The sequence below is a fragment of the Heterodontus francisci genome, chromosome 28, assembly GCF_036365525.1.
Source record: "Heterodontus francisci isolate sHetFra1 chromosome 28, sHetFra1.hap1, whole genome shotgun sequence".
NCBI lineage: Eukaryota > Metazoa > Chordata > Chondrichthyes > Heterodontiformes > Heterodontidae > Heterodontus > Heterodontus francisci.
The window spans coordinates 22,008,221-22,152,399 of record NC_090398.1 but is presented as its reverse complement, the minus strand read 5'-3'; the positions used below and the strand labels follow the sequence as shown (position 1 = coordinate 22,152,399).

The 144,179-nt window shown below is 44.3% G+C and overlaps 1 protein-coding gene across 7 annotated transcripts; it reads left to right on the top strand.

Annotated features, from left to right (window-relative positions):
- The first annotated feature begins 31,542 nt into the window (after positions 1–31,542).
- Positions 31,543–122,047, top strand: LOC137385131 (NACHT, LRR and PYD domains-containing protein 3-like). 7 transcript variants are annotated; one of them, XM_068059950.1, is made up of 15 exons: positions 31,543–31,575; positions 36,836–37,014; positions 41,297–41,438; positions 51,095–51,196; positions 57,866–58,031; positions 65,457–67,007; positions 72,754–72,920; positions 78,298–78,469; positions 78,575–78,640; positions 88,741–90,478; positions 107,179–107,265; positions 107,489–107,659; positions 109,184–109,354; positions 120,693–120,860; positions 121,030–122,047. In XM_068059950.1, the coding sequence occupies exons 6-15, from the start codon at positions 65,474–65,476 to the stop codon at positions 121,157–121,159; spliced, it is 4,404 nt and encodes a 1,467-aa protein (XP_067916051.1). In that variant the 5' UTR covers positions 31,543–31,575; positions 36,836–37,014; positions 41,297–41,438; positions 51,095–51,196; positions 57,866–58,031; positions 65,457–65,473; the 3' UTR covers positions 121,160–122,047. The 7 variants fall into 7 exon arrangements, with proteins under 7 accessions (XP_067916051.1, XP_067916054.1, XP_067916050.1 ...); XM_068059953.1 differs by lacking the exon at positions 41,297–41,438; XM_068059949.1 differs by lacking the exon at positions 51,095–51,196.
- Positions 122,048–144,179: the final 22,132 nt, after the last annotated feature.

Sequence of the window (144,179 nt, the reverse complement as noted above, 5' to 3'; positions counted from 1 at the left end):
CAAATTCGCGCTGCCTTTCTTTAATTATCCTGCATTTGTCCATGTGGCGATTACTTTTGTCCTGAATTATTGTTTCTAGAAGTTTCCTCACCATCGAATTTCAACTTATTGGCCTATAGTTGCTGGGCTTATCTTTATATGCTTTTCTGAACAAGCCTGTGACACTTGCAATTCTCCAGTCCTCTGGCACCAGCCCTGATTCTAAGGAAGACTGGAAAATTATGGCCTATACATCCACAGTTTCCACTCCCACTTTCCTCAGTATCCTTGGATTTTTCTTGAATGAACTGCAGGTATAGACAGCCTATACAATACCTCATTAAATTTAAATCGTTCTAGTGCATTAATTACCTCCTCTTTCACCATGGCCTGGGCAACATCTTCCTGCTTGGTAAAGACAGACGCAAAGTATTCATTTAATACCTCAGCTATTCCCCTGCCTCCGTGTATAAATCTTCTTTTCATCCCTAATAGGCTCTACCTCTCTTTTTACAACATTTTTACCATATATATGCCTTTTGAGGACTTTTAGATTCCATTTTATATCAGCTGCCAGTCTCTCTTGATTCTCCCTCTTTGCTTTTCTTAGCTGCTTTTTCGCTTCCCCTCTGAACCTGCTATATTCAGCCTGGTTCTCCATTGTATTATCCACCTTGACATCTATCATAAGCACATCTTTTCTTCTTTATCTTCATCTCTATCTCTTTTGTCATTCATAGAGCTCTGAGTTTGTTTACTCCACCTTTCTGCTTCGAGGAATATACCTTGACTGTGCCTGAACTATGTCTTCTTTAAAGGTAGCCCATTGTTCAAGTACCGTTTTTCTTGCCAACCATTGATTACAGTTTATTCAGCCCAGATCCATTCTTACCCCATTGAAGCTGGCTTTCCACCAGTTAATTATTCTTACTCTAGATTGTTCTTTGTTCTTTTCCATAGCCGACCTAAACCTTATGTGACTGACTCCGAAATGGTCTCCTATTGATATTTGATCCACTTGGCCCACCTCATTCCAAAGAATCAAGTCCAGCAGTGCCTCCTTTCTGGTTTTACTGGGAACATACTGCTGTGGAAAATTTTCCTGAACAAATTCTAGGATTTCTTACCCATCTCTACCCTTTATACCACTACTATATTTGGATAACTAAAGTTCCCTATTATAAATACTCCATAATTCTTGCACTTCTCTCAATTTCTTTGCAAATTTCTTCCTCTACAACCTTTCCACTCTATTGTCACCTATCGACTACACCGGGCAATACAACTGCACATTTTTTGTTCCTTAGCTCTTGCCAAATATATTCTGTCCTTGACCCCTCTGGGATATTCCTTCAGCACGGTAATGATCTCCTTAATCAAAATCACACCTCTTCTCACTTTTCTTCCTTTCCTATCTTTCCTGAACACCTTCTATCTAGGAATATTTAACACCCAGTCCTGCCATTCTTTGAGCCAGGTTTCTGTTATTGCTACAACATCATATTTTCACATGTCAATCTGCACCTTTGATGCCGGACAGAATTCACCAGGTAGTTTAACGGTACTGTTATTGCTTCTTAGCTCTAACCAAATGCACTCTGTCCTTGACACCTTGAGGACAGCCTCTCTCCATTTCACTGCTACATTCTCCTTAATACTCCCACGCCATCTTAATGTGTTTCCTTCTATATCTTCATTTTAGTACTCAGTCCTGCCCTTTTTTCAACAAGTCTCCGTTATCACCACAACATCATTTTCCCACATAGAGATCTTCGCCTGCAGCTCACCAATCTATTTACCATGCTCAATGAATTCATATACATGCATAGTAAACCTAATTTGGTCAGTGTTACATTGTCTGTTACTCTGACCCCACTAATACCTTAGTATTCTACTGCTGTTTGTAAGTCCAAATTTCTTGTTTCCCTCCCCCACCAATTTATTTTAAACCCTCCCCAACAGCACTAGCAAACTGCACCGCAAAGACATTGGTCCCAGCTCTGGTCCGGTGCAATCGTCTGGCCTTTACAGACTCCCCGGAACTGGTCCCAATGTACGAGGGATCTAAAGATTTCCCTCCTGCACCAGCTCTCCAGTTATACATTCTTCAGCACTGCCCTCCCATTTCTATACTCACCAGGGCCTGACACCTGGGTAGTTGGAGACTGCTACCTTTGAGGTCTTGCTTTCTGGTTTCTTTCCTTGCTCCCTGAAATCTGTGTGTTGGACATCATCCCTTTCAAACCTGTCTTCACGGCCTTATCACTCTTTAAACAGGCGCGACGAGCCGAATGGCCTACTCCTGCTCCTATTTCATATGTTCTTATGATCCTCAGCTCAGTGTCAACTGCTATCTTGGTGCCAACAGGTGTGGAGATAGACTGGTCTGAGACACCTGATTTGATCCCAATTTAAATGCAATTGAAAGATCATGTCTGTTCAAAGCATCAACTATAAAATACATGCTTGATTTTCATGTAGTCACCAAAAACTAATCTACAATTCCTAAATTTGCAGATGAAATCAATTTTGGGGGAGGGGGAGTCAATACCGAGGAGGTTTGCAACAAATTACAGGAGGACATTAATAAACTTGCAGAATGGGTGAATAATTGACAAATGAAGTTTAACGCAGATAAATGTGAAGTGATACATTTTGGTAGGAAGAATCGGGAAGTCACCTATTACTTAGAAGGTGCAAATCTCGGTTGGGCAGAAGAAAAGGCAACTTGGAGAACAAATACACCAATGGCTAAATGTTGTCCTACAGGTCAGCTACACTATTAAAAAGCAAAGCAACAAAGGTTCATTTCCTGAGGGATAGCTTTGTCAATTTATGCTAAACTTGTATGGAACCTCGATTAGACCACACAGCTCCAAATTGGTCCCCTCATCCAGTACAGATCCATGATGAATTTCTAAGTACCCTGCCATAACCTCCTTGATAATGGATTCTAGTAATTTCCCTGTGACAGATGTTAGACGAAACTGGCCTATAGTTTCCTGCTTTCAGTCTCCCTCTTTTCTTGAATAAAGATGTCCCTGAATCTAAGGAATTTTGTAAGATTATAACCAAAGCCTTGACTATCACTGCAACCATTTATTTTAAGACCATAGGATGAAGGCCATCTGGTCCTGGGGACTTGGTAACCTTTAAGTCTAATAGTTCTCCCTCCACCTTTTCCGTGGTAATGATGATTGTTTTAAGTTTCTCCTTCCTATTCACCTCTTGATTTTCAAGTATCTTAGGCAGGTTTTTAAAAAACTTTTCTCTTGTACTCTACTTTCTACCCCTTATTTTATTTATTTTTTGTCATTCTTTGCTGGTTCTTAAAATCTGTCCAATCCAGCTCATCTGCTCTGAGCTGAAGCTCCTCGAACCATAAACATTTACTGCAGACGTGTTTGCCGTGGATCACATTGGTGTACATGAGCTCCCATATACTGCAGCTGCACCACATCACCATCTCTGCCATCCTGATTGTGCTTTAAATATGATTTTTTTTTAAATTAATGCCTCTCCTCACCAGCATTTGCTGTACTGATCTAAATCTTAGTAATACAATAAACCTTACTGCTCAAAATCGAAACAAAACAGTACTCAATTCCCTTCTGTTTGTGTGGCTTAATTAATTATAAAGTAGCAACTGAAATGTTAAGTTTTTCTAATTTGCAGCAATTAACAAACACACACTAACAACAGTGCAGGAACCTCGCTATTTCCAGACACTCCCTAAGAGCAGTTACTCACCAACCAAACACCTTACAAGTTTTCTGTGATGTCACTGCCTCAAGGTTGCCCTCTATTTCTGGGAAGCAACTTGCATCTTCTGCAGGTACTGGAGGGTAAAAAAAGGACCTCTTTCCCCCTTTTCACTAAATTCCCACGTGAACCAAATTCCCATCTTCACATTCTGACTACATCTCACTCAGGCAAAGTCTTCTTTCCCTTCATCCTTTACTCCTTGTGGTTTGAAAACCTGATTGTTTTTCTACAGCCTCTGATAAGTCACTGGGTCGCTGCTACAGTAATTAACACCGATTGAAACAACTACTGTCAGCTGATTGACAGGTGACTGCCACTACCAGGCAGCTGTCTGTTTAACAAGACAATTGAACTAACTTGAAGTTTGAAAGTTCTATATCAAAGCTTGACTCTAAATCTAAATTGAAATTGAGAAAGTCTTACCAGTACTTACCACGTGATGTAAGTTCCCACCTTCACACTCTGCGGCTCACGCAGGGAAAGCCTCCTCTTCATGCGTTCCTTGCTCCATCAGTGAGCATGTTATTGCTGAGAAATGCCATTTGATAGTACTGTCGACGACACCGTCCAACATTTTGTTGATGATTTCCGTTGATGGGGCTGTAATTGGCCAATAAAAACAAGAAATGCTGGAAATACTCAGCAGGTCTGGCAGCATCTGTGGAGAGAGAAGCAGAGTTAATGTTTCAGGTCAGTGATGCTTCTTCAGAACTGGCAAATATTAGAAATGTAAAAGGTTATAAGCAAGTAAAGTGGGGGCGGCGGCAAGAGATTATAAAGGAGGTGTAGATAGGACAAGGTCACAGAATAGCTGACCAGAAGGTTGTGGAGCAAAAGCAAACAATGTGTTAATGGTGCGTTGAAAGACAAAGCATTAGTACAGATAGGGTGTTAATGGACTGAAAATTGAACAGCCACAAGTACAAACATGAAAAAAAAACAGTGGGTAAGCAAACTGAACAAACTAGGATAAAATAAAATAAAATAAAATAAACACAAAAGAATATATATAAAAAAAGGAAAAAGAAAAAAATAACTAAAAATAAATATAAAATGGGGAGCCCGTCATGGTCTGAAATTATTGAACTCAATGTTCAGTCCAGCAGGCTGTAGTGTGCCGAATCGGTAAATGAGATGCTGTTCCTCGAGCTTGTGTTGATGTTCACTGGAACACTGCAGCAATCCCAGGACAGAAATGTGAGCATGAGAGCAGGGGGGAGTGTTGAAATGACAAGCAACTGGAGGTTCGGTGTCTTGTTTGCAGACTGAGCGGAGGTGTTCCGCAAAGCGGTCACCCAATCTGTGTTTGGTCTCCCTAATGTATAGTAGACCACATGGTGAGCAGCGAATAATTGGCCGATATACTTTGTCCTGTGTTCTGTGAATGGGACACACGTGGGCAATTTTTCACATCGGTGCGTAGATGCCAGTGTTGTAACTAGACTGGAACGGCTTGGCTAAAGTTTAGGGCTAGGTTTGCAGTTAGCTTTAGTCTTAGAGTTGGGGTGAGCATTACAGTTAGTGTTCAGCTACAATATAGTTCAGCGTTATGTTTACAGCTACTTTTAGGCTTATGGATAGTGTTAGGTTTAGCATTACTGTTAGTGTTAGTCATACCGATAGGATTAGGGTTAGGTTTGCAGTTTTGTTACGGATTCGGGGTAGTGTTACAGTTAGAGTCCAGGTTAGTGTCACATTTAGGTTTCGGGCTAGTGTTAGTGTATGGGTTAGTGTTGCATTTAGTGTGAAGGTTAGTGTTAAGAATTGGGTTAGTGTTGCAGTGGAGGTTAGGGTTAGGCTTACAGTTAGGATAAGAGTTCGGGTGATATTTGCATTTTGTAAGAGCCACCCCTCATGCTGCAATCCAAATCCGCAGACATTACATTTTTAAGTGCAAGCCAAGTCTGTAAGACGTTACACATTTAAGTGCGAGACACATTTACAGGTTTCTGGGTTTGGATCCCTATTTGCGATGAACAACACCAGATACAGTTTCAGGGCAAACTCCTGGTCTTTACTAAGCACAAAGCTTAATCAAAGTCAAGTTACAGGCTACATTACAGTACAATGCTCAAAACTCCTGCATCATTCTTTAACACAATTTAAATCAAGGACAAGTTACTGAGAACGTTACAACACAAAATAAAAAAGAGTAGGTTACACGAGCAGTCACACCAGCAATTGATCAGCTTGGTGGCTGGTATAGGTGTTGCTTTCCATATGGCTGCTCAGGTCGGCTGACTCATTGTTGCAGAAGAGTGACAGTTCTTATACCCATTTTCTTCAAGACGTGTACGTACCCCAAGCCACATCAGTTATTATCCGCTGGAGGTATATATTACCCTTATTGGCGATCAATAGACCCCATGTTTACTGAAGTAATATCTGAGGGGTTTTGCAGAATTTGCAACAGTTCGATAATTCGTGACAGCTGGATGCTTGTTTTCACAGAAATCTCGAGACCATATCTTTATTTTGGTTGCAGATATCTCAAATATAGCATTGTGGTCCCATTCAATCTGATATAATTGCCTGGTTTTTGTAAGCAGGTCGAAAAGCAATGTTACCCAATAAATGCTTTAGATCAGCAAATTGTAAAGAAGTTTACCAATTGAAACCATTCTCAGCTTCTCAAGGTATATTATTCATCAAGCTTTAGAATGAACTCATTAATCTCTTCGAAAAACTCTACTGTCTTATCGTTTATGTTTAATGTTTGGGTTAGTGTTACAATCAGGGTGAGGATGAAGTTTACAGTTCGGATTAAGTTTGCAGAAAGGGTTTGTGTTAGGGCTTGTATTACATTTACAGTTAAGTTGAGTGTCAGTGTTAGGATTAGGATTAAGGTTCCAGAAAGAGTAGATCTTGGATTAGGGTTATAGTTAACTTTAGGACTAGGGTTAGGGAGAGGGTAACAGTTTTAGGACTAGAGTTAGGGTTGCAGTTGCAGTAAGGGGTCGGATTAGCGTTTGGGTGAGTGTAGCAGTTGCTAATAGAGGTAGGGTTGTAGTTGCAGTTAGGGGTAGGATTAGGGTCACGGTAACAGTTACTGTTGGAGTTATGGTTACAGTTAACGTTAGGACTATGTTTAGGGTAGCAGCTAGGGTTCGGGCCGGTGTTAGGGCTGGAGTTGCAATGAGGGATAGGGTTGGGATTGAAGTAAGGTTAGTGTTCGGGTTATTTATAGTTACAGTTTAAGGGTTAGAGTTAGTTTTGGGACTGAGAAAGAAAGGCAACAAACGTGCCTGAGAGGGAGACACAGACATCACGAGATAGAGAGATAGATAGATAGATAGATAGATAGATCGATAGATAGATAGAGAGCAACAACAACTTATATTTGCATAGTGCCTTTAGCACAATAAAACATCTCAAGACACTTCACTGGAGCATTGCAAAATTTGTCACCAAGCCACGTAAGAATAAATCAGCTCAAGTGACCAAAAAGCTTGGTGTTAAGATTTTAGTTCTTAGTATTGTCTTATAGCAGGAGAGAGAGAGAGAGAGGCAGTGAGGTTTAGGGAGGGTATTCCAGAGCTGAGGGCCTAGGCAGCTGAAGGCACTGCCACCACTGGTGGAGAATATTAAATCAGTGATGTGCATGAGGCTGAAATCAGAGGATTGTGGAGATCTCTGATGGTTATAGACGCTAACCCCACTGCCTTGTGGGCGTCTCGGGAGAGACCAAGGCTAAGGGAGTAAACCCTAACAGAAAATCCGGAGCGGAACCCCGTAGGCGGTCATGTGTCACCTTTGGCATGTTTCCGGCAGTTCCTGCAGCCATACTGGTGCCAAACGTCGTGTCCTGCACTCCTTTGGACCCCACCAGAAAGGCCGAGAGGGGGGTTTTGACGACTGGGCAACTCTCAACCTCCATAAATTTGCCCAGGCATGCGCCATGGAGAGGTCACTCCATAGTTGCCTCACAGCGACTAAAACAACACGGAAGGCAGCAGTTACGGGTTATAAGTCCAGATAAATTGGCGTAGAAACTGGGCGCCACGGGTTGCCTTTGTCGGTGGGAGAGGTCATTGCACCTCACTGGACAGCTACCGCCCGCCTCAAACCGGGCAGCCCCCGGTCAATAAGGTTCTGTCCCGCCACAGTCTGTCTGCTTCAATGGGTGCTTGGAGCTCAGGGTCATTGCCCGAAAGGTGGACTGATACACCGCACCAAACAACATGAAAAAAGGAAAGAAGGTACCAGCCCTTCGCTTTGCAAGCTGGAACGTCAGAACTATGTGTCCTGGCCTGTCGGAAGACCTTACACAAATCAACGATTCTCGGAAGACCGCCATCATTAACAATGAGCTCAGTAGACTCAATGTAGACATTGCAGCACTTCAGGAGACTCGCCTCCCCGCGAGTGGCTCTCTAGCAGAGCAAGACTACACCTTCTTCTGGCAGGGCAGGGATCCTGAAGAACCAAGACAGCATGGAGTGGGCTTCGCCATCAGAAACTCCATGCTCAGCATGATAGAGCCTCCCTCAAATGGCTCGGAACGCATACTGTCCATCCGACTGCTCACCACCTCTGGTCCAGTACACCTACTCAGCATCTATGCTCCAACACTCTGCTCCGCACCTGAAGCTAAAGACCAGTTCTATGAACAACTCCATAACATCATTAGCAGCATCCCCAACACCGAACACCTATTCCTGCTGGGGGACTTTAATGCCAGGGTTGGGGCCGACCATGACTCATGGCCCTCCTGCCTTGGGCGCTATGGCGTTGGAAGGATGAATGAGAACGGGCAGAGACTGCTTGAGTTGTGTACCTATCATAACCTCTGCATCACCAACTCATTCTTTCACACTAAACCCTGTCACCAGGTTTCATGGAGGCACCCAAGATCACGTCGTTGGCACCAGCTAGACCTCATTGTCACAAGGCGAGCCGCCTTAAACAGTGTTCAAATCACACGCAGCTTCCACAGTGCGGACTGCGACACCGACCACTCCCTGGTGTGCAGCAAGGTTAGACTCAGACCAAAGAAGTTGCATCATTCCAAGCAGAAGGGCCACCCGCGCATCAACACGAGCAGAATTTCTCACCCACAGCTGTTACAAAAATTTCTAAATTCACTTGTAACAGCCCTTCAAAACACTCCCACAGGGGATGCTGAGACCAAGTGGGCCCACATCAGAGACGCCATCTATGAGTCAGCTTTGACCACCTACGGCAAAAGTGCGAAGAGAAATGCAGACTGGTTTCAATCTCATAATGAAGAGCTGGAACCTGTCATAGCCGCTAAGCGCATTGCACTTTTGAACTACAAGAAAGCCCCCAGCGATTTAACATCCGCAGCACTTAAAGCAGCCAGAAGTACTGCGCAAAGAACAGCTAGGCGTTGCGCAAACGACTACTGGCAACACCTATGCAGTCATATTCAGCTGGCCTCAGACACCGGAAACATCAGAGGAATGTATGATGGCATGAAGAGAGCTCTTGGGCCAACCATCAAGAAGATCGCCCCCCTCAAATCTAAATCGGGGGACATAATCACTGACCAACGCAAACAGATGGACCGCTGGGTTGAGCACTACCTAGAACTGTACTCCAGGGAGAATGCTGTCACTGAGACTGCCCTCAATGCAGCCCAGCCTCTACCAGTCATGGATGAGCTGGACATACAGCCAACCAAATCGGAACTCAGTGATGCCATTGATTCCCTAGCCAGCGGAAAAGCCCCTGGGAAGGACAGCATTACCCCTGAAATAATCAAGAGTGCCAAGCCTGCTATACTCTCAGCACTACATGAACTGCTATGCCTGTGCTGGGACGAGGGAGCAGTACCCCAGGACATGCGCGATGCCAACATCATCACCCTCTATAAAAACAAAGGTGACCGCGGTGACTGCAACAACTACCGTGGAATCTCCCTGCTCAGCATAGTGGGGAAAGTCTTTGCTCGAGTCGCTCTGAACAGGCTCCAGAAGCTGGCCGAGCGCGTCTACCCTGAGGCACAGTGTGGCTTTCGTGCAGAGAGATCGACTATTGACATGCTGTTCTCCCTTCGTCAGATACAGGAGAAATGCCGTGAACAACAGATGCCCCTCTACATTGCTTTCATTGATCTCATCAAAGCCTTTGACCTCGTCAGCAGACGTGGTCTCTTCAGACTACTAGAAAAGATCGGATGTCCACCAAAGCTACTAAGTATCATCACCTCATTCCATGACAATATGAAAGGCACAATTCAACATGGTGGCTCCTCATCAGAGCCCTTTCCTATCCTGAGTGGTGTGAAACAGGGCTGTGTTCTCGCACCCACACTTTTTGGGATTTTCTTCTGCCTGCTGCTTTCACATGCGTTCAAATCCTCTGAAGAAGGAATTTTCCTCCACACAAGATCAGGGGGCAGGTTGTTCAACCTTGCCCGTCTAAGAGCGAAGTCCAAAGTACGGAAAATCCTCATCAGAGAACTCCTCTTTGCTGACGATGCTGCTTTAACGTCTCACACTGAAGAATGCCTGCAGAGTCTCATCGACAGGTTTGCGTCTGCCTGCAATGAATTTGGCCTAACCATCAGCCTCAAGAAAACGAACATCATGGGGCAGGATGTCAGAAATGCTCCATCCATCAATATTGGCGACCACGCTCTGGAAGTGGTTCAAGAGTTCACCTACCTAGGCTCAACTATCACCAGTAACCTGTCTCTAGATGCAGAAATCAACAAGCGCATGGGTAAGGCTTCCACTGCTATGTCCAGACTGGCCAAGAGAGTGTGGGAAAATGGCGCACTGACACGGAACACAAAAGTCCGAGTGTATCAGGCCTGTGTCCTCAGTACCTTGCTCTACGGCAGCGAGGCCTGGACAACGTATGCCAGCCAAGAGCGACGTCTCAATTCATTCCATCTTCGCTGCCTTCGGAGAATACTTGGCATCAGGTGGCAGGACTATATCTCCAACACAGAAGTCCTTGAAGCGGCCAACACCCCCAGCTTATACACACTACTGAGTCAGCGGCGCTTGAGATGGCTTGGCCATGTGAGCCGCATGGAAGATGGCAGGATCCCCAAAGACACATTGTACAGCGAGCTCGCCACTGGTATCAGACCCACCGGCCGTCCATGTCTCCATTATAAAGACGTCTGCAAACGCGACATGAAATCGTGTGACATTGATCACAAGTCGTGGGAGTCAGTTGCCAGCATTCGCCAGAGCTGGCGGGCAGCCATAAAGACAGGGCTAAATTGTGGCGAGTCGAAGAGACTTAGTAGTTGGCAGGAAAAAAGACAGAGGCGCAAGGGGAGAGCCAACTGTGCAACAGCCCCAACAAACAAATTTCTCTGCAGCACCTGTGGAAGAGCCTGTCACTCCAGAATTGGCCTTTATAGCCACTCCAGGCGCTGCTTCACAAACCACTGACCACCTCCAGGCGCGTATCCATTGTCTCTCGAGATAAGGAGGCCCAAAAGAAATAGACGCTGCAGGAGGCTTCACATAAAGGAAGATTGTTGGGGCTGGAGGAGTTTACACAGAGGGAGAGGGGGCAGTAGGGCAGGAGAAGATTGTTGGGGCTGGAGGAGTTTACAGAGAGAGAGGGCAGTAGGGCAGGAGGAGATTACAGAAACAGGGAGCAGCGAGGCCATGGAGGGATTTCAAAACAAGAAGGAAAAATTTTAAATCGAGGCATTCGATGACAGGGAGACAATGTCGGTTAGGTGAGGGGTGAATGGAACTTGGTGCAAGGTCAGACATGGCCACAGGGGTTTGGATTTCCTCAAGAGTGTGGAGGGTAGAGTGTGGAAGACCGGCCAGGAGTGCGGTGGAATTGGCGGTCTAGAGGTAACAAAAACATGGATGAGGGTTTCAGCAGAAGATCAGCTGAGGTAGGGAGGGAGTTGGCCGATGTTACAGAGATGGAAATAGGTGATTTTTGTGATGGTGTGGATATGTGGTCAGAAGCACATCTCGGTGGAAAATATGACATCAAGGTTGAGAACTCTGACAGTTGCCAGGGAGAGAGATGGAGTGGGTGGCTATCACATTTGTGGCAGGGATCGTTGGAGGAAATTTCTGTTCATCTGGTACCGGATGTCAGACAAGCAGTCTGATAATTTAGAGATGGTGAAGGTGTTGAGAGAGTTGCACTGAGGTAGAGCTGGGCGTGGTCAGTGTACATTTGGAAACTAATGCTGTGTTGTCATATGATGTCACCTAGTGGCAGCATAGAGATGACAAATAGGAGGTGGTGACAGATAAATCCTTGGGGACACAAGAAGTAATGTAGTGGGAGTGGGGACAGAAGAAATTTTCAGCAATCTTCTGACAATAGAGAAATGAGGAGGGATAGATTATATTTGTCACAGTCGGATGACAGTGGAGAGATGTTAGAGGATGATGGAGTGTTCAACAGTGACAAAGGCTGCAGACAGTTCGAGAAGGACGAGAAAGGATTGGTTACATTTGCTACAGTGACAAAGGATGACATTTGTGAATTAGTTAATAACATTTTCGGTACTGTAGCAGGGCTGGAATCCTGATTGAATGATTCAAACATGAACCTCTGGGAAAATGGGCAGGGATCTGGCAGAAAACAACACTTTTAAGGCATTTGGAGAGGAAAGAGAGGTTGGAGTGCTTTTTTATTCGTTATGTTGGATGTGGATGTCGCTGGCTTGGCCAGTATTTATTACCCATCCCTAATTGCCCTTGAACTGAGTGGTTTGCTCAGATATTACAGAGGTGAAGTTAGTGTCAACAACATTTCTGTGGGTCTGGCATCACATGTAGGCCATCAGATTTCCATCCTGAAAGAATATTCCAGAAAAAGATGGGTTTTTACAAAATTCAATAATGGTTTCGTGGCCACCCTTAAACTAGCTTTTAAATTCCAGATTTTTATTAATTGAATTTAAATTGCACCATTTGCTGTGGTGGGATTCGAACCCATGTCTACAGAGCATTAGCCTGGGCTCTGGATGATTAGTCTACTGACATTACCACTATGGCATTGCCTCTCAAGCAGAGCAGTCACCAAGCTGAGGCACCAGGGCTGTTGGCCCTTCAGCTGAACCCTGCCATGTTCCCTCACCCAAGGTGCCGTTTACAATGCCAAGCACCTCGGCTGGGTTTGCCCAGATGCAAGCATATCACCATGTCCCCCACCCCTGCCCACTCCCACCGATGTATTTCGGGTCATCCAGCTGTCAGTCACCTCTTGCCTGCTGCCCCACTGCTCTTTGGTGTGTGTGATCCCCCACCCCACCAGTGTACTTCTGGTCATCCAGCTGTCAGTCACCTCTTGCCTGCTGCCCCACTGCTCTTTGGTGTGTGTGATTCCCCCACCCCACCAGTGTACTTCTGGTCATCCCGCTTTTGGTCACCTCTTGCCCATTGGGGATAAACTTTACATTAATGGAGTGCAAACACTGGGATCCGCCTCTAGGTTGTTCTCAGTTGTTTTATTTATTCATTAATTGAATAATTGACGTGATGGGATACTTCACCGCGCTCTTGAACTGCTCTCTGAACTTACACTGAGTCGCCCCATAAATAAATGTCTTTGTGCAACAATTTAAAGTCCGCAGCATTAATCCAGCTCGTCGAAATATATGTTCGGAATCACTGTAATCTCTGGGAACTCTTCCTGTAATATTCTAATATAAGAATTGTACAACATATACCAACCACAGAAGTATGAAGCTGCCAGATATGCTGAACAGTAAAATCACAGACTTCCTTCTGCTCTCCATCTCTGGGTCACTGCAATTCTCTCCCTTCCTCTCCCCCCTCAGTCCTTTACGGACTCGACTGGCCACGAAAATATGTCGGACTGTCAGAGCATTGAGGAACAGAATTAATGCGAATGGGAGTAATGGGATTAAAATCTTATCAAACCTGTCAAATCCCACCCATCCGGGCTCAGTAAAATATGCTGTAATTAGATAACAGCCCAATGGAACATTGTCAATTATGTCTCCATGTTCAAATACAAAGTAATAGGGGACATTTTCTAAACAGAGCAGAATGCAGGTTGTTACTAAAACCACACCTGCCGTTTTCTCAGTGCAATATTTTGTTTTCAGCTTCTGACAACAAATGGCTACAAATCGATCAAAGGAGAAAGTGACGGTGAACCAGACAGAACACTCTGTGGCTGTCCGACTCAGGACAATAATAACACTACACACAGGAGTGATGTGCAGGAAACATCGCAGGGAATGATAATAACCGATCCTGAACAGTATCACCTCAGTTATAATGAACAGTAGATCCGCTGTTGCCATGGCCACCAGGTAGCGAGTGGTACAGGTGGAGAGGCCGCATTTTCCCTGGGACAGGATCACAATCGCCAACAAATTAACTGTGAGAGAGAGAGAAGGGAAAAGAGACTGGAAATTACTGATCAAACATTCTCCGTGTCTGAATCAGAGATAAAAGGCAGGATTTTAGCGATAAAAACAGGTGAGTTAGGGCGGGTCAGAGATTAAATTTTTTAAAATATCAACACTGAACCCAACGGACCTCCACTCGCCCACTTCCGTGTTTAATGGAGTCGGGACAGGAGTCGAGCAGACAGTCACTCCCAGGAGGCGGCTTGGCAATTGAAAGAGTTTAATGAGGGGGCAAGTCTCTCATTTCATCTGTCTTACAGGTCTAACTCTGGCCGGCCTGGTTTCCACATGAGAGCCCACACCACATACAAAGACACCTGGGTTTGGCAATTGGAACAGTTCCCTGATCCAGGATCGGACTGCGCCTCGGGAATAGGTGCCCCCAATCTCAGATCACACCCCACTTTCCCTGGAATCGGACCACACCACCACCAGGATCAGAGCCCCCCCTCCCCCCCACCTCTTATTGGACTCTGCTCCCTGGATCAACCCTCCCCCCCCTGCCCACACCCACCCCTCTGGCTCGGACCCATCTCCTGGGATCAGACCAGCCTCCTGGGTTCGGGCGCACTGGGAATCAGGTTCCCACCCATTGTGTCTTGGATCAGAGACTCCCCCACGCCCGCTCCCCCGAACTGAACTTGAACAATCTCGAGGATGGGAGACCTCACCCTGGGGTTGTGATCAAACACGACTCCTCCACTAACCCGGTCCGCATTCCACGAAAGGAGACTCCTTCACGGGATTGGGGATCAGACTTTCCCTCTTACCCTCCCCACACTCAGCACACACTACAGGATAGTAGACCCCTCCTGGAGTTTGGGATCGACAGCCCAGCGATCCGAGAAGTCACCACTCTTTCCCCGTCTGGAGTTGGGGAATGAACATTTCCCCAATAACAGGCAGCTTTCCCCCAAATACCTCAGGGCCCGCACTTTGACCGTCCTGGTCCTGTAGCCTAATCCAGTGTCCTGCCTGTCCGACTGGACGCCAAACCTGTCAGTCAGGTGGATTTTAGGGAGGAGAACATGTCAAAGATTAGATTAGAAGTGAGATGAGGATTTTCTTTCCACCCAGAGGGTGGTGGGGGTCTGGAAATCACTACCAGAAAGGGTAGTAGAGGCAGAAACCTCAAGGGATTAGGCTGGTTGACAATGGGCCAAGTGACCTCTTTCTGTGCCGTAAACTTTCTATGATTCCATTCTATTTAAGATAAAACAGGACTCAGCACTGGAGTGAAAACAAAATACTTTTACTGCTGTAAAACTGATAAAAATAGACGAATGTTGAAGACATTCAGGAGGTCAGGCAGCATCTGTGGGGAGCAAAACAGAGTTAACATTTCAGGCTGGTAGCCTATCATCAGAACTGGAAGATATCAAACATTAACAGGTTTAAAACAATGATCGAGGCAGTGAAAAGTGGGGTATCGGGTCAGGAAAGAACAAAGGGGAAGATATGTGATTGGGTGGAGGGCAGGAATGATTGGATGACAAAAGGAATAACGGTGAAAGGCGAATGGGACAATTAAAGAAATAGAGGATGGGCCCAGAGGAGGCATAAATGGTGACATCAGGGGAACACGGACTCACTGCATTCCACAAACAAAGTGATTCCTGACAACGCTGACCACCACTGACATCATCAGGCTGCGCCGCGGTGTGCACATGCACAGACGGTCTCCTGCTCTCTGCGCATGCGCTGCGTTCCGGCTTGCCAGGACTGGTTAGCGTATGCACCGATGGTGTCATCGCGTGACGTCTGCATCTTCGGGCAACGCGCCTGGTCGGCCTCTGCGCATGTGCTTTATGCAACACCAACGGGTATTCACGCATGCGTCAAGCTTCGGTGCGAGTTTCTGAAAGTGGAAGGAGGAGAGGTTTTGTCGGGCATTTTCTCGCAATTATTTAGTCGTTTTGAAGATTTCAGTCTGCTTCATTTTAATCAGAAAGAGGAGATTGCTCCAAGGTAAGTTGTTCTGAAAACACATACCAAAATTCGGGAGGAGCTGGGGAATGTAGATTGGGAGCAGCTGTTTGAAGGTAAATCCACATTTGATATGTGGGAGTCTTTTAAAGAGAGGTTGATTAGCGTGCAGGAGAGACATGTTCCTGTGAAAATGAGGGATAGAAATGGCAAGATTAGGGAACCATGGATGACAGGTGAAATTGTGAAACTAGCTAAGAGGAAAAAGGAAGCATACATAAGGTCTGGGCGGCTGAAGAAAGACGAAGCTTTGGAAGAATATCGGGAATGTCGGACCAATCTGAAACGAGGAATTAAGAGGGCTAAAAGGGGCCATGAAATATCTTTAGCAAACAGGGTTAAGGAAAATCCCAAAGCCTTTTATTCATATATAAGGAGCAAGAGGGTAACTAGAGAAAGGATTGGCCCACTCAAGGACAAAGGAGGAAAATTATGCGTGGAGTCAGAGAAAATGGGTGAGATTCTAAACGAGTACTTTGCATCGGTATTCACCGAGGAGAGGGACATGACGGATGTTGAGGTTAGGGACAGATGTTTGATTACTCTAGGTCAAGTCGGCATAAGGAGGGAGGAAGTGTTGGGTATTCTAAAAGGCATTAAGGTGGACAAGTCCCCAGGTCCGGATGGGATCTATCCCAGGTTACTGAGGGAAGCGAGAGAGGAAATAGCTGGGGCCTTAACAGATATCTTTGCAGCATCCTTAAACACGGGTGAGGTCCCGGAGGACTGGAGAATTGCTAATGTTGTCCCCTTGTTTAAGAAGGGTAGCAGGGATAATCCAGGTAATTATAGACCGGTGAGCCTGACGTCAGTGGTACGGAAGCTGCTGGAGAAGATACTGAGGGATAGGATCTATTCCCATTTGGAAGAAAATGGGCTTATCAGTGATAGGCAACATGGTTTTGTGCAGGGAAGGTCATGTCTTACCAACTTAATAGAATTCTTTGAGGACAGGTTTAGATGGAGGATCTGGATCGGCCTAGGCTTGGAGGGCCGAAGGGCCTGTTCCTGTGCTGTAATTTTCTTTGTTCTTTGTTCTAAGTGACAAAGTTGATTGATGAGGGAAGGGCTGTAGATGTCATATACATGGACTTCAGTAAGGCGTTTGATAAGGTTCCACATGGTAGGCTGATGGAAAAAGTGAAGTCGCATGGGGTCCAGGGTGTACTAGCTCGATGGATAAAGAACTGGCTGGGCAACAGGAGACAGAGAGTAGGAGTGGAAGGGAGTTTCTCAAAATGGAGACGTGTGACCAGTGGTGTTCCACAGGGATCCGTGCTGGGACCACTGTTGTTTGTAATATACATAAATGATTTGGAGGAAAGTATAGGTGGTCTGATTAGCAAGTTTGCAGATGACACTAAGATTGGTGGAGTAGCAGATAGTGAAGGGGACTGTCAGAGAATACAGCAGAATATAGATAGATTGGAGATTTGGGCAGAGAAATGGCAGATGGAGTTCAATCCGGGCAAATGCGAGGTGATGCATTTTGGAAGAACCAATTCAAGAGTGAACTATACAATAAATGGAAAAGTCCTGGGGAAAATTGATGTACAGAGAGATTTGGGTGTTCAGGTCCATTGTTCCCTGAAGGTGGCAATGCAGGTCAATAGAGTGGTCAAGAAGGCATACGGCATGCTTTCCTTCATCGGACGGGGTATTGAGTACAAGAGTTGGCAGGTCATGTCACAGTTGTATAAGACTTTGGTTTGGCCACATTTGGAATACTGCGTGCAGTTCTGGTCGCCACATTACCAAAAGGATGCAGGTGCTTTGGAGAGGGTGCAGAGGAGGTTCACCAGGATGTTGCCTGGTATGGAGGGCGCTAGCTATGAAGTGAGGTTGAGTAGATTAGGATTATTTTCATTAGAAAGACGGAGATTGAGGGGGGACCTGATCGAGGTGTACAAAATCATGAGAGGTATAGACAGGGTGGATAGCAAGAAGCTTTCTCCCAGAGTGGGGGATTCAATTACTAAGGGTCACGAGTTCAAAGTGAGAGGGGAAAAGTTTAGGGGGGATATGCGTGGAAAGTTCTTGACGCAGAGGGTGGTGGGTGCCTGGAACGCGTTGCCAGCGGAGGTGGTAGACGCGGGCACGATAGCGTCTTTTAAGATGTATCTAGACAGATACATGAATGGGGAGGAAGAAAAGAAATACAGACCCTTAGAAAATAGGCGACAGGTTTAGATAGAGGATCTGGATCGGCGCAGCCTTGGAGGGCCGAAGGGCCTGTTCCTGTGCTGTAATTTTCTTTGTTCTTTGTCTGGGCCACTGCATGTGCTCCAGTCCCTGTTGTAAGTTGCTCTGTTCCTGCACCCATCCGAGCAGTGCACATGGACACACAGCCACCTGCTCCTGCACCCATCAGAGCAGTGCACAAGGACACACAGCCACCTGCTCCTGCACCCATCAGAGCAGTGCACATGGACACACAGCCACCTGCTCCTGCACCCATCAGAGCAGTGCACAAGGACACACAGCCACCTGCTCCTGCACCCATCAGAGCAGTGCACATGGACACACAGCCACCTGCTCCTGCACCCATCAGAGCAGTGCACAAGCACACACAGCCACCTGCTCCTGCACCCATCAGAGCAGTGCACAAGGACACACAGCCACCTGCTCCTGCACCCATCAGAGCAGTGCACATGGACACACAGCCACCTGCTCCTGCACCCATCAGAGCAGTGCACATGGATACACAACCACCTGCTCCTGCACCCATCAGAGCAGTGCACAAGGACACACAGCCACCTGTTTCTGCACCCATCAGAGCAGTGCACATGGACACACAGCCACTTGCTCCTGCACCCATCAGAGCAGTGCACATGGACACACAGCCACCTGCTCCTGCACCCATCAGAGCAGTGCACAAGGACACACAGCCACCTGTTTCTGCACCCATCCACCCTTGAAACAACCATGGGGAGCCTTGTGAGCCTCCGCAATTGCCAGCTGCTGCCTGTCAAGCAGAGAGGGCATCAAAAGGGGTCAAGCACTTGGGGAACATTCAGCAAGCAGAGACTGAGCACTAAAAGAAACAAGCATGCTGTGTCTCGTGGTCACACAAATGTGAATGCTCTTGCTGTGTACACAACTGGTGAGGTGAGAGTGCAGCCACACCGTTCTCCATCCTCAATGTTGCTTTAAGGCAAAGGTAGATAAGAGCGAAAGAAATGGGTGGGGGTGTAGTGGGAGGGAGTTAAATTCAGAAGTTCCTGAAGAGGGAGATGCAAAAGGCAGAGACCAGACAGCTGCAATGCCTGTTGAGAAGTAAGAGAGAAAGCTGCTGGATGGGGGATCTGCAGCTGGAGAGAACGGCTGGATGGAGAGGGCCGGAAGTGAGCAGCCGTAGAGAGCCGCGGGGAGCGAGCGGCCGAAGACCTTGGTGTTGCCAGGTGCGGGGACCGGCCGGTGCAAGTTTATGGCGCATGTGCAGAAAACGCAGTCCACCTCCCTTTCCGCTCCCTCCCCTCCCCCTGCTGTCTCCGGCTCCGCTCCCTGCGCCCCAGCCCCCTCACTCGACCTCTCACTCCACCATTGTGTGCTGACATGTGTTTAGGTTAGGTTGTCTCCGTGTGATTATTTGAGCAGCGCCATCTTTAGTCTTGGCAGCTGCCGAAAGTCGCAGTCGATGACGTTTTAGCGGCACATGCTGCATTTGCGCATGTGTTACAGCAGCGCCACCTGGCGGCGCGTTGTCTGCAAATGCAGCTTTTTTTGAACAGTCGGAATTCTCGGTTCTTCCGCTGCCGCGCAGGCGCAGTCAGAACCCTACGACATTGAAGGTTTAGCCTTGCCACTGCGCAAGCGCACAGGAAAGCCTTTCTTCCGGGTTTTCTCCGCGGCTGGTCTGTGAGTGACGGTGAGGAAGAGTTAGAACATTGTATAGTATTAATACCGAGTAAAATAGCATCAATATAGAGAGATAGAGTATTAATATAGTAATAATACAGTGATATAGTATTAATATAGTGATATAGTATTAATATAGTGTTAATAGAGGGTTTGGTCTGATTGTGTTAATCTACAGTTTGTAGAGAAGATGGAGAATTTCCGGCTCCACCGATGAAAACCCGGAAATAAAATAAAATAAATTAATAAACTGACAGGTTTTAACCAAAATCTGGGTTTTACTAATCACTTATTTCCCATTGTTACATTTGTTTCTCAATTTAACACAATATTGGATGTAATTCTTTCTTTTGGGCCTCCTTATCTCGAGAGACAATGGATACGCGCCTGGAGGTGGTCAGTGGTTTGTGAAGCAGCGCCTGGAGTGGCTATAAAGGCCAATTCTGGAGTAACAGGCTCTTCCACAGGTGCTGCAGAGAAATTTGTTTGTTGGGGCTGTTGCACAGTTGGCTCTCCCCTTGCGCCTCTGTCTTTTTTCCTGCCAACTACTAAGTCTCTTCGACTCGCCACAATTTAGCCCTGTCTTTATGGCTGCCCGCCAGCTCTGGCGAATGCTGGCAACTGACTCCCACGACTTGTGATCAATGTCACACGATTTCATGTCGCGTTTGCAGACGTCTTTATAACGGAGACATGGACGGCCGGTGGGTCTGATACCAGTGGCGAGCTCGCTGTACAATGTGTCTTTGGGGATCCTGCCATCTTCCATGCGGCTCACATGGCCAAGCCATCTCAAGCGCCGCTGACTCAGTAGTGTGTATAAGCTGGGGATGTTGGCCGCTTCAAGGACTTCTGTGTTGGAGATATAGTCCTGCCACCTGATGCCAAGTATTCTCCGAAGGCAGCGAAGATGGAATGAATTGAGACGTCGCTCTTGGCTGGCATACGTTGTCCAGGCCTCGCTGCCGTAGAGCAAGGTACTGAGGACACAGGCCTGATACACTCGGACTTTTGTGTTCCGTGTCAGTGCGCCATTTTCCCACACTCTCTTGGCCAGTCTGAACATAGCAGTGGAAGCCTTACCCATGCGCTTGTTGATTTCTGCATCTAGAGACAGGTTACTGGTGATAGTTGAGCCTAGGTAGGTGAACTCTTGAACCACTTCCAGAGCGTGGTCGCCAATATTGATGGATGGAGCATTTCTGACATCCTGCCCCATGATGTTCGTAATGATTGATCATTAACTGGTGATAAAATTATAATCATGTTATTTTTACAGGATATATTTTTAAACTTGATTTAAATGTAATTACTTTGTGTTCTGTCAGAATAAAGAGTTCTCAATGGTCACCTGATCCAGCTCCCAGCCTCGACCAAGGGTTTTTATTAAACTGAGAACAGTGTTTGTTCTGTTACATTGTTGATTCATTGCTGCACTCGTTCAACACAAATCACCTGGTTATTGTTGGGACCTGATTTCAGCAGGAAATGAAACGACCATGTTTCAGCCCTTTAAACACTCACTGGAGTTTTATTCAAGGAATGTTTCGACTCCTGGACTCCTCAAATGTATGTTGTGATACTCACAATCCTGGCACTTCTGAAATATTAGATGCTTTGGAATTGAATTCAGTATGTTCGCAATAACTTAAATAGTAACTGCTACCAATTCGAAGGTTAGATGCACCCAGTGAGATCAGACAGTGTGTAACACGGGGAGGATGGACCCAGTGAGACCAGACAGTGTGTAACACGGGGAGGATTGTTCCAGTGAGACCAGACAGTGTGTAACATGGGGAGGATGGACCCAGTGAGACCAGACAGTGTGTAACCTGGGGAGGATGGACCCAGTGAGACCAGACAGTGTGTAACCTGGGGAGCATGGACCCAGTGAGACCAGACAGTGTGTAACACGGGGAGGATTGTTCCAGTGAGACCAGACAGTGTGTAACCTGGGGAGGATGGACCCAGTGAGACCAGACAGTGTGTAACACGGGGAGGATGGACCCACTGAGACCAGACAGTGTGTAACACGGGGAGGATTGTTCCAGTGAGACCAGACAGTGTGTAACATGGGGAGGATGGACCCAGTGAGACCAGACAGTGTGTAACCTGGGGAGCATGGACCCAGTGAGACCAGACAGTGTGTAACCTGGGCAGGATGGACCCAGTGAGACCAGACAGTGTGTAACACGGGGAGGATGGACCCAGTGTGATCAGACAGTGTGTAACCCAGGGAGGATGGACCCAGTGAGACCAGACAGTGTGTAACATGGGGAGGATGGACCCAGTGAGACCAGACAGTGTGTAACATGGGGAGGATGGACCCAGTGAGACCAGACAGTGTGTAACATGGGGAGGATGGACCCAGTGAGACCAGACAGTGTGTAACCCAGGGAGGATGGACCCAGTGAGATCAGACATTGTGTAACCTGGGGAGGATGGACCCAGTGAGACCAGACAGTGTGTAACCTGGGGAGGATGGACCCAGTGAGACCAGACAGTGTGTAACCCAGGGAGGATGGACCCAGTGTGATCAGACAGTGTGTAACCCAGGGAGGATGGACCCAGTGTGATCAGACAGTGAGTAACCCGGGGAGGATGGACCCAGTGAGATCAGACAGTGTGTAACACGGGGAGGATTGTTCCAGTGAGACCAGACAGTGTTTAACCTGGGGAGGATGGACCCAGTGTGATCAGACAGTGAGTAACCTGGGGAGGATGGACCCAGTGTGATCAGACAGTGTGTAACCAGGAGAGGATAGACCCAGTGAGATCAGACAGTGAATAACCCGGGGAGGATGGACCCAGTGAGATCAGACAGTGTGTAACCCGGGGAGGTTGGACCCAGTGTGATCAGACACTGTGTAACCCGGGGAGGATGGACCCAGTGAGATCAGATAGTGTGTAAGCTAGGGAGGATGGACCCAGTGTGATCAGACAGTGTGTAACCTAGGGAGGATGGACCCAGAGCGATCAGACAGTGTGTAACCCGGGGAGGATGGACCCAGTGTGATCAGACAGTGTGTAACCCGGGGAGGATGGACCCAGTGTGATCAGACAGTGTGTAACCCGGGGAGGATGGACCCAGTGTGATCAGACAGTGTGTAACCCGGGGAGGATGGACCCAGTGTGATCAGACAGTGTGTAACCCGGGGAGGATGGACCCAGTGTGATCAGTCAATGTGTAACCCGGGGAGGATGGACCCAGTGTGATCAGACAGTGTGTAACCCGGGGAGGATGGACCCAGTGTGATCAGACAGTGTGTAACCCGGGGAGGATGGACCCAGTGTGATCAGACATTTGCCTCAAACACAGAGGGAAACTGCCACATTTCCATGTTAAATTGTGAAGGTTTGTGGGAATTCCAGGTGGGTGATCTGGGGATCTGAGGTTGGGACTAAATTCACCAGACACACGTGGCCCTGATCCTGAAGACGTGGAGGATCCCGGCAGCTATTGGTCCTTCTGTTACCTCAGCAATCCAAGAGACAGTTTCTGATACAGTGTCAGTTTGTCCACGGTGCTGAGAAAATAGGCTCATTTCTGCCGCAAACACGGGTTGTTTTCCTGTAGCCCAGGCGGATGGACCGGGGATCTGTGGAAAGGAACAAAATCAAACAGAAATATTTGTCCCTTAAATTTCACTTTGATGGTTAAAAGACAAGTGTACATTACATTACCTCACACCGCCTACATCCTTCTCATTTTCTGCCCTGCTGTAGTTAGATCTCCTGGTGAATGACGGAGTGATGAGAAAGGTCCACAGCTGGAAGTAAACAGGGATTGTAGACTGAGGAACAACAGCAGGTGAACCAGCGCAGGATTGTGAGAGCACCAACCAGAGAGAACCCTTCCCATTCAAAGAGCTGTCATAGATCGACTGGGGAGAAAGGTAAGAGAAAGTCCCATTTACTCTGAGAGACACTGGTCCTGTGGACAGTACACAAAGGTGACAGGGTGAGGCAGGAAATGGTGAGAATGAGACTGGGAGTGTCTGACCACCGAGAACAATTAACCAGAATGAGGCCGTGCAGTGGAATGTGAAGTGAGATCAGTTTCTGTCTCAAAACACACAAAACCCAGAAGCACCTTCATAACAACACAGAGGTCCAAGTCAACTTTGTGTTCAATTTTGAGTAAAGGGATTTGATCTGAGGGGTGACTCCAGTCTGCGTCAGAGCCCAGCAGATGGACAGTTGTCTGTTTATTAGGTGGGGCTGAAATCACACCAAGTGTTAAAATGTCTCAGATTTGGGGACAAATCAAATGGGAGATTTGAAGTGAAAAGTAATTCCTGTCAATTCACTGAACACGATGCAGAGATAAACCTCAAAGATCCCAAACCAATAAAAACACAGAATATAGTCTGAAATGGGGATGAGTCATCATATTAGAAATAAAGCAGAAAATGCTGGAAATACTCAGTGGATCAGTCAGTTTCTGTGGAGAGAGGAAAGTGAGGTTAATGTTTCAGATCCTGATCCTGTTCTCAGGAATCGTCATCAACCTGAACCGTTAACTTCACTGTCCTCTCCCCACAGACTGTCTGATCCACTGAGGATTTCCAGTATCTCTGAGGTGCAGAGAGATCTGGGTGTCCTGGTGCGTGAATCGCAAAATGTTAGAATGCAGGTTCAGCAAGTAATTAGGAAATCTAATAGAATGTTATTGTTTATTGTGAGGGGAATTGTATATGAAATTAGGGAGGTTTTGCTTCAGTTATACTGGCTATTGGTGAGACCACATCTGGAGTATTATAAAAGCAAAATACTGCGGATGCTGGAAATCTGAAATAAAAACCAGAAATGCTGGAACCACTCAGCAGGTCTGGCAGCATCTGTGGAAAGAGAAGCAGAGTTAACGTTTTGGGTCAGTGACCCTTCTTCGGAACGAGCAAATATTAGAAATGTCAAAGGTAAAAAGCAAGTGAGCCGGGGGTGGGGCAAGAGATAACAAAGGAGAAGGCGTAGATTGGACAAGGCCACATAGCTGACCAAGAGGTCATGGAGCAAAGGCAAACAATATGTTAATGGTTTGTTGAAAGACAAAGCATTAGTATAGATAGGGTGTTAACGGACTGAAGATTAAGCAGCAGCAAGTACAAATATGAAAAAAAACAGTGGGTAAGCAAACTGAACAAACTACAATGAAATGAAATAAACAAAAGAAAAAAAATTGTAAAAAGCGTAAAAAAAGAAAAAGAAAAAATAACTAAAAATAAAAGTAAAATGAAAGGTCCATCATGCTCTGAAATTATTGAACTCAATGTTCAGTCCGGCAGGCTGTAGTGTGCCTAATCAGAAAATGAGATGCTGTTCCTCGAGCTTGCGTTGATGTTCACTGGAACACTGCAGCAATCCCAGGACAGAGATGTGAGTATGAGAGCAGTGGGGAGTGTTGAAATGGCAAGCAACCGGAAGCTCAGGGTCCTGCTTGCGGACTGAGCGGAGGTGTTCTGCAAAGCGATCACCCAGTCTGCGTTTGGACTCCCCAATGTACAGGAGACCACATTGTGAGCAGCGAATACAGTATACTACATTGAAAGAAGTACAAGCAAATCGCTGCTTCACCTGAAAGGAGTGTTTGGGGCCTGGGATAGTGAGGAGAGAGGAGGTAAATGGGAAGGTATTACACCTCCTGCGATTGCAGGGGAAGGTGCCATGGGACGGGGACGAGGTGGTGGGGGTAATGGCGGAGTGGACCAGGGTGTCGCGGAAGGAACGATCCCTTCAGAATGCTGACAGGGGAAGGGAGGGAAAGATGCGTTTGGTAGTGGCATCACGCTGGAGGTGTCGGAAATGGCAGAGGATGATCCTTTGGATATGGAGGCTGATGGGGTGGAAAGTGAGGACAAGGGGAACCCTGTCACGGTTCTGGGAGGGAGGGGAAGGGGTAAAGGTGGAGGTGTGGAAAATGGGCCGGACACGGTTGAGGGCCCTGTCAACCACAGTGGGGGGAATCCTCGGTTGAGGAAAAAGGAGGTCATATCAGAAGCTCCGTCATGGAAGGTAGCATCATCAGAGCAGATGGAGAAACTGGGAGAATGGAATGGAGTCCTTACAGTAGGCAAGGTGTGAAGAAGTGTAGTCGAGGTAGCTGTGAGAGTTTGTGGGCTTATAATGGATATTAGTAGGCAACCTATCCTCAGAGATGGAGACAGAAAAGTCGAGGAAGGGAAGTGTCAGAGATGGACCATGTGAGAGAAGGGTGGAAATTGGAAGCAAAGTTGATAAAGTTTTCCAGTTCAGGGCGGGAGCAGGAAACGGCACCGATACAGACATCAATGTACCGGAAAAAGAGTTGGGGGAGGGGGCTTGAATAGGACTGGAACAAAGAATAAAAACAAGAAATGCTGGAACCACTCAGCAGGTCGGTTCCGAAGAAGGGTCACTGACCCGAAACATTAACTCTGCTTCTCTTTCCACAGACGCTGCCAAACCTGCTGAGTGGTTCCAGCATTTCTTGTTTTTATTACAGATTTCCAGCATCTGCAGTATTTTGCTTTTATTTTACTGGAACAAAGAATGTTCGACATATCCCACAAAAAGACAATCATAACTAGGACCCATGCGGGTACCCATAGCAGCACCTTTTACTTGAAGGAAATGAGCAGAGTTGAAGGAGAAGTTGTTCAATGTGAGAACAAGTTCAGCCAGACAGAGGAGGGTGGTGGTGGATGGGGACTGGTTGTGCCTCTGTTCCAGGAAGAAGCGGAGAGCCCTCAAACCATCCTGGTGGGGGATGGAGGTGTCGAGAGATTGGACGTCCATAGTGAAGAGGAGGCGTTTGGGACCAGGAAACTGGAAATTGTCAAAATGACGTAGGGCGTCAGAAGAGTCACGGATGTAGGTGGGAAGAGACTGGACCAGCGGGGAAAAGATAGAGTTAAGATAGGAAGAAATAAGTTCAGTGAGGCAGGAGCAGGCTGGAGTATTATGTACATTATTGGTCTCCTTATTTAAGGAAGGATGTAAATGCATTGGAAGCAGTTCAGAGAAGGTTTACTGGATTAATAGCTGGAATGAGTGAGTTGTCTTTTGATGAAAGGTTGGACAGGCTAGGCTTGTATCTGCTGAAGTTCAGAAGAGTAAGAGGCAACTTGATTGAAACATATAAGATTCTGAAGGGTCAGGACAGGGTGGATGTGGAAAGGATGTTTCCTCTTGTGGGAGAATCTAGGACTAAGATTCACTGTTTAAAAATAAGGGGTCGCCCATTTAAGACAGAGATGAGGAGAATTATTTCTCTGAGGGTCATGAGTTTTTGGAACTCTCTTCCTCAAAAGGCAGTGGAAGCAAGACTTTGAATATTTTTAAGGCAGAGGTCGATATTCTTGATAAGCAAGGGGGTGAAAGGTTATCGGGGTAGGTGGAATGTGGAGTTAGAATCAGATCAGCCCCTTGATCTTGTTGAATGGTGGAGCAGGCTCGAGGGCTCTTGGGTAATTTGTATGTCCATGTAGTTATCAATGACATAGGACTAGGAAAGAGCTTCTACATAGAGAGTATGAGGAGGTAGGCACTAACTTAAAAAGCAGAACCTCAAAGGTAATAATTTCTAGATTATTAATCGAGCCACGTAAGATAAATAAGATTGGAAAGTTAAAATAAAAACAAGAAATGCTGGAAATACTCAGCAGGTCTGGAGCATATGTGGAGAGCAAAGCAAAGTTAATGTTTCAGGTCAGTGATCCTTCATCAGAACTGGCAAATATTAGAAATGTAATAGGTTTTAAGCAAGTAAATCGGGGGTGGGGGAAGAGCTAACCAAAAAGAAAGTGTTGATAGAACAAGGTCACCGAGAATAACTGACCAGAAGGTCATGGAGCAAAGGCAAACAGTATGTTAATGGTGTGGTGAAAGACAAAGCATTAGTACAGAGAGGGTGTTCATTGACAGAAAAATGAACAGCCCTGGCCCAAAGCACAAACATGAAAAAAAACAGTGGGTTGGCACAGTAGAAACATAAAGTAAACAATCCTAAACAAAGAAAAAGAAGAAAAATAACTAAAAATAAATAGGGGGGCCATCATGCTCTGAAATTATTGAATTCAATGTTTAGTCCGGCAGGCTGTAGTGTGCCTAATCGGTAAATGAGATGCTGCTCCTCGAGCTTGCGTTGATGTTCACTGGAACACTGCAGCAATCCCAGGACAGAGATGTGAGCATGAGAGCAGTGGGGTGTGCTGAAATGGCAAGCAACCAGAAGCTCAGGGTCCTGCTTTCGGACTGAGCGGAGATGTTCCGCAAAGCGGTCACCCAGTCTGTGTTTGGTCTCTCCAATGTAGAGGAGACCACATTGTGAGCAGCAAATATAGTATACTAAATTGAAAGAAGTACAAGTAAATCACTGCTTCACCTGAAAGGAGTGTTTGGGGCCTTGGATTGTGAGGAAAGAGGAGGTAAAAGGGCAGGTATTACACCTCCTGCGATTGCAGGGGAAGGTGCTGTGGGAAGGGGACAAAGTGGTTGGGGTAATGAAGGAGCGGACCATGGTGTCACGGAGGGAAAAATCCCTTCGGAATGCTGTCAGGGAAGGGAAGGGAAGATGCGTTTGGTAGTGGCATCACGCTGGACGTGATGGAAATGGCGGAGGATGATCCTTTGGATGTGGAGGCTGGTGGGGTGGAAAGTGAGGACAAGAGGAACCCTGTCGCAGGGAGGGAGGGGAATGGGTGAGGATAGAGGTGCGGGAAATGGACCGGACATGTTTGAGGGCCCTGACAACCACAGTGGGGGGTAATCCTCGGTTGAGCAAAAAGGAAAACATATCAGAAACGCTGTCGAGGAAGGTTGCATCATCAGAGCAGATGCGTCGAAGACAGAGAGACTGGGCGACTGGAATAGAGTCCTTACAGGAGGCAGGGTGTGAGGAAGTGTAGTCGAGGTAGGTGTGGGAGTCGGTGGGCTTATAATGAATATTAGTAGATAACCTATACCCAGAGATGGAACAGAGAAGTCGAGGAAGGGAAGGGAAGTGTCAGAGATGGACCATGTAAAAGTGAGAGTTAGGTGGAAATTGGAAGCAAAGCTCATTTTAAAGTTTTCCAGTTTGGGGCGGGAGCAGGAAATGCCACCTATACAGTCATCAATGTACCGGAAAAAGTCGGGGGAGGGGCCTGAGTAGGACTGGAACAAGGAATGTTTGATATATCCCACAAAAAACAGGCATAACTAGGACCCATGTGGGTACCCATAGCGACACCTTTTACTTGAAGGAAGTGAGTGGAGTTGAAGGAGAAGTTGTTCAATGTGAGAACAAGTTTAGCCAGGCAGAGGATGGTAGTGGTGGATGGGGACTAGTTGGGCCTCTTCAGGAAGAAGCGGAGAGCCCTCAAACCATCCTGCTGGGGGATGGAGGTGTAGAGAGATTGGATGTCCATAGTAAAGAGGAGGTGGTTAGGGCCAGGAAACTGGAAATTGTCAAAATGCCGTATGTGTCAGAAGAGTCACGGATGTGGATGGGAAGAGACTGGACCAGAGGAGAAAAGATAGAGTCAAGATAGGAAGAAATAAGTTCAGTGGGGCAGGAGCAGGCTGACACAATGGGTCTGCTGGGACAGTCCTGTTTGTGGATTTTGGGAAGGAGGTAGAAGCAGGCTGTCCGGGGTTGTGGGATGAGGAGGTTGGAAGCTGCAGAGGGAAGATCTTCGGAGGTGATGAGGTCAGTGACGGTCCTGTGGACAATAGCTTGATGTTCGATGGTGGGATCATGGTCCGGGGGAAGTAGGAAGAAGTGTCTGAGAGTAGGCGCTAAGCCTCTACAAGGTAGAGATTGGTACGCCAGACAACAGCACCACCCTTATCTGCAGATTTTATGACAATGTTGGGATTAGACCTGAGAGAACGGAGTGCAGCAAGTTCAAAGGGAGACAGGTTAGAGTGAGTGAAGGGAGGGTGAAGGGTGGGCAGAGAAATTGAGATGGCCGATATCTCGCCGACAGTTTTCAATGAAAAGATCAAGAGCAGGTAAGAGGCCAGAGGGAGGGTTCCAGGTGGTGGGTGAATGATGGAGGTGGGTGAATAGGTCTACTGGTCAGTGGGAGGACTCCTGGTCAAAGAAGTGAGCCCGGAGGCGAACGAAGAAAATTACAGCACAGGAACAGGCCCTTCGGCCCTCCAAGCCTGCGCCGATCCAGATCCTCTATCTAAACCTGTCGCCTATTTTCTAAGGGTCTGTATCTCTTTGCTTCCTGCCCATTCATGTATCTGTCTAGATACATCTTAAAAGACGCTATCGTGCCCGCGTCTACCACCTCCACTGGCAACGCGTTCCAGGCACCCACCACCCTCTGCGTAAAGAACTTTCCACGCATATCCCCCCTAAACTTTTCCCCTCTCACTTTGAACTCGTGACCCCTAGTAATTGAATCCCCCACTCTGGGAAAAAGCTTCTTGCTATCCACCCTGTCTATACCTCTCATGATTTTGTACACCTCAATCGGGTCCCCCGTCAACCTCCGTCTTTCTGATGAAAATAATCCTAATCTACTCAACCTCTCTTCATAGCTAGCGCCCTCCATACCAGGCAACATCATGGTGAAGGCGACAGAAGAAGAGCTCAACGACATGCCGAGAGCGAAATTCATTGAGGTGGCGACGTAAGGGGATAAAACCCAGTCCTTTGCTGAGTACAGAACGTTCCGCATCAGAGAGGGGAAGGTCAGAGGGTATAGTGAATGCACGGCAAGGGATCAGATCAGAAAGGTTGGGGTCAGAGGGAAGTGAAGGGGAAGAAGGATCTGGGGGGGGCATTCGTCCCCATCAGCTACCGGAGCTTGCCTTCCTTAATATTTAAAAGGAAGAGGTTTTTTGTTAATGCTTCGGCTAAGACGAAGGATGAGATGAAAATGCAAAGTAGAACAGCTTTGAGTTAAGGTGAGGCGGTGCTTCTGGAGAGAGAGGTTCAGTGTGTACATGTGGCGGCACATAGCACTGAGTGTGGATCTCAGGATGTGGCGAGAACAGCAGTCTGAGGAACGTTGTATTTCTCGGAGCTACCTGTAATCCTGGGTGGATTCAAAACATTCGATCCTGGGTGGATGAAACTTCAGTTGGAATCCACATGGAATAAGTCAGAGCCGGAGACAGTCACTGAGGAAGGAGATGTGGCTGTGAAAATGAGTTTTGGTCGACACTTTATCAAACACCAGGAGGGAAATGGAAAGCAATGAAGGTGAACAAGGTAAAAGAGACAAACAAAAATCCCGTCAGAGAGAAGAGCAGAACTGGAGAAGTGGCAGTGAATTAAACACTAAAATAAAAGCAAAATACTGCAGATGTTGTAAATCTGAAATAAAAACAAGAAATGCTGGAAATCTTCAGCAGGTCTGGCAGCATCTGTGGAGAGAGAAGCAGAGTTAATGTTTCAGGTCAGTGATCCTGTATTTTATTTTGTTTGTTTTAGTCCAGCAGCTGTTGGTGTTGACTCTCCATGTTCCCATTGACATTTCCTCCACAACATCCAACTTTATTTTTAACTTTCTTTTGGAATTCCAGGTTCTTTCACAGCCTCCACTGTCGCGCAGGCGCAGTCAGAGCCCGACGACGACAGCGACGCAAGTGTAGCCTTGCAACTGCGCAAGCGCACAGGAAAGCCTTTCTTCCGGGTTTTCTCCGCGGCTGGTCTGTGAGTGACGGTGAGGAAGAGTTAGAACATTGTATAGTATTAATACCGAGTAAAATAGCATCAATATAGAGAGATAGAGTATTAATATAGTAATAATACAGTGATATAGTATTAATACAGTGTTAATAGAGGGTTTGTTCCGAATGTTTTGGCATTGAATTCAGTATGTTCGCAGCAAGTTAAACAGTTACTGCAAACAATTCGAGGGTTAGATGGACCCAGTGTGATCAGACAGTGTGTAACCCGGGGAGGATTGACCCAGTGTGATCAGGCAGTGTGTAACCCGGGGAGGATGGACCCAGTGTGATCAGACAGTGTGTAATCCGGGGAGGATGGACCCAGTGAGATCAGACAGTGTGTAACCTGGGGAGGATGGACCCAGTGAGATCAGACAGTGTGTAACCCGGGGAGGATTGACCCAGTGTGATCAGGCAGTGTGTAACCCGGGGAGGATGGACCCAGTGAGATCAGACAGTGTGTAACCCGGGGAGGATGGACCCAGTGTGATCAGACAGTGTGTAATCCGGGGAGGATGGACCCAGTGAGATCAGACAGTGTGTAACCCGGGGAGGATGGACCCAGTGAGATCAGACAGTGTGTAACCCGGGGAGGATGGACCCAGTGAGATCAGACAGTGTGTAACCCGGGGAGGATGGACCCAGTGTGATCAGACAGTGTGTAACCCGGGGAGGATGGACCCAGTGAGATTATGCAGTGAATAACCCGGGGAGGATGGACCCCGTGAGATCAGACAGTGTGTAACCCGGGGAGGATGGACACAGTGTGATCAGACAGTGTGTAACCCGGGGAGGATGGACCCAGTGTGATCAAACAGTGTTTTAACTTTGGGGAAACTTCTAGAAACAGTAATTCGGGACAAAGTTAATCGATGGACAAATTTGGGTTAATTACAGGAAAAAAACAGGCTGAATTCGTTCAGATAAAATCATGTTTAACTGACTTGCTGGAGTTGTTGAAGTGGAAACTGAGATGGTTCATGAGGGATCATAGGAAATAGGAGCAGGAGTAGGCCATTCGGCCCGTCGAGTCTATTCTGCCATTGAAATGGATCATGGCTGATCATCTACCTCTCTGCCATTTTCCCCATTATCCCCATTTACCTTGCTGTTAGTATTCAGAAATCTATCGATTTGTGTATTGAACATGTTCAATGACTGAGCTTCCACAGCCTGCTGGGGTAGAGAAGTCCATAGATTCACCACCCTCTGAGTAAAGAAATTCCTCCTCATCTCAGTCTTAAATAGCCAGCCCCTTATTCTGAAACTGTATCCCCTTGTTCTAGACTCACCAGCCAGGGGAAACATCCTATCCACATCTACCCTGCCACGTCCCGTAAGAATTTTGTCATTTTCAATGCGATCACCTCTCATTCTTCGAAGCTCGAGAGAATACAGGCCCAGTTTCTGCAATCTTTCCTCGTCAGACAATCCCACTGTCCCAGAGATTAGTCTGGTGAATCCCCATTGCACTCCCTCTATGGCAAGTATATCCTTACATGAGGAGACCAAAATTGTACACAATACTCCAGGTGCATTCTCACCAAGGGTTTATACAAGTGAATCAATACATCTTTACTCCTGTACTCAAATCCACTTGCAATGAAGGCCAATGTACCATTTGTCTCAGTCGCTTGCAGCACCTGCATACTAGCTTTTAGTGACTTGTGAACAAGGGCACCCAGGTCTCTTTGGACATCAACATTTCCCAACCTTTCACCATTTAAGAAATGCTCTGCAATTGATCCCCATATCCAAATCATTTATGTAGATTATATAGAGGGTAATTCTGTTGATGTAGTCTACATCGACTTCCAAAAGGCCATTGATACAGTGCCACACAACAGACTTGTGAGCAAAGTTATATCTTGTGGAATAAATCGATACAGAATTGGCTGAGTGACAGTTGTAGTTAATGGATATAAAAACAAGAAATGCTGGAAATACTCCGCAGGTCTGGCAGCATCTGTGGAGAGAGAAGCAGAGTTAACGTTTCAGTTAACATTCTGAAGAAAGGCTACTGACCTGAAACGTTAACTCTGCTTCTCTCTCCGCAGATGCTGCCAGACCTGTGGTGTATTTCCACAACTTTCTGCTTTTATTTCAGAATTCCAGCATCTGCAGTATTTTGCTTTTATTTTAGTGTTTAATGGATGTTTTTGTCGTGGAGTTCCACAGGAGTCAGTGTCGGGACCCTTGATCTTCCTGATGTATATTAATGATTTACACCTTGGTGTACAGGGCACAATTTCAAAATTTGCGAATGATGGAAAACTTGGAAGCATTGTGAACTGTGAGGAGGATAGTGTAGAGCTTCAACAGGACATAAGCTGGTGGAATGGGGCACAAGTAACAGATGAAGTTCAATGTGGAGAAAAGTGAAGTGGTTCGTTTTAGCAGGAAGAAAATGGCGAGAGAATATAAAATAAAAAGTACAACTCTAAAGGCGGTGCAGGAACAGAGGTACCCAGGTGTCCATGTGCTTATGTTATTGAAGGTGGCAGGATAGGTTGAGAATGAGTAATAAAGCAAACAGAATGCTTGGCTTTATGAATAGGGGAATAGAGTACAAGAGCAAGGAGGTTATGTTGAACTTGTATAATATACTAGTTTGGCCTCAACTGGTTTATTGCTTCAGGTTCTGGGCGCTGCATTACAGGAAAGATGTGAATACGTTGGAGAGAGTGCAGAAAAGATTCATGAGAATGGTTCCGGGGATGAGGAACTTCATTTACATGGGAGCAGGAGTAGGCCATTCAGCCCAACGAGCCTGCCCCGCCATTCAATACGATCATGGCTGATCACCCATTTTAATGCCTTTTTCCCACACTATCCTGATATTCCTTTCTGTCATTGGTATTTAGAAATCTGTCAATCTCAGCTTTAAACATACTCAATGAACGAGCATCTACATCCCTCTGGGTTAGAGAATTCCAAAGGTTCACAACTCTCTGAGTAAAGAAATTTCTCCTCATCTCTGTCCTAAGTGGCTTCCCCCTTATTTTAAAATTGTGTCCCCTGGTTCTAGACTCCCCAACCAGGGGAAACATTTTAGCTGCATCTACCATGTCTATCCCTTTAAGTATTTTGTAGGTTTCAATGAGATCACCTCTCATTCTTCAAATCTCGAGAGAATACAGGCCCAGTTTCCCCACTTTCTCTTCATAGGACTGTTCTGCCATCCCAGGGAACAAGTCTGGTGAACCTTCATTGCCCTCCCTGTATGGCAATAATATCCTTCCTAAGGTAAGGAGACCAAAACTGCACACAGTACTCCAGGTGTGGTCTAACCAAGGTTCGATACAATTGAAGCAAGATTGCACTACTCCTGTACTCAAATCCTCTTGCGATAAAGACTAATATACCATTAGCCTTCTTACTTGCTTGCTGAACCTGCATGTTAGCTTTCAGTGACTGATTGACCAGGGCACCCAGGTCCCTTTGTACATCTACATTTTCTAATCTCATACTATTTAAGAAATACTCTGTACATCTTTTCCTCCTACCAAAGTGGATAACCTCACATTTTTCCACATTATATTCCATCTGCCACGTTCTTGCCCATTCACGAAGTCTGTCCACATTCCCTTGAAGCTGCTTTGCATTTTCGGCACAGTGGCACAGTGGTTAGCACCGCAGCCTCACAGCTCGAGCGACCCAGGTTCAATTCCGGGTTCTGTCTGTGTGGAGTTTGCAAGTTCTCCCTGTGTCTGCGTGGGTTTCCTCCGGGTGCTCCGGTTTCCTCCCACATGCCAAAGACTTGCAGGTTGATAGGTAAATTGGCCATTAGCAATTGCCCCTAGTATAGGTAGGTGGTAGGGAAATATAGGGACAGTTGGGGATGTGGTAGAAATATGGGATTAGTGTAGGATTAGTATAAATAGGTGGTTGATGGTCGGCACAGACTCGGTGGGCCGAAGGGCCTGTTTCAGTGCTGTATCTCTAATAATAATAATTTTTATCATAACACACATTCCCACCTAGTTTTGTGTCATCCATAAACTTGAAAATATTACATTTGATCCCGACATCCAAATCTTTGATATATTTTGTGAACAACTGGGGCCCAAGTACTGATCCTCGTGCTACCCCACTAGTCACAGCCCGCCAACGCGAGAATGGCGCGTTTATTCCCACTCTCTATTTTCTGCCTGTTAACCAATCCTTAATCTATGCCAGTATATTACCTCCTATCCCATGTGCTTTAATTTTGCTAACCAACCTCCTGAGGGGGAATTCATCAAAAGCCTTCTGAAAATTCTGCAAATATTACGTCCACCGACTCCCCTTTATCAATTCTGTTAGTAACAGCCTCATAAAACTTCAGCAGATCCGTCAAACATGGTTTCCCTTTCATAAATCCATATTGACTATGCCCAATCAGATCATTGCCTATGTACTGTCATACCTTTTAATGAATTTTCCCAATCCACCTTATCGAATTTGTCCCTCATGCCTTCTTAATTTCCATTGTCAATTTAAACCCTGGCTTCAGATTCAAATACCTCACTTTCAAACATAATGTAAAATTCTAGCATATTATGGTCGCTCATCCCTAAAGGTTCTTTTACTACAAGATTATTAATTAGCCCTTTCTCATTGCATAATATTAGATCTAAAATAGCCTGTTCTCTCATCAGTTCCTCAACATACTGCTCTAGAAAACCATCCCAAACGTGCTCCAGGACCTCGTCCTCCACAGCATTAGTGCTCATTAGGTTTACCCAGTCTATGTGCAGATTGAAGTCACCCATGATTACTGTATTACCCATACCATATGCTTCTCTAATCTCCTGATTAATACCTTACCCCACACTACCGCTACTGTTTGGCCTGTCAACAACTCCTACCAATATTTGCTGTACCTTGCTGTTTCTTAGCTCCACCCAAACAGATTCCACATTTGTTCTTCCGATCTGAGATCCTCACTTACTAATGTACTAATCCCATCCCTTATTATCAGCGCAACACCACCTCCTTTTCCTTTTTGCCTGTTCTTCCTAAAAGTTGAATATCTTTGAATATTCAGTTCCAATCTTGGTCACCCTGTAATCACATTTCCGTTATGGTGATTATTGCCTCTATTTGGGCCTTTAAATCATCTATCTTGTTATGATTGCTGCATGCATTCAAGTAGAGTGCCCTTAAGCTTGTCTTCTTGACATTATTCTGCATTCTAAGCAAAGTTGACGCTTGCCTTTGTTTTGCCTGCCTTCTGATGTCACTTGCTATTTTTCTACCTCCTGTTACCAGCTTTACTTCCTTCCTACGAAGAGGGATTGGAGAAGTTGGGACTGTTTTCTTTGGAGAACAGAAGGCTGAAAGGAGATTTGATAGAGGTATTCCGAATCGTGAGAGGTCTGGGCAGAGTTGATGGGGAGAAACTGTTCCCACTCCTGAAAGAATCAAGAACGAGAGGGCACAGACCTAAGGTAATTGGCAAAAATAAACAATGGTGACACAAGGGAAAACTTTTTCATGCAGCAAGTGGTTATGATCTGGAATGCACTGCCAGAGAGTGCGATGGAGGCAGGTTCAATTGAAACATTCAAAAGGGAATTATATAGTTATCTGAAAAGGAAGAATGTGCAGGGTTATGGCGAGAAGGCAGGGGAATGACACAAAATGAATTGTTTACTCGGAGAGCCAGTGCAAATGTGATGGGCTGAATCCTTCAGTGCTGGACTAATTCTGTGGTTATTGGGCAAAGGCAGTTTGTATAGAGTGAAGTCACAGATCAGCCATGATCATATTGCATGGCAGAAAGGGCTCTCGAGCTGGAATGGCCGACTGTAGGTGAGATCAGGGAGGGAGATTGTGATATACTTGAACAAATTAGCATTGAAAGGGAGGAGATTTTAATGGGCTTAAAAGTGGATAAATCGCCAGGCCCAGATGAGATGTATCCCAGGCTGTTATGTGAGGCAAGGGAGGAGATAGCAGAGGCTCTGACACAAATTTTAAAATCCAATCTGGCCACAGGAGAAGTGCCAGAGGACTGGAGGACAGTGAATGTGGTACCATTATTCAAGAAGGGTAGTAGGGATAAGCCAGGTAGTTACAGGTCAGTGAGTCTAACTTCAGTGGTAGGGACACTATTGGAAAAAATTCTGAGGGACAGGATTAATCTCCACTTGAAGAGGCAGGGATTAATCAAGGATAGTCAGCATGGCTTTGCCAGGGGAAGATCATGTCTAACAAATTTGATTGAATTTTTCGAGGAGGTGACTACATGTGTCAATGAGGGTAAAGCAGTTGATGTAGTCTACATGGACTTCAGTAAGGCTTTTGATAAAGTCCCACATGGGAGATTGGTCAAGAAGGGATCCAGAGCAAGTTGGCAAATTGGATCCAAAATTGGCTTAGTGGCAGGAGGCAGAGGGTTGTGGTTGAGGGTTGTTTTTGCGAATGGAAGCCTGTGACCAGTGGTGTACCACAGGGATCGGTGCTGGGACCCTTGCTGTTTGTAGTGTACGTTAATGATTTAGACATGAATATAGGAGGTGTGATCAGTAAGTTTGCAGATTACACGAAAATTGGCGGTGTCGTAAATAGTGAGGAGGAAAGCATTAGATTACAGGACGCGATAGATGGGTTGGTAAGATGGGCGGAGCAGTGGCAAATGGAATTTAATCCTGAGACGTGTGAGGTGATGCATTTTGGGAGGAATAACAAGTCAAGGTAACATACAATGAATGGTAGGACTCTAGGAGGTATAGAGGGTCAGAGGGACCTTGGTGTACTTGTCCATAGATCACTGAAGGCAGCAGCACAGGTAGATAAGGTAGTTAGGAAGGCATATGGGATACTTGCCTTTATTAGCGGAGGCATGGAACATAAGAGCAGGGAGGTTATGATGGAGCTGTATAAAACGCTAGTTAGGCCACAGCTGGAGTACTGTTTACAGTTCTGGGCACCACACAATAGGAAGGATGTGATTGCACTGGAGAGGGTAAAGAGGAGATTCACCAGGATGTTGCCTTGGCTGGAGCATTTCATCTATGAAGGGAGACTGAAAAGGCTAGGGTTGTTTTCCTTAGAGCAGAGAAGGCTGACGGGGGACATGATTGAGGTGTAGAAAATTATGAGGAGCATTGATGGGGTAGATAGGAAGAAACTTTCTCCCTTGGCCGAGGGATCAATAACCAGGGGGGCAGGAGGTTTAGAGGGGATTTGAGGAAAAATGTTTCCACCCAGAGGGTGGTTGGAATCTGGAACACACTGCCTGAAGGGTGGGTAGAGGCAGGAACCCTCTCAACATTGAAGAAGTATTCAGATGAGCACTTGAAATGCCATAGCATACAAGGCTACGGGCCAAGTGCTGGAAAATGGGATTAGAATAGGTAGGCTTGATGGCTGGCATGGACAAGGTGGGCCAAAGGGCCTGTTTCTGTCTCTGACTCTAATGCTGTTCCTCTGAGCTCCAGATACCCTGGGTATAGTTTCTTGACTAATATTTGCTGAGTTTGGAGCAGAGATTGTAGTGAATGAGGAACAATTTTATTCCACAGGAACGTTCCGAGGAGCGGACAGTATAGACAGTGACATATGGCTGGAAGAGATTAAAGAGATAGGGAGGATATCAGGCAAGAAGGATTTGTAATCGGCAGGGAAAAATCTTCAAACCAATTTACTGGCAGATTGGGAGCCAGCGGGTCTTGGCACAAAGGCAGTGAACAGGTATGAGGGACTTTATCCAGGTCAGTCATTGCAATGTGGCACTGAGAATCATTTCCAAAATTGGCTTAGTGACAGGAAACAAAGGGTAATGGTCGACGGATGTTTTTGTGAGTGGAAAGCGGTTTCCAGTAGCATTCCGCAGGGCTCAGTGTTGGTCACTTGCTGTTTGTGGTACATATTAGTGATTTGCACTTTAATGTGGGAGGCATGATTGGGAAAATTGCAGGTGACAGGAAAATTGGCCATGTAGTTGATAGTGAAGAGGATAGCTGTCGACTCCAGAATGATATCAATGGTTTGGTTGAGTGGGCAGAAAAGTGGCAAATGGAATTCAATCCGGAGAAGTGTGAGGTAAAGCATTTGGGGAGGACACATAAAGCAAGGAAGGATATTGAAAGGGATAGAAGAAGTGAGAGACCTTGGAGTGCATGTCCACAGGTCCCTGAAGGTGGCAGGACAGGTAGACTGGTGAAGAGGGCACATGGAATGATTTCCTATATTGGCTGAGGTATAGAATACAAACGCAGGGATGTAATGCTGGAACTGTATAAAACGCTGGTTAGGCCACAGCTGGAATATTGCGTACAGTTTTGGTCACATTACAGGAAGGACATAATTGCTCTGAAGAGAGTACAGAGGAGATTTACAAGAATGTTGCCAGGGCTTGTAAGTTGCAGCTATGAGGAAAGATCGGATAGGGTAGGGTCGTTTTCCTGAGAACAGAGTGACTTAATTGTGCTGGACAAAATTATGAGGGGCCTAGATAGAGTAGACAGGAAGGACCTGTTTCCCCTGGTGGAGAGGTCAATTACCAGGGGGCGCAGATTTAAGGTGATTGGTAGAAGGATTAGAGGGGACATGAGGAAAAACTTTTTCACCCAGAGGGTGGTGGGTATCTGGAATTCACTGCCCGGATCAGTGGTGGAGGCAGAAACCCTCAACTCATTTAAAAGGTACCTGGACCTGCACATGAAGTGCTGCTGTAACCCACAAGGCTGTGGAGCAGGTGCTGGAAGGTGGGATTAGATTGGAGGCTAGTTTTTTTTCAGCCAGTGCAGTCATGATGGGCTGAATAGCTTCTTTCTGTGCCTTACCCTTTCTCTGGTTCTGTGGTTTTATGGGAGAATTAGGATTGTAGGAGGTGAGGGAGGAATGAAAACTTCGGAAGTTAGGACCATAATAGGTAGACAAACCTGGAAAGAGTAACACGGAGACAGAGGAAAGGGAATTAGACATGGGGGAGTCAGGAGAAATATAATTTTAAGTAAGAAATTAATTTTCAAATTCCTTGAGATTCTAAATTGAATCATCCGTCAGATTTTTAAAAATGAAATTAAATTTTAAATTTACAGTCACACAAATAATAAGGAATTAGTCAATGTTACAGTTGTTTCACTTATTTATGACACACATTTGCTGATTCAGTTGCAGTAAGTGAGACTTGGAGTATAATATTCATGGGGGTGAACATCCTGATCAAGGCTGATCAATAAACTGAAGACTGTCTGATGAATTTTATAATCATTGCTCTATTGCTAATAAATTACAATGATTGGTTGACTGTGCATTTTATTCTGGTGTTTGATTCCAAGGATCGCGACCTTTGTCCCTTGCGATCTGTGCCCTTTTATAGTCCAATAATAATCAGGCTTTGTGCTGAACAATGAAATTGGAAACATCCTTTTTCTGTGGCGTTTTCTGAACCACAGATCACAGAATCGTTACAGTGCCGAACGAGGCCATTCGGCCCATCGTGCCTGCAGCAGCTCTCTCAATGAACAATTCACCTGATACCGTCCCCATGCCTTCTACCTGTAACCCTGCACATTCTTCCTATTCAAATAACAGTCTCGTTCTGGTTTGAATGCCTTGATTGAATCATCTTCCACCACACTCTCAGATAGAAGAGTTGAGGGAGAATTTAGTCATTGTTACCATACATAGAATCCATGACATTGGATAAAAGCTCAGTTATTCAGTTCGAATTTGACTGAGACCGTGTGGGATTCAGATTCTCCTTGCTCCAAACAACAGGGCGTGTTGTGTTGTGATGAAAAGTCTGAAGGTCGTGTTTATGACTGGAATGTGGGATTAATCTTTAACTAGGGTGTGTGCAGAACACACAACTCTAACCCACCAGGCATTCTGCAACCAGAATCCAGAGACACAGCACAAGGTAAGGACCCTGAATTTACTGAACACAATTATAGACTTTTTATGTACCCGAATGGACTCCTCGTCTTTTCTCTGCGTAGTTGTTCAATGTTATTGATAAGTTGTAATATCCATAATGGATCGAGTTACAAAGAATTGTTTTATTCGGAAATTAACTTACTGGAAACAGTACCATTTAACAAAATAAAACTGCCAAATATAGTCTCGCTCGCTAAAATTCTACTGTTGTAAATAATGTTCAAATATATTTCTAGTGTATGAACAGTGTAAGTCTATAATTGTGCAAAGATGGGAGGCAGGTCAGAAGATTGGACAGAATATTAAAAAAAAGCAAAGAATGACTAAAAGATTGATAAGGAAGGTAAAATTAACATACGAGAGAAAACTAGCTGGAAATATAAAGACAAATTGTAAGAGCTTCTATAGATATTAAAGATTTAACAAAGTGAGTGTTGGTCCGATCGAAAGTGAGTCTGGGGAACTAATAATGGATAGTAAGGAAATGGCAGATGAACTGAACAGGTATTTTGCATTGGTCTTCACTATTGATGATACAAGCAACATTCCAGAATTAGTTATAAGTTAGGAAATGGAAGGGAGGGAGGAACTTAAGAAAATTACAATCACCAGGGAAGTGATACTGAACAAATTGTTGGAGCTGCAGGCTGACAAGTTCCTGGGTCCTGATGGACTTCATCCTTGGGTGATAAAAGAAGTGGCTAGTGAGATAGTTGATGTGTTAGTTTTAATTTTCCCAAATTCCTTAGGTTCGGGGAAGATTCTGTTAGATTGGAAAATAGTGAATGTAACTCCTTTATTCAAAAAGGGAGGGAGACAGAAAGCAGGAAACTACAGGCCAGTTAGCATAACATCTGTCTTCGAGAAAATGTTAGAAGCTATTATCAAAGATGTTATAGCAGGGCACTGAGAAAAATTCAAGGTAATCAGGCAGAGTCAACATGGTTTTGTGAGAGGGAAATCATGTTTAACCAATTTATTGGAGTTCTTTGAGGGAGTAATGAGTGCTGTGGATGAAGGGGAACCGGTGGATGTACTGTACTTCGATTTCCAGAAGACATTTGATAAGGTGCCACTTCACAGGTTATTGCAGAAAATAAAAACTCATGGTGTTAGGGGCCAACAAATTGGCATGGATAGAAGATTGGTTAGCTAACAGGAAACAGAGAGTAGGCATAAATGGGTAATTTTCTGGTCGGTAAGAAGTAACGGGTAGTGTGCCACAGGAATCAGTGCTGGGGCCTCTACTTTTTACAATTTATATAAATGACTCAGATGAAGGGACCAAAGATATTGTTGCTAAATTTGCTGATGAAACAAAGATAGGTAGGAAAGTAAGTTGTGACGAGGTCATAAGGAGGCTACAGACGGATATAGATAGTTTAAATGAGTGGGCAAAGACCTGGCAAATGGAGTACAATGTGGAAAAATGTGAAATTGTCCATTTTGGCAGGAAGAATTAAAAAAACAAGCACATTATCTAAATGGTGAGAGAATGCAGAGGGATCTGGGTGTCCTCGTGCATGAATCACTAAAGGTTAGTATGCAGGTACAGCAGGAAATTAGGAAAGCTAATAGAATGTTATTGTTTATAATGAGGGGAATTGAATACAAAAGTAGGGAGGTTGTGCGTCAGTTATACAGGGCATTGGTGAGACCACATCTGGAATACTGTGTACAGTACTGGTCTCCTTATTTAAGGAAGGATGTAAATGCGTTGGAGGCAGTACAGAGAAGGTTTACTAGACTAATATCTGGAATGGGCGGACTGTCTTATGAGGAAAGATTGGACAGCCTATGCTTGTACCCGCTGGAAATTAGAAGAGGAAGAGTCGACTTGATTGAATCATATAAGATCCTGAGGGGTCTTGACAGGGTGGATGTGGAAAGGATGTTTAGGATGTTTCCTCTTGTGGGAGAATCTAGAACTAGTGGGTCACTGTTTAAAAATACGGGGTTGCCCATTTAAGACAGAGATGAGAATTTTTTTCTCTGAGGGTCGTGAATCTTTGGAACTCTCTTCCTCAAAAGGCGGTGGAAGCAGAGTCTTTGAATATTTTTAAGGCAGAGGTAGGTAGATTCTTGATAAGCAAAGGGGTGGAAGATTATCGGGGGTAGGTGGAAATGTGGAGTTGCAGTTTAGCCATGAACATATTGGATGGCGGAGCAGGCTCGAGGGGTCGAGTGGCCTACTCCTGCTCCTAATACACGTTCGTAAACGGTAATGACCGCAAAGCTAGAGTCCGGGACTCTTCAACATAATCCCTAACTATCACTGAAATTTAAAGTTTCCAGCCCTGAGTTTGGGGGAGGGGGTATGGGGTGGTGGGAGTGGAGAGGTTGATGGTTATGGGGTTGCGGTTGGGGGTATTCTTTTATCTGTATTGAGTTCAGGATTCTTCGGTCCCAAAGTGAGTGAAATGCTGCCTTGTTAAAGGGGAGTTGCGATCAGCACTTCTCCAGAATTTAACTCTTGTATTTGTGAATAAGTCTGAAGATTTCAGGTACAATATGAACTGAGCACCCATAAATAGGTTATTGTTGGGTCAATGCTGACATTTGATGGCACTATTGATGAGTCCATCTATCACTTTGCTGATCATTGTGAGGTGGCTGATAGGGTGATAAGTTTAGACTTTGTGGATAAGATACAGCTGGTCAATGTTTTATATTGTCCAATATGTCAGTGTCAGATGCTTTGGAATTGCTTGGCTCAGACAGCTTGTTATGGTGCTCAGCTCTTCAGCTACTACTGGTGGAATGTAGTCACAACCCAGAGTATTCACTGTGTTCCACTATTTCAGCATCATCTTAATATCAAGTACAGTGAACTGAATTGGAGGGACAGTGAGTCAGTGAGTGTAGCAATCTCTTACAATTCTCTTTTAAACTCATGTGTTGTTGCCCCTTTATTTCAGGATAAGCATGTTCATGGATCCACAGAATCAGGGCTAGTTCCTTGGCTTGCAGGAATTGAAGAACTGGGCAGAAAGACGACAGATTATGTGGGAAAGATTATAAACAGCAGCAGGTTTCATGGCGAGCGTTTAAATTGAATTGATGACACAGAAATTATTCAGGCAAGGGAACCGGATTTCCCTTCTGAACAACAAACAGAAAGAACTGGGAGAAATGCAGTCACTGTTACCACGGTTAAAAGATCAGTAATTTCAGTGCTATTTAACATTATTAGGACAGTGTTGTACAGGGCGGGGAATGTAGGGACGATGGATCAAAACAATCGAGTCATATGATAAGTAAAAGAGATATGTAAGCTAAAAGAAAGAAATATTGAAGAGGAACATTAGCCAATTTCTAGTCCAGTATTGTAGGTACCATTTTCCCAAACAGGTAACTGCATTCAGTGATGATATAAGATAGACTGTAAGTTACAGAGGATCATGCATGGACTCGGTGTGACGCTGGAGTTCTTTGAATAGCTTTGATGTATCCTTTACAATGGATGGGAAGTCAAGCATGCAGCAAGATGGAGAGGGAAGCAGGGACAGTGATCAGACTTGGGAAAGGGGGAAAGGGAATCAGATAAAGAGCTGGAGAGCAAACGTATACGGGGCAGAATCAGTAACAGTGTAAGAGGAAAGGAAGACAAAGTGGGGAATTAAGATTGTAGGTGGGGGTGTGTAGGTAAAATCAGGGGTGAGAAACAGAATAGGTGGGGAATCAGACAGCAAACACTGGAGAGAGCAACAAGGAGAAGGAGGAAATGGAATCAAACACAGAGGACCTGGGAACCATATTATAAAGTTTTATTATTTATCAAATGTAAATTTGAGTATTGCTGAAAATAGAGACATATTGTTGAAGCTTTTCGTCTGGCACTCATTGCATTCGTCAGGATTATCTGCAAGAATACCTATGTAAGGGGAAGAGAGTGCTGGTTGGTTGGCAACTGAACTCTGTTTGCTAGAGCCATTGCCATGGAGGCTGCACCAGTTTACAGTGACAAACAGTAAACTGCCAGGCGTTGTTTGAAAGTTAAACCAAACAGCTTGACACTGGTCAAGGCATTACCCTGAGGAATGAACGTCACTTATTTTGTTCAACTGGAACAGGCGCAATGCGTGTACATGTTCTTTCTGTCTGCAAATAACAGGGCCCTGTGGGTTAATATATGTAGTGTAGAGTACACACAAATGCACCACACTGTGAGCCCTACTGACCATCTTGAATTGGTTGTCTGCGTAATTCTTAGCACACTGAGGATTATTTAGCAAACGTTGCCCAATCACGGAATCACATCTAATGTTGGACCATGTGTTTTGAGTTTTGCAAGCACGGGCTGGTTGGGTATGGCTTATACCTTTATGGACAGCAGAAGGCACATGTTGGATACGATTCGCCAGTCTTTGGGATGTACAGCCGATATATCTAGCATCACACTGGCATTGAAATTCATCTGTCAAGTTACTCATTTGTATCATAGGCAGGACGTCTTTTCAGTTTGACGGCAGCATCCTGTTAGTGGCAAGCACCACATGCGTTGGTACGACATAGTAGCAGTGTGAAACAGCTAGCTTCACCTGCCTATCACACAAATGAGTAATGTGATATATGAATTTCAATGCTAATGTGATGCTAGGTATATAGGCCATACATCACAAAGAGTGGTGGATCGTATCAAACAACATGTCCCTTCCACTGTTCGCAACAGTCAAGGTACGGGCTAGCCTGTGCTTTCAAAATTTAAAACACAGTATCCAACATTGGATGTGATTCTGCGATTCGACGGCATTTGCTAAATAATCCTCAGTGTGCTAAGAATTACACTGACAACCAGTTTGAGATTGTCAGTAAGGCTCGCGGTGTGGCGCTTTGCATGTACTGGAAGCTATATACATTAATACACAGGGCCCTGTTCTTTGCAGACAGAAAGAACATGTGCACACATTGCGCCTGTTTCAGCTGAACAAAGTAAGTGACAGCCATTCGCTGGTTCATTTCTTGGGGCAATCCCTTGACTAATCAGAGTTAAGCTGCCTGGTTTACATTTCAAACAAAGTTTGGCAGTTAACTGTCAGTCACCATAAACTGGTGCATTCTCGGTGGCAACAACTTTAACAATCGGAGTTCATTTGCCAACAAATAAGAACTCTCTTCTCATACAGTATAAAGTTGTTGCTTCCCTTTACAATGGTATTCTTTCAGATTGTCTTGATGAGAGAAAGACGTAAAGCTTCGATAACATGGTTCTATTTTCAGTAATACTAAATGTAAATTATGATTCTGAAATTCATTAGCATTTCAGTTTCACAGTCTCATAATGAATTGAATCTGCTGCCAAATCTTTCTTTAAATGAAATGAAATAGGTAAATTTGCGATACCACCAATAAAAGTTAGCCAGCCAATGATACAAAGGATTTGCTTGTTTACCACATACATTTGCAGATTAATTTCCAGTAAGTGAAACCTGGAACCTGATAATGGTGGGTGTGAACATCCTGATCAGGGCCGAGACTGTTACTTATTAACTGGAGATTGTCTCTCTGATTTTATGATCATTGCTCTCTTGCTAATAACTGACCAGCTTTATAAACTAACTGTAATGATGGAGAAGGGGATTGAAGTACTCCATGGCAATCCAGATCAGGGGAACATTGTAAAAAGCCTGATACTGAGATTAATAGAGCTGGGATTCGAAAGACTTGCATTTATGGTGAATTAGAATCAGCTCCAAGAAACAGCTCAAGATCTAAAGGGGAGATAATTCCGAATAAATAACGTGTTCAATCAGATGGTTCACTTTACCCTTCTCTATGATGTGTGATCCCAATAAACTAACCACAATCTTTGCCCCTTCCTCTCTCTGCCCATTTATAGTTTGGTAATAGACAATTTATGGTGAGCAGTGATACTGATTTCAGGATAAAGATTTGATTCCAGCTACAGAACCTGGCTTCAGTGTGGGGTCTTCGGAACAGTTTGGGGGCAGTTCAGTCATTGTGTATGCAAGTAATTTTAATGACTGGTTAAAGGATCAGGACAATCTAATCTGAATGAGACGGTGTGCGATTCAGATTCAGCCCTGTGCCAGAGAATAGGGCGGGGGAGGATTGAACTGATCAAGCTGAAGGTTGTGTTTATGACTGCATTGTACAACTGATCTTTACCCAGGGTGTGTTCATTACCTGCAGAACCCACAACACTGACTTAACCGGCAACTCTGGGGCTAGAATCAGGATCGTGACCAGACCAGCAATATGCTGAGAACAGTCATTGTGCTTTACTGAAGAGAAATGGACACATCACATTTTATGTAGATTTCCCCTCATATTTTCCATCTGGGATTCAGATGAGCCGACGAGCTGCAGCTACTTCTGTAATTATTTAAATACTTCTCCCATTATATTTAAATAACCACCCCCTTCCCTTCCTAGTCCCCATGTTAGTTGATATTGTTAATGGCTTCCTCTCTTCAGGAACTCTCCTCCTCCGCTTCTGTTGTCATTAGCCTCTCCTCAATAGAAACACCCTTGAACCCTCTGTCGTTGCAAACTACCATCCTATCTCCAAACTCTCGTTCCTGGAATTATGGGCATACATTGTGGATAAGCCCCCCATCTCTGGAATGAATCTAGTGAACCTCCTCTGAACTGCCTCCAATGCAACTACATCCTTTGTCAAGTAAGGTGACCAAAACTGTACGCAATACTCCAGGTGCTGTCTCACTAATGCCTTGTACCGTTGTAGCAACACTTCCCTACTTTTATACTCTATTCCTTTAGCAATAAATGCCAAAATTCCATTTGCCTTCCTTATCACCTGCTGTACCTGCAAACTAGTTTTCTGCGATTCATGCATGAGGACACCTAGATCTCTCTGCACCTAAGCACGTTGAAGTTTCTCTCCATTTAGATAATAATTTGCCTTTCCGACCAAAATGGGTAACCTCACACTTATCCACGTTAAAATCCATCTGCCAAATTTTGGCCCATTTATCTAATCTATCCATATCCATTTGTAGATTTCTTATTTCTTTATTGCAACTTCCTGTCTCACCTATTTTAGTGTCATCTGCAAATTTGGCTATAGTACCTTCTATCCCTGCATCCAAGTTATTAATATAGATTGTAAATAGTTGGGGCCCGAGGACTGAACCCTGTGGCACCCCACTAGTTACATCTTGCCAACCAGAAAAAGACCCATTTATCCCGACTCTTTGTTTTCTGTTGGCTAGCCAATCCTCCATCCAAGCTAATAAATTGCCCCGAACCCCATCTGATCTTACCTCCTGTATTAACCTTTTGTGCGGCACCTTATCAAATGCCTTCTGGAAGTCCAGATAAACGACATCTACAGAATCCCCATTATCCACTTTGCTTGTTACAGCTTTGAAGAACTCTAGCAAATTAGTAAAACTTGATATACCTTTCTTAAAACCATGCTGACTATGATGGATTGCGTTTTGAATTTCTAGATGTCCTGTTATTACTTCCTTAATAATGAATTCTAACAATTTCCCAACGAAAGATGTTACACTAACTGGTCTATAGTTTCCTACTTTCTGCCTCCCTCCCTTTTTGAATAAAGGCGTTACATTAGCTTTTTTCCAATCCACTGGAACCTTTCCCGCATCCCAGAGAATTTTGGAATATTATAACCAATAGGTCCACTATCTCCGCTGCCTCTTCCTTTAAGACCCTAGGATGTAGGCCATCAGGCCTTGGGGACTTGTCTGCCTTCTATCTCAATAGTTTGCTCAGTACCTTTTCCCTCGTGGTGGTGATTGTTCTAAGTTCCTCCCTTTCTATAACCTCTGCATTACCTGATACTATTGGGATGGTACTAGTGTCTTCCACCGTAAAAACTGAAGCAAAATATTGATTTAGTATCTCTGCCATTTCTGTGTTCCCTTCTATTAGCTCCCCAGTCTCATCCTCCAAAGGACCAACATTCACTTTAGCTACTCTCTTCCCTTTTATATTCTTTTAGAAGCTTTTGCTATCCGTTTTTATATTTTGCGCTATTTTTCCTTCATAATTTACCTTTGCTCTTTTTATTACTTTTTTAGTAACCCTTTGTTGATCTTTAAAAATTTCCCAGTCTTCCAACCTGTCACTGGCCTTTGCAATATGGTATGCCTCAGTTTTTGTCTTTATGTTATCCTTAACTTCCTTTCTTAGCCATGGATGTTTCTCCCCCTCTGAGAATCTTACTTCCTCTCTGGAATATATTTTAGTTGGGATAAATTGAATATCTCCTTAAACATCTGCCGCTGCTCGTCAACTGTCCTACCTTGTAGTCTTCCTGTCCAGTCCACTAGGGCCAAATCTGTCCTCATACCTTTATACTTACCTTTGTTTAACTCCAGAACGCTCGTGTGGGACTCCAGCTTCTCGCCCTCAAACTGAATTTGAAATTCTAGCATGCTATGATCACTTTTCCGTGGAGGATCCATAACAATGAGATCATTAATTAATCCCACCTCATTACACAACACCAAATCTAGAATAGCTTGCTCTCTGGTTGGTTCCACAACATATTTCTCCAAAAAACCTTGTGCAGATAAGCAACAAAAACTGTAACTGGACATGAAAGGTTGTTTAAAAAGTACATTAAGATTGGAACCACGTACTGGAGGTGGTGAGCCTGAGATTGTTACCATAGAAGTTAGTGATTGTTTGGTCACTAGTTAAACAGAAACCCATGGAGTTGTGCCCAGACAGGTTGTCCCACACTGTACCAGTATCTGTATTGCTTAAAATAAACATAGCATTAGCTGAAGGCTCAGAAAATATCATTATACATTACCTAGACTCCTGCTTTACAGGTTGAAATGCTTGCTGCAAGTTTATCCAGTGAGCAGCTGAGATGCAGAGACAACAAAGGTCCTAAGTGATTAGTTATTATAAAATATATATTCCTATATTAAAGAGGTTGTGCTCTCCCTTCGATGGAATCACTCACTGCAGACTAGTGCAGAGTGTTTGGCTGTCACTGGATCATGAGTCCAGGCCTCTGTATTATTAGTTCAGTAATCTTTGAAATGTCTCTCCTTGATATAATATTTTAATCCGGTAGATCAGATTTTGCAAAAAAAATTAACTGATTTACAACAGCTTCATATTTAGCGGCATCTAATGAAATAAGAAATTAAAATATATTCAAAATTATCTTTCAACAGTTAAGTACCAATGCCCAGATTTGTATATGAGAAATGCCTCTTAATTTCATTAATTATCCATAAACACTGAGGCCACATTAAACTAAAAACAACGATTTATCAGGTCTGACAATTCATTAAATATATTCCAAATTCAAAGCCTAATTAGTTGTCTTTCCCCTTTAAATCTCTTAATTTACCTGACAAGCCTCCTTTATTTTCTTTATTCAGTACAATATGTTTTGAGGCAGGCACGAGAAGTCTTTCCAACCCCTAACGAGATGCAGTCAATTCATTTGAAAACTGTGCAATTAAAGAAAAGGGCCAAGTTCCTATTAATGCAGATTGAAGCTGGTAAGCTGCTTTTGTCACCAAGTATTCGAAGCACGAAGGAAAACCAAGAGATAAACCAAAACACAAAAAGGTTAAATTTGTGTCAATGAAAAATAGAACTCATTAAAAACATCTTATTACATAACACTGCAGCAACTGATTACATTGTAAATATTTCATTAAGATTAAAACGGCAAAGACTTTCAACACCCCTAGAATCAGGAAAGGGCAAGAAAGGGCGAACCGGATAATTATGAGCCTGGGGCTGAGTTCTACTACAATGTAGGTAAGAACCGTTTATTGATTAGTACACAGTAAGTTGAAATACCAAGCAGAGTAGGAAGCACACTTCAAAAGATCTGCAGTTTCCAGTGTTTCACAAGCACAATTGTAACACAAGGCTGTTAGAGTGTGTCTGACCTGGCCCGACCCCACCCCATCCGAACCCAACACATGTCGAGAAATAAAAACAAGAAATGCTGGAAATTCTCAGCAGGTCTGGCAGCATCTGTGGAGAGAGAAGCAGAGTTAACGTTTCAGGGCAGTGACCCTTCTTCAGAACTGGCAAATATTAGAAATGTGAAAGGTTTTAAGCAAGTAAAGTGGGGGTGGGGCAAGAGATAACAAAGGAGAAGGTGTAGATAGGACAAGGTCACAGAATAGCTGACCAGAAGGCCGTGGAGCAAAGGCAAACAATATGTTACTGGTGTGTTGAAAGACAAAGCATTAGCACAGATAGGGTGTCAATGGACTGAAAACTGAACAGCCGCAAGAATAAACATGAAAAAAAAACAGTGGGTAAGCAAACTGAACAAACTAAGATAAAATAAAATAAACACACGAAAAAAGAAAAAAGAACTAAAAATAAAAGTAAAATGGGGGGCCTGTCATGCTCTGAAATTATTGATCTCAGTGCGCAGACCGGCAGGCTGTAGTGTGCCCTAATCGGTAAATGAGATGCTGTTCCTCAAGCATGCGTTGATGTTCACTGGAACACTGCAGTAATCCCAGAACAGAAATCTGAGCATGAGAGCAGTGGGGAGTGTTGAAATGTTGTCGAGTCCCGTCAGGTTGGGTCGTGTAGCCATGCTGTCCGGACAAATAACATTCGTGCCACACAAGTGCAAGGCAAAGAGCATCTCCAGGAAGAGAGAAACTAACCATCTCCCCTTGGCATTTAATGGCATTATCATTGCTGCATCCCCCACCGAGCTAGACATACAAAATTAGAGCAGGAGTAGGTCACTTGGCCCCTCAAACCCGCTCTGCCATTCAACAAGATCATGGCAGATCGGACTGTAACCTCAACTCCATATTCCCATCTACCACCGATAACCTTTCATTCCCTTGTTTATCAAGAATCTATGTACCTCTGTCTTAAAAATATTCGGAGACATTGCTTCCACCGCCTTTTGAGGAAGAGAGTTCCAAAGATTCACGACCCTCTCCTCATCTCTGTCTGAAATGGGTGAGCTCTTATTTCTAAACAGTGACCCTTAGTTCTAGATTCTTCCACAAGAGGAAACATCCTTCCTCCATCTACCCTATTGAGACCCCTCAATACTACTTTTGTATTCAATTCCCCTCGCAATAAATGATAACATTCTATTAGCTTTCCTAATTACATACTGTACCTGCATACTAACCTTTTGCGATTCATGCACGAGGACACCCAGGTCCCACTGCATCTCAGAGCTCTTCAATCTTTCACCATCTAGTTAATATCCTTTTTTATTCTTCCTGCCAAAATGGGTAATTTCAGTTTTTTCTCCATTTGTCAGATCTTTAGCCAGTCACGTAACCTATCTCTATCCCTTTGTTAGCATCCTTATGTCCTCTTCACAACTTATTTTCCTACCTTCCTTTCTGTTATCGGCAAATTTGGTAACCATACCTTCGGTCCTTTCATCCAAGTTGTTTATATAATTACAAAACGTTGTGGCTCCAGTGCTGATCCTGTGGCACACCACTCATTACATCTTGCCAACTAGAAAATGACCAATTTCTGCCTACTTTCTGTTTCCTGTTAGCAAGCCAATCTTCTATCCATGCCATTATGTTATCACATGCCTTCTGGAAATCTACGTACAGTATATCCATCGATTTTCCCTTTATCCACAACACCTTACTTCTTCAAAGCACTCCAGTAAATTGGTGAAACATGATTTCCCTTTCTCAAAACCATGTTGACTCTGCCTGGTTACCTTGAATGTTTCTAAGTGCCCTGCTAAAACATTTTTAATAATAGCTTCAAACTTTTTTCCTGTGGAAGATGTTAAGCTCCGCAGACTGCAGCTCCAACAACACCCAAGAAGCTCGACACCATACAGGACAAAGCAGCCTGATTCATCAGCACCACATCCACCACTTTAAGCATTCACTCCCTCCACCACTGGCACGCAGTGGTAGCGGTGTGTACCATCTACAAGATGCATTGCAACAACTTGCCAAGGCTGCTTTGACGGTACCTTCTGGACCCATTACCTCTACCACCGACAAGGCCAAAGGAAGCAGATGCATGAGAACACCACCATCTACAAGTGTCCCTCCAAGTCACACATCATTATGACTTGAAACTCTATCGCTGTTCCTTCACTGTCGCTGGGTCAACGTCCTGGAACTCCCTGCCTCACAGCACTGTGGGTGTACCTACACCACATGGCCTGCAGTGGTTTATCAAGAGGCTCATCACCACCTTCTCAAAGGCAATTAGGGATGTGAAATAATTGCTGGCCATAACCGCGATGACCGCATCCCATGAAAGAATTAAAAAAGAGCTACGTAATGCAGTGCTGGTCAAAAGTGTGAGCGGGGCTTTAGGCTCCCTGTTTGCAGATTGATGGGAGGAGCTGTCAATCTCCTGATCATAGGCAGTGGGAGGAGCGGACTAACTGAGGATCATTAATTGATGCAGAGCTCTGGCTCAGTGGTGACAGTGAGCATGCTCCACCTCAGTCACCAATTGTACACAGCTTCAGTTAAATATCTGTTTAGGTAAATTAAATGTCCCGGAATTTATCTCCAAATAATTCATCATGGATCAGTAAAGAAAGTTTCTGCAGATGAAATCGGTCAGTAACTTATTGATTTATACTGACTTATTTATATAAACACCCAAAGATTGAAGGGATTCTATCTGCATCAATAATTTATTACGCGATTGAATCTTCGAACTCCAATTCCCCAATTACATCTATTGTATCTCGAGAGTGATCCCGAAAAATCCTCAAACTCCAATTCCCCAATCACATCTATTGTATCTCGAGAGTGATCCCGATAAATCCTCAAACTCCAATTCCCCAATCACATCTATTGTATCTCGAGAGTGATCCCGAAAAATCCTCAAACTCCAATTCCCCAATCACATCTAACGTATCTCGAGAGTGATCCTGATAAATCCTCAAACTCCAATTCCCCAATCACATCTATTGTATCTCGAGAGTGATCCCGATAAATCCTCAAACTCCAGTTCCCCAATCACATCTATTGTATCTCGAGAGTGATCCCGAAAAATCCTCAAACTCCAATTCCCCAATCACATCTATTGTATCTCGAGAGTGATCCCGATAAATCCTCAAACTCCAATTCCCCAATCACATCTATTGTATCTCGAGAGTGATCCCGAAAAATCCTCAAACTCCAATTCCCCAATCACATCTAACGTATCTCGAGAGTGATCCTGATAAATCCTCAAACTCCAATTCCCCAATCACATCTATTGTATCTCGAGAGTGAACCCGATAAATCCTCAAACTCCAATTCCCCAATCACATCTATTGTATCTCGAGAGTGATCCCGATAAATCCTCAAACTCCAATTCCCCAATCACATCCATTGTATCTCGAGAATGATCCCGATAAATCCTCAAACTCCAATTCCCCAATCACATCTATTGTACCTCGAGAGTGATCCCGATAAATCCTCAAACTCCAATTCCCCAATCACATCTATTGTATCTCGAGAGTGATCCCGATAAATCCTCAAACTCCAATTCCCCAATCACATCCATTGTATCTCGAGAATGATCCCGATAAATCCTCAAACTCCAATTCCCCAATCACATCTATTGTACCTCGAGAGTGATCCCGATAAATCCTCAAACTCCAATTCCCCAATCACATCTATTGTATCTCGAGAATGATTCTGATAAATCCTCAATCTCCAATTCCCCAATCACATCTATTGTACCTCGAGAGTGATCCCGATAAATCCTCAAACTCCAATTCCCCAATCACATCTATTGTATCTCGAGAGTGATCCCAATAAATCCTCAAACTCCAATTCCCCAATCACATCTATTGTATCTAGAGAGTGATCCCGATAAATCCTCAAACTCCAATTCCCCAATCACATCTATTGTATCTCGAGAGTGATCCCGATAAATCCTCAAACTCCAATTCCCCAATCACATCTATTGTATCTCGAGAGTGATCCCGATAAATCCTCAAACTCCAATTCCCCAATCACATCTATTGTATCTCGAGAGTGATCCCGATAAATCCTCAAACTCCAATTCCCCAATCACATCTATTGTATCTCGAGAGTGATCCCGATAAATCCTCAAACTCCAATTCCCCAATCACATCTATTGTATCTCGAGAATGATTCTGATAAATCCTCAATCTCCAATTCCCCAGTCACATCTATTGTATCTCGAGAGTGATCCCGATAAATCCTCAAACTCCAATTCCCCAATCACATCTATTGTATCTCGAGAATGATTCTGATAAATCCTCAATCTCCAATTCCCCAATCACATCTATTGTATCTCGAGAGTGATCCTGATAAATCCTCAAACTCCAATTCCCCAATCACATCTATTGTATCTCGAGAATGATTCTGATAAATCCTCAAACTCCAATTGCCCAATCACATCTATTGTATCTCGAGAGTGATCCTGATAAATCCTCAATCTCCAATTCCCCAATCACATCTATTGTATCTCGAGAGTGATCCCGATAAATCCTCAAACTCCAATTCCCCAATCACATCTATTGTATCTCGAGAGTGATTCTGATAAATCCTCAATCTCCAATTCCCCAATCACATCCATTGTATCTCGAGAGTGATCCCGATAAATCCTCAAACTCCAATTCCCCAATCACATCTATTTATCTCGAGAGTGATCCCAATAAATCCTCAAACTCCAATTCCCCAATCACATCTATTGTATCTCGAGAGTGATCCCGATAAATCCTCAAACTCCAATTCCCCAATCACATCTATTGTATCTCAAGAGTGATCCCGATAAATCCTCAAACTCCAATTCCCCAATCACATCTATTGTATCTCGAGAGTGATCCTGATAAATCCTCAAACTCCAATTCCTCAATCACATCTATTGTATCTCGAGAGTGATTCTGATAAATCCTCAAACTCCAATTCCCCAATCACATCTATTTTATCTCGAGAGTGATCCCGATAAATCCACAAACTCCAATTCCCCAATCACATCCATTGTATCTCGAGAGTGATCCCGATAAATCCTCAAACTCCAATTCCCCAATCACATCTATTGTATCTCGATAATGATCCTGATAAATCCTCAAACTCCAATTCCCCAATCACATCTATTGTATCTCGAGAGTGATCCCGATAAATCCTCAAACTCCAATTCCCCAATCACATCTATTTATCTCGAGAGTGATCCCGATAAATCCTCAAACTCCAATTCCCCAATCACATCTATTGTATCTCGATAATGATCCCGATAAATCCTCAAACTCCAATTCCCCAATCACATCTATTGTATCTCGAGAGTGATCCTGATAAATCCTCAAACTCCAATTCCCCAATCACATCTATTGTATCTCGAGAGTGATCCCGATAAATCCTCAAACTCCAATTCCCCAATCACATCTATTGTATCTCGAGAATGATTCTGATAAATCCTCAAACTCCAATTCCCCAATCACATCTATTGTATCTCGAGAGTGATCCTGATAAATCCTCAAACTCCAATTCCCCAATCACATCTATTGTATCTCGAGAGTGATCCCGATAAATCCTCAAACTCCAATTCCCCAATCACATCTATTGTATCTCGAGAGTGATCCCGATAAATCCTCAAACTCCAATTCCCCAATCACATCTATTGTATCTCGATAATGATCCTGATAAATCCTCAAACTCCAATTCCCCAATCACATCTATTGTATCTCGATAATGATCCTGATAAATCCTCAAACTCCAATTCCCCAATCACATCTATTGTATCTCGATAATGATCCTGATAAATCCTCAAACTCCAATTCCTCAATCACATCTATTGTATCTCGGAAGTGACCCCAATAAAATAAATTCTCAACCTCCAATCCCCAAGTCCTGTTCTAATTCTAGAGATAGTGATTTGATTTCACTTCAGACTAAAAGTAGGCTGTATTTAATTATGCAATCTACTGTAAATTATTCAGTTACTGATTCTAATTTTCACTCATAGATACTTTATTACATACATGTAAATGTATATTGTCCGGGTGTGCCTGTAAATTACCATTCATATTAAAAGAAAAGCAAGTTCATTGCTGATGGTATCTAACTTTATAATTCATTGCATGCACTGTCTTTAAATGGGAACTGAAGACAGAGACATGGGGAATGAACTGTATCTAACCAGGGACTGAAGATCAAGACATGGGGAATGAACTGTTACGAACTGGGGACTGAACCGAGAGTCATGGAGAATGAACTGCCTCTAACCAGGGACTGACTATCGGGAGATGTGGAATGCACGATCTCCTCGAACCAGTGACTGAAGAATTAGTTTCTCACATGTTGTGGCTGCAGCTTTAAAGAGACATAGAATGTTGGAGCACAGATACTTGAGGCTGTTTATTCAATTCAATATTGTATTTAAGTTTGTTACTTTTGTTATTATACATTAGGGAACAAATGAACATTGCATTAATCTTGAAGGAAGCGATGTTATTCTAATTTTCTGCCCTGCTATAATTAGATCTCCTGGTGAATGGTGGAGTGATGAGAAAGGTCCACAGCTGGAAGTAAACAGGGATTGTAGACTGAGGAACAACAGCAGGTGAACCAGCACAGGATTCTGAGAGCACCAACCAGAGAGAACCCTTCCCATTCAAAGAGCTTCCATAGATCGACTGGGGAGAAAGGTAAGAGAAAGTCCAATTTACTCTGAGAAACACTGGTCCTGTAGACAGTACACAAAGGTTACAAGGTGAGGCAGGAAATGGTGAGAATGAGATTGGCAGAGTCTGACCACCGAGACAATTCTCCAGCATGAGGCCGTGCAATGGATTGTGAAGTGAGATCAGTTTCTGTTTCAAAACACAGGATTGAGTGAATTTTGGTTGTATTTTAGATTTCAGATCTTTCCCATCTAGTGGTATCTAGAACTAGGGGGCACAGTTTAAAAATAAGTGGTTTCCCATTTAAGATGGAGTTGAGGAGCAATTTCTTCTCTGAGGGTTGTTTATCTTTAGAATTCTCTACCCCAGAGAGCAGCGGAGGCTGGGTCATAGAATATATTCATGGCTGAGTTAGACTGATTTTTGATCTACAAGTGAGTCGAGTGTTATGGAGGACCAGCAGGAAAGTGAAGTTAATGTCACAATCAGATCAGCTCTGATCTTACTGATTGGCGGAACCGGCTCCAGGGGCCCAATGACCTACTCCTACTCCTGTTTATTATGTTCAGGGATTGTTTAATTCAGCAGTTAAATGGTTAATGTGCTCATGTACAGAAACAGCCTTTCCCTCAGCTCACAGACAAGACACTAGTCCCTGGCTCAACCCGCAAACCTCAGGAATTCAATTGGGATTTAAGCAACCAGTCTCTCAGAGGGAAATGTAACAATTTATTTCTCACTATTTGTCTGTTTCATTGCATTTCCCTGGAAGAAGAAGAGATAAAATAAATTGAACGTTGTTCACAGCTGAATTGGCCACAAGTTGTCTGACTGATTGGATTCGGTTTCACTAGAAAGACCTTTCCCTGTTCTGAAGCAAATGAGGAATAGTTGAGTTGAAATCCATCCTGAGGACAGGAAGCATCTTTCACACCGAGGCTGGAGCTCGGAATCTCACAGAGTAAGGATCAGATCAAATTCACAGTTTGTAATTTGTTAAAATCAAACAAGGAACTTCTACCTGATTGGTTAATTCAGTATAACTAGGATAGAGCTTTCAACATCCACATGTAAATAAAGAGATATAAACTCCCTGCTTCATCAAGGTGAGGTTCATGTAGCAGCAAAGCCTCATTTGTGTGTTTACTCTTTCATTTCTCTCTCGTTTCTTCCTCTCTGAAGCCTGTTGCATTGCCCGGCTGCCGGGGATGCAGCTATTCTGCAGCTGTGGGCTCACAGCATGCCTGAGGCAGTACATTTTAAACCAGGGATGTCAGGGTTAAACCCTACTGGGCTCCAGCTGTCACAGACACATTTGAAGGGCAGTTGTGAACCAGAAAGCAGGAAAAAGAACTCTGGGGATTTACCCCATTCTGGTCCAGAGGCGCCTCATTCCTACTGTTGGTATTCACAGTTCAGACAGACAGTGTTGGGAACCTTGTCCTTCCAACTTGGTACATTTTCTTTTATCTTTTTGACTCACTGAACTGTTCATTACCCGGTACGTTTTAATTTAACTGATCAAAGGCGGGATCAGAAGTTCAGACCCACCACAAAGTTCAGCTCAGTAAACTATTAACATATTTGCACTGGCAAATTATCCCTCTCTGCCAAGCACCTGGAAAATCAGCCTATAGTTACTTGAGGCCGGAATGAACACAATCCAGTCACAGAATAGGAGTAACTTCCGAGAGAGAACTTGTTCCCAATTCATTATTACAATGAATTATTGTTTAACACAGCAATGTTTGTCAGTTTCAGACAGTTAGGAATGGATGTGAATGAGCTGAGAATGGATCAGGGACTTGTGTTTTTACTGAAATAAGTTCATGTTAATGAGATCATTTGTCAAACTGACTGAATAAAAACAGACGCCAGAGAGAAACAAACTTCAGGAATGTTTTAGATGCCAAGTGGTTCAGGGCTGAAAAACCGTCTTTCACACAGATAGGAGGATCCTGATGATTAAACTTCAAACAATGAACTGCCCAAATTACTAATGGGTAGGGGGTCCCATCACTGATCTTTTTATACAAAAACAGAAAATGCTGGAAATACTCAGCAGGTCAGGCAGCATCTGTGGAGACAAAAGTGGCGCAGTGTTAGCACTGCAGCCTCACAGCTCCAGCGACCTGGGTTTGGTTCTGGGTACTGCCTGTGTGGAGTTTGCAAGTTCTCCCTGTGACTGTGTAGGTTTCTGCCGGGTGCCCTCGTTTTCTCCCACAGCCAAAGACTTGCAGGTTGATAGGTAAATTGGCCATTGCAAATTGCCCCTAGTATAGGTAGGTGGTAGGAGAATGGTGGGGATGTGGTAGGGAATATGGGATTAATATAGGATTAGTATAAATGGGTGGTTGTTGGTCAGTACAGACTCGGTGGGCCGAAGGGCCTGTTTCAGTGCTGTATCTCTTTAAAAAAAAAAGGGTCACAGAGCTGAAACGTTAACTCTGATTTTCTCTTCAGAAATGCTGCCTGACCTGCTGAGCATTTCCAGCATTTTCTGATTTATTTCAGATTTCCAGCATCTGCACTATTTTGCTTTTGTACTAATCGTTCTGTTTAACTCCTTTCATGGTCTCCTTCCTCCTCCAGCTCAGCAAGACGCCCTCTGAGAACACTCCATTTCTCAAATTCTGGTCTCTTGTATATTTCACCCTCTCTTCACTCCAACTATGGTGGTCACACCTTCTGCTGGTCCTGATCTCTGCTCTACAATTCCCACCTAAACCTCTCCACCTCCCTCTCCTCAATTTGGACACTGCTTAAAAATGACTAACTTGACCAATCTTTTGGCCACCCCTCGTTCTACATCCTTTATTCAGCGCCCATCTTTTGTCTGATTTGGCTTCTGTGAAGCGCTTTGGGATGGTTTCTGATGTTTAAAGTGCTGTGAAAATATAATTTGTTGTTAAGTGTTTATTATCCCAGTGTTGGTGAATGAAACAGTAGGTAACTGAATTTTACAAGGTCTCAAATTTGGTTATAAATTATTGCCGGAAGATAACTTCAGCTATAGTTTGGAGAAATTACTGATGTGACCGAGTCACTTTTAGCTTTCCACAGTGGGTAAAGAAATGTACGCTGACTGATAGTTTTAATTGAACACATGGGTGAGGGCAGACAAACAGTGAGACACACATATAGTTGGAGAATTATGATTGCATATAATTGTCAATGTGTAATTACACATTATTGGTGTTTTCTGAGATTGGAAAACCCGTTAAGATATTCCACATATCAATGATCTCGTTATCTCACTGTTTAAAAAGGGACGATTACAAACTTAGCGAGACTGTTAATGTTAAAAATATGAGATATAAGCGCCCAAACCAATTTCAAGAATTACAAGACAAAATTTCACATTCTAAGACTTTTTGTATACAACTAAACTAAAAGAAATCCCCATTAACTAAATAGTACTTTGAAAGTAGCTGATACCCCAGAATACAAATGATGACATTTTCATTACTTATTAAAATACTTGAAAACCTCACAACACACTTAGGCATTACACATTCCTCTTTGATGGTGAAATATTTGTTATTAAAAGTCTCAAACTCCTCCCACCTGCAAAGGGTTGTATCTCCCAGACCTCTTCAATATCAGTCTCCTCTTAGAGTACTTCTCCGAGCTGGGCACCTGTGAATAAGATGATTCCTGGTGATCCATCACAAAATCAGTAAAATTTAATGGGAACCTCACATCAACAGTAAATTCTCCTTTTGAAATAAAGATATTACAGAAGTATGATTTTCAGCAGAGATAACGATGTAACAGGGGAGGATGGTCCCAGTGTGATCAGACAGTGCGTAACCCAGGGAGGCTGGACCCAGTGTGATCAGGCAGTGCGTATCCTGGGGAGGATGGACCCAGTGTGATCAGACAGTGTGTAACCCGGGGAGGATGGACCCAGTGTGATCAGACAGTGTGTTACCCGGGGAGGATGGACCCAGTGTGATCAGACAGTGTGTAACCTGGGGAGGATGGACCCAGTATGATCAGACAGTGCGTATCCTGGGGAGGATGGACCCAGTGATTTAAAAAAAAAAAATCTTTCACCTAACTCCATACAGCTGCCTTTGCCCGATATCCCTTTAAATGAGATTAGAGAACAAATATGCATTAATTTGAGGTGTAAGTCTATCATTTGGCCCAGCATCAATTGCTGTTTGCAGCAGAGTGTTCCAAATTTCTGCCACCCTTCACATGTCGAAGTGTTACTACACACCTCATTCTCTAATTTGTAGACTCTTTCCCCTCATCCTAAATTCCCCAACCAACAGAAATGGCTTCTTTCTATTTACCATAACCATTCCCATAATATGTTGAAAATTTCACTCAAATCACCTTCTTAATTCCAGGGGATGCAACCCAAACCTCTGGAATCTCTCTTTGAAATTTAACCCTTGAAGTTCCAGTATCACTCTAGTAAATCTGTGCTGCACTCTCTCCAAGGCCAATATATCCTTCCTAAGATGCCCAGAACTAACCACAGTACTCCAGGTTAATGTGTGTCTGGAGAAATGGTGCAGGAGAGAGTTTCAGATTCTGGGGCAATGGGATAAGGTCTGGGGCAGGATAGACCTGGAGAAGATGGAGAGGTTACACCTGAACACAGCTGGGATCAGTGTCCTCACTGTCTAGTTAACTGGTACTTTGGGAGATGGTTTAAGTTAATTGGGCAGTGGGGTGAGCACCAGAATAAAATGTCGTGAGGGGAAACTAGATGCACAGAGGACTGGGAGAAGCAAATGGAACTAATGTAAATAATAGTGCAATAATACAAGGGAATGGACAGCAGCCAAATGTGAAGCAGTCTAAGATGTGTTTGGAGTGCAGATACCTGAATACATGTGGCATGGTAAATAAGGTCGGTGAGATACAGGCGCAAGTCGCCACATGGAAGAATGATACAATGGCAGTAGCAGAGATACTCCAAGAAGGAGCAAATTGGGAACTTAATATTCCTAATTACAAGGTATTAGGGAACGTTAAGAAGGGATGTGTTTGCTGTATCGATCAAAAAACTATTGTAGCTCTGGAGAGGGTTGATGTTGTTGAGTGGAGAAGGACAAGAATGTATTCGATGACAATTAAACAACAATAGAGGAGCTATTGCATTACTGAGTAATATAGACCACCAAATAATGGAAAAGTGATTGAGGAGCAAATTGCAGGCAATTTATAGGAAGATGTAAGAACTGCAGTGTAGTGATGAAGGGAAATTTCAATCATCCTAATATAGACTGGGATAATAACAGTGTAACATGCAAAGAGTGGGAGAAATTCCTAAAATGTATACAAGAGAACTTCTTTTATCAGTGTTTCCAGCCCAACAAGGAAGGAAGTTTTGCTGAATCTAGTTCTATGAAGATAAGAACATAAGAAATAGGAACAGGAGGCCCCTTGAGTCTGTTCCAGCATTCAGTACGATCATGGCTGATCTTCTGCCTCAACTCCACTTTCCCGCCCACTCCCCATATCTCTCGATTCCCTGAGAGATAAAAAATCTATCTATCTCGGATTTAAATATTCTTAATGAGGGAACATCCACAACTCTCTGGGGTAGAGAATTCTCAAGATTCCCTCTGGGGAATAAAGTGGAGAAATGTAGCATGTTTTAGTGGGAGAGCATTTGTGGAACTGTGATCATAATCTCATCCAGCTTCAAATAATAATAGTAATGGGAAAGGACAAGGTACAATCAAACATAAAAATACTTCAGTACAGGAGGACTCACTTTACTGAGTTGAAAAGGGATCTGGCTCAGATGGATTGGAATCAAAAATTGTCCAGCAAAACAATAATGAAAAATGGGAGGACGTCAAACAGGAGATGCTTCATCCAGAGTAGACACATTCCTATTGGAGCACGGGAAGAAGGAAGGAACGGCATTCACACCTGGAGCAGCCTGGGTAATAAACGATATACAGGTCAAAATGAGATGGAAAAATACAGTACATGGGAATTGTAAAGTTCATACTACAGTAGAGAACAAAACTGAATATAACAAATGCAGAGGAGATCTTAAAGGGAATATGAAGGGCCAAGAGAGCATATGAGAATAGATTAGTGGCAAACATAAAAGGGAATCCAGAATTGTTTTATAAATACATAATAATGAAAGGGTAGTCAGAGGAATAGTGGACCTGATTAGGGACCAAAAAATGAGAATTTGTGGAGGCAGAGGGCATGGCTGAGGTACTAAATGAGTAATTTACATGTGTTTTCACTCGGGAAGAGGATGCTGTCAATGCAGCATGAAAGGAGGAGGCAGGAGTGATATTGAGTAGAATAAAAATAGACGAAGAGAATGTCCTTAAAAGGTTGGCAGTCCTTTAAAGTAGAAAAGTCATCAGGTCTGATTGGGATGTATCCTGAATTACTGAGGGAAGGAAGGGTGGAAATTGTGGAGACTGTGACCACAATCTTCTCATCCTCCTCGGATGAGGGCTGGTGCCAGCGGACTGGAGGATTGCAAATGTTACATCCCTGTTCAAAAAAGGGAAGAGGGATACACCTGCCAGCAACAGGCCAACCAGCCGAATGTCAATGATGGGGAATCTTTTGGAAACAATAATCCGAATAAAAATTAATTGGCACTTGTAAACTTATGGGCCAATAAATGAAAGTCAGTCCGGATCTGTTAAAGGCAAATTAAGTTTGCCTAAAGTCATCAACTTCTTCAATGAAGTCATGGAGTGGGTTAATGAGGGTGGAGTGTTGATTTTGTACACATGGACTTTCAAATGCTGCTTGACAAAGTACCATATAATAGACTTGTTAGCAAAATGAAAGGCCATAGGATACAAAATTGTCGAAGGGACGGAAAGCGGGGAGCGGTGGTGAGATGATGTTTTTCAGACTGGAGAAAAAAATATAATGGTGCTCCCAGGGGTTGGTATCAGGACCACTGCACTATTGTGTGTATATTAATGACCTGAACTTGGGTATACAGGACACAAAACCCAGTAAACAGTTTGGGGAATAATGACATGCTTCTGGAGGACATTGACAGACAGGTAAATTGGGCAAACACATGGCAGATGAAATTTAGCAGAAAAGTGTGCATGGTAAATTTTGGCAGGAAGAATAAGGAGAGGCAATATGTATGTAGTGAGGTACAATTTTAAACAAGTGCAGCAACAGAGACATGTTGGTGTACCTGAAGGGCTGGAGGCAGATCACGTTGAGAAGGATGTTTAAAAATCATATTTGTGATCCTTGGCTTTCTTCATAGAGGATTAGATTAAAATAAAACAAGGACTTTATGCTAAACCTTTACAAAACACTGGTTAGTACTCAGCTGGAATATTGTGTGCAATTCTGGCACCACAATATAAGAAGGATATCAAGGCCTTGCAGAGGATGTGGAAGAGACTTACGAGAATAGGAGAAAGGATGAGGGACTTCATACTCTGCTGTAACCTGGAATACAATGTTTTGCAGATAACATATCAACTGAAATGGAGAATTCATCAAGTAATCAACGTCAGATTCAACACCCTGCTACAAGGGAAGGTGATCAGGACACAGGATCCAGTACCAGTGAACAAAGTCAGATTCAACACCCTGCGACAAGGGAAGGTGATCAGGACACAGGAACCAGTACCAGTGAACAAAGTCAGGTTCAACACCCTGCTACAAGGGAAGGTGATCAGGACACAGGAACCAGTACCAGTGAACAAAGTCAGATTCAACACCCTGCGACAAGGGAAGGTGATCAGGACACAGGAACCAGTACCAGTGAACAAAGTCAGATTCAACACCCTGCGACAAGGGAAGGTGATCAGGACACAGGAACCAGTACCAGTGAACAAAGTCAGATTCAACACCCTGCGACAAGGGAAGGTGATCAGGACACAGGAACCAGTACCAGTGAACAAAGTCAGATTCAACACCCTGCTACAAGGGAAGGTGATCAGGACACAGGAACCAGTACCAGGGAACAAAGTCAGATTCAACACCCTGCTACAAGGGAAGGTGATCAGGACACAGGATCCAGTACCAGTGAACAAAGTCAGATTCAACACCCTGCGACAAGGGAAGGTGATCAGGACACAGGAACCAGTACCAGTGAACAAAGTCAGATTCAACACCCTGCTACAAGGGAAGGTGATCAGGACACAGGAACCAGTACCAGGGAACAAAGTCAGATTCAACACCCTGCGACAAGGGAAGGTGATCAGGACACAGGAACCAGTACCAGTGAACAAAGTCAGATTCAACACCCTGCGACAAGGGAAGGTGATCAGGACACAGGAACCAGTACCAGTGAACAAAGTCAGATTCAACACCCTGCGACAAGGGAAGGTGATCAGGACACAGGAACCAGTACCAGTGAACAAAGTCAGATTCAACACCCTGCTACAAGGGAAGGTGATCAGGACACAGGATCCAGTACCAGTGAACAAAGTCAGATTCAACACCCTGCGACAAGGGAAGGTGATCAGGACACAGGAACCAGTACCAGTGAACAAAGTCAGATTCAACACCCTGCTACAAGGGAAGGTGATCAGGACACAGGAACCAGTACCAGGGAACAAAGTCAGATTCAACACCCTGCTACAAGGGAAGGTGATCAGGACACAGGAACCAGTACCAGTGAACAAAGTCAGATTCAACACCCTGCTACAAGGGAAGGTGATCAGGACACAGGAACCAGTACCAGTGAACAAAGTCAGATTCAACACCCTGCTACAAGGGAAGGTGATCAGGACACAGGAACCAGTACCAGTGAACAAAGTCAGATTCAACACCCTGCTACAAGTGAAGGTGATCAGGACACAGGAACCAGTACCAGGGAACAAAGTCAGATTCAACACCCTGCTACAAGGGAAGGTGATCAGGACACAGGAACCAGTACCAGTGAACAAAGTCAGATTCAACACCCTGCTACAAGGGAAGGTGATCAGGACACAGGAACCAGTACCAGGGAAGCGACTCATTCTCCCAGAGATGTAATACTTGAGAATAATACAAGTATTGAACGAAATACAGGTTAGTAGAATTAAACTCATTACAGTTGTTCCAAGAATATCTGATACCTCAATTACTACAGCAAAACTCTCCATTCCTTTACTGACCAACAAAAAATATGTCATTGACATGGAACAGTAGTTCACAGCTGTACTTGGTGCATATTCTGGATTCTCTTTGCTGCACCTGTCTTTTATTATTTCATTTTGTTAAGGAAGAAGTGCTAATGAGGTAGTAATTGCTTTTAACGTGCAAAATAGGCACTGCCCCGATCCTCCCGCGCTCGCACCCCAATCCGCCCCTGCTCGCACCCCGATCCGCCCCCGCTCGCACCCCGATCCGCCCCCGCTCGCACCCCGATCCGCCCGCGCTCGCACCCCGATCCGCCCCCGCTCGCACCCCGATCCTCCCCCGCTCGCACCCCGATCCTCCCCCGCTCGCACCCCGATCCTCCCCCGCTCGCACCCCGATCCTCCCCCGCTCGCACCCCGATCCGCCCCCGCTCGCACCCCGATCCTCCCGCGCTCGCACCCCGATCCTCCCGCGCTCGCACCCCGATCCTCCCGCGCTCGCACCCCGATCCTCCCGCGCTCGCACCCCGATCCTCCCGCGCTCGCACCCCGATCCTCCCCCGCTCGCACCCCGATCCTCCCCCGCTCGCACCCCGATCCGCCCCCGCTCGCACCCCGATCCGCCCCCGCTCGCACCCCGATCCGCCCCCGCTCGCACCCGGATCCTCCCGCGCTCGCACACCGATCCGCCCCCACTCGCACCCCGATCGGCCCCCGCTCGCACCCCGATCCTCCCGCGCTCGCACACCGATCCTCCCGCGCTCGCACCCGGATCCTCCCCCGCTCGCACCCCGATCCGCCCGCGCTCGCACCCCGATCCTCCCGCGCTCGCACCCCGATCCTCCCGCGCTCGCCCCCCGATCCGCCCCCGCTCGCCCCCCGATCCGCCCCCGCTCGCACACCGATCCTCCCGCGCTCGCACCCCGATCCGAGTTCCAGGATTTTGACAGCGACAGTGAAGGAACGGCGATATAGTTCTAAGTCAGGATGGTGTGTGGCTTGGAGGGGAACTTGCCGGTGGTGGTATTCCCATGTGTCCCATGTCCCTGTTCATCTTGGTGGTAGAGGTTGTGGTTTTCGAAGGTGCTGTTGAAGGTGGCTTTGTAAGTTACTGTAGTGCATCTTTTCGATGGTACACACTGCTGCCACTGTACACTGGTGGAGGGAGTGAATGTTTAAACTGGTGGATGGGGTGTTGATCTAGCTGACTGCTTTGTCTTAGATGGTATCGAGCTTCTTGAGTGTTGTCAGAGCTGCACTCATCCTGGCAAGTGGAGAGTATTCCATCAGATTCCTGACTGTAGACAGTGAACAGGCTTTGGGGTGTCAGGAGGTGGGTTACTCACTGCAGAATTCCCAGCCTCCGACCTGCTCTTGTAGCTACAGTATTTATAGAGCTGCTCCTGTTCAGTTTCTGGTCAGTGGTAACTCCCAGGATGTTGATGGTGGTGGGGTGGGTGTGGGGATGGGGTGCTCAGTGATGGTAATACCGTTGAACATCAATGGATGGTGGTTAGATTCTCTCTTGTTGGAGATGGCCATTGCCTGGTGCTTGCCTGGTGTGAATGTTACTTGCCATTTACAGCCTAAGCCTGAATGTTGTCCAGGTCTCGCCTGCAGACACGGACTGCTTCAGTATCTGAGGAGTTGTGAATGGTACTGAAAACAGTGCAATCATCAGCGAACATCCCCACTCCTGACCTTATAATGGAGGAAGGGTCATTGATGAGGAGTTGAAGATGGTTGGGCCTGGGACACTTCCCTGAGGAAGTCCTGCAGCCTCTGGTGCAACCTAACAGTGCGTGAACATTTATGTAATAGTGATAATATGATTGAGTTTAATTCGTGTTTTGAAAGGGAGAAACGCGAAGCAGCTGCTAAGATTCCAGATTTAGGTAAGGCTGACTTCAATATGATGAGACAAAGACTGTCAACAGTAAACTAGGCAAAGCTGTTAATGGGTAAAATGATAGCGAATCAGTGGGAGGTGTTAAAAGAAGAATTTGTGATGCAGAACCAGTTTATATCCCTAAGACTGCAATCGATCAAATGCTGCCTTGATGTCAAGGCCAGTCACACTCTCATCTCACCTCTGGAGTTCAGCTCATCTGTCCATATTTGGATCACGGCTGTGATGAGGTCAGGAGCCGAGCGGCTCTGGTGGAACCCAAACTGAACATCAGAACTGTCAATGATACCTTCAATAACTTTGCTGATGATTGGGAGCAGACTGATGGGGCAATAATTGACTGGATTATATTTGTCCTGCTTTTGTCACAGGACATACTTGGGCAATTTTCCACTTTGTCGGGTAGGTGCCAGTGTTGTAGCTGTACTGGAACAGTTTGTCTAAGCTAGTCTTGGAGGACAGGTCTTCAGTACTACTGTCAGCATATTGTCAGGGCCCATAGCCTTTGCTGTATCCAGTGCCTTTGGACGTTTCTTGCTGTCACTTGGACTGACTCTAATTGCAGATATCCTAACTATAATCTTCCAAAGTTCTCTTGAGTCGGGAACCATTCTTTTAGATTTGAATATTGTGCTGCTATTTAAGAAAGGTGAGAGAGTGAAACCAGGGAATTAGAGACCAGTTAGCCGAACATCTGTTATCAGGAAATTACTAAAGTCTGTCATAAAGAAAGAGTGACTGAACACCTTGGAAAATTTTCAGCTGATCAGATAGAGCCTTCAGAGATCTGTAAAGGGTAAGGTGTCATGCTTTCGAGAATTGTGACAATGAAAAATTACAGACTGCAGCAGAAGAGTTATAAAAATTGACTTTGCCTTTCAAGAAAATGGATAATCCTGCAAATGATGGCCACACATGCATTCGGATAGTGGCACATTGTCTGTTTAGAACAAAGAATATCTTCAAAGCTAAGAGCTGTCAATTGTTCCCATCCTACACCCATCCTGAAACATTCCTGAGTTGAATGGAATAAAAACAATAAAGGCCTGAAATACTCGGCAGGTCTGGCAGCATCTGTGGAGAGAGAAGCAGAGTTAATGTTTCAGGTCAGTGACCATCAGAAATGGCAAAGGCTGGAAATAATGCGGGGTTGGGCAAGAGATAAGCAAAGAGAAGTCCCCCTCTGAACTGTCTGCACTCCGTTCTCTCAGGTCTAACCCCGACAGTGCCATCAAACCTGCAGACAAGGGTGGTGCTGTTATTGACTGGTGTACCAACCTCTACCTTGCAGAGGCTTAGCACCAACTCTCAGACACTTCTTCCTACTTCCCCCTGGACCATGACCCCACCACCGAACATCAAGCTACTGTCTACAGGACTGTCACTGACCTCATCTCCTCTGCAGATCTTCCCTTTACAGGTTCCAACCTCATAGTCCTGCAACCCTGGACAGCCCGCTTCTACCTCCTTCCCAAAATCCACAAACAGGACTGTCCCGGCAGACTCATTGTTTCAGCCTGTTCCTGCCCCACTGAACTTATTTCTTCCTATCTTGACAATAACTTTTCACCCCTGGTCCAGTCTCTTCCCACCTGTGGTGGTGCAGTGATAATGTCACTAGACTAGTAATTCAGAACCCAGTTCTGGGGACATGGGTTTGGATCCCACCACCACAGATGGTGAACTTTGAATTCAATTAATAAATCTGGAATTAAAAGCTGGTCTAATGATGACCAGGAAATCACTGTCGACTGCTGTAAAAATCCATTTGGGTCACTAATGTCCTTCAGGGTAAGAAATCTTTTCCTGGTCTGGCCTACATGTGACTCCAAACCCACAGCAATGTGGTTGACTTTTAAAAATGCCTTCTGAAATGGCCAAGCAATCTGCTCAGTCCAAGGGCAGTTAGGGATGGACAACAAATGCTGGCCTCGCCAGCGACACCCACATCCCACAAACAGATAAAAAAACATCCGTGACTCTTCTGACACCCTACATCATTTTGACAATTTTCAGTTTCCTGGCCCTAACCGCCTCCTCTTCAGTATGGACTTCTAATCTTTCTACACCTCAATTCTCCACCAGGACGGTTTGAGGGCTCTCTGCTTCTTCCTTGAACAGAGGCCCAACCAGTCACCATCCACCATCACCACTCCTCCACCTGGCTGAACTTGTTCTCACATTGAACAACTTTTCCTTCAACTCCACTCACTTCCTTCAAGTAAAAGGTGTTGCTATCGATACCCGCACGGGTCCTAGTTATGCCTGTCTTTTTGTGGGATATGTCGAACATTCCTTGTTCCAGTCCCACTCAGGCCCCCTCCCCCAACTCTTTTTCTGGTAAATTGATGACTGTGTTGGTGCCGTTTCATGCTCCCGCCCTGAACTGGAAATCTTTCTCAACATTGCTTCTAATTTCCACTCTTCTCTCACCTTTACATGGTCCATCTCTGTCACTTCTTCCTTTCCTCAACTTCTCTATCTCCATCTCTGGGGATAGGCTGTCTACTAATATTCATAAGCCCACTGACTCCCACGACTACCTTGACTACAATTCTTCACACCCTGCCTCCTGTAAGGACTCCATTCTATTCTCCCAGTTTCTGTGTCTCCGATGCATCTGCTCTGCTGATGCAACATTCCACGACAGTGCGTCTGATATATCTTCCTTTTTCCTCAACCGAGGATTCCCCCATCACTGTGGTTGACAGGGCCCTCAACCGTGTCCAGCCCATTTTCTGCACTTCTACCCTCGCCCCGAAGAACGGCGACAGGGTTCCCTCGTCCTCACTTTCCACCCACCAGCCTCCACATCCAAAGGATCATCCCCCGCCATTTCCACCACATCCAGCATGATGCCACTACCAAATGCATCTTCCTCTCCCTTCCCCTGTCAGCATTCTGAAGGGATCGTTAGCTCCGCGACACCCTGGTCCACTCTTCCATTACTCCCGACACCTCGTCCCCTTCCCACGGCACCTTCCCATGCAAATCACAGGAGGTGTATTACCTGCCCATTTACCTCCTCTCTCCTCACTATCCATGGCCCCAAACACACCTTTCAGGTGAAGCAGCGATTTACTTGTACTTCTTTCAATGTAGTATACTGTATTCGCTGCTCACAATGTGGTCTCCTCTGCACTGGGGAGACCAAACGCAGACTGGGTGACAGCTTTGCGGAACACCTCCGCTCAGTTCGAAAGCAGGACCCCGAGCTTCCGGTTGCTTGCCATTTCAACACACCCCCCTGCTCTCATGCCCACATCTCTGTCCTGGGATTGCTGCAGTGTTCCAGTGAACATCAACACAAGCTCGAGGAACAGCATCTCATTCCCCGATTAGGCATGCTGCATCCTGCCGGATTGAACATTGCATTTAATAATTTCAGAGCATGAAGGGTTAGTTATTTTTTCTTTTTTACTTTTTATTTGCTTGTTTTATTTTGTTTCATCATTCATTTTTTTTAACCATGTGCCTACCCATTGCTTTTTTCATGTTTGTGCTTTGGGCCAGGCTGTTCTATTGTTCTGTCAATTAACACCCTCTGTGCTTTGTCTTTTACCACACCATTAACGTACCATTTGTCTTTGCCTCATGATCTTCTGGTCAGTTATTCTCTGTGACCTTGTCCTATCAACACCTTCTCTTTGGTTATCTCTTGCCCCACCCCCACTTTATTTGTTTGGTAATGCTCACAGGAGGTTTCAGCTGTTTGATATCAGAGGAAATGTAACAGTCTGGATAGAATACCGACAATGTGTTTAGTTTTCTCCATTTGTGTTCACAGATCCGAACTCCACAATCACTGATTTCCTGACAAAGTGCGACGATTACCAGCTGTTCAAGTTGATGAAATTCTACCGGGACAGACTAGAACAGGCGATTGAAGAAGGAGTGGAGGGACTCAGTCTCATATTAAAAGAGGAGGACCATTTCACTGGACAAGAGCATCAAGTAAGTGGGAGGGATACAGAATGAGGTTAATTTGTTCTAATGTCACAGAACTGTTAGAATATAGTCACATGGGAGCATAGGAAATGCTGGGTAAAAAATGACCAAGGTCTGACTCGCCTTCTAACATTTGGGCAGTCACATACTGCACTGATAATGGAGTTGTTAATTGTTAACTGATCTCTATCAGCTAGTCTACAACAGACCCAGGTATGTGGAAAAGCCCAGAGGTGGAGAGCTTTGGGAACCAGAGGTCTAAAGTCACCTGTTCCTTCCAAGCGTGTTACACTCACCACGTTTGGGTCCAGTGACATAGTGATCATGTTACTGGATTGTTATACCAGAGATCTGGACCAATAATCCAGACACCTGAGATCAAATCTCACTGTGGCAGTTTGTGAGTTTGAATTCATTAAATAATATTGGATATTTGTCAAAACCCAGCTGGTTCAGTAACATCCTTTAGGGAAGGAAAGCTGCCGTCCTTATCCAGTCTGGCTTATCTGTGACTCCAGACACAGTGGTGTGGTTGACTCTTAACTTCCCTCTGAAATGGCCTAGAAAGCCACTCAAACTGCTACAAAAAAGTATAATAGTAAAACCAGGTGGACCGACCAGAATCGTATTCAGTCACACAGCCCGCTGACCCTCCAAATTCCTCAGTAACATCTGCAGACTTGGAAAAAAATTGAAAGAACTTATCCCACAGCTTAGTTAAGCAACAGCCTGATCTAGGTATGATCGAGTCTAACCATCAATCAATATCCCAGACTCCTCCATCACTATTCCTAGGTATGTCTTTTCCCACCAGACAGAACGATGGGAGATGGTGGCCCAGTGATATACAGTAAACAGGGTTGGCCACGAGAGTCCTCAACATTGACTCTGAATCCCGTGAAATCTCATGACCTGAGGTCAGACATGGGCGAGGAAACCACTTTCTGATTATTGTCCTCCCTCAGTTGAGGAATCTGTATTCCTTCATGTCACGTGGAAGAAGCAAGGGCCCAGAATTTACTCTGGAGCGGGTGAGGGTGGGGAATCTTTAATGTCCATCAAGAGTGGCTCAGTAGAACCACTCCTGACCGAGCTGGCCAATCCTGAAGGACATATCTGGCAGACAGGGCATGCAGAGGATGGCGAGAGAACCAACACAAGGGAAAAAATCTACTTGTCCTCACCCATCTACCTGTCGCAGATGTATCTGTCCATGACCGTATTGGTAGGAGTGATCATCACACAGTCCTTGTGGAGACTAAGTCATGTTTGGGAACTGAAGACTCCTCCATCATGTTGTGTGGCACTACCACCGTTGTAAATTTGATGATATAGAATAGATCTATCATCCAAAACTGAGCATTCATGAGGTGCTGGGAGCCACGAGCAGCAGCAGAATTATATTTCACTATGTTCTGTGACCTCATGGCTTGTCGTATCCCTCACTCTACCATTACCATCAAGCCAGGGGACCAACTCTGGATCAATGAGGAGAGTGGGAGAGCATGTCAGGAGCAGCACAAGGTGAACTGAAATTGAGGTGCCAACATAGTGAAGCTACATCACAGGACTACATGCTGAACAGCAGAAGTGGCATGCTGTAAACAGACAAGTGATCCCACAACCAACAAATCATAAAACTTTACAGTCCTGCCACACCCAGTCATATAGTGCTGGACAATTAAACAACTAACTGAAGAGGACGTTCCACAAACATCTGCATTGTCCATAATGGCGAAGCCCAGAGTGCAGAAAACAAAGCTGAAGCATTTGCAGCTATCTTCAGCCAGAAGTTTCAAGTAGATAATCCATCTCTGCCTCCTCCTGAGGTCCACACCTTCACAGATGCCAGTCTTCAGCCGGTTTGATTTACCCGACGTGATAAAAGGAATGGCTGAGCGCACTGGACACAGCAAAGTCTATGGGCCCCAATGATATTACATCTGCAGTGCTGAAGAAGTAACCACATCTCGAGGAAGCTGTTCCAACACTGGCAGCTGCCTGACAAATTGGAAGAATTGTCCAGGTATGTCCTGCTCCACAAAAAACAGGACAAATCCAATCCAGTCAATTACTGTCCCACAGGGTACTCACAATCATCAGTAAAGTGATGGAAGGTGTCGTCAACAATGCTCTCAAGAGGCACTTACCAATAATCTGCTCATCGATGCTCAGTTTGGGTTCCACCACAGACACCCGGCTCCAGACCTCATGACGGCCTTGGTCCAACCCTGGATAAAAGAACCAAATTCCAGAGGAAAGGTGAGAGTGTTGGCCCTTGACATCAAGACAACATTTGACCGAGTGTGGCATTAAGGAGCCCGAGTAAAACTGAAGTCAATGGGAATCGGGGGAAAACTCTCCACTGACTGGAGTCACATCTATCACAAAGGAAGATGATCATGATTCTTGGAGGCCAATCATCTCAGCTCCAGGACATCGCTACAGGAGTTCCTCAGGGCAGTGTCCTCGGCACAAACATGTTCAGTTGCTTCAGCGATGACCTTCCCTCCATCATAAGGTCAGAAATGTGGATGATGATTGCACGGTGTTCAGTTCCATTTGCAACTCCTCAGATAATGAAGCAGTCTGTGCCCACATAGAGAAAGACCTGGACAACATTTGGGCTTGGGCTTATAAATGGCAAGTAACATTCGTGCCATAGAAGCATCAAGGTACAAATCAGGAGTGTGATGGAATATTCTCCACTTGCCTGGATGAGTGCGACTCCAGCAACACTCATGAAACTCGGCACCATCCAGAACGAAACAGCCTGCTTGATTGGCACCCCATCCACCACCTTAAACATTCACTCTCTCCACCATCGTACAGTGACAGCAGTGTGTACCATCTACAAGATGCACTGCAGTAACTCATCAAGGCTCCTTCGACAGCATCTTTCAAACCCATGACCTCTACCACCTAGAAGTATAAGGGAAGGAGGTGCATGGGAACACCACCACGTCCAAATTCCCCTCCAAGTCACACACCATCCTGACTTGGAAATATATTGTCATTCCTTCATTGTCACTGGGTCAGAATCCTGGAACTCTAACAGCAGTGTGGGTGTACCTTCAACACATGGACTGCAGCGGTTCAGGAAGGCAGCTCACCCCCACCTTCTCATGGGTAATAAATGCTGGCCAGGCCAGAGGCATCCACATCCCATGAATGAATAAATAAAAACTGTCATATCTTAAATTACACGGAAAGTGCATCTCAAAATGTTATTTTCTGAAATATATCTGTCTAATTCACATTTGAATGAATCAATACTAATAGCAACCTCCCTTGGGTGTGTGTCCCACAGACTGACTGTTCACTCACTGAAATATTGTTACGAGAGATTCGTTGTGAATTTACCCTCCTTGAAGCTCAGGCTGTGTCCTCTGTTTCTACTGTACTGGACAAAGTGAAACAGCAATCATATCACCTCTCAACATTCTCTTTTCCAATGAGGACATTCCCAGATTACACAATAGTTCCTCAATTCCAATCACTCCCTTCTCTCAGTTATTCTAGTTCCTCTTTTCAGTAGCAACATTAACGTTTATGTACTGAGTCAATCAGAATTATACACAGTCATCTAAGTGCAGTCACATGAATGATTTTCGGAAGTGACAGGATTATCTCATTCTTTCAGCTCAATCTTGCACTGTTAATACACCCCAACATGTAATTTGCTTCCACGCAGTCACTGAGAATTGTTGCAATGTTAGATCTTCGAATTGCAGATTGTTAAAGGATAGAAACCGGGAAATAGGAAAGAAAGCATAAAATGGCAAATACCATGAATCTGAAACAATGTTCTGAAGAGGTGAAAATATTAGTGGATCCATCAGTATCTGTACAAAGAACAGGGTAGTGGTTCGAGTGTAACTGGAGTCTGGTCTGAAAACAAAGGGAAAGAGTTTTAGTTGGACTGGAAAAAAGGAGAGAACAGAGACAATAGACAGGATTTGGAGGGAAGACTTGGAGCAAGACATTTACAATTACCACGGACTTCAACATTTTTAACCATGGATCACTGGTGTCCGTGTGCAGACACATTGTCAACTCATGCTGGCCACTGCCTGAGGCTAAGACAGACTGTCTGTGATTTCAGCATCCACCCTCAATCTGAACTCCATATCCAATATTCTCTCCATCACGATGATCCCCTCCTTCTATCTTTGTAACATTGCCAGTCTCTAACCCTACTTCAGCCCATCTCCTGCTGAGCCCTCGTCCATGCCTCCAGACACGACTATTCCAATGTTCTCCTGCCCAGCCTCCCACCTTACACACTCTGTAATCTTCAGCTACTCAGAGTCTGCTGCCTGTACCCTGTCCCCTCCAGGTCCCATTTCTGATATCACATGTGTGCTCACACACCTAGAATGGCTTCCAACCCTCATGCCTTCAATTTAAAATTCCTATCCTTCTGTTTATATAACTTGATGGCCCCCAGGCTTCCTATCACTGTAACCTCCTTCAGTTCTCGTACCATTGGAATTTTCCATTGCTCTGATACAGTCCTCTCGTGTAACCCTTCCTTCACACCACCACTGGTGGCCAAGCTTTCAGTTATCTTGGGCCCCACGCTCTGAAATTCACTCCTGAAACCGATCCCCATCCCATTCCTTCTTAAAACTTACCTTTTCCTATGTTTTGGTCACCTGTGCCAATTTATCCTGCTCTGTCTCGGGCCCGCTGTCTGATTAAGCCTCTGTGAAGCATCTTGGGTTGTTTCTTGACATTAAAAGTCCTATATTAAATGTAAGTTGGTGATGGAAGTCCTGACTATCCATTGCTGGATATGTTACTGAGGTTTCATACTGGCAGTGGGTGTACAAAGCATTGAATATCTGACATCTCAATTACTGAGGGGAATATGTACGGAGTGATTGGATTTTCAGTATTGTTATTATTGGTCAATTCTCCTGACTGGTAAATCAACAGGGGTTGTTTCTATTGGTTGGTGATAATTTCTCAGACAGTTTTCTCGCTGTTTCCCTCAGTTCAGAATCGTCCTTCCCTGTCACTTGAGTTCTGATTCACTGCTGTTTTATTTCTGAGTAAATCACAAAGTGTGACCGCAGGAAATAAGTGTGAGAAACAAGTGGATCATATTGTCAATCAGTATCTGATGTCATGTTGGATACTGAAGGACAGAGAAAACTAATCCCATTAAAATACTGCAGATTCTCAGTGATTCCTCACTCTCCTAGAACAATACATCTGATTTTGAATTTAGTTTTATCACATTTATTTGCCATTAATGTCTGAATCAAGATGTTTACAGAATATTCAGCCCATGTTCAGAATGGATCAGTACTCGGCCCAGTGACTGCTTTCTGTGCTCAAAACTGAGAATTCAGATATTCATTATTATTCTTTCCAGAAAATCACTGAGCTCGTGGAGAAGGGAAACCGGGCGGACAGTTCCAAACTTCTCCTAAATCTGGTGATGGAGAAAGACTCTCGGGTCCAAAGGCTGATGTGGAAATCCTTTGTGAAAATGTGCCACAGGTTACCAAAGTTGTACAAAATGCTGAAAGAAATACAGGAACTCGGTACGGTAAAATCACACACTGAATTCAACTTCAGATTCAAACACTGCAGAATTTACTATAATATTACACAAATCTGATTTCATGAAAATTAATTGATTTTAACAGATTGTGATTCATTTGATTATATGGACATCGCACGAAGTTTATCTGAAATACCCAGTCACCTGAAAGGTAAGTGATGACATGGAGATTTCAAATTGTTTATTTCACTTCCCAGAATCAGAATGATTGACTGTAGCCGTTTGTTTAAGAGATTGACAGAATCTGGGAATCAGAAAATCAAAGGCTGGAGAAACAAAATTGAACATTGTTTGGATTTGTTGTCAATTCTCAAATATTCTGCGTAGATTCAAGTTACGATTCATATGATTTCTGTCATATCCTGTAAATATGTGAACATTGTATTTCACTTAATCCAGCTGCTGATCATTATTATTTCTGAAATCTTACACACACCTGGCAGGATCCTGATAAACTGTGAATCTTAATACAAACCTCCTGTGTGCTGCACGGATGCTCTGGGTTCACAGTAAAGAGCAGTGCCTTGATCCAGATGTTAAGGGTTCCCTGCACCCCGAGCAATATGTCCCACCAAAATGATGAGCAGGAAGAGACCGGATGGTCCATCAAGCCTACTCCACTCCACGAAGGCTCGACCATTATGGCTAAACACTTCATCCCTCCCTTACGCCTTACCCCCACAGCCAAGAAAAAACATGGAAACACCCAGAGCCAATATGGGAAATTGAGCTCTGTAATATTCCTCTCTGACCCCTCTCAGCCCATCGAAACCAATCCAGGAGATCACATGGACCACATTCTACATGGTGAGATCTCTGCCGCAGTCAGGAACCAGTCCAGCTCCCTCTTGAAGGTATACAGAGAGTCAGCAGCCACCACAGCAGCTGTCAGCACATTCCAGAGGCTCACAATTCTCTGGAAGAGCCATCGAACATCCAGGAAAATACCTAAGGAAGGGGTCATGAAATAACTTACGTAATTTAAATGTGTGTTTGCTGAATCTCCCAATCTGATAAACTGAAAAAAATCTATTAATAGATACTCTATCTAGCCATTCAGTTATTTAATAGACCTCTATCAGGTTGCCTGTTAGTCTGTGCTGCTCTAAAATAAATAGTCCAAGGTCCTTGAGCTTGTCTGAGTAGCTCAGGTTCCTTAAGATAGGAATCATTCCTGTAGATCTCCTCTCGTCTTTTCCAATGACACTATATCATCCATCATGCAGGGGAACCAAAACTGGGCACAGTATCCAGATGTACACGGTATCCAGCGACCTGCACAGTGTCAAAGTGGTGCCTTGTCTTAGATACTGAGTAGTTCTATTAATATAACCCAGTACTTTGGTAGCTTTTGCAATGATTTCTTTATATTGGTCATGAGCCTTCAGTGATCTATGTACAATAACACAAGATCTTTTTTTTTCTCTCATGCTCCCTCATTATTGCTCCCTGCAAATGATACCTGTGTTCTCTGTTGGCATGATTAATATTTGTGGCACTACATTCAACTAAATGAAATGCCATTTGCCATGTGTAGTTAACTCTCTTGGCAAATCTATAATGTTTTTGATCTGATTGCCCTCCACAACCATCTTAACCCTTGCACAGATATTGGTGTCATCTGCAAACCTGTGTCCCATCCTCCCAACACCACTGTCCAGGTCATTAATACAGACTGTGAAAAGTAGCAGGTCTAGGACCACTCACTTGTAACTTGTCTTCACGCTGAACCACATCTGTTAATTACAACATTTTGGCTGCAGGATTGAAGACAAATCCTAATCCAGAGTTTCAAATTTCTACTGATACATCAAGATTCCATCTTCTGAAGTAACCTAGTGTGAGGAATCTTATCAAAGACTTTCTGAAAGTCCAAGTAGACAATGTGTCCAGGATTTCCCTCATCCACCATCCCAATGACTTCCTCAAATAAAAACTCTGCAAAATTAGTTGGGCACAAGCTGTTTTTCTCAGAAGCTCTGTTATGAATTTCTATTGGTCCTTCCCTTTCCAAAAAAAATATAAAGGACATCTATTCTTATTCCATTAGCATCTTCCCAATAAGGGATGTCAGGCTGATAGGCCTGTAGCTCCTGGCTCTGATTTGTCTCCTTTTAAACTGCAGGGAAAGAGGAGAAATGTGAAACATTAAAACGTTATCATTTCACAGCACAGAATGAGACATCAGAATACGTTTGATTGAATCTGAGAATATATGTTAATATTCACACAATAGAATATTAATCCAGGGAGAAATGTGAGGAAAAGACAATGTTCAGGGTGACTGGGAAGTTAGTCATTGGCTAATTTCCAAAAGGCAGTGAAAGAGAGAATCTCATTCTGCTGAAAGAATAATCCTTTAACTTCAGAGTTGTTTGTGAACCCTATGTAATGATGAACAAAAACATATTTTTCATTTTCCAAACCTGCATTATAGGAAACTAGGACCAAAATTAAACGATGCAGTATAATTATTGGGAGAACAGTTCAAATGAACTGTGAATGTTTTCTGCTGTAACATTACACTGAAGTGGGCAGTCGTTCCATTTCTAATTCTAATCCACAGCGTGGTCACCGATATTGATGGATGGAGCATTTCTGACGTCCTGACCCATGGTGTTCATTTTCTTGAGGCTGATGGTTAGGCTAAATTCGTTGCAGGCAGCCTCAATCCTGTCGATGAGTCTCTGCAGACGCTCTTCAGTGTGGGATGTTAATGCAGCATCGTCAGGAAAGAGGAGTTCCCTGATGAGGGCCTTCCATACTTTGGTCTTCGCTCTAAGACGGGCAAGGTTGAACAACCTGCCATCAGAACTTGTGTGGAGGAAAATTCTTTCTTCTGAAGACTTGAACGCATATGAGAGCAGCAGGGAGAAGAAGATCCCAAACAGTGTAGATGCGAGAACACAGCCCTGTTTCACACCACTCAGTATAGGAAAGGGGTCTGATGAGGCACCGCTATACTGAATTGTGCCTTTCATATTGTCATGGAATGAGGTGGTGATACTTAGTAGCTTTGGTGGACATCCAATCTTTGCTAGTAGTTTGAAGATGGTCTTTCGTGAACTAATGTTGTGAATTCCATTGAAACATTTCAATACCAAAGTCTCTTGCCTAAATAAAATATATTAAACTCCCTCTCATCATCTCAACCTAAACTCTGAATAGCTTAAACCATTTTTCAGCATTCTGAAGGGACTGTTCCCTTCGCGACATCCTAATCCGCTCCTTAATCACAGCCAACAACCTTTTCCCTTCCCACAACACCATCTCATCCATGCACTAGAGATGTAACACCTTCCCTTTTACCTATTCCAGTCCCACCATCCAGCGTCCCAAACACTCCTTCCAGGTGAAACAGTGATTTACTTGTACTTTTTTCCAATTTAGTAACTGTATTTGCTGTTCACAATGCAGCCACTTCTACACTGGGGAGTCCAAATGAAGTTTGTGTGACCGCATTGTGGGACACCTTTGATCAGACTGCAAGAGTAACCTTGAGCTTCCAGTTGCCTATCATTTTAATGCTCTGCCTCACTCCAATGCTTAACTTTCTGTCCTGCTCCTGCACTGTTCCAATGAAACACAATTTAAGCTCAAGGCACAGAAGCTCAATTTTCAATTAGACACATTATAACCTTCCAGTCTCAGCACTAAGTTTAACAATTTCAGCTTATAATCTCTGCCACCATTTTTCTGGATGGCAGCAATTGATAATGATGCTGCTGTTCCCATTCACACATCATCTAGATCAGGGTTGTCCATCAAACAGCCGGCGGGCCAGTATCCGGCCCACCAAAGGTTTGTATCGGCCTGCGGCTGTAAACTGTACCCAAGCCGTTCCTCATCCTCACCAGGGCTCCATGACTAGAGTTGCGAGATGTCCATTGTCAGATCATCGTTTAAACTATTGTACTGTCAAATATGACAGCTGACAGCTGCTCACATCAGGAACAGTCGTTTCCCAACAGACTTGAGGTTTTCCGGCGGGTTCTGACATTTTGTTAAAAAAAAGCCCGCCGGAAACCCCCGAGTCTGTTGGGAAATGTTTCTTCCCGATGTCAGCAGCTGTCAGCTGTGAAACTGTCAGTTGTGAAACTGACCGTGATCTTTATTAAAAGAACTAACCAGCCATCTGCGGAGTGTTCCACTCTCTGCAACTGTGTGAGAAAGAGAGGGAGAGAGGTGGGGTGGGGGGACAGAGAGAGGTGGGGTGGGGGGGCACAGAGAGGTGGGGTGGGGGGGCACAGAGAGGTGGGGTGGGGGGACAGAGAGAGGTGGGGTGCGGGGACAGAGGGAGGTGGGGTGGGGGGGCAGAGGGAGGTGGGGTGAGGGGACAGAGAGAGTTGGGGTGGGGGGTGCAGAGGGAGGTGGGGTGGGGGGGGCAGAGGGAGGTGGGGTGGGGGGACAGAGAGAGGTGGGGTGGGGGGACAGAGAGAGGTGGGGTGGGGGGGCACAGAGAGACGTGGGGGGAACAGAGAGAGAGAGGTGAGATCTGAGAGAGAGGGCCAGAGGAAAGGGAGAAAGGGGGAAGAGACCGAGAGAGGGGACAAGGAGAGAGAGAGGGACAGGGGGCGCGGGGAAACAGAGAGCAGGGAACACTAGTCGGGGAAACGGGAAGACTGAGCGGAGAACACTGAGTGGGCAGTGGGGAACATTGGAGACATGGGGGAGGTGGAGAGAGTGGAGTAGAGTTAGAGAGGGGGATAAGAAGACAGAGATGGGGAAAAGGAGATAACGAGGGAGACAGACAGACCAAGAGGGGGAGGGAAAGAGAGACAGAGAGGGGAGAAAAGGGGGAGAGACAGTGAAAGAGTTATTTACTAACGGCACAGAAGGAGATCATTTGGCCCATCGAGTCCTTGCGGTTTCTCCACGGAACTATTCAGCCAGTCCCACTGCCTGGCTCAATCTCCGTATCCCTACAAGGCCATTTCTTTCAGGTGACCATCCAACATCCTCTTGAAGTCATTGTCTCTGCTTCCACCACCCTTGTGAGCAGCGAGTTCCAAGTCATTACCACCCGCTGTGTAAAAAAAGTGCTTCCTCATATTCCCCCTGCACCTTCTGCACAAAACTTTCAATCTGTGTCCCCGAGTGCTAGAGGGGAGGGGTGGGGGGGGGGGGAAGAGAGAACAAGACAAACACTCACACACATACATACATACAGAGCACAGGGATTCTGGGGAGAGAGATCAAGGTTTCTCCTGACAGATGGATATCTATCTAGAATACTCTGCATCGCTGCATCACGTGTGCGGGCAGATATTGACCAGTTATGCAAGCAGATACAGTGCCAGATATGTTGTGAAATCAGTGTTCAATACAGTGATGTGAAAGTAAATCAAGAAATTAGTCTTCTCATTTACAGCTTCTTCACAAAAATGCACATTTGTTTATCAGTAAGATCAATTTTTAATGTCTTTATCTTTCAAAATTTTCTCACTGAACCCAGCCCAAGGCCAGCAAAAATCGTAATACGGCCCTTTGCCTGGAAAGGTTGGACATCCCTTATCTAGACCCACTCAAAAGCAAAATACTGCAGTTGCTGGAAATCTGAAGTAAAATCTGAAAATGCTTTAAATACTCAACAGGTCTGGCAGCATCTGTAGAGAGAGAAACAGAGTTAGCGGGCTGGATTTTACCATCGGGAGACGGGACTTCGCCACTAACATAAAAGTCGGTGGCAAACCCGCTTCTTCCTAGCCTGGGGATCCGACCCACTGGGGTGGCATAAAATTCAGCACAGCGTTTCAGGTTGTGACCTTTCATCTTTTTTTCTTGCCTCATTATCATCTAATTTTGCCTACACCATCGTGCCTTATGTTATTTATTCTCCCTTGCCTCATAACCTATCACAGACTTTCCCTTTTGTTCTTATTCCCCTCTCCTCATTTCCCTGCCTCTGTACTTCTTAATATCTGTTACACCTGTAACTTTTTCCAGTTGAGAAACAGCAATCGACCTTAAACATTGGGTGGAATTTTATGTTCTCCCTGTGGCGGGTTTGGAGGCAGGGAGAACATAAAATCGAGTGGGATGGGGTTGGGCGGGGGGTGGGGGGGATATGGGCGGCAGTGTGGTTCCCGCCACTATCCCGGCTCTGCCAAAATTTAGTCTGAAGCAGGAAGGATTGTGAACGGCCATCCCTACCCGTCACTAACTGAGGCCCTAAACTGTGTAATTAACCCCCAATTAAGGGTCTCTTCCTGCCGCAGACACAATTGCCCGTTTAGCGGGCGGCCCTCTTGTAGCACAAGAAGTACGGTAGGAAAAAGAAGAAAGAGAAATTTTTCCAAAGAGAATTGTAAAAATCCGAACTGATTAATTGTTCCAAAGCAGTTTTTCCCAGTGAAAATCCATTTTTGGGTGCTCAGGTACAGATGATGCAAGGTGGGAGGCCGACCAGGAGATCATTGGAATCGTCGAGTCTGGAGTTAACAAAACCATTGATGAAGGTTTCAGCAGCAAATGAGGTGAAGTGGGGACAGGCAGTCATTGTGATGGTGAGGATATCGGGTCAGAATCTCAGTTAGAGTTCAGATAGGATGCCCAGTGGAACTTATCTCCATTATCTGTTCATCACCCAATGTTAATAATCTAGATAACCTGCCCAATACCTGCTGCAATAACAGTGGAAATGCTGACCACTCACAGTCTGTTCCTAACCCACTGATATCCAATGTCCTATTTCCCATTGCTGCAGAAGATCAGCACCACTGACCATTGTGAAGATTGATCTAATGGAACATCTACTGTTGTAAACTAGGATCATGTGTGGATTTGTAATGAGATGTTTATAGTACAGGGCAGGCCGGATAGTATTAACCATCGGAGGGAAAATATCACCTTCAGAGGAATCTTCAGACTCAGGGAATATGAATTTGACACTTTTTTCAGGAATATTCGCTTTCAAGCGAGGTTTCCATTTACTGAGTTTTAATTCTAATACACACCTCCATTGAATCTGTGAACTAAATATATCTACTCAGTAAAATGGTATTAAATCACAGAGTCACAGAATTGTTACAGTGCAGAAGGAGGCCATTCAGCCCATCGTGTCCACACTGGCTCTCTGAAAGAGCAACTCTGTCAGTTCCAACCCCCCACCTTCTCCCCATAACCCTGCACATTCTACTTTTTCATATAACTGTCTAATTCCCTTTTGAATGCTTCGATAGAACCTGCCTCCACCACATTCTCAGGCATCGCATTCCAGACCAGAACCATTCACTGCGTGAAAAAGTTTTTCCTCATGTCACTTTTGCTTCTCTTACCGAATACTTTAAATCTGTGCCCTCTCGTTCTCGATCCTTTATCAAGTGGGAACAGTTTCTCTCTATCTACTCTGTCCAGACCCCATGATTTTGAATACCTCTGTCAAATCACCTCGCCGCCTTCTCTTCTCCAAGGAAAACATCCTGACTTCTCCAATCTATCTTCATAACTGAAATTCTTCATGCCTGGAAACATTCTCGTGAATCCTTTCTGTACTCTCTCCAATGCCCTCATATATTGCCTCAAGTGCGGTGCCCAGAATTGGATGTAATATTCCAGTTGATGCTGAACAAGTGTCTCCTACAAGTTTAGCATTATTTCCTTGCTGTTGTGCTCTATGCCTCTATTAATAAAGCCCAGGATACTGTATGCTTTATTAACCGCTCTCTCAACCTGTCCTGCCACCTTCAATGGCTTAGGCACATATACACTTAGGTCCTTCTGCTCCTGTACCCTCTTTCGAATTGTACCCTTTATTCTATATTGTCTATCTATGTTCTTCCGAACAAAATGAATCAGTTCACATTTCTCTGCATTGAACATCAGCTGCCATCTGTCTGCCCATTCCACCAACTTGTCTGTCTTTTTGAATTTCTACACTATCCTCCTCACAGCATACAATGCTTCCAAGTTTCGAATCATCTGCAAACTTTGAAATTGTGCCCTGTACACCAAGGTTTAGGTCATTAATATATATCTGGGAAAGCAAGAGTCCCAACACTGATCCCTGGCGAACTCCACTGTAAACCTTCCTCCAGCCCAACAGACATCCATTAACCACCACTCTTTGTTTCCTGTCACTGGGCCAATATCATATCCATGTTGCTACTGTCCCTTTTATTTCATGAGCTACAGGTTGCTCACAAGTCTGTTGTGTGGCACTGTATCAAACACCTTTTGAAAGTCCATGTAGACCACATCAACAGCATTGCCCTCATCAATGCTCTCTGTTATCTTCTCAAAACTTCCCAGCTAGTTAGTTAAACATGATTTCCTTAATTATCTCACATTTGTCCATGTGACTGTTGATTTGTCCGGAATTATTGTTTCTAGAAGTTTTCTCACGACTGAAGTTATACTGACTGTCCTGTAATTGCTGGGCTGATCTTTACACCCTTTTCTGAACAAGAATGTAATGTTTGCAATTTTCCAGTCCTCTGGTACCACCCCCCAGTCTAAGGAAAACGAAAAAATTATGGTCAGTGCCTGTGCGATTTCCACCCTCACTTCCCTCAGTATGCTTGGATGCATCTCATCTGGCCCTGATGCTTTATCCACTTTAGGTACAGACAGCCTATCTAATACTTCCTCTTTATCAATTCTAAACCCCTCTAGTGTCTGACCTATCTCCACTTTCAATATTGCCAGGTTTGCATCTTCTTCTTTGGTAAACACAGATGCAAAATATATATTTAATACCTCAGCTATGCCCTTTGCCTCCATGTGTAAATCCTCTTTCTGGTCCATAATCAGCCCACTCCTCCTTTTACCAACCACCCTTTTACTATTTATTAGGCTATAGAAAATTTGAGGATTTCTTTGAATGCTAGCTTTCAGTCTCTTTTTCATTCTCTCTCTTTGCTTCTCTTATTTGCTTTTTCACTTCCCCTCTGGACCTTCTGTATTCAGCCTGTTCTCAATAGTATTTTCTACCTGGCATCTGTCATAAGCACACTTTTTTCTTTTTTATCTTAATCTCTACCTCTTTTGTCATCCAGGGAGATCTGGATTTGTTTGCTGTACTTCTCCCCTTTGAGGGAACATACAACTGTACCTGAACTATCTCTTCTTTGAAGGTAGCCCATTGTTCAACAACCAGTTTTCCTGCCAGTTTTTGACTCCAGTTTATTTGCCCCAGCTCCATTCTTACCCCATTGAAGTTAGCCTTCCCCCAGTTAATAATTCTCTCAGGTTCCCATCCCCCTGACAATTTAGTTTACACCCTCCCCAACAGCACTAGCAAATCTCCCTGTGAGGATATTCGTCCCAGTCCTGCTAAGATGCAACCCGTCCATCTTGTACAGGTCCAACCTGCCCCAGAACTGGTCCCAATGTCTTAGAAATCTGATGCCATTCCTCCTACACCAGTTCTCCAGCTACATGTTAAATCACTCAATTCTCCTATTCCTATGCTCAATTGCACGTGGGACTGGGAGTAATCCTGAAACTACTGCTTTTGAGGTTCTGCTTTTTAATCTCCTTCCTAGCTCCCTAAAATCTGCTTTCAAGACCTCATCCCATTTCTTCTCTATGTCATTGGTACCATTGTGGACCACGACCTCTGGCTGTTCACCATCCCGCAGATGAATCTCCTGAAGCCTCTCCGTGACGTCCTTGACCCTGTCACCAGGGAGACAACACACGATCCCGGAGTCACATTTAGTGCCGCAGAAACACCTGGATGTTCCCCTAACTAACAAATCCCCTATCACTACTGCTCTTCCACTCTCCTTCCTCCCCTCATGTGCAGTTGAGCCACCTTTGGTGCCACAAACTTGGCTCTGACTGTGCTCCCCCGAGGAACCATTACCATCACAAGTATCCAAAATGGAAAACCGATTAGCGAGTGAGATCATATCAGGGGACTCCTGCACTAACTGCCTTGTTATCTTAGACTGTCTGGCGGTCACCCATTCCCTATTTGCCTGCATAGTTCTAACCTGCAATGTGACCACCTCCCTAAACGTGCTATCCACGTAGTCATCTGCCTCGGGAATGCTCAAAAGTGACTCCAGCTACTGCTGGAGTTCCGAAACCTGGAGCTCAAGCTTCTGGAGCCGGTGACACTTCCTGCAGATGTGTTTGTCTTGGACACGTGCTGGGTCCATGGCTTCTCACATGCCACAAGCTGTACATTCCACTCGGCAGAGCTGCCCTGCCATACCTTAACTTTACAGACTATTTATTTTTTGAGTAATTTTTGTATTAGTACAACTAACATTGAAAACCACTTTCTGTCTGTTCTATTTGAAGATGTTCAACAGAAACACAAGGAAACACTCCGGGTACAAACTGAAACACTGAGAGTGAACACTATCCTAATAAAGGAGAAGGTTAAGATTTTCCAGCTGGTTGATCGATACGCTGAGCTAACGGTCATTTCTACTGTTCGAGATCGGACACTTGTAGAACATGAACTGCTGGCAAGAGGCCGAGACCACGAAGAGTGGAGAAAGAAACATCTCCAGAAAAAACTGGAAAAAATCCGAACTGATCAATTATTACAGAGCAGTTTTTCCCACAGAAAATCCAAATCTGGGATTTCAGCAGCAGTGAGTGGAGTCCCTGGGATTGGAAAAACAACAATGGTACAAAAGATTGTTTATGACTGGGCCACTGGGAAAATATACCCACACTTTCAATTTGTTTTCAGTTTTAAATTCCGGGATTTGAACTCTATTAACTGTAGAATAAACCTGAGGAATCTGATACTGGATCAGTATCCCTACTTTGGGAATATTCTGGGAGAGCTCTGGAAGAATCCAGAGGGATTGCTGTTTATATTTGATGGTTTGGATGAATCCAAGGACACGATCGATTTTGATGACAATCGGAGAAATACAGAACCTCAGTACATATGCACAGATCCCGAATGCTGCTGTGAAGTGTCTGACATTGTGTACAGTTTAATACAGCACAAGCTGCTCCCAGGATGTTCAGTGTTAGTGACCAGCCGTCCCACTGCATTACATTTATTGGAAAAGGCTGAGATCAGTGTCTGGACTGAAATCCTGGGATTTGTTGGTGATGAACAGAAGGAATATTTCAACAAGTTTTTTGAAGATCAGACGGTGGCAGCAGCTGTTTTCAAACACGTGGAGGAGAACGAGATCCTGTACACCATGTGTTACAACCCTTCCTACTGCTGGATCCTCTGTCTGTCACTGGGTCCCTTCTTTACACAAAGAGACAGGAAACAGCAGCAAGTTCCCAAGACCATCACCCAGCTATATTCCTACTATATTTACAACATTCTGAAAAACCATGGCCGAGAGATTGAAAACCCCCATGATGTGTTACTGAAGATCGGTGAGATGGCCTTCACAGGAGTCTCCAGGAAGAAGATTGTGTTTAGAAATGGAGATTTGATCGAGTACAATCTGCAACCTTCCCAGTTCCTGTCTGGATTCCTGATGGAACTTTTGGAGAGAGATGATTCTGTCCAGAGTGTGGTTTACACATTCCCGCACCTCACCATCCAAGAGTTTGTGGCTGCACTCGCACAATTCCTGACTGCAGGTCGCGGGGACATCCGGAATCTCCTCAGTGATGCTCACAGGATGAAGGATGGGAGATTTGAGATATTTCTGCGTTTTGTTGCTGGTCTCTCCTCCCCACAGGCAGCTCGACCCCTGGAGGAGTTTCTGGGTCCATTTATTCGTCAAACAACCTGTCGAGTGATTGACTGGGTGAAGGAGAAGGTTGAAGGAGCGATTGGAAACACAGAGAGTGAAACTGGTAAAAGGAAGCTCCTGAACACATTGCACTACCTGTTTGAGTCTCAGAATAAACCACTGGCTCGTGTCACAGTGGGATCTGTGGACACACTTACATTTAATGGATTGCAACTGACCCCAATTGACTGTGCCGTCCTGTCTCACGTTATTGGTCTCTGTGATACCATTAAAAAAAATGATCTAGAGTACTGCAACATTCCATTTGAAGGACTCCAGAGGCTGGGACCCGTACTGCACAAATGCCAGGAGTTGAGGTAACTGTTTATTTGGCTCTAACTGTTTGGGTGAATTGTAGAACAGTCACAGATTGTGTTGTTGCTCTGTAATGAAGGGAAAGAAACAGTTCAGTTAAACCAGAGAGAAACAGATTCAACACAACGATGACGAATAATAAGAGGATTGTTTAATTTTACCATCAGGACTGGAAAATCTAAAATGGATCCTTGTGAACCATTAGGGATTTTACAATCTGTATGGAATCAGTAAATACAGGTCACTGAAAGGGTCTGATAATTTAATTACAATAAATCATCATTAATAAGGCTGGACAGCAGAATGTAAATATAAAATATAAACCAGCAGTACAGAAAATTAATGTCAAATATTTTCCACATCCAGCATTTTAACTAGAAACAGGACAGAAACTCGAGTTTAAATAATTAACATTAGATATTTAATCCAATCCCATGCAGGATGTGTATGTCGAGGGAGACGTTCCCTGGATTGGGAGTATTGGGGAAAACAGGAATTATTTTAGCTGTAAATGTTGAGAATTATTCATAGTTCTGAACTCTAAGTAAAGAGTGACATTTGGGAGGTTAAACCCGCTGATAAAAAGACTCCAATCTAACGTGTTGTGGGGTATTAACCCCGGAGTGCAGACACACACCGGTCAGCGGTGGGGTCTCACAGCTCCTGGGAAAAACCCGGGGCCTGAACCCGGGAATTTCCCAAAATCCGTCCCCTGTGTGTGAGGTCCCAATCTGGGAGGGAACTTGCGAAAATTCCCCAAAAACTACACTTGAAATTAATGTAGCACCGGTTTAATGGGGAATAAAGTGAGAGACTCCCCTCCCCTGTAAAATAGGAGCACAGGCACATTTAAAACTTACAATGGGACAGAATCAATTCTCCTTGTTATATAAAATCCTGGGGGAATGGATTTTACAACAGCAGTTAGCACCATTTCACAATATAACTCACCCCAGGTATTATACAGATTGATCTACTGTGCAGAGTAAAAAGTACAGGAAATCACCGTTTTATCATTTAATTCAGGGGAAATCACCCCATTCCCATAAAATCCAGGATTTAAGAAGTGACAGAAATGAGACCATTTTCCCCAAATATGTCAAGGCTGGTCACTAAGCTCCAGCAGGGGTCCAACATCTTCCTGGTGCCACGGCATTTTACCAGCAGCAGTGGCGCTGCCACCCACCGGGCAGCCAGTTGAGGCAATTAAGTGCCCAATGAAGAGGCACCTCCCACCCTCACTGATATGGGGAGAGCGCCAGGTAAATCCTCCTTTATGGCTGCTCCATGGTCCATGAAGAGGCTTCCTGTCCACAATAGCCACCCTCGTGGCTACAGCACCAATGATAGTAGAGGAATTTCCCCCTCCTCCCGATCACCGAGGCCTGCCTGCCTGGCTCCGGTGGAGTTGAAGTCTGAATTGGCTGCTGCTGATAAAATGCTGCCCCAGGGTCCCACCACCCACTGGCACGGGGTCAGGTCTCACTTTCGATCCTGGTGGCAGGATTTCTTTGCTTCTGATAAAATTCAGTCCTAATTCTCCATAGACATCCCGTGTGGTTTTCTGTTGGATTGTTTTTGTGATCTCCTCATGGACTGTCTACTCGAACTTGCTGAAATCCTGGTTTTATTATCTTGCTGGAAAAATACAGTTTATACTTTTCCACACACTCTCCCTCTTTCTCACAGTTTCAAATAGATTGTTACTACAACATCTGATGCTTACAGCAGCTTCTCACAGATTTTCAAGTCCTTGAAACTGTCTTATCTTTAAATTTCTAGACAGTCTGCTGAATAAGACATTTCAAATGCAGTCACCCTTACCATCATGCTGTTGATCAGTCATAAAACTGGCATTGAAAAATCCAAAATCCTTCAGGTGTATGGTTCCCAGCTTAGGTTTGCGCAGTGATTGGTGGACCAGACCAGGAATGCATGTAATTATGAAAAGGACATTTACTTTCACCTTCTCTTGACACCAACATACCTCGTCCACATTTGCAGCCATGTTCCAGACACCTGGGGAACTACTTCGGCTCAATTGACAACCTTCCTTCCTGCAGCTGCCAACTGTGCTTTTACTGAAGGGTGACACTCAATCTCAGGTACAACCACCCTCCTTTAGTGCACTTCCTGCATGAACTCCAACTCTTTAACATCAAAGGACATCGTGCTGCCCACATGTCTCCACTGTGTCATTATGTACAATGAAAACTTCCCCTTTTGTAAAAAGCTACAGACCTTTAAGAACTGCTGTCGGACTGGATTTTGCCAGCACTCGCCCAGTGAGCTACAGGTCAAGCTTTCTTGATAAAGTTTTCCTATTTTTACTCTTACAACATGAAGAGTTTTGATCGAGTAGATCGGGAGTAACTGCTTCCACTGGCTGGAGAAGCAATAACCAGAAGACACTGGTTTAAGATAATTGGCAACAGAATCAGCGGGAAGATGAGGAGAATTTTTTTTTACCAAGTCACAGAATAGTTAGTGCAGAAGCAGGCCGTTCAGCCCAACATGTCCGCACTGGCTCTCTGAAAAAGCAACTCCCTCAGTTCCATTCCCCTGCCTTCTCCCCATAGCCCTGAACATTCTTCCTTTTCACATACCTGTCTAATTCCCTTTTGAATGCTTCAATTGAACCTGCCTCCACCACATTCTCAGGCAGCGCATTCCTGACCTTAACCACTGGCTGGCTGAAAAAGTTATTACTCATGTCACTTTTGTTTCCCTTACCAAATACTTTAAATCTGTGCCCTCTCGTTTTCGATCCTTTCACGAGTCAGAACAGTTTCTATCTACTCTGTCCAGACTCCTCATGATTTTGAATACCTCTATCAAATCACCTCTCCGCCTTCTCTTCTCCAAGGAAAACAGTCCTGACTTTCCCAATCTATCTTCATAACTAAAATTCCTCATCCCTGGAAGCATCCTTGTGAATCTTTACTGTATTCTCTGCAATGCCCTCATGTCTTTCTAATTTCATTTTAAAACAGTAAGGTTTACTACTGAGGTTAATACTATTGGTAATATTTTATTATTGGTAGAGGATATTAATAGTGGTAATGTAGATTAGTATTGGTAAGTGGACATCACAGGGAAGCAGGTAGGTAATTGGCTGGGTGAGACTTCGGAGCTGCAAACAGCACAAGAGGGGAGAGAACGCGGCGAGGCACAGGGAGCTGGTGAGTATCTGGTGGATTTTTTCTCACTTTATTATTTTCTTGTTTCTGCTGATTTTTCTTTTTCTCTATGTACTGAGAAGGGCAGCGGCGGCGGGAGATTAAAAAAACAGCAGCAGAGAGCCCCTTCTACTTGTCTCGACCTATCAGTGTGACATCACAGGAAAACAGGTAAGTGATAGGTGGGTATCTCGTCCGTGTCTGATTTTGGCCAAGTGGTTTAACTCGAGAGACGTTATTCTGGCTGAAGATTACAGTTAAGAAATTCACTTTTGAAATATATTTTAACATCTAAATTAATTAATTAACAAGAATAGAGATGGCTGGGCAGGCAATGTGTTGCAGCTGTACTATGGGGGAGCTGGTGGATGCTGGTGTGATCCACATTGGCCACATCTGCAGCAAGTGTTTGCTGCTAGAGGACCTTTGGGAACAGGCTATTTTAGATTTAGTAATGTGTAATGAAGTAGGATTAATAAGAGATATCGTAGTTAAGGATCCTCTAGTGGATAGCAATCACAATATGGTAGAATTTCAAATTTAGTTTGAGGGTGAGCAGGTCACCCAGAGGTCTCAAACCAGTGACCTCAACTTAAACAAGGACAATTACAGAGGTATGAAGAAAGAGCTGTCTAAAGTGGGCTGGGAAAATAGACGAAGGGGAAGGTCAGTGGATGAGTAGTGGCAGACATTTAAGCAGATATTTCATTACGTTCAGCAAAAATTTAACCCGGTAAAAATAAAAGAACTCGACGAGAAGGATGAACCACCTGTGGTTAACAAATGCGGTCAAGGAGAGTATCCAATCCAAAACTAAGGCATACAAATCGGCGAAAACGAGTGGTAGGCCAGAGGATTGGGATTTTTTTAGGAACAAGCAGCAGATGGCTAAAAAGCTAACAAAGAGGGAGAAAATTGATTATGAAAGTAAATTGGCAAGAAATATAAAAACAAACAGCAAGAGCTTCTACGGGTATATAAAAAGAGAGTAGCTAAAATGAGCGTGGGACCCTTGGAGGATGCAACTGGAGAATTGATAACGGGGAACAGGGAAATGGCAGATAATTTAAACCAATAATTTGCATCGGTCTTCACGGTGGAGGATACTATAAACATCCCACAGATATCAGATAAGTAAGGAGCGAATGGGAGGGAAGATCTTTTAACAGTGTCTATCATGACAGACAAAGTATTTGACAAACTAATGCGACTAAAGGCAGACAAGTTGCCGAGACCTGATGGCCTGCATCCAAGGGTTTTAAAGGAAGTGGTTGCAGAGATAGTGGAGGCATTGGTCGAAATATTCCAGAACTCACTGGATTCCAGGAGGGTCCAAGTGGATTGGAAAACCGCTAATGTGACACACCTGTTCAAGAAGGGAGGGAGACAAAAAGCAGGAAACTATAGGCCAGTCAGCCTAACATCGGTCGTTGGGAAAATGCTAGTGTCCATTATTAAGGGAGAAATAGCAGGACATTTAGAAAAGCTTAACGTAATCAAACAGAGTCAACCTGGTTTTGTGAAAGGGAAATCATGTTTGGCAAATTTGCTAGTGTTCTTTTGAGGACATAATAAACGGAGTTAATAAAGCAGAACTGGTAGATGTATTTGGATTTTCTGAAGGCATTCAATAAGGTGGCACATAAAAGATTATTGCACAAGATAGGAACTGGTGGTATTGAGGGAAGAGAATTCCTAACACTAACAACCCTCGGAGAAGAAGTTCCTCCTCATCTCCGTCGTAAATGGGAGGCCGCTTAGTTTGAAACTGTGCCCCCCCCACCCAGTTCAAGATTCCCCACGTGGGGAAGCATCCTCTCAGCATCTACCCTGTCAAGTCTCCTCAGATTCTTATACTTTTCAATAAGATCACATCTCAATATTTTAAACTCCAACTTGGTCACCTTTTCTCATCAGACAAACCCCTCATTCCAGGAATCGGTCTTTCTAGTCCATCCGGCCGAGCTATTTTCACCCGTCCATTACCTCCAGCATCTCCACTTCTGCTAATTTGTCAGCACCATCTTCCTTAGCAGACACCAATACAAAGTACTGATTAGGGATTTTAACCTTGTCCTGTGTCTCTAAACATATATCACATTCTTAGTTACTAATAGACCCTACCCTGCCTCTGACTACCTGCTTACCATTTACATGCTTGTAGAGATTTTTGGATTACCTTTTATATTAACTGCCATTCTATTGTCACATTCTTGTATTTGTGCTGGTTCTCTCATGAAGAATCCAGCTGACATGAATCATACACCCTTTTCTTGTTTCAGTACATTCTCTATCTCGTTCATCATCCCAGGAGTCCTGGCTTTGGTTCCACTAACTTTTACCCTTGTTGGAATGGACTGAACCTGTACCTGAAACATCTCCTCCCATTGGAGACTGCTGAGAATGACAACACATTGGAGAGCAGTCCAGACCATGGCACCAATGAGCAAGAGACTGCACAGGGGGAACAGCAAAGTGTAGGAATGCAGTGGTTATAGGAGATTCCATAGTCAGGTATTTCTGTAACCCTCATTGTGAGTCCCACATGGTGTGTTGCCTCCCTAATGCCGGGGTAAAGGAGAGAGTGTAGAATAGTTTACAGAGGGAAGGAAGCGAGCTAGAAGTTGTGGTACACATCAGTACCAACGACAGAGAGAGGGCAAGTATTGAGGTCCTATAGTCTGATTTTCAGGAGCTCGGGAGAAAGTTAAAAAGTTAGACCTCGAAGGTAATAATCTCTGGATTAGTCCCACACCAGTAAGGGTAGAAATCAGAAGTTAGGGAGCATCAATACGTGGCTTGAAGCATGGTGCAGGAGGGAGGGCTTCAGATTCTTGGAGCATGGGGACCAGTTCTGGGGCAGGAGGCACCTATTCAAAAAGGGACAGGTTCCACCCCAACAGGACTGGGACCAATGGCCGTGTGGGGATGTTCACTAGTGCGGTTGTGGAGGGTTTAAATTAAAGTGGCAGGAGGATGGTCACCAGTTTATAGAAGTAGAATAGAGGAATAAGGTACATAAAGGAGTGAGTGTATTGGATTGTACTAGAGAAGGAAGTAGTACCATATTAGATACAAACATACGCCTGAGCAGGTGGAGTCGACCATTCGGCCCCTCGAGCCTGTTCCACCATTTGATAAGATCATGATTAATTTGATTGCGGCCTCAACTCTACTTTCCTGTCTAGCTGCTATAATCTTTGACACCCCTGTCAATCAATAATCTGTCGAACTCAGCCTTAAAAATATTCAATGACCCTCCCTCCACTGCTCTCTGGAGAAGAGAATTCCACAGACGAACAACCTGATGGGAGACCCCTTATTTTTAAACTGTGTTCCCTAATTTTAGTCTCTCCCACAAGGGGAAATATCTTTTCACCATCCACCTGTCAAGTCCCCTCAGGATCTTCTATGTTTCAATAAGATCACCTCTCATTCTTCTAAACTCCAATGAATACAGACCCAACCTGTCCAACCTTTCCTCATATGATAACCCCTTCATCCCAGGAATCAGTCGAGTGAACCTTCTCTGAACTGTTTCTAATGCAATTATATCCTTAAGGGGACAAAAACTGAATGCAATACTTCAGATGTGGTCTCGCTAACACTCTGTACAACTGTAGCTAAGCTTCCCTACTTTTATATTCTATTCCCCTTGCAATAAACAACAACATTCCATTTCCTTCCTAATCACTTGCTGTTCCTGCAGACTAACTTTGTGAATCATGTACCAGGACACCCGGATCCCTCTGTACTGCAGAGTTCTGCAATCTCTCTCCATTTAAATAATATACTGCTTTTCAATTCTTCCTGCCAAAGTGGACAAGTCCACATTTTCCCACATTATACTCCATCTGCCAGTTTTTTGCCCACTCACTTAACCTGTCTATATCTCTTTGTAGACTCTTTATGTCCTCTTCACAACTTACTCCCCTGCATATCTTTGTGTCATCAGCAAATTTATCAACCATAGATTTAGTTAAGAGCAGACAATAACAACAGCTGATATTTACCTTGCACCTTTAATGTAATAAAATGACCCAACGCACTTCGCAGGAGTATTATAAAACAAGGTAGGACAGTGAACCATATACATGTGTCAGCTGTGGCTCAGTTGGTCGCACTCTCGCTTCTGAGTTACAAGTTTCAGATTCAAATCCCTCTCCAGGGCTTGAACAAAAATCAAGACTAACACTGCAATGCAGTACTGAGGGAACACTGCACTGTCAGAGGTACTGTCATTCACATGAGATGTTAAACCGAGGTCCCATCTACCAGCTTGGGTGGATGTAAAAGATTCTATGGCACTATTTTGAAGAAGAGCAGGGGGATTTTCCCTGGTGTCCTGGCCAATCCTGGCCCTCAATCAACATCGCAGAAACAGATTGTCTGTTCATTATCACATTGCTGTTTGTGGGTGTTTGCTGTGTGTAAATTAGCTGTCACACTTCCTACATTACAACAGTGATTACACTTCAAAAATACTTCAATGCCTGTAAAGTGCTTTGAGACGTCCGGTGGTTGTGAAAAGCGCCATAGAAATGTAAGTCTTTTTCTTTATATGGAGATAATAGATCAGGTGACCAAAAGCTTGGTTAAAAAGTAGGTTTTAAGGAGTGTCTTATTGGAGGAAAGTGGTCTGGAGCTTGGGGCCTGGAAAACTGAAGGTCACCAATGGTGGAGCGATTAAAATCAGGGATGTACAAGAGGCCAGAATTAGAGGAGCACAGATATCTCGGAGAGTTGTGGGTCTGGAGGAGATTACAGAGATAGAGAGATTAAGAAGGATTACAAGGAATACAAAGACATGTTTAGACATGTGTGTATAAACACAAAGTGTGGTGAATAAGTTTGTTGAACTACAAGCACAAACAGCATGTGGGAATATGAAATAAAAACAAAGTGCAGTAAATACTCAGCAGGTCTGGCAGCATCTGTGGAGAGAGAAGCAGAGTTAACGTTTCAGGTCTGTGACCTTTCATCAGAACTGATGTAAAGATAGGGAAGGATAAAAGGGAAGTGTGGTGACAGTACTGATTAGGGAAGACATTGTCCCTCTGTCCCTCCACACTCTTTAGAACTATGACATTAAGTCTATATTGCCTCTCCCTCCCCATTCTGCCAAAATGCATCACCTCACACTTCACTGTGTTAAATTCCATCTGTCACTTGTCTGCCTATATTACTAGTCTATCTCTGCCCTGTTGCAGTCGATTGGTGACATCCTCACGGTCTGCTACATCTCCGAGTTTGGTATCAACAGTAAATTCTGAAATTTTACTCCGTTCCAACATCCAAGTCATTTATATATGTCACAAATAAAATCAGTGCACCAGCACTGACCCTTGGGGAACATCAATGTCTCCCATCCAGCAGTCTGATAAACAGCCATTTTAACACCACTCGCCGTTTTCCATCCTTAAGCTAGATTTTTTTGTCCAAGTTGACGAGGCTGTTTCTGTTCCAGGAGCCCTGATTTTTTTTAACCAGCCTTTTATGTGGAACTTTGTCAAAATCTATTTGAAAATCTAATCTCGTGAATGTTCACCAAATTCCCCTCATCAACCTTCTCTCTTACATCATTAAAAACATTCAGTTAGATTAGTCAAACATGATCTGCCTTTTACAAATCCGTACTGACTCTCCTTAATTAACTCAAACCTCTCCAAATACCTGTTAATTTTTTCCCTGATTATTGGTTCCAAAATCTTACCCAACACAGTTAAACTGACTGGTCTGTTGTTACTACACATGTTCTTACACCCTTTTTAAAACAAGGGTGTCACATCTGCCACTCTCCAATCCTCTAGCACCTTCCCCATATCTAGGGAAGATTGGAGGTTTATGGCAAGCCCTTCCATATCTCCCACCCCCACTTCCTTAAGCAACCTGGATGCAAGACATCCAGACCAGGTGACATATGCACTCTAAGCAGAGACGGCCTTTCCAGTAAATCCTGCCTATCAATTTTCACCCCATCCATTACCCCTACCATCTCCACTTCAACCGGTATTTTGTCACATTTCACTTCCTCAGTAAACACCAATACGAAGTATTCATTTCATGTTCTAGCCTTGCCCTGCACCTCCAAGCACATATCACCCTCTTTGACCTTAAGAGGCCTCACCCCACATCTTACTACCCCCTGAAGCCCTTAAGGTGATTGGTAGAAGGATTAGAGGGGACATGAGGGGAAACGTTTTCACCCAGAGGGTGGTGGGTGTCTGGAATTCACTGTCAGGAATGGTGGTGGAGGCAGAAACTCTCAATTCTTTTAAAAGGTACCTGGACATTTTCAAAGGGCAGCCAGTTCTGCCGGTGGATTTGAATTTTAAAGAAGTATCTCCGCCCCCAAAATTTACCAAATAAAATTGTAACGCCCCATCCCCACCCCCAATAAGAATTACATTAAGTATTTTCCCTTTCCCCGCACACAACACTTGCCTTTGAAATGTGACCTTCCACCCCCAGACTGTACAAAGTTTAAAGTTCACCCCTTCCCACAATTCCCTGTACTGATGATGATTATTTGACCTGTCCTCCCATCACCGCCTCCCCCCAGCCCCCCCACACTAAAAATCTTAATTTCACCCCCCTCACCCCGCACCAGTGTCCTGCCTGTTTTACCCAGACGGGGAAGTGAAGGTGTGGGAGTGCCGGTTGCCGCACTGGAGATCGTGGCAGGCCCGGAAGATTCGAGGTAAGTTTATTTAAATCTATTCATTAAAATATTTAAATACAGGTCCTGTTGCCCAGCGGCGGGGTGCAGTCACAGGGCCTTGCAGCCACCAGGAGGATCAGGCCGGGCCCTCCGGGAGTCGGCCTCCACGATGAGCCTCTGCCAGAAGTATCGTCTGCATCCCCTGCCACGGAGCCTGAAATCAGGGGCTCAGTAAAATCCAGCCCATTGTGTTTGGCCTGGTTCGCGCTTGAAGAATTCACCTGACATGCTTCATACACCCTTTTTTTTGTTTCCTCATATTCTCTATCTCCCTCATTATTCAAGGGGCCCTGGCTTTGGTTCCCCAACCTTTCCAGCTTGTTGGAATGTACTTAGCCCACACCTGAAACATCTCCTTCTTAAAGATCACCCATTGTTCCATTACCGTTTTTCCTATTAGTCTTTGGTTCCATTTTGCCCTGGCTAGATCCCCTCTCATCACATTGAACTTGTCCATCTTTCACTACTTTAGATTGTTCCTTGCTCTTCTCCATGACTAATCTAAAGCCTATGATACAATGATCACTCTTCCCCAAGTGTTCCCCCACAGATACTTGGTCCACCTCATTCCTCAGCACCAGATCCACCAATGCCTCCTTCCTAGTTGGACCGAGAACATACTGGGTAAGGAAATTAACCTGAAAACATTTCAGAAATTCCTAACCCCTCCTTTCCCTTTACTCTAACATTATCCCAATCGATGTTTGGGAAATTAAAGTTCCCCCAATATCACCACTGTATAGTTCTCACACATCTCTGTGATTTCCCTGCAGATTTGCTCCTTTATTTCTCTCTGTCACTATTCCGAGGCCCGTAGATTACCCCGAGTCATGTGATCTAATTTTTTCTCAACTCTAACCAAACGTATTCTATCCTTATTCCCTGAAGATCATCCTCTCTTTTCAACACGACAATGTCTTCCCTAATCAGTACTGCCATACACCTCCCTTTTCCCATTCACTATCTTTTCTGAACACGTTGTATCCGTAAATATTAAGTGCCGCGTCCTCACCATTTTTAAGCCATGTTTCTGTTATTGCCAGTACATTATATTCCCACACAGGTGTTAGTGCTTGTAGCTCATCAACCTTATTCACAGCACTGTACATTTCTAAACATGCATTCTGAACCTGTATTCCCTGTCGTCCTTAGTCAGGTCCTATTTAATATGGTACTACATCCTTCTGTGGTACTATCCAACACTCTCACTACTTTAAGCACCTTATTCTACACTTTTCTACTTTATATGATGTTGCCTGCCCCCACCAATTTAGTTTAAAGCCTCTCCAACTACACTAGTGAACCTCCCCGCAAGGACATTGGTCCCAATCCTGCTGAGGTGAAACCTGTCGCTTTTTAATAGGTGTCTCCTGTCCCAGATCCCAATATCCCAATAATCTGAAGCCCTCTTGCATCATGTCTCGAGCCACACATTGATCCTCTCTTTCTTTCTATTTCTACTTTCACTGCTGCGTGGCACTGGGAGTAATCCAGAGATTCCTAACTTTGAGGTCCTACTTTTTAACTTCCTCCCTAGCTCCTGAAAATCAGACTGTAGGACCTCAATACCTGCCCTCTCTATGTCGTTAGTACCGATGTGCACCACAACGTCTGGCTCATCCCCTTCCCCCGACAGAATGTTCTCCGTGATGTCCTTTACTCTAGCACCAGGGAGGTAACACATCATACAGGACTCACGAATCTGAATTCGCTGTTTGATTTGTGGGTGATTTGATGGTCTCTAGTTTTGCTCTTCCCCACAAGTGGAGACATTCTCCCTGTGTCTCCTCTATCGAAACCTTCAGTACTTTTAAACACCTCTATTCGGTCACCCCTCAGCCTGCTGTTTTTTCAGAGAAAAGAGATCAGCCTGTTCATTCCCTCCTGATCGGTATTCCCTACATTTCTGGTATCATCCTTGTAAATATTTTACACCCTCTCCAGTGCCTCCATTTCTTTTTTATAATATGGTGAACAGAATTGTCTGCAGTATTCCAGGTGTGGTCCAACCAGGGTTTGACACAAGTTTAGCATAACTTCTATACAAAGAACAGTACAGCACAGGAATAGGCCATTCGGCCCTCCAAGCCTGCGCTGATCTTGATGCCTGCCTAAACTTCTCAATTCTAATCCCCAGGAATAAACCTTAGTGCTTAGTTTGCTGTTAACCTGTGTAACTACATTTAGTGGTTTGTGTATTTCTACTCCCAGATCCCTTACCTCCTCTGCCCCATTTAGATTCTTATTTTGTAAGTAATATGTAACCTCTTTACTTTTCTTTCCAAAATGTAATACCTCACATTTATCTATGTTGATATTAATTTGTCAATTACATGTCTATTCTGCAAGTTTGTGAATATCTTCATGTAATTTGTTGCTATCCTCCTCAGATTAACTATCCCCCAACCCCAAGTTTGGTGCCATCTGAAGATTTAGAAATTGGGTTTTTGATTCCAAAGTCTAAATCATTAATATAAATTGTAAAACAGTGATCCCAGCACTGATCCATGTGGAACATCACTTTCCACCTTCTGCCATTCTGAGTAACTACTCTTTATCCCTATTCTCTGCTTTCTGTTTTGAAGCCAGCTAGCTGTCCATTCTGCTTGTTCCCTGATCCTGCAATCTCTGACCTTATTCATTAGTCTGTTATGTGATACCTTATCAAAGACTTTTTGAAAATCTGGATAAATTGCATCTACTGCATTAGCATTGTCTACTTTCTCTGTCACCTCTTCAAAAAATTCAACAAGGTTGGTTAAGCAAGACTTTCTCTTTAAATCCATGCTGACTTTTCATTATTATATCTTTGGTTTCTGGATATTCTTCTATTCCCACCTTTAGTAGGGATTCCATTATTTTTCCTACCACTGATGTTAAGCCAACTGGTCTATAGTTCCCTGTACATGTTCTATCTCCTTTCTTAAATATCGGTATAATGTTAGCTATCGGCCAGTCTTCTGTTTCAACACCTTTCTCTAAAGAATTATTAAAAATGTGCAGTAATGTCTCTGCTATCTCTTCCCTAGATTCTTTTAAAATGTGTGGATGTAATCCATTTGGACCAGGGGTTTTTATCCTCTGAGTTTGATTAGTTTATTTAAAACTTCACCTTTTTTATTTTCAATGCTGTTATCTGATTTCTAATCTGTCCACCTATCCTGTTTTCCTGGTAAATATTGAAGCAAGGTCATTATTTAATATTTCTGCCATTTCTCTATCGTTTCCTGTTGTGATATAATCCTGACCATCAATAATTGACCCTATTTCCATCATGATTTTCCTTTTTTTATTTATGTGCCTATAAAATATTTTACTATTTGTTCCTTGATAATTTAATTGTTCCTTTTTGTCCTTTTTTTTTCTTCTAATCTCTTTGTCATGCTCTCCCCTGCTGCTCATGTACTTAGTGTCTGTCTTTTTCCAAGACCTCATTTTTCTTTATCTGATGTCTTTATTCATCCATGGTAACTCATTAGTGTTTCACTTGTCCTTGTCTTTTTTGCAGAATATATTTTTCCTGGACTATGTCGAACATGGTTTTAAATGTTTCCCATTTCTGTTCTACATCACTGTTTGACAATATTGTTGTCAGTTTTATTTTCCTCGGCTCTATTCTCAGCCCCTCAAAATCCACTTTTCTCCAATCTATTCCCTGGTCTTCGTCATACTTACGTCCTTCTCAATTATTATCTTAAAGTATATAATATTAATGTTCACTATTGTCTAGATGTTCCCCTACTTTTACTTCTTTTATCTGCTCTGGCTCATTCCCCATTACTAGATCCAGTAGGGAATCCTCCCTTGTTGAGCTTCTTACATATTGGGTTAGAAAGGAGTCTTGTACACATTGTAGGAACTCCATTCCCTTATTTCCTTTACATATCTCTTCTGGCCAATTAATCTCATGTTAGTTGAAATTCCCCCATCATTATTATTCCATGTTTTTTATTCATTTCCCTAATTTCTTTGTATACTTCTCCCTCACCTTCCTTCCACTATTAGGTGGTCCAAAGACTATCCCTGTTAATGTGGTTGATCCTTTATTATCTTTTATCTTTATCCGTGTGGATTCTATTTCTGTCTTGCTGATGGCCGTGTCACTTTTTGCTCCTGCCATTGTTTTCAGTATTAAGTACAGCTACTCCACCTCCCCAATTTCCTCTCTATCTTTTCTAAGTAGTTTATATCCTGCAATGTTTAATGCTCAGTCCAGATTTTTCCATAGCTATGTCTCAGTAATCCCTAATATGGTTCCTCACAATGTAGTATTGCCTCCAGTTCCCCTGTTTTATTACAGACACTGTGTGTATTGCTGTATAAAAAGTTTAATTCATTTGTAATAGCAGTTCCTCTTACTTTATTTTTTACCATCTTTTTACAATCATGTTCCATAATTCTATTTACCTCCTTTCCATCGAAGTCCTCACTTTTTTCTTTCTTTCCAATGCTCCGCTTTCCTCTGTTGTTTATATTCAGGCTGATTTCATTTTCTGTTCAACCCTCCCCACCCTGCCCCGTCTTATTAGTTTAAAGTCTTTCCCACCTCCCTATTTACTCTTTTCACTTGGACACAGGTCCCATCCCGGTTCAGGTGGAGTCTGTAAACTCAGTATAACTCCTTCCTGTGCCAGTACCGGTGCCAGTGTTTCATTTAAAGGAACCCCTCTTTCCCACACCAGCTCTTTAGCCACACTTTAATTCTCCTGATCTGACTGTTTCTTTGCCAATTTACATGTGGCTTGGGAAATAATCCAGTGATTATTGCCCTTGAGGTCCTGCTTTTTAATTTAGCTCCTAACACCTGATATTCCCTCAGCAGGATCTCCTCCCGGTTCCTACATATGTCGTTTGTTCCGACATCGACCACAACAACTGGATTATTCCCTCCCCTTCCAAATTGCTCTCCTGCCACCATAAGATATCCCTTACCCTGGCACCTTGTAGACAACGCACCCGACAGGATTCTCATTCATGGCTGCAGAGGACACTATCCATCCCTCTAATTATAGAAACCCTTATCACTACCACATTCTATTCTGCTCTTTCCCCCTTGGACAGTCTTCTGAGCCACAGTACCTTGGTCTACATTGTGACTGTCCTCCCCACAGTCTTTCTTCTTGTCCTCATAGGTAACAAGTACATTGTACCTTTTGGACAGGACCTGTGTTCAACCTGAATGCAGAATACAGGCTTAAAGACAGGATTCTTGGTAGTGTGGAGGAACAGAAGGATCTTGGGGTCCATGTCCATAGATCGCTCAAAGTTGCCACCCAAGTTGATAGGGTTGTTAAGAAGGCGTATGGTGTGTTGGCTTTCATTAACAGGGGGATTGAGTTTAAGAGCCGCGAGGTTATGCTGCAGCTCTATAAGGCCCTGGTTCGACCACACTTGGAATATTGTGTTCAGTTCTGGTTGCCTCATTATAGGAAGGATGTGGAAGCTTTAGAGAGGGTGCAGAGGAAATTTACCAGGATGCTGCCTGGACTGGAGGGCATGTCTTACGAAGAAAGATTGAGGGAGCTAGGGCTTTTCCCATTGGGGCGAAGAAGGATGAGAGGTGACTTGATAGAGGGGTACAAGATGATGAGAGGCATAGATAGAGTGGATAGCCAGAGACTTTTTCCCAGGGTGGAAAGGGCTATCACCAGGGGGCATAATTTTAAGGTGATTGGAGGAAGGTTTCGGGGAGATGTCAGAGGTAGGTTCTTTACACAGAGAGTGGTGGGTGCGTGGAATGCGCTGCCAGCGGCGGTAGTAGAAGCAGATACATTAGGGACATTTAAGCGACTATTCGATAGGTACCTGGATGATAGTAGAATGAAGGGTAGGTAGTTAGTTTGATCTTAGAGTAGGTTAAAGTTTCGGCACAACATCGTGGGCCGAAGGGCCTGTACTGTGCTGTACTGTTCTATGTTCTATGTTCAACTACCACATTCTCTTCTGCTCTTTCCCCCTTGGGCAGTCTTCTGAGCCACAGTACCTTGGTCTACATTGTGACTGTCCTTCCCACAGTCTTTCTCCTTGTCCTCACAGGTAACAAGTACATTGCACCTTTTGGACAGGACCTGTGTTTGAGGAACCTCCTTCTCAATCTCTCCTCAGTCCTCACCATGCTGCTCCCTAATGGTTACACCCTCTTCTTGAACCTGTGATTTTCTCTGAGCTGTGACTGTGTTCTGGATAAAGCTGTGAAGAAATTCCTCCCCTCCCTTATGTTTGGGAATGTCTCTAACTCACATTCCAGCCCATTGACTCTGAGCTGGAATGACTGAAGACGGAGACATTTCCTGCTGGTGTGGGAATGTGGGACAGTCTCGCTATCCACAAACTCCCACATACTACAGTCCCAACACGTAGCCTGCCCTGTCATCTCTAGTCTTTTATAATTAATTTGTTTATTGATAACATGAATAAATGTAATTAGGTCTTTTAAAACAATTCATAATAAATGTATTAATTGATTGAATTATCCAATCAATTTAATAAGGTAATAGATATATTTCCCCAAGCAATACTTTATTCAAATGCTGTCACTTGGAGAGACAAAAACACACTGTAATACTCACCAACCAATCACCTACCTTCTGTCCTGTTACTTCCCTCTTTGATGTTTATTGACAGCTCCTGAATATATGAGGAGTTCTACAGTGTGAGATTCATTGTCAGTGACAGGAAAATCTGGTTGTTAATTTCCTCAAGTCTTTTTCAGTGTTTCCTGTAACATTCAACAGAAAGTGAATTGTATCAGGTCCAGGGTTTGATTCAGTTTGTTTCTCACTCTCTGTCTGTTTGTGTTTAGACTGGGTTTCAATAATCTGGGAGATTCAGGAGTGAAATTACTGTCTGCGGCTTTGAGGAACCCGGACTGTAAAATACAGGAGCTGGGGTAAGTACCAGACTGTGTAAGATTGTGTTTATAATAACTGGGTTGCTGACACTGTATATTATTAAAATCAGTGGTAGCATTTTTACTAAACACTGTGCATTATTATTAGTATCAGCAATGGTGTTATTACTAAGCACTACACGTTATTAATATCATTAATTTTGTTATTAATAAACACTGGGATTTACTCTGATTCCTGTTACTTCTCCATCTTTGATCCCAGGCTGGAAGTAAACAATCTCACAGCTTCTTGTATCGAGGATCTCGCCTCCGCTCTCAGTACAAACCGATCACTGACGGTTCTGGACATGGGTGGTAATAATCTGGGAGATTCAGGAGTGAAACTACTGTCTGAGGCTCTGAGGAACCCAGACTGTAAAATACAGAGACTGGAGTAAGTGCTAATTGTATATTAATTATGTTTAATTGTGTGCAGATGGTGGGCATTAACCCGGACTGTAAAATACAGACACTGGAGTAAGTACCAGACTGTGAGAGATTGTGTCTATAATAACTGGATGTCTAACACTGCACATTATTATTATCAATAATAGTGTTATCAATAAACAACCTATTAAGTATCATCACCTCATTCCATGACAATATGAAAGGTACAATTCAGCATAGCGGTGCCTCATCAGACCCCTTTGCAATCCTGAGTGGTGTGAAACAGGGCTGTGTTCTCGCACCTACACTGTTTGTGATCTTCTTCTCCCTGCTGCTCTCACGTGCATTTAAGGCTTCAGAAGAAGGTATTTTCCTCCACACAAGATCAGGGGGCAGGTTGTTTAACCTTGCCCGTATTAGAGTGAAGACCGAAGTACGGAAAGTCCTCATCAGGGAACTCCTCTTTGCTGACGATGCTGCTTTAACATCTCACACTGAAGAGTGTCTGCAGAGTCTCATCGACAGGCTGCCTGCAATGATTTTTGGCTTAACCATCAGTTTCAAGAAAATGAACATCATGGGACAGGACGTCAGAAATGCTCCATCCATCAATATCGGCGACCACGCTCTGGAAGTGGTTCAAGAATTCACCTACCTAGGCTCAACTGTCACCAGTAACCTGTCTCTCGATGCAGAAATCAACAAGCGCATGGGAAAGGCTTCCACTGCTATGTCCAGACTGGCCAAGAGGGTGTGGGAAAATGGCGCACTGAAACGCAACGCAAATGTCTGTGTGTTTCAAGCCTGTGTCCTCAGTACCTTGCTCTACGGCAGCGAGGCCTGGACAACGTATGTCAGCCAAGAGCGACGTCTCAACTCATTCCATCTTCGCTGCCTCCGGAGAATACTTGGCATCAGGTGGCAGGACCGTATTTCCAACACAGAAGTCCTCGAGGCGGCCAACATCCCCAGCACGTACACCCTACTGAGCCAGCGGCGCTTGAGATGGCTTGGCCATGTGAGCCGCATGGAAGATGGCAGGATCCCCAAGGACACATTGTACAGCGAGGTCGTCACTGGTATCAGACCCACCGGCCGTCCATGTCTCCGCTTCAAAGACGTCTGCAAACGCGACATGAAGTCCTGTGACATTGACCAGAAGTCGTGGGAGTCAGTTGCCAGCGATCGCCAGAGCTGGCGGACAGCCATAAAGGCGAGGCTAAAGAGTGGCGAGTCGAAGAGACTAAGCAGTTGGCAGGACAAAAGACAGAAGCTCAAGGAGAGAGCCAACTGTGTTATAGCCCCGATAACCAATTTTATCTGCAGTGCCTGTGGAAGAGTCTGTCACTCTAGAATTGGCCTTTATAGCCACTCCAGGCGCTGCTTCACAAACCACTGACCACCTCTAGGGGCTTACCCATTGTCTCTCGGCCAAAAGGAAAGGAATAAACATTATTTTTAGTATCAGTTATGGTGTTCTTAATAAACACATTTACTGTGATTCCTGTTCTTCCTCTCTCTCTGATCCCAGGCTTTATAGGAACAAACTCACAGCTTCTTGTATCGAAGATCTCACCTCCGCTCTCAGTACAAACCGATCACTGACGGATCTGAACCTGAGTGATAATAAACTGGGAGATTCAGGAGTGAAACTACTGTCTGCAGCTTTGAGGAACACAGACTGTAAAATACAGAAACTGAGGTAAGTATTAATTGTATATTAATTGTGTGCAGAAGGTGGGCATTAACTGGGGTTTCACTTGAGCACATGTGAAGAGGCACTTATCAATACTGTGGTGTGGTTGAGTGAGGAGGTGTATGTTTGTAATGCTTAACTCTGTAAATTAGTGTAAGACTGAGTAAAGATTGTCTCCAGTAATATTCTTAACCAACTGGCTTTCCAGAGTAGAATATGGTAACAGATAATGGTTACCGCAAGGTGAAGATCCAAGGCTATGAAAAAAAGGCTGCGTTTGCTGACAATGCAACCACTAGGTGGCGCAATATGGGCACATGTGTAAATTCAGCTTCATGGACAGAAACATCACTGTCTGCGACGTCTCTGGCAGCTGCCAGTAATAAAAATGGCACTGCTCAATTGAACATAAAAATACCAGTTAAACCCAAACCCCCTCACCCCTCAATAGCCGCGATCACCGCCTCCACCCGCCCCCCGACAATACCCCACTCCCGCCCGCAATCGCCACTACTCTTACCCGCTCCCTACCACACCCACCTTCTTGCTGCGCCCGACTGCTCGCCACTCCATTTCACCATTCTCTGCCGCACCCATCTGCTCGCTCTTCCCTCCCGCTGCTCGCTTCTCACCTCGTCACCCAGCAAAGCGATGGGGGTGGGGGGGGCTGGTGGGTGGTGAGCCAGCGAGGTGCTAGTGGCGAGGCGGGATGGAGCAACAAAGAGTTGGGTGCGGTGAGCAGGCGGGCGCAGGAGTGAACAGCGGGAGAGAACGGGGAAGCAAAGAGGTGACTGAGGCGCCGATCGGGGGAGGGAGCGGGGTACTGTTGGAGGGATGGAGATTGCAAACACGGCCACTGAGGGGTGAAACAACATTCTGATGTTATGACGACGGATGTCATTACGTAGTGACGTTGATGCACGCCTGCATGGACCTATACTGGCAAGCTGGCAAATGTTCAGACACAGTGATGACGTCGGTGATTGATCTGCACATGCTCTGCATTGTCAGGAGATATTCCACAAAAAAACAACAAACAGAAAACTCCAATCCCAGCAGCAATTATCAGAAATGGCCGAAAGCAAGTGTAAATTGTTGGGCTTTGATTACCCTCCGATGTTCTCGGTATCTGAACCATACGACCAGGTGAGGTGAAAGTGATTGCTCTTGATATAGAGGCAGCATTTGACCGAGTGGGACATCAAGGAGCCCGAGGCAAATTGAAGTTAGTGGGGATCAGGTGGAAAACTCTCCACTGGTTGGTGTTATGAGCGAGGATGGAGGAGTGCACTGTCTTTCTCTAGTTCCACTTCTCCACAGGTCACAACATATATTTAAATGTTTTACCCAGTAACTGATACAGACAATTATATACTTCATCTATTTCAGTTTCTGAATAAAAATCTGCCAACAAAGTTTCTTTAATAGTCAACAAATTATTAATTAATTATAAAACAAGATTCATTTTATAAAGATGCAAAGCTTATTAACACACAGGTTGAAATATGAAAGTATAAATATATTCCCTTCGAAATAACCCAACACACATGCACACACACACCAATTAAAGGAAAAATAAAGATGCTTTCTCTGCAGAGCTCAACTTTACAAAAAAAACAAAAAAAAAGTACTTTGGCCAAGTACTTGTTAATTCTTGGAGATAAAGGATAAGATATAGATTATTCCAGTTGGTCTGGATCCATGTAGACGGGTGTCACTGGTCACATACAGTTGTCACTGAGATCTTTTCAGAAGCTGTTCATTCAGGAGATATGAAGAGAAAGTCTTGCAGAAACTTCTCAGGAGAAATGCTGCATCAGTTTCTCCAGTTCTCACACTGGATTCTCAGAGTTCTCAAAGAGGTGGAACAGGATGAACTGGTGACCTCTCTCACTTAGCAGGCTGACACCCCAACTGTCCATTCAAACAGTTCAAAATGAAACCAACTCCTGACCACCATAAATCTAGACATGTGCTTCTCTGTAAACAACTGTATAGTCAGCAAGGGCTCTGCTGTTTACTTAGCTGAAGACATGTGACTTATACACAAAGTCTCAAGTGTCCTTCCAGTGACTCTTTTTTAAAAAAGTCCAGCATCTCCTCAGGTTTTTCCACTTTTTTTTGAACACGAGTCCTCAAAAAATATTTTAAAAATGGAAGCACCTTCATAACCTTGGAGTCATACCGAGCACGAAAGAAGATGGTTGTGGTTAAAGCCTGGTGACCCGGCCCAATCCCGACTAGACGCGACTGCATGTCGGGGTCGGGTGGGGCCGAAATTCTGAGTCCAGCATTTGGGCTCAGGTCAGGACAGGCTGAACATTGCTTCCGGGACGTCACTGGATCAGGCTTACCAATGATTCCCCATAACTCCAGCTGCAGGAACAGCCTGCTGCTGGAACAGATGAAGGAGATACAGGTCGGGTCGGGTGCAAAATAAATAGTTAAAGGGTTCAGGTCGGGTTCGGGTTGGCTGTGGTCGGGTTGGGCCTGGGTGGGTTTTTATTTTTATACCCGAGCCAGGCTTTAGTTGTGTTTGTTGGAGGTCAGTGATCTCAGTTCCAGGACATCACTGCAGGAGTTCCTCAGAGTAGTGTCCTCGGCTCAACCATCTTCAGCTGCTTCATCAATGACCTTCCTTCCATCATAAAATCAGAAGTGAGGATGTTCGGTAATGATTGTACAATGTACAGTGTCACAAGAACACAAGAAATTGGAGCAGGAGTAGACCATATGGCCCATCGAGCCTGCTCCACCATTCAGTACGATCATGGCTAATTTTCGGCTTCAACTTCACTTTCCCACCCGCTCGTCATATCCCTTGATGCCCTGAGAGACCAAAACTCTGTCTATCTCAGCCTTAAATGTATTCAACAATGGAGCATCCACAACCTTCTGGGGTAGAGCATTCCAAAGATTCTTAACCCTTTAAGTGAAGTAATTTTTCCTTATCTCATTCCTAAATGATTTGCCGCTAATCCTGAGACTGTGCCCCGTGTTTTCGATTCCCCAACCAGTGGAAATAATCTCTGTAATAAAAACAAGAAATGCTGGAAATACTCAGCAGGTCTGGCAGCATCTATGGAGAGAGAAGCAGAGTTAACATTTTGGGTCAGTGACCCTTCTTCGAAACGTTAACTCTCCTCCTCTCTCCACAGATGCTGCCAGACCTGCTGAGTATTTCCAGCATTTCTTGTTTTTATTTCAGATTTCCAGCAACCGCAGTATTTTGCTTTTATTGAAATAATCTCTGTGTCTACTCTATCCAGAATCTTGGATGTTTCCATGAGATCGCCTCTCATTTTTCTAAGCACCGGAGAGTATGTGCCTAATTTACTCAGCCTCTCATCATAGGACAACCCCCTCATCCCAGGGACCAATCTAGTGAACTTTCGTTGTACCGCCTCCAATGCAAGTATATCCTTTCTTAAATGTGGAGACCAAAACTGTACACAGTACTCCAGATGTGGTCTCACCAGAACCCTGTAAAATTGTAGCAAGACTTCTTTATTCCTGTACTCCAGTCCCCTTACAGTAAAGGTCAACATGCCATTTGCTTTCCTAATTGCTTGTTGTACCGGCGTGCTAACTTTCTACATTCAAGCACACTCAAGTCTCTTTGAACATCAACACTTACAAGTTTCACACCTTTTAAAAAAACATGCTGCTTTTCTATTCTTACTACCAAAGTGAATAACTTCACACTTCCCTACATTATACTCCATCTACCATTCTCAACTCCTCAGATACTGAAGTAGTCCATGTCCCTATGAGGCAAGACCAGGACAACATCCAGGCTTGGGCTGATAGGTGCTAAGTAACATCCATGCCAAACAAGTGCCAGGCAATGCCCATCTCCAACAAGAAAGGAACTAACTATCTCCCCTTGACATTCAATGGCATTAACATTGCTGGATCCCCCACTATCAACATCCTGGGAGTTACCATTGACCAGAAACTGAACTGGAGCAACTGGAAAAATACTGTGTCTACAAGAGCAGGTTCCTCCAGCCCGCAAAACATCTTTGTTTCCTGTCACTCAGCCAATTTTTTATCCATGTTGCTACCATCCCTTTTATGCCGTGAGCTACAAGTCTGTTGTGTGGCACTGTATCAAATGCCTTTTGAAAGTCCATGTACACCCCATCAACAGCATTTCCCTCATCAACCCTCTCTGTTACTTACTCAAAAAAAATTCATCAAGTTAGTTCAACATGATTTTCCCTTCAGAAATGTATGCTGGCTTTCCTTAATTAACTCGCATTTGTCCATGTTATTGTTGATTTTGTCCTGAATTATTTTTTCGAGGAGTTTTCCCACCACTGAAGTTAAACGGACTGGCCTGGAGTTGCTGGGATGTTTTGAACAAGAGTGTAACGTTTGCAATATTCCAGTCCTCTGGCACCATCTTAGAGTCTAAGGAAGACTGAAATATGATGGCCAGTGCCTCCATGATTTAGAAAATCATAATGTAATCAGGCAGAGTCAACATGGTTTTATAAAAGTGAAATAATACTTGCCAAATGTATTCGCATTCTTTTGAGGGTGAGTAAATGGGAATCCGTAGATGTAATGTATTTGGATTTTCAAAAGGCATTCAGTAAGATGCCACATCAAAGGTTACTACACAAGGTAAGAGCTCATGGTGTTGAGGGTAATATATTAGCATGGATAGAGGATTGGCTAATGGAACATTCAGGAGAAACAGGGCATTCTGGGGTTGTCAGACTAATTAGTGGAGTGCTGCAGGGATCAGTGCTGGGGCCTCAACTATTTATGATGTACCTTAATGACTTGCAGTGAGTAATCCACCTCCTGACTCCCCAAAGCCAGTCCACCATCTACAAGGCACAAGTCAAGAGTGTGATGGAATAATCTCTACTTGCCTGAATGAGTGCAGCTCCAATCGCAATCAGGAAGCTCGACACCATCCAGGATAAAGCAATCCACTTGATCAACACCCCATTCATCACCTTAAACATTCACTCCCTCCACCAGGGATGGACAGTGGCAGCAGAGTGTACCAGATACAAAATGCACTGCAGCAACTCACCATGCCTCCTTCAACAGCACCTTCCAAACCCACGACCTCTTTCACCAAGAAGGACAAGAGCAGCAGACACGTGGGAACACCACCATCTGCAAGTTTTCCTCCAAGCCGCACACTATCCTGACTTGGGAATATATCGCCGTTCCTTCACTGTTTTTAGATCGACATCCTGGAATTCCCTCTCTAACAGCATTGTGGATGTACCTACACCGGATAGACTGCAGAGGTTCAAGAAGGCAGCTCACCACCACCTTCCCAAGGGCATTTAGGGATGGGCAACAAATACTGGTCTTTCCAGTGATGCCCACATCCCACAAAACAAATAAGTATAAAAAATGTCCAGTGGAAGAATGAAGTGGAGGTGTGGACATGGGTTGTAACCCGATGAGAAAGGAAACAAGGTATGGCCTTGGCGTTGCTTCGGACCAGATGTAAAATAAGAAGTAAAATGCTTTGTGAGCTGCCTCCCCGTCAGTTAAAAACTGATGATAGTTTGGATCTTCTATTAGAGTTCTTGGATGAAATGTACAAGTAAGGTGATCTATTAAATGCCTTTGAGGCATGGTCAGAGTTTGATACGTTTTGGAAAACAGATGTTTATTCAAAGGAAGAATATATCATGTACTTTAACAGATTGTATAAAAGATTGACAAAATTCACTTTGGAGATTCCTGGTTCAATGTTAGCATTTAAATTGCTGGATTGTGCCAAGGTGTAGCACAGGGACATGTTCCTGGTTCTAACTGGTCTTCAGTTCTCAGAGAGAGAGAGACTCCCTGTTGGATCAGATGTCTGCTCTGTTGAAAAGATTCCTGGGGCCTTGGTGGAGCAAATGGGACATTCAGCAGTAACACAAAGAATAGAAGACTCAATAATTGTCAGTTTTAGAAATGGACCAGATACTGGATACAGGTGTAAGTACAATGGAATGTTTATGGACAGTCAGAATGAGGGTGAAAGCACCTTTAGCAGATCTGGCTGTTAAAGCGAAGACAAAATTGGATCAGCAATAATAGTTGACTGAATTCCAGCAATGGTCAAGGAACAGTTAATAGGTGCATCAGGTGTGACTCCATTATGACCATTATGTCATAAACTGCACAAAGCAGAGAGGCAGAGTCCCCAAAATGACACATTGGACAGAGGATTCTGAGGCAGAAGATGAAGACTTGGATGAATCCAAACAAATTGTACAGATCACAAGTTTTAGTCCTGTCCTGAATATGTTTTTCGCAGACTTGCTTAACTGTGTCATGCTAGTAGTGCTTGCACTTCAACAGTTTGTAGAACAGATTGGTTAAAATGTTATCTAGATTCACTAAGTAGTGAGGATTGATGCAATGTTAAAGAGTATAAAAGTACTACTTGTTTCAGGTTGGGTGATGACGAGCATTGAGGTCACTAAAGAGAGTCATAATTCCATATAAAATAGCTGGAGTAAACCATGTTATCAGTACTGATGTCTCTAGTGAGATATCTATGTGGTTGAGTATACCTTCTATCAAAGAGCCACAAATGAAACTTGACATGGAGTGTGATAAGTCAATTACTTTTGGAAAGTCAGTGGATCTGCAGGTTACCCAATCAGGACATTATTGTGTCCCCTCAACAAAACCTGTTGTTTTCTTATCAGAGTATTAGACAAGTATTAATGGCATCAGTTGATAAGAATCAGAGAGTAGAAAAGCAAATGGGCTTTCAGTAATATGGACAATTTGCTCCCCCTGCTTGTCAGATGTTGAAAACCTTGCTAAAAGATACAGGTACAGTTGAAGAGTGTATAAGGCTAATAGAAGAGATTAGTCAAGTGTGAAATATGTAAAAAGTATTGGAGGATGCTGCCACGTCCTATTGTAAACCTTCCATTGGTACGTGGCTTTAACAAGGTCGTTGCGTGGATCAAAGACAGAAATATTTTCATTCTACATTTTATAGACCTGACCACCAGACTTAGTGGCCGGAATTTTACAGTGGGCGGACGGGAGCCAGACTCCGACGTAAATGTTGATGTCGAACCCGCTTCCGCCCAGCCTGGGGATCCGTACCGTATTTTATGGATCCCCAGGCTTTAATTGGCCCAAGGCGGGACTTCAACCCACTTGAGGGAGGAAGTCCTACCTCAGTGAGCTGCCGGTCAATCAGCGGGCCAGCAGCTCTTAGTCTCAGCAGCTCAACTGGGAGCGGTGACCACTGCTGGGACTGCAGGAGGATACCAAGGAACTGGTACTGAAGGTAAGTTTGGGTTGCCCCACCAGGAGAATTGGTCGTGCTGGTGAGGCTAGGGTATTCGTTTGGGGGGAGGGGGCGACTTGGATCCCGGGGTTGGGTTGGGCCCGATTGCCAGCCCCACCCCACCCCCAACCCCCGGGTTGCGGAAAGGCCAGCAGCCATAGCACACCAACTATAGCCCCAGCACACCCGCTTGCCACTGGTAAAATACCCGTGGAGGCGGGCGAGGGCCCTTAAGTGGCCACTTGATTGGCCTCATGCGGGTGGGCCGCTTCTCACCACCCGCTCCCCCGCCAGGCCTCCGTAAACTTGGTCGGAGGTGGAATCGGGGCGGTTAGACCTCCCGCAGCCTGCCATTCAATTTTATGTCGCCCCCACGCCACCATCCGACCTGCTGGGGCGGCGTAAAATTCCGGCCGGTGTTTCTACAACAAAACAGAGTAAGGACAAAAGGGTGATTATAGATAAAATCATGGAGAAATGGATAGGGATCAGACTTGGGGGCACTGGCGAAGTTTCTAACTGATAATGGAGGGGATTTGCCAATAATGAGTTCAGAGACATGTTTGAAAACATGTACATTATGGTCATGAATACAGCAGCTGAAAGTCTTTTCAGTAATGGACTCTGTGACAGGAATGATGTGGTGATTGATGGAATGCTGCATAAAATCTTAGCTGATCAACCAGGCTGCAAGTTTAGTTTAGTTTAGTTTAGAGATACAGCACTGAAACAGGCCCTTCGGCCCACCGAGTCTGTGCCGACCATCAACCACCCATTTATACTAATCCTACACTAATTCCATATTCCTTCCACATCCCCACCGGTCCCTATATTTCCCTACCACCTACCTATACTAGGGGCAATTGCTAATGGCCAATTTACCTATAAACCTGCAAGTCTTTGTCATGTGGGAGGAAACTGGAGCACCTGGAGGAAACCCACGCAGACACAGGGAGAACTTGCAAACTCCACACAGGCAGGACCCAGAATTGAACCCGGGTCGCTGGAGCTGTGAGGCTGCGGTGCTAACCACTGCGCCACTGTGCCGCCCTGTTGACAACTGGCCGAGCATTAATGGTTCATACAAAGAATTCACTCCAGATGGTTGGAGGGTTTAGTCCCTGTCAATTGGTCTATGGGAAAAATTCCAAATTACCTCCTGAACTGTGTGATAGTCCTCCTGCTCTGGAAGGTACGACAATTAGTAAAATTTTGTTCACATTTGAATATTTTACACGCATGAAGATGGGCTTTCATCAAGTCTGAGATCTTGTAGAAAATTCAGAGAGCTCTGAGGCATCATATGAGACCATCTGAGATAGAATTTAATTCAGCAGATTTGGTGTATTATAAAAGAGAGGGTCATAGGGAATGGAAAGGCCCAGGTAAAGTAATAGGCCATGATGGTAAAACAGTCCTTATCAAACATATCAAACTGTTCAGGTTCATTCCTCATGATTAATCAGGATTAATTATATCTTGGATTCTGAGCAGCCGATAGAAGTAAACGAGGCACCTTGTACCTCAAATGTTCGTGTGTTTTGTGATGAGGGTCCTGAGGACCAGTAAAACAGTAGATCAAGGGCTGGTTAGTGGTACTGTGAGTGATCATGACACACAGGACAGAGCTATCACATCCAAAGACCAATTGCTCAGAAACTTGGGTGACACATATTCCAGAGGGGTCAAGTTAATGCAGGAATATGACAATTGTGGGATGTGCAGGAAAAGCTACTGGTAAATTTAAATATTGTTTAATGTACAGGATGATGGTCAAGGAGTGAGGTCTGTGGACTGGTAGAATGGGATGAAAGAGTGGAGGGTATGAAAGCACAGTGCACGTTCTGATAGTGGATCTGGGGGTGACTCTTGTATCAGAATAAAATCAGGTACTGGAGAAAGATCCTCGATAGTGTAAGAGGGAGATCTCACAGTAATCGTCCCAACAGATATAAAAGTTCAAGTAGAGGCTGTAACTTGAATAGATTACACGATGAAATTAAAGACACAGAACAGTCTCTGAACAGAACGAGAAGCAGAAGTCCTCATGATTGTGAAGTTTTAGTGACTGCCAATAAACTTGAGGACAAACTATTAAGAGAAGCGAAACAAAGCGAATTAGATAGTTGGAGACAGTTGGAGTTTACTCTGTGATACCAGATCAGGGGCAAGGAGCCTTGTCACATAGGTGGATTTGCACTGAAAAGATCCTTTCAGATGGGACTGATAAGGCTAAAGCCAGGCTGGTTGCTGGGGGTTTGAAGAGTGACCGGGTGATACAGATGTAGGAGTGGGCTCTCCCACAGCTGGAAAAGTAATCTTGAAAATCGTTTCAGCTATTTTGGTCACATATTCATGGGAGTGTAGATCAATTGACCTGAAAGCTGCATTTCTGCAGGGCGATACCTTTCAGAGATGTGAGTTTCTGAAACTTCCCAAAGAGACAGCAGATGCAGAAAGGAAACGATGGAAACTAAACAAATGCACGTACAGCCTGAATGATGCTTCCAGTGTGTGGTATTTTACAGTGAGATCTGTTTTGCTGAAAATAGGTTGTGTTCAAATAAAAACAGATCTCACAATGTCTTATTGGTATCATAAAGGGAAACTTTCAGACATCTTTATACATGTTGATTTCTGATGTGGTGATACTGCGGAATTTGGGAAAGGTGTTATTAATAACATTAGAATAGAATTTAAAACAGGGAGTCAGTCTTGTGGAACTTTTAAATATATTGGTTTAGATATTAAGCAGAGTAGCTCTGAAATAACTTTGAATCAACAATCCTATTTAGTGGGTGTTACTCCCCTTCCAGTTAATCGTACTCGGACATCACAGAAAGATGATGTTATATCTGAAGAAGAGACAGAACAATTGTGAAGCTTGATTGGTCAGTTGAACTGTTTAGACACTCAGATGAGACCAGAGACTAGTTTTTATGTGTTGGAGTGAAGTGCTACAATGAAACATCCTAAAGTTGAGAATGTTTTATTTACCCTTAAAACACTCTATAATTAAATTGATTAAATCTGGAGAAATGTGTGTTTAAGTTCCCATCCCTCGGTGACCCAAAGAACATGAAACTAGTCATTTTTAGCGATGGTTCACATGCTAATCTTCCTGATGGGTATTCTAGTGCAGCTGGTTTCATAATATTACTGATGGGTGAAAATGGGAGATACTGTCCTTCAGCTCGGGAAGCTCAGAAAATAAAAAGGGTTGTTAAAAGTACTTCAGCTGATTGACACACTGGCCCTTGTGGAGACAGTGGATATGGGATTCTATTTGTCAAATATTGTAAGTGAGATTCTATACAAGGGGTTTACTGAAGATCACATACTCATTGAATGTTATGTAGATAATTGTTCATTGTTGGATAATGCACATTCTACTAAAAGTGTCAGAAAAGGTTCCAGATCGACCTTGCTGCCTTGAAAGAAATGCCGGAGAGAAAGGAAATCTCTAAAATTAAATGGGTAGATACAAGTCATCAACTGTCTGATTGTTTTACAAAAGGAAATTCTTGTACATAGAAATTGTTAGTGGCCCTCGAGGAGGGGTCTCGCAATGTAATGTTTTGTACAGAATATGGAGGTTTTTGATTTGATTTTTTGTTGAAATTTTGTTTTTGCATATTAACTCTAAATTTTATTTAAAGAGAAAAAAAAGAATCTGTTAATTGGATATTAATGGTGTTTAATGTGTGGACGGTGGGGATTAACAGGGGATTCAATTGAGCACTTACGTAAAGACACTTATTGAAACTGTGTGGGGTTGAGTGAGGAGGTGTGTGCTTGTAATGTTTAACTCTAAATATATGTAAGACTGGGTAAAGATTAATTCCAGTATTATACTTCACCAGCTGCCTTTACAGAGTAGAACAGTAAGTACCAGACAATGTGAGATTATGTTTATAATAACAGGACTGTGAATATTATTATCAGTATCAGTAATAGTGTTATTAATTAACGCTGTACATTATTATCAGTATCAGTAATCGTGTTATTAATGAACCCTGGAGATTTACACTGATTCCTGTTATTTCTCTCTCTGATCCCCAGTCTATCGGATGTCTGTCTCACAGATTCTTGTGCTGAGGATCTCGCCTCTGCTCTCAGTGCTCTTCAGTCACTGACGTTTCTGAACCTGACATTTAACTCCTTCACAGACCAATCTGTCCCTGCTCTCCACCGCCTCATAGTGACTTGTAGGAGTCTAGAGAGGATCTGGTGAGTGTTTGTCTTATTGGTTAATGTAATAAATAAAATATAAATGGGATTCAGTCACTCTTATCAGTAATATCTCTGTAATTATTATTAAATATTAATCCCAGTCTCCCTGTTATTTACACTATTGTTCAATCTGTTTATTTCCTGTTTAATCTTTAATCTGTTTCAGGTTGAGGCAGAATCAGTTCACTTTAACTGGAATGAATCAGCTGACGTTGCTGCAGGATACAAGACCCAGACTGGATGTGGCTGTGGATGTGCCATTTGAATTTGTCACCATCACTGGTCTCTCAATATGAACATTTTTGGCCAATTTTCTGTCCTTCCCCTTTAATTGGCCGCGCTCCAGGTTTAAATCCTATTGGCTGTTTCACTGTTTCTAGTTCGAGCTGAGCGAGTGTCATCTCCCTTTGTGACATCAGAGGCCCAGCAACAGGGTCACGTGACTCAGCCGCCCGGCCCCACAGCGCTGCTTCTGCAGGATATCTGGGACTGAATGTTCCCCAATGGGGCACTGGGGAAATGTACAGACAGGAAGGGTCCAGGGTGGGGCTCAGTCTGGGCTGCAGTGGGACACTGGTAATTACACTCAATATCCCTGGGTTTGGCAATTACATTATCCAGGGTTCACACTCAGTATCAGGACCCAGTGACCCTGCTGGGAAGTGAACCTGTGTGTGTTCAGGATGGAGACAGGCTCTGTTCAACTTGGATAGATCCCACCGTCCAATAGATACCAATACCCAGTGTCTGGGGTCACCCAGAGAGAGTATCCTATTGGGGAGGTTCCTGAAACTGGTGCACCCAGGATGGGTCAGCACTGCGAGAGGAGAAATGGGGAAAGTGCCAGTCAGGAATCCCACTGTTCTGTCTGGGTGATCGTGAGCATTTGTAGTGTTTAAGGATCCTGAACTTAATGTGTTTCTGGCACCAGCATGGGAGCAGGTACTGGTGTTACCATGGAAATTAAACATTGTGTACTTACTGTGGACTGAATTTTCAAACGGAATCACCTGAGACTGTAAACCATGAGATTGTGAAAAGGTGCAATGACCCTGTGAAACATCCTGAGGAAACTGAGGGGTCGATGAACGGACTTGTTACCTGTACTCACCTGGATTTGTATAATGACTTCCACTTGGAAATGTTTTATTAAACTTCACCTCTGTATCACTGCCTCCTGGATGATGTAACAGTACTGATGAGAATTGTTATTGTGTGATGTTGAATTAAATGATGCATTATCTTAACAAGTACATCTCAGGACTTCTTACCAACTTCAAATTTGAGAATCGTTTCAGAGAGTTTTGGCCTTTACCAGATAAAGGTGAGTGTGGATCAAAAGCAGTTCACCTGAGGGAAATATCAGAGAGAGACAAGTCAACATCACTCTTTGAGAGGTGAGAGAGGGAAACCTGGGAATTATAGACCAGTTAGCTAAACCTCTCTTGCAGGGAAATTGCTAGAGACTATAATTAAAGACAAGGTGATTAAACACTTAAAAAAATGTCAATTGCTCAGGGAGACCAGTATGGATTTATAAAGGGTAGGTCATGTCTTGCAGATCTGATTGGACTTTTTGAAGTGGTGACTAATGTCGTCAACAGAAGAATGTGTATGGATGTTATTTATGTGAACTTTCACAACGCATTTGATAAAGTGTCTCATCAGAGACTTTTTTTTATTCACTCATTCATGGGATGTGGTCGTCGTTGGCCTGGCCAGCATTTATGGCCCATCCCTAATTGCCCTTGAGAAGGTGGTGGTGAGCTGCCTTCTTGAACCACTGCAGTCCATGTGGGGTAGGTACACCCACAGTGCTGTTAGGAAGGGAGTTCCAGGATTTTGACCCAGCAACAGTGAAGGAATGGCGATATAGTTCCAAATCAGGATGGTGTGTGACTTGGAGGGGAACTTGTAGGTGGTGGTGTTAACATACATTTGCTGCCCTTGTCCTTCTAGTTGGTAGAGGTTGCGGTTTTGGAAGGTGCTGTCTAAGGAGCCTTGGTGCGTTGCTGCAGTGCATCTTGTAGATGGTACACACTGCTGCCACTGTGCGTCGGTGGTGGAGGGAGTGAATGTTTGTGAATGGTATGCCAGTCAAGCGGGCTGCTTTGTCTTGGATGGTGTCGAGCTTCTTGAGTGTTGTTGGAGCTGCACCCATCCAGGCAAGTGGAGAGTATTCCATGACACTACTGACTTCTACCTTGTAGATGGTGGACAGGCTTTGGGGAGTCAGGAGGTGAGTTATTCGCCGCAGGATTCCTAGATCTGACCTGCTGTTTTAGCCACGGTATTTATATATCTGCTCCAGTTTCTGGTCAATGGTAGCCCCTAAGATGTTGAAAGTAGGGGATTCAGTGATGGGAAGGCCATTGAATGTCAAGGGGAGGTGGTTCGATTCTCTCTTTTTGGAGATGGTCATTGCCTGGCACTAGTGTGGCGCGAATGTTACTTGCCACTTATCAGCCTAAGCCTTCATATTGTCCAGGTTAGATTAGAGATACAGCACTGAAACAGGCCCTTCAGCCCACCGAGTCTGTGCCGAACATCAACCACCCATTTATACTAATCCTACACTAATCCCATATTCCTACCAAGCATCCCCACCTGTCTCTATATTTCCCTACCACCTACCTATACTAGTGACAATTTATAATGGCCAATTTACCTATGAACCTGCAAGTCTTTTGGCTTGTGGGAGGAAACCGGAGCACCCGGAGAAAACCCACGCAGACACAGGGAGAACTTGCAAACTCCACACAGGCAGTACCCGGAATCGAACCCGGGTCCCTGGAGCTGTGAGGCTGCGGTGCTAACCACTGCGCCACTGTGCCGCCCAGGTCTTGCTGCATTTTTCCACAGACTGCTTCAGTATCTGAGGAGTCGCGAATGTTGCTGAACATTGTACAATCATCATTGAATATCCCCACTTCTGACCTCATGATTGAAGAAAGGTCATTGATGAAGCAGCTGAAGATGGTTGGGCCGAGGACACTACCCTGAGGAACTCCTGCAGTGATGTCCTGGAGCTGAGATGATTGACCTCCAACAACCACAACCATCTTCCTTTGTGCTTGGTATAATGCCAACCATTGCCTTCAGTTTTGCTCGGGCTCCTTGATGCCATACTCGATCAAATGCTGCCTTGATGTCACTCTCACCTCACCTCTTGAGTTCAGTTCTTTTGTCCATGTTTGAACCAAGGCTGTAATGATGTCAGGAGCTGAGTGGCCCTGGCGGAACCCAAATTGAGTGTCACTGAGCAGGTTATTGCTGAGCAAGTGCTGCTTGATGGCACTGTTGATGACACTTTACTGATGATAGAGAGTAGGCTGATGGGGCGGTAATTGGCCGGGTTGGGTTTGTCCTGCTTTTTATGTACAGGACATACCTGGGTAATTTTCCACATTGCAGGGTAGATGCCAGTGTTGTAGCTGTACTGGAACAGTTCGGCTAGGGGCATGGCAAGTTCTGAAGCACAGGTCTTCAGGACTATTGCCGGAATATTGTCAGGGCCCATAGCTTTTGCAGTATCCAGTGCCTTCAGTCGTTTCTCGATATCACGCGGAGTGAATCGAATTAGCTGAAGTCTGGCATCTGTGATGCTGGGGACCTCAGGAGGCGGCTGAGATGGATCATCAACCCGGCACTTCTAGCTGAAGATTGTTGCAAATGGTTCAGCCTTATCTTTCGCACCGATGTGCTGGGCTCCCCCATCATTGAAGATGGGGATATTTGTGGAGCCACCTCCTCTAGTTAGTTGTTTAATTGTCCACCATCATTCACAGCTGGATGTGGCAGGACAGCAGAGTTTAGATCTGATCCGTTGGTTATGGGATCGCTTAGCTCTGTCTATTGCATGCTGCATACGCAGTTTTGCACGCAGATAGTCCTGTGTTGCAGCTTCACCAGGTTTGATGTGTGGTAGGTGCTGCTCCTGGCATGCCCTCCTGCACTCTTCATTGGACCAGGGTTGGTCTCCTGGCTTGATGGTAATGGTAGAGTGGGGGATATGCCGGGCCATGAGGTTACAGATTGTTATTAAGCACAATTCTGCTGCTGCTGATGGCCCACAGTGCCTCATGGATGCCCAGTTTTGCATTGCTGGATCTGTTCGAAATGTATCCCATTTAGCACAGTGGTAGTGCCACACAACACGATGGACGGTATCCTTAATGTGAAGGCAGGACGTCGTCTCCACAAGGACTGTACGGTGGTCACTTCTGTTAATAGTGTCATGGACAGATGCATCTACGGCAGGCAGATTGGTGAGGACGCGGTCAAGTATATTTTTCCCTCGTGTTGGTTCACCCACCTGCCGCAGACCCAGTCTCGCAGCTATGTCCTTTAGGACTCGGCCAGCTCGGTCAGTAGTGGTGCTACCGAGCGACTCTTGGTGATGGACATTGAAGTCCCCCACCCAGAGTACATTCTGTGCCCTTGCCACCCTCAGTGCTTCCTCCAAGTGGTGTTCAACATGGAGGAGTGCTGACTCATCAGCTGAGGGAGGGCAGTAGGTGGTAATCAGCAGGACGTTTCCTTGTCCATGTTTGACCTGATGCCATGAGACTTCATGGGGTCCGGAGTCGATTGTTGAGGACTCCCAGGGCAACTCCCTTCTGACTGTATACCACTGTGCCACCACCTCTGCTGGGTCTGTCCTACCAGTGGGACAGAACATACCCAGGGATGGTGATGGCAGTGTCTGGGACATCAGCTGTCAGGTATGATTCCGTGAGTATGACTATGTCAGGCTGTGACTTGACTAGTCTGTGGGACAACTCTCCCAACTTTGACACGAGCCCCGAAGAGGACCTTTTTGGGGATTATCAGGAAGTAGGAACAAAATTTAAAAAACAGGTCCTCAAGGGTTATAATCTCTGGATTATTACCCGAACCACATGCAAATTGGCTTCGGGATAAGAAAATCATGTAAGTAAACACATGGCTAAATGAGTGGTGTGGGAAAGAGGGGTTCCATTTCATGGGGCACTGGCCTCAGTATTGGGACAGGAGGGTACTGTACCGTTAGGACAGACTCCACCTGAACCGATCTGGGACCAGTGCCCTAGCGGAAAGGATAAATAGGGTGGTCACAAGGACTTTAAACTAGTAAATGGGAGGTGGTGGGGGGGAAGCCTCAGGGAATGTCAATACAGTTTCAAAAACAAGTAACAGGGCAGAAAGTAAAGGAACAGTCAGGAACCCTCCTGCAGGTAATGGCAAAACTGCAAGAAGTATACTGGTTAAACCAGAAGAGAGAAATAATAAACAGGCAAATAAAGCATCAGTGCTGAGGAGCAGGTTAGTGGGTATAGCTCAAATAAGAGTTCTTTATACAAATACACGGAGTGTAAGGAATAAACTAGATAAGCTGCAGGCGCAAATTCAAATGGAAGATTATGATATGGTGGCCATTGCGGAGACGTGGCTGCAGGATGGTTGGGACTGGGAACTAAGCATACATGGTTATAAAGTTTACAGGAGGGACAGGGAAAATGGCAGAGGGGGTGGAGTATCCTTACTGATTAGAAATAATATCACCTCATTGGTGAGGAAGGAGATAATGAGGTGAAAGCATCCAGTGGAGACTTTACGGGTGGAACTGAGGAACAGAAAAGGATCTAAAACTGTAATAGATGTTGTGTATAGATCCCCTGGTAGCAGTTCTGAGGTGTTAGATTGTATAAATGCACAAATTAGGCAAGTATGTATCAAAGGCAGAGTAGTATTAATGGGGGATTTTAACTTACACATAGATTGGGAGAGGCAGACTACCTGTCAGAAAGGTAGTGAATTTCTGGAATTTGTCTGGGATAGTTTCCTACAGCAATATGTCCTAGATGTAACAAGGGGACAGGCAATATTAGATTTAGTTATAAGTAATGAGCCAAATTTAATTAGTAGCCTAACTGTGCGTGAACATTTATCAAATAGTGATCACAGCATGATCGAATTCAAGGTCGTGTTTGAAAGTGAAAAGCACGGATCAGCTACTGGAATTTTAGACTTGGGTAAGGCTGACTTTACTGGGATGAGACAGAGACTGTCCATGGTAAACTGGGAAGATCTGTTAATGGGTCAAACGACTGAAGAACAGTGGAGGATATTTAAAGAAACATTGAATGAAATACAGAGCGAGTGTATACCCCTGAGAGGAAAAAGCTCCACTTCACAGAAAAAACAGCCATGGACAACCAAAGAGATTAGGGACAGCATAAAAGTAAAAGAAAAAGGGCCTACAAAAATGCAAAACGCAGCCCAGATCCGGCCAAATGGGATCGATACAAAGACCAGCAAAGGGTCACAAAGCAGCTTCTCTCTCTCTCTCTCTCTCTCTTTGGCCTCCTTGTCTTCCGAGACAATGGGTAAGCGCCTGGAGATGGTCAGTGGTTTGTGAAGCAGCGCCTGGAGTGGCTATAAAGGCCAATTCTAGAGTGACAGACTCTTCCACAGGTGCTGCAGATATATTTGGTTGTCGGAGCTGTTACACAGTTGGCTCTCCCCTTGCGCTTGTCTTTTCTCCTGCCAACTGTTAAGTCTCTTCGACTCGCCACACTTAAGCCTCACCTTTATGGCTGTCTGCCAGCTCTGGCGATCACTGGCAACTGACTCCCACGACTTGTGATCAATGTCACAGGACTTCATGTTGCGTTTGCAGACGTCTTTAAAGCGGAGACATGGACGGCCGGTGGGTCTGATACCAGTGATGAGCTCGCTGTACAATGTGACCTTGGGGATCCTGCCATCTTCCATGCAGCTCACATGGCCAAGCCATCTCAAGCGCCGCTGACTCAGTAGTGTGTATAAGCTGGGGATGTTGGCCTCCTCGGAGGACTTCAGCGTTGGAGATATGGTCCTACCACCTGATGTGAAGGATTCTCCAGAGGCAGCGAAGATGGAATGAATCGAGACGTCGCTCTTGGCTGACATGCGTTGTCCAGGCCTCGCTGCTGTAGAGCAAGGTACTCAGGACACAGGCTTGATACACTTGGACTTTTGTGTTCCGTGTCAGTGTGCCATTTTCCCACACTCTCTTGGCCAGTCTGGACATAGCAGCAGACGCCTTTCCCATGCGCTTGTTGATTTCTGCATCGAGAGACAGGTTACTGGTGATAGTTGAGCCTAGGTAGGTGAACTCTTGAATCATTTCCAGAGTGTGGTCGCCGATATTGATGGATGGAGCATTTCTGACATCCTGTCCCATGATGTTTGTTTTCTTGAGGCTGATGGTTAGGCCAAATTTGTTGCAGGCAGCCGCAATCCTGTCGATGAGTCTCTGCAGACACTCTGCTGTATGAGATGTTAATGCAGCATCGTCAGCAAAGAGGAGTTCCCTGATGAGGACTTTCTGTACTTTGGTCTTTGCTCTTAGACGGGCAAGGTTGAACAACCTGCCCCCTGATCTTGTGTGGAGGAAAATTCCTTCTTCTGAAGACTTGAATGCATGTGAGAGCAGCAGGGAGAAGAAGATCCCAACCAGTGTAGGTGCGAGAATACAGCCCTGTTTCACACCATTCAGGATAGGAAAGGGGTCTGATGAGGCACCGCAATGCTGAATTGTGCCTTTCATATTGTCAGGGAATGAGGTGATGATACTTAGTCGCTTTGGTGGACATCCAATCTTTGCTCGTAGTCTGATGAGACCACGTCTGCTGACGAGGTCAAAGGCTTTAGTGAGATCAATGAAAGCAACGTAGAGGGGCATCTGTTGTTCGCGGCATTTCTCCTGTAGCTGGTGAAGGAAGAACAGCATGTCAAAGGTGGATCTCTCTGCCCAAAAGCCACACTGTGCCTCAGGATAGACACGCTCAGCCAGCTTCTGGAGCCTGTTTGAAACAACTCGAGCAAAGACTTTCCCCATTATGCTGAGCAGGGAGACTCCACGGTAGTTGTTGCAGTCACCGCGGTCTCCCTTGTTCTTTTCGAGGGTGATGATATTGGCATCGCGCATGTCCTGTGGTACTGCTCCCTCATCCCAGCACAGGCAAAGCAGTACATGGAGTGCTGAGAGTATAGCAGGCTTGGCACTCTTGATTATTTCAGGGATAATGCCGTCCTTCCCAGGGGGTTTTCCACTGGCTAGAGAATCAATGGCATCACTGAGTTCCGATTTTGTTGGCTGTTCGTCCAGCTCATCCATGATTGGCAGGGACTGGGCTGCATTGAGGGTGGTATCAGTGACAACATTTTCCCTTGCATTGGTCAGTGATTATGTCCCTGATTTAGACTTGAAGGGGGCGATCTTCTTGATGGTTGGCCCAAAAGCTCTCTTAATGCCATCATACATTCCTCTGATGTTTTGGTGTCGGAGGCCAGCTGAATACGACTGCATAGGTGTTGCCAGTAGTCATCTGCGCAGCGCCTGGCTGTTCTTTCTGCAGCGCTTCTGGCTGCTTTAAGTGCTATGGATGTTAATTCGCTTTCTTGTAGTTCAACAGTGCAATGTGCTTCGTGGCTATGACAGGTTCCAGCTCTTCAAAGTGAGATTGAAACCAGTCTGCATTCTGCTTCACACGTTTGCCATAGGTGGTCATTGCTGAGTCATAGATGGCACCTCTGATGTGGGCCCACTTGGTCTCTGCATCCTCTGTAGGAGTGTTTTGAAGGGCTTTTCAAGTGAATTTAGAAACTTATGTAACAGCTGTGGAGAAGAAATTCTGCTAGTGTTGTGCGGGCGGCTTATAAGAGCTTATAAGCAGCTGATGAGAGCTACTAAAAGGGATTATGAAATGAAACTTGCAAGGGACATCAAAATCAATGAGAAGAAATTTTATAGTTACATAAAGGGAAAGCAGGTGGTCAAGAGCAATGTAGGCCCACTAAAAGCTGAAACTGGAGATATTGTCATTGATAATGAGGAAATGGCAGACATGTTGAACAATTACTTTGCCACAGTATTTATAGTTGAAAAAGAGGATAACTTGCTGGAAGTTCCCAAAAGATTAATAGCCAATAGGGACAGGGTCTTAATACAATTAACGTAAGTAAAACATCAGTAACAAGGAAATTAATGGAACTAAAGAGTGAGAAATCCCCAGGACCTGACGGTTTCCATCCGAGGGTGTTAAAGGAAGTAGGGGAGCACATTGTAGATGCCCTAACTATAGTCTTTCAGAGTTCCCAAGATTCGGGAGTTGTCCCTCTGGATTGAAAAGTTGCACATGTCACTCCACTTTTTAAGAACAGCGAAAGGGGAACCAAAGTAATTACAGACCAGTTAGCCTGACATCTGTGGTGGGCAAGTTGCTGGAGTCTATAATCAAGGATAGGGTGACTGAACACCTAGAAAAATTTCAGTTAATCATGGACAGCCAGCATGGATTCATGACGGGAAGGTCATGCCTGATAAATCTCATTGAATTTTTTGAAGAGGTGACGAAGATAGTGGACAGGGGAATGTCTATGGATGTTATATGGACTTCCAGAAGGCATTTGATAAAGTCCCACATAACAGACTGTTAACTAATGTAGAACCCCATGGAGTTCAGGGCAAATTACATGGTTAGGAAGTTGGTTGAGTGGTGGATGACAGAGAGTGGGGATAATGGGTAAGTACTCTGATTGGCAGGATGTGACTAGTGGTGTCCCACAGGGAACTGTGTTGGGGCCTCAATTATTCACATTATTCATTAATGACTTGGATGATGGCATAGTGAGTCATATATCCAAATTTGTTGATGATACAAAGTTAGGCGGCATTGTAGACAGTCTAGATGATAGCATAAAGTTGCAAGGAGATATTGACAGACTAGGTGAATGGACAAAACTGTGGCAGATGGATTTCAATGTGGGCAAGTGTGAGGTTATCCATTTTGGTCCAAAAATGAATAGCGCAGGGTACTTTCTAAATGTGAAGAGGTTAAGTACAGTCGATGTCCAAAGAGACTTGGGGGTTCAGGTGCATAGATCTTTAAAATGCCACGAGCAAGTGCAGAAAGTATTCAAAAAGGAGAATGGAATGCTCACCTTTATATCTAGAGAACTGGAGTATAAAGACACAGAGGTTATGCTGCAGCTGTACAAAACCCTGGTTAGACCCCACTTGGAGTACTGTGAGCAGTTCTGGGCACCACACCTTAGGAAGGATATATTGGCCTTGGAGGGAGTGCAACGTAGGTTTACAAGAATGATATCTGGACTACAGGGGTTAAGTTATGAGGAGAGATTACACAAATTAGGCCTATTTTTGCGAGAATTTGGAAGGTTAAGAGGTGATCTGATTGAAGTCTTCAAAATATTAACAGGAAAAGCCAGGCTAGATAAAGATAAACTATTTCCACTGGTTGGAGAGTCTAAAAATTAGGACCAGACCATTCAGGAGAGATGTTCGGAAGTACTTTTATTTATTTTGATTTACAGATACAGCACTGAAACAGCCCCTTCAGTCCACCGAATCTGTGCCAACCATCAACCACCCATTTATACGAATCCTACATTAATCCCATATTCCCTACCACATTCCCTCAATTCCCCTACCTACACTAGGGGCAATTTACAATGGCCAATTTACCAATCAACCTGCAAATCTTTGGCTGTGGAAAGAAACTGGAGCATTCGTCAGAAACCCACATGGTCACAGTGAGAACTAGCAAACCCTGCACAGACAGTACCCAAAATTGAACCCGGGTCGCTGGAGTTGTGAGGCTGCAGTGCTAACCACTGCACCACTGTGCTGCCCAAAGGGTGGTAGAGGTGTGGAACTCTCTCCCACAAACAGCAGTTAAAGCTGGAACAGTTGTGAATTTTAAATCTGAGATAAATAGATTTTTGTTAAGCAAAGATATTAAGGGATATGGGCCAAAGGCAGGTATATGGAGTTAGGCCGCAGATCAGCCATGATCTCATTGAATGGCGGGACAGGCTTGAGGGGCTGAATGGCCTACTCCTGTTCCTATCTTACTAAGGAGGACTTTGCAGGGTCAACAGGGTTGGGCTTGCCGTTATCGTTTCCGGTGTATAGGTCGCTACCGGATGGTCCGTCCAGTTTAATTCTTTTTTATTGACTGCGTAGTGGTTAGATACAACTGAGTGACTTGCTGGGCCATTTCCGAGGGCATATAAGAGTCAACCACATTGCTGTGGGTCTGGACTCACATGTAGGTCAGACCAGATACGGACAGCAGGTTTCCTTCCCTAAAAGGACATTTGTGAACCAGATGGGTTTTTACAACAATTGACACTGGTTCCATGGCCATCATTAGACTAGCTTTTAATTCCAAATTTATTAATTGAATTCAAATTCTACTTTCTGCTGTGGAGGATTTGAACCCATGTCACCAGAGTAATACCCTGGGGACACTGGGTTATTAGTCCAGTGACAAAATCAGTGCACCACCACCTCCACTACAAGTAAAGGTTGCAATTTAGGGAATTGAAGGTAAATTATTGACTTGTTTAGGAACTGAACGACAGGAGACAGAGAATAAGGATAATGGGCAGGTATTCTCATTAGCAGGATGTGACTAGTGATGTCCTGCAAGGATCTGTGTTGGGGGCCTGAACTATTCACTGTATTTATTAATGACTTCGCTGATGGGATAGAAAACCACAGTGTAAGTACCCTGGGAAATTCCTATATTGGGTTTTCTTGCTAATTCATAAAAAAGCAACTTTCATCCTATAACTGACTGTGCACTTTAATTTCATTGTTATACTGAATCATAGAATCATAGCAATAGTTTTAATCCTGTTTGTGAAATTCTCAGGATAAAAGTGGCTGAGATGTGACATGATGGGAAACTATGAATTGGGCCTTCATTGACCAAGTGTTTTATTGCTCCACAATGTTTAAAAAGAAAAAAAACTGGTCAAAAGTAAATTCAACAGAGATCCAGTAGAGTGTGAAAACAGGTGGCCAGCTGTGTGAGAATTAAAAGATAAAAGACCTTCGCAGAATCTCAGAGGCCCAGGTATAGGTGATGCTGAGGCAAAATAACTGGGTACTGAGGCCACATCATTTTTATTGCTTTTGCCAGGCATTAACATTGGATTGTTTATGAGCTGACAGGAGTCCGCGAGGGGGAAGCCAGAGATTTTGACAGTCTGACCTGGCTTGGCTGCATAGAAGGTTACATGACATATTTGATAAATGGGCAGTTCACACAATAGCAAGGTCAGGATTGGGTTAAATCAGTCTCCATGGATTTTGCTATGACCAGAAAATATAAGAAGGGATTCCCTGAGCAGGGAGGGAGAATATTTTGGCCAGAGAAGGTTTGTCACATCCCACAGACAGGTCCTCGCAGAAGAATAGGCTGTCAGAGGGATCATATGTGCATGTATCGCATTGACTGGGAGCACAGTACCTGGAGCACGACCGGAGAGCAGATACCTGGTAATTCCACAAGAAATAGGAGCAGGGGTTAGATGATACAGCCCCTCGAGTCTCCTCTACCATTCAATACGATCATGCCTGATCCTCGGCCTCAACTTTGCTTTCATGCCCACCCTGATATTCCTTGATTCCCTGAGAGACCAAACATCTATCTCAGCCTTAAAGATATTCAATGATGGAGCATCCACAACCCTTTGGGGTAGAGAATGCCAAAGATTTACAACCCTTTGAATGAAGTAACTTCTCCTCATTACAGTGCTAACTGATCGGCCCCTTATCGTGAAACTGGGACCCCGTGTTCTAGATTCCCCTGCCAGGGGAAAGAATCTCTCAGTACCAGCCTAACAAGCCCTTTCAGAATAATGTATGTTTCAATGAGCTCATCTTTGATTATTCTAAATGCCAGAGAGGATAAACCAAATTTACTCAGCCTCTCACCATAGGACGACCCTCTCATCACAGGAACCTATCAAGTGAAACTTTGCTGTACCACCTCCAATGCAAGTATATTCTTCCTTATATATGGAGACCAAAATTACACACCCTGCTCCAAGTGTGATCTTACACAATTCCTATACAATTGTAGCAAGATTTCTTTACTGTTGTATTCCAATCCCCTTGAAATAAAGATTAACATGTCATTTGCCTTTCTAATTAGTTGCTGTACCTGTGTGCTAACTTTCTGCTTTCCTTGTACGAGTGCACCCAAGTCCCTCTGAAAATCAGCATTTACAAGTTTGGCATCTTTTATGCTTTTCTATTCTTACTACCAAAGTGAATAACCTCACACATTGTATTCCATCTGCTACCTTTATGCCCACTCATTTAACTTGTCTGGATCTCTTTGCAGCCTCTTTGTGTCCTCACAGCCTACATTCCCACCTGGCTTTGTATTGTCATCAACCTTAGATACATTATTCTCAGTCTCTTTGTCTAAGTCATTAATATAAATTGTAAATATTGGAATCCCTCGCACTGATCCTTGCAGCACTCCACTAGTCACAACCTGCCAAGTTGACAATGTCCAGTTTATTCTATTTCCTGCTTCCCTTCCGTTAACCAATCCTCTATCTGTACTAATATATTACACCCAACTCCATGAGCTCTTATCTTGTGTATTAGTGTTTCGTGTGAACCTATTAGTTACATCCACAAAAAACTCTAACAAATTTCTCAAACATGATTTCCCTTTTGTAAAGCCATGTAGACTTTGTCTGATCATACTATTATTTTCCAAGTGTATTGTTAAGACGTTCTTAATAACAGATTTTATCATTTTCCTGATGACTAGTGTCAGGCTAACTGGCCTGCATTTCCCTGTTTTCTCTCCCTCCTTTCTGAACAGCAGTGTTATATTTAAGAATTGATGAAAATAGAGACGTGTCAAAGTTTTTCATCTTGCACTCATCAGGACAACACACAAAAATAACCAATGTAAGGGAACACAACAACGTATAAGGCATGAGAAGAGAGTACTGCTTGGTTGGCAAGTGAACTCTAATTGGTAGAGGTGTTTCCGTGGAGAATGCACCAGTTTACGGTGACTGACAGTTAACTGCTGAGCTTTATTTGAAATTTAAACCAAGCAGCTTGACTCTGATTGGTCAAGACATTGCCCTGAGGAATAAACCAGCGACTGGCTGTCACTTATTTTGTTCAGCTGAAACAGGTGCAATGTGTGTCCATGTTCTTTCTGTCTGCAGAGAACAGGGCCCTGTGTATTAATATATGTAGCTGTCAGTACATGCACACGAGCCACACTGCGAGCCCTACTGACAATCTTAAATTGGTTGTTAGGTTAATTCTTAGTCCACTGCGGATAATTTAGCAAATGTTGTCCAATCATGGAATCACATCTAATGTTGGACACTGTGTTTTGATTTTTGCAAGCATTGGCTGTTTGGGTACGGCCTGTACCTTGCCCATTGCAAATAGAGGAAGGGACATGTTGTTTTACACGATCCGCTAGTCTTTGGGACATATAGCCTATATACCCAGCATCACACTGGCATTGAAATTCATATATCACATTACTCATCTGTGTGAGTACTATGTTATTACTTTTACGATGAGATTACTAATCAGCACTGCCTCATTGCGCTTCTACACAGGGCATAATGGTAATGCTGTTGTGCTTTGATACTGCTGCTCAGACATTAGCATGTAGCAAGTCTAACTTATCCTGAATAAAATATAACCACTAGCACCAATAAATAAGATTATCACTTTGTATCATTTACGAAGGGGCGAAAAGATTAATTGATTTTGTTACCCCCAGTTCCAAAAACAGCCAACATTATTAATGGCACAATGATAGGTGGCATTGTGAGCAGTGTAGGTAGTAATATAAAATTACAAAGAGATATTAATTGATTATGTCAGTAGGCAAACTCTGGAAAGTAGATTTCAATGTAGGGAAGTGTTTGGTGTCACCCACTTTGGACCTAAAGAGGATAGAACAGATATTTTATAAATGGTGAATAGCTAGAAACAGTTAAGGACCAAAGAGACTTGGAGATCGATGTACATAGATCATTAAAATGTCATGAACAGTACAGAAAATAATCAAAAGAGCCAAACAAATGCTAGCCTTTATATTGTGAGAACTAGAATATAGGGGGCTATACAAAGTCCTGGTTAGATCACACCTGGAATATGATGAGCAGTTCTGGGCACCACACCTTAGGAAGGATATATTGGTCTTGGAGAGAGTGTAGGGTAGATTTACCAGAATGATATTTTTGATCCAAGTTTAAATGACGAGGAGAAACTACACGAACTGTGGTTGCATTTCTTGGAATTTCACAGGTTGTGGGGGGATTTGATAGAAGTTTTCAAGAGATGAGGTGGAACTGATTGGATAGTTGGAAATTCTTTCTGCTGGTTGGGAGTCTAGGATTAGGGGACATAGTCTAAAAATTAGAGCCAGAACTTTCAGGGCTGAAATTAAGAAACAATTCTACACACAGAGGGTGGTAGAGGTTTCGAACTCCCTTCCACAAACAGCAATTCATAATAAATCAATGATTAATTTTAAAACTGAGACAGAGAGGCTTTTGTTATCCAAAGGTATTAAGGAATATGGGGCAAGGGCAGGCATATAGAGTTCATAGAGTCACTTATGACACAGAAGGAGGCCATTTGGCCCATTGAATCAATGGAGCTAGGTTGTAAATGAAGCATTTACCAGATTGGTTCCAGGGATTTTAGTTACAAGGTTAGGTTGGGAAAGCTGGGCTGTTCTCCCTGGAGCTTGAGGGGAGATTTGATAGAGGTGTACAAGATTATGACAGGCTTAAATAAATTAGGCAAAACTGTTCCCATTAACTGATGATACAAGGACTGGGGGGAACAAATTGAAGATTTGGGGCAAGAATGTGAGGAAGAACTTTTTTCTGCAATGACCTGGAACTCGTTGCCCAAAAGGGTGAAGGAATCTGAGACACTCAATGATTTCAAAGGAAATTAAATGGCCACTTGTAGGAAATAGACTTCCAGGGCTACAGGGATTGAGCCAGGGAGTGGGACTGACTGGATTGCTCTGTCAAGAACCGGCATGGACTCGACGGGCCGAATGGCCTCCTTCTGTGTCATAAATGACTCTATGACCTCACTGAATTTTGAAACAGGCTCAAGAGACTAAATGACCTACTGCTGTTCCTTTCATTCCCTCTATCCCTGGTCATCTCATTGGCCTGTCTACTATTGTCTCAACAACAAACAAAGTCATCTTCAATCACTTCCACCTTTCCCTCACAACTCACTTCCAACACCACTTCTTCTTGTGCCTGCCACTGCTCCAAACTCTCCCCTCAGTAATTTACTATTATAATTTTTAGTTGCCAACTATCTAACCATCAGATCCCCTTTTGTCATGATATTCCTATTGCTGTCAATCTGCCCCTCCCCCAATGATGACCTGGATCCCAGTAAATTCTTTCTGGTCCAACCTCCATTTTAGACAATTCAAAGCCGTACAGACGTTAACGTATCTGGTGGACAACTAGTTCAACCATCCATCAACAGATCTGACTGAACCACATCAAGCACTACAGGACCCTGCTCTCTGTCAAACCTATTCATTATTCCAGCAGCATCCTGAATTACAGTTCACTGTTACAGGATGATCATAGCAAGTAAAGATAACCCTTCTTATTTTCTCCACTGCAAACTTAAACACTTTAAACTCTGTTCCTCCACTCACATCACTCTCACCTCCCACAAGAAATGTTCTTAGACTCAGTGTCGATATTTATCTGATTCAGCTTCTGTGAAGCACCTTTGGATGTTTCATTATGTTAAAGGGGCTTTGTAAATATAAGCTGTTGCTGTCTTTGAACTTATTACTTTTATTCTTGATTAATGAGAATATACTTGGAAATGTGTTCCTGTGTTTCCATTTTGCGGCAGTCCAAGAACTTCAGTTCCAGCAGTCTAATGTGAAATGGAGCTGACCATTCTGCTGAATCACAGTCCCACTTCCCCAAACTGACAAGTAGAACATAGAACATAGAACAGTACAGCACAGTACAGGCCCTTCGGCCCAAGATGTTGTGCCAAACCTTTAACCTACTCTAGGATCAAACTACCTACATACCCTTCATACTACTATCATCCATGTACCTATCCAAGAGTCGCTTAAATGTCCCTAATGTATCTGCTTCTACTACCACCACTGGCAGTGCATTCCACGCACCCACCACTCTCTGTGTAAAGAACCTACCTCTGACATCTTCCCGAAACCTTCCTCCAATCACCTTAAAATTATGCCCCCTGGTGATAGCCCTTTCCGCCCTGGGAAAAAGTCTCTGGCTATCCACTCTATCTATGCCTCTCATCATCTTGTACCCCTCTATCAAGTCACCTCTCATCCTTCTTTGCTCCAATGAGAAAAACCCTAGCGCCCTCAACCTTTCTTCGTAGGACATGCCCTCCAGTCCAGGCAGCATCCTGGTAAATCTCCTCTGTACCCTCGCCAAAGCTTCCACATCCTTCCGATAATGAGGCGACCAGAACTGAACACAATATTCCAAGTGTGGTCTAACCAGGGCTTTATAGAGCTGCAGCATAACCTCGCGGCTCTTAAACTCAATCCCCCTGTTAATGAAAGCCAACACATCATACGCTTTCTTAACAACCCTATCAACTTGGGTGGCAACTTTGAGCAATCTATGGACATGGACTGCAAGATCCCTCTGTTCCTCCACACTACCAAGAATAGACCCAGAGTCCTATTCCATTATTCCAATTGGGATATTCAGAGGACCAGCCTGCTTTGGAAACTTTATTTTCAATTAAATGTTTTGAACCCAGAACACTCAGCTCAGAGCATCCAGGGAGCCCCAGAGGCAGGAGTTGCAACAGGAGATCGCTCGTCTCTGCCGACCAGCAGCTACATCCCAAGATCCAACTCCTAGCTTTTTAACTGCAGCAGCTTTAATGTAGAGTATTCTAGCTGGAATTACGGTGACTGCTGGCACCAGACTTACCCTCCAATAGATCCTCATTAAAGGATTTACTGACAGATCATAGAGTCACAGCGATAAACACCGCAGGTAAGGATGTGCCCCATCAGACCGAGAGCCCGGGAGAAAGGATGCAGCATGGGGCAGGGAGTGTGATAACCTCACACACCATCCCCATTAAACTGCTTGGTCTGGACAAATAGTTTTGTTTTTATATTCTTCACAAAGATGTACCGACACCTTCATCTGTTGTCAAGGTTTTTTCACTGTCTTGAGAGATGTTTTATTTTGCTCTGTGTTTAAGCTGATTTCTCTGAGTTGGTCCCAGAATTCAGTCTCGTTAAGTTTCAGCTGTGTTCCACTTGTTAAAATGGAGGAGCGAGATCATGTGGGACAGCTACTTGAATGGGTCCAGCTACGGGACCCAGGGACTGCCTTTTTCAGCCTGCCTGAATTTAAAACTGGAGCAGTTGAGGGTACATCTTGTTCCAAAACCACAGCTGCCTTGGGCAGAACCAGAGCTGCATTCAAGCTGCATTGACTGCACTATAAGGCCTTCCAGAAAGAAAGGTTCAAGCAGAGAGAAAGGCGAGGCAGTTGGAGGCTGCCAGGGAAAATCTCTCTTCACCCAGTAACCGCCAAATCTCCCTAACCCAGAATCAGGCTTTGAGACATTTAGGTATGCCAAGTTCATGCAAAAAAATTGAAGAGAGTGAGATAGAATCCTTTGTTGTCACTTTTGAGAAGGTAGTGGGACAGCTACGATGGCCACAAGAAATGTGGACCCTCATAACTCAAGGTCAGTTAACAGGGACGGCTCAAGAGGTCTATTCAATGCTGATTCCTGACATGTCTGTTAATTACGAGCAGATCAAAGCTGCACAAGTGGTTCCAGAGGCATATCGCCAGCAATTCAGGAATGCTAAAAAAAAAAGTCCCATGCAGAGTTATCTGAATTCGACAGGCTGAAGCAAACCCCTTAGTCCGGTGGTCCAGTCTGTAAAAATACAGCACACCTATGAGAAATGACGTGAGATAATATTGCTGGAGGAATTCAAAAATTGCCCACCACCCCCACCCCAACCTAAGAATGCACTTTGAGGAGCTGAGAGTCTGCACAGCAAGAGAGGCTGCAGTCGATGCCAATAGCTATGAACTCACACATAGTCCTGGCAACTCAGGCAGATCCTTCCAAAGCCACCCCCCAAAACTGTGGGTGCATGAGAAGGGAGAATGGGATAGAAAGGGAGCCACACCTGGAAAGGGGAGTCCACCCCAAGCCCACAAAGAGAAACCCCAGAGACCAGTGTGCTCCCACTGCAACAAAGTGGGTCACTCCAAACTAGAATGCTGGAGGCTAAAAGGAAAGCCAGTGGGTCTAATAGGTCTCTGCAAGGGAGGTCCCAAGGAGGAGAACCCAGTAAGGATCATAGCAGGACCAGCAGAGGACCTCACTGTCGAGCCTAGACCGTCTGAGGGTATTACCCTATGCATTGCTGGACCAAACAAAATCCCCGAGAATTACTGGTGTTTTGTCCTTGCAGGAACCGTGCCCCCTTATCCTTCCCAGGAGATTATCAAGTCCATTGTACTGCTCAGGGATACAGGGGCCACTCAGTCCTTAATGTTAGAGAACAGCCTAAGCCTCCCACATGAAACCTCCATGAAAGACAAGGCCCTGATCAGTGCAGTGGGAAGAGGACACCTGTCTGTTCCTTTCCATCAGGTTCACCTATAGTGTGACCTAGTCTCAGGTCCCATAATCGTAGGAATTGTCCCAGAGTTACCAGTAGCAGGGATAGACCTCCTAGTAGGGAATGACTCAGCTGGCAGCAAGATAATAGCAACCACTGTAATCTCAGACCAGACCAGCGAAACCAGGGAAACCGAACAACTACAAGAAGTAGTACCAGGGATCTTCCCCAATTGTGTAGTGACTCGGTCCCAAGCCAGACAAGCCAGATTAGTTGAAAGGGAGTCTGTGCCCCAGCTGGATGAGCCGGAGGCCTGATTAGCTGAAACTTTCTTCAAGGACCTGCCCGAAATGGAGGAGGTGCTTAGCCGAGCCTCCCTATTTAATGCTCAGATGGCAGACCCTGAAATAAAACATATAGCACAGACTGTTTGTTCTGAGGTAAAGGCCACCAAGATCCCTGAGTGTTATTATGTATGTGATGGGGTAGTAATGCGGAAGTGGAAACCCGCGGAGGAAGTATGGACAGTGCTCCACCAGATTTCAGTGGCCCCAAAATACCAGCTAGACATTTTAAGGATATCCATTGCTGCTCCAATGGCTGGAGATGTGGGTATTTGGAAAACTTTAGCCCGAGTAAGCAAACTCTTTAACTGGCCTCGCCTCTGGTCTGATAATTATAAAACCTGCCATGTCATCGAGAGATGCAGCACTGAAATAGGCCCTTCGGCCCACCAGGTCTGTGCCGACCATCAAACACCCATTTATACTAATCCTACATTAATCCTATTTCCCTGTCACATCCCCACCTTCCTTCAATTCTCCTACCACTTACCATTTACAATGGCCAATTTATCTAACAACCCACAAGTCTTTGGCATGTGGGAGGAAACCCACACAGTCACAGGGAGAACTTGCAAACTCCGCACAGGCAGGACCCAGAACCAAAGTCAGGTCACGGGAGCTGTGAGGCTGCAGTGCTAACCACTGCACCACTGTGCCGCCCACATTGCAGGCATACCCCAGGCCACAATTAAACTGGCCCCCCTCAAACCCATTCCGGTGTTCGGTGAACCCTTTGACCGAATAGTGATAGACTGTGTGGGGTCACTACAAAAAATCAAAACCGGCTATCAATACCTCCTCACCATAATGGATTTAGCCACCCGATTCCCCAAAGTCATAGGTCTCAGGAAAATCACAGTTTAGGCTGTGATCAAAGGAGTAATCCAGGTCTGCCGAGGGAGATTTAATCAGAGCAGGAATCTAACTTCATGCCCAGAGTGTTTCAGGAAGTTGTATATGGCTTAGGAATCACTGAAGTCCTCAGTGTATCACCCTCAGTCCCAGGGAGCACGAGAGAGGTATCACCAGACCGTGAAAACCATGATTTGGATTTACTGCTCTGAGTATCCACATGACTGGGACAAAGATTTATAACCTGCAATATCTACGTGGAAATAGAGAGACAGAACATCCGAACAGGATCAGGGTAAGGGTAATGTAGCTTCTAAGCTGCAGTTATGTATTTTATTCTTTCATTGCTCCCTTTCCTCTTCCTGTCTAAAAGCCTATTTCCAGCGGTCTGATATGTTCCTCTGCTCTGGGTGGAGTTATTTTGTGAGTGCGGAATCAGACAGTGACAGCAGTCAGTCCATATAACACAGGGTATTTCAGGACTGAATCTACTCCTAGTCCCCAGCAGTCTCTCCACAGACAAATGTATGAACATTTTCGAGACTGAAAACCCATCTTAGTCCAGTAATGCTTCCTTATTTTAGAATTTGCGGGATCTTTAGCAAAAGCGTCAGTGTTAACGAACTTTCCTGGAACAAGAGATAAAGGAACATTTCTAACTAACTTTGTTAACAGTTTAAACGGCAATGAATTGTGAAGCAGGTTCAATTTAATGTAAGCAGGAAGGTCTGTACCATGTTCTGGAATGTTTGAATTGAAATCCATCCTGTATCCTGGCAGCAGCTTTCACAGAGGGTGGAGGGTGACTGAATTTCACACAATAAAGATCAGATCAAATTCCCAATTTGTAACTTCACAAAACAATTCCAGGAATTTCTACCTGAATGGTTGTAATGAAATAACAAGGACAAAAGTCTCAAACTCTGCACGGAAATAGACAGAAAATCCTTGCGGGATCAAGGTAAGTTTCATTCCTATCTTATTCTTTAATTTCTCTCTTTAATCTTCCTTTTTGCCGCAGTTTCCCACAGTCTGGTATATTCCGCAGCGCAGGGTTTACAGTTATTCTGAAAGTTTGCGATGGCTGTAACTGCCGGACAGTTCATTTTATACCGGGGATTTCAGGAATAAACCCAATCCCGGTCTCCACCAGTCTCCCCGTGGACACGTTTTATGAACCGTTGCGAGACAAATCAACAAAACGAGCTCTGGAGATTTAATCCAAACCAGTGTAACAGCGTTTACTGGTTTAGAATTTGCATTTCAGACAGATAGAGTTGGGGGAGTAATAAAAGCAAAATACTGCGGATGCTGGAAATCTGAAATAAAAACAAGAAATGCTGGAAATACTCAGCAGGTCTGGCAGCATCTGTGGAAAGAGAAGCAGAGTTAACGTTTCAGGTCAGTGACCCTTCTTCGGAACGGGGATAGATTTGGGGACCTGGGCCCCTCTAACACCGTGTGATTTTTTTTTGTGTTTTTTATATATTATCACTTACTGAAACTTTCATTACCCTGTACATTTTAATTTAACTGATGAAAGGTGGGATCAGAGGTTCAGCTCAGTAAACGCCTCACACATTCACACAAGCAGATTATCGCTCACTGCCGAGCACCTGGAAAATCAGCCTCTGGTTAACCTGACACCAGACTGAACACTATCCAGTCTCAGCATCAGATCGACTCGGGAGATATAACTTGTCAATTAATGTGGCAATGACAATTTAACTCAAAGAGGGAAGGATATGAATTCGGTGGATAATAGAGCAGGGACTTGAGTTTTTACTGCACAGTAGTTTATATTGAAGAGGTGGTTAATGACAAACTGGATGGAAAAATACAGAGGTCACTCCCTTTAAAAAGAACAAACTTGAGAAATATTTTCGATCGAAACCCGTTCAGGCTGAAAGCAGCTTTCTTACAGAAAGAGGGAAACGAATTCCTGATCTTTATATAATAATCCATTCTGAGCCCTGGCAGCAGCTTTCTCAGAGAAACTTGCTAAAATAAATCAAAGAGCTCATAGCTGATTGGTTGTAATGGAATACCAAGGATAATCGTGACAAAATCTGCACAGAAATAGAAAATCCTTGCGGGATCAAGGTCAGATTCATTTATGTTTTATTCTTTCATTTCTTCCTTGACTCCTCTTCTCTAAAGCCTGTTTCCCGCAGTCTGATATGTTCTGCAGCACCGGGTTTGTATCTATTCTCAGACCGTGCGGTGACTGTGACTGTGACTGCGGACAGTCCATTTATACCGGGGATTTCAGGATAAAGCCCACCCCCGGTCTCCACCAGTCTCCCATAGACACAGTTTATGAGCGACCGCAATTGTTGACAACGCGGACGTGTCCGATGAAGTGGCGTTGTCATGAATTACTTTGTTCCACATTACCACACTTCAGAAGGGTCCGTCATTGTCTGAGACGCTGCGGTGGTGATAGGCTCCATTTAAATATCAGTCTTTTCCTTTTCTTCCAGACATCTTTATTCACAGACGGGTCTACACTGTACGTTGAATCAATCGAGGAAGGGAGGAGATCTTCTGGGCTATAAACTTCCTTGTCAGCAGTGAACTGAAAATGTTTGGCGTGAGAAGAAACCGCTGCTTCCCACTTACCT

What these genes read in the sequence shown, in the direction of transcription:
- LOC137385131 (XM_068059947.1), top strand. Translation starts at nt 65,474, where the DNA reads ATGGAGAATTCATCAAGTAATCAACGTCAGATTCAACACCCTGCTACA. An exon ending in TCACTGGACAAGAGCATCAA is followed by an intron (nt 72,921 to 78,297) that starts GTAAGTGGGAGG and finishes TATTCTTTCCAG; the next exon opens with AAAATCACTGAGCTCGTGGA. An exon ending in TGTAAAATACAGAAACTGAG is followed by an intron (nt 109,355 to 120,692) that starts GTAAGTATTAAT and finishes TCTGATCCCCAG; the next exon opens with TCTATCGGATGTCTGTCTCA.